Consider the following 144,179-nt stretch of genomic DNA (forward strand, 5'->3'; position numbering starts at 1 on the left):
ACCTATCCTTCCTGCCTCATGGGCCTATCTTGAGAATTGGATGAAAGGGTGCTCTTAAACACTGGCAAGAATTCCATAAATCTAAGTTACAGGGATTCTCATTATCACAGTAAAAGTGCTTGGGATTGGTAGTCTCTCTCTGGGGCACTTAGATGGTAATTCAAGTATAGAATATAAAACCCATGTCTTTGAAAACTTAGCCTGTCCCCCCAAATATTGCTTCTTAACACTAAATGCAAGTCATTTCTGGAAGACAAGTAGGTTTGAGTCCTGGCTGCAGCAGGGTAGCCAGTAGTCCTCTGGGATTCCACAGAAAGGGGACCCTCTTCACAAGGAAATCCGCCTCCCTGGACCCAGTCTCTCAAACACCCTTTAAAACTCTGCAGAACCAACCTGCAGACTTTCAGTCCTAAAAGTCCTGGGTCCACGTTGCCTGCTGCCTGTTGGGCAGGACTGCGGAGTCTATGTTAACGTGAATCCCGAAGGATGAGCTGACACTTTACCCCTGGAGGAATCCCATTGTACAAACGAAAAAACAGGGTCAGAGCAATGGGAACCTGCCTAAGGTTGCATTCTTAAAGATCAAGCTCCTGCCTCCGAAACTCCTCTGATACCAGAACAGGCTTCAAGAGATGGGCATCTTTAATTGCGCTTGAATTAGCAGAATCCACTTTTCAGTGGGAGAATGGAACCTGTCCTCTCATTGAGCCACGAAGCACCTTTCTAGAGACAGTCTGGGAACACCTCATAAGAGCCCAGCCTCTGCTTTGCCATTACATTCTCTGGCCCTCCGGGACACACTTGGCAATGGATGGCCTCTCTCCTTGGTCTCTAATTCCGTTCTTGGAGTGGAACCCTGGCTCCCACTCGAAGTAGAACTGGGTGGCCTTAAAAAAGAATTCAGGAGTGAGGAGAGGGGATTGGCTGCATGAGGGAACTTTTGGGGCAACAGAAACGTTTCATGATTGTGGCATTGGTTATATTTTACAAAACCCCTTTAATACATCAAATGGGTAACTTTTCTTGTAAATGATAGCTCAATAAAGTTGTTTTTTTTATTTTTAAAAATATTTTATTTATTTAACAGACAGGTCACAAGTAGGCAGAGAGGCAGGCAGAGAGAGAGGGGGAAGCAGGTGCGGGGCTCGATCCCAGGACCCTGAGACTGTGACTTCAGCCGAAGGCAGAGGCTTAACCCACTGAGCCACCAGGCACCCAGTAAAGCTGTTTTCTTAAAAACTCAAAGAATGCACAGTTCAGATATCCATTCATTCTGTGTAAATTTTACATAGAAAGAAAAAAACTAAATTGTTGACTTCTAGTTAATTTTACATATGCTGAAGCAATGACTGCATTTACTTTGAAATGCACAGAAATAAAGTATAATGGATGTAGTTATGATCAAGTATAAGAAAATTTAAGTGTACAATCTAGGCTAAATCTAGGTAAAATTCTTTTACCTTTGGTGTATGTTTGAAAATTTCATTTTGTAATGTGCGGGAGAAACCACATAACCTTGGGTTTCTGGCAGGGCCAGAGAGCCCCAGTTGAACCAACTCTTCGACAGATAGAAAATACAAGCTCTGGGAGAAAAGTCTTTAAAAACCAGCTACTGAGAGTGATTGAACACAGGCAGAAACTGAACGGGAATCAACAATTGGAAGAAAGGCACAACACTATGTGAGTTTCCTGGTTTTGTTTCTGTTTAACTGCTTTGGTCCTGAGGTCAGGTCTCCATGGGCACCATGAAACCTCCAGTGGCAATCTGTAGTCTTGCCGGCTAGAAGATCCAGAGTACAGGGTTTGGAGCAACCATAGTCTCTGAGCATGAAGAAGGAAAGAACAGAAAAGAGCCAAAGAGAGGATTCCCAAATTCTGTATATAAATTCTGCCCAAATCCCTGGCTGATCTCTGAGCTGTTCATGCACAGCCAAGCTAAAATAACTGATCTAAAATTTAAACCACTTCCCACTGCAGGGAAGACACTTTGCAGTTGAGTTCAGCCAAGTTAGCTGCCTATTTAAAAATAACAATTTAAAAAATAATTATTTTCAGAGGAAAAGAACAGAATTCAGAGTTTCTACAACACATCATAAATTATCTATGTTACAACGCTTAGGATATAATCCAAAATTACTCACTATACAAATAAAGAGAAAGACATGGCTTATTCTCAAAAGACAAGCAAAAGAGACCAAAAGAGTCTCCAAAGATTCTTAAACCAGCTAAAGAAATTATGTTCAGGAGTGTAAAAAAAAATTCTTATATTGAAAGAAAAGATAGCAAATCCCAGCAAAGCAGTAGGAATGGAAATTTTAGAACTGAAAAATATACATATGGGGGCAGTCCCCCCCCACCAGTGCGCCTGCTGACCTCTCACATGACCACCACACTCAAAACACTTATGGTCACCAGATGTGTGGGGATGTTTTCCACACCAAGCAATTCTGAGACACCAGCTGTGTGTCCTGCAATTTAAAAATCACACAATCTACCTGGAGACAGAGTCAGATCCCACAGGTAAAGGTCTCAGTCCCACAAGACTGTCCCCCTCAACTTCAGATGCCAACCAAAGATGGTTGTCACCTGTGCTTCTGAGCCATCTGCTAAACATCAGAGGGTCCCCATTACCCCTCCTTAGGTTGGATTAATTTGCTAGAGCAGCTTACAGAGCTCAGGGGAACACTTAACTACCAGTTTTTTTTAAAGGAATGATAAAGGACACAGATTAATGGCTGGGTGAAGAAAGATGTAGGGTGAGGTCTCTGAGGGTCCTGAGACCCTCCTGGGCTCAGGAAGTTTGAGCGCACAACCCTTCCATAACCTTTCCAGAGTGGATATGTTCACCAACCTGGAAGCTCCCCAAACTCAGTACTACTGCGGTTTTATGGAGGCTTCCTCATAGAGGCACGATCAATCAAACTCATTTCCAGCCTCTTTCCCTCTCTGGAAAATTGGGCTGAAAATTCCAAGTTTATAATCATGGTTTGGTCTTTCTGGTGACCAGCCCCAATCCAGGAACACATCCCCCCACCCCCATGCCAAGTCACCGCATTAGAACATAAGATGTTCTTAGTACTGTTACCACTTAGGAATTTACCAGGTTTTCAAGAGCTCTGTGTCAGGAACTGGGGACATGAACCAATAGTTGTATTTTCTGTTATCTCACAATCTGAAATTAAAGGCTTCAGTAGATGGGCTTAGTAGCAGAATGGAGATGACAGAGGAGTCAGGGAACTTGAAGCTAAGTAGATACAAATTATCCAATCTGAAGAAGGAACAGAAAATACTAAAAAGTGGGGATGGGGTGGGAATTAAGGATTTGTGGGATAATATCTCAAGGTTTAACTTCTGTGTGATTGGAATCCTAGGAGATGGGTAAGTATGGGGGAGAGAAAATATTTAAAGAAATAATGGCTAAAAACTTGAAGACACATGAATTTCTAGATTCAAGAAGCTCAGTGAATAAGCAATAGGCTAACCCCAAACTCCCCTGGGTGCCTCCTCATCAAACTCATTTTGACCAAACTTAAGACAAAATGTTGGAAGCCGCTAGAAGGAACAGGAACAATGATTTGAGTGACTGCTAACCTCTCATTGGAAACACGAGGCCAGAAGACAGCACAAAATGTCTTTCACAGGCAGAAAGAAAAAGGTCACCTCAGAAATCTGTATCTGGTGGAAACCTCCTTCAAGAATGAAGACAAAATAACCACATTATCAGATAAAAGAAAACTAAGAGAATGTGGAGATGTGCCCTGCAAGAAATGCTGAAGGACAGTCTTCAGGCTGAAGGAAGAACATACCAGAGAGAAGCTCAGATATTCAGGAAGGACGGAAAGCCAGAAGGAGCAAATATGTGTGCAAATACAGAAGACTTTCTCTTGAGACACCTGTGTTGTGGAGGGGGGCTAAGTCCTGCACCTGGTGGGTGTTCCCACAGGCATGGGGCTCTGCAACCGGAGCAGGCGGGGTCTGTGCCACCAGGGTGAGCATGCTCGATGGGTGCACTGTTTCCTGTTCTGTCCCCTGCCCGCCTGCAGCTGGGCCTTGCCTGACTCAGCCTGACCACAGCTTCAGGTTTGGACAAGGCTCCCACAGCTCTCCCTATGCCAATCTGAGGACGGAGGCTTCTTCAAGTCAATGCTGACTTCAGAGGGAGGCTGGAAGCGACAGAAAGATCTGTTAGAGGTGAAGGTGCTGCTGGGAAAGAGCACTAGAAAAGGCCGGCTGAAAAAAATCTAAGATTGAGACAAATCAAGTACATAATGCGGCAGAAATCAAAGAAAAGCAGAACTTTTTGACAGCAAAAAGCTGCTGCTGTGGTTGATCCTATTAGAACAAGATAGAAGGTGAAAATCACGGATGGGATTGGTCAGATAAGGTAATGTGGATTTCACAGACTTAACTGGAGTTCATCAATTCCTCACTGAGAATGTGCAGGTGCATTTCACAAAGGTCATTTGGTCTTTCGGTAAAGAATACAAATGATGGTTACTGCAACAATGTCTTGAAACCCATCTCTGTGGAAGACAGTTCAAAAAGAAGTCAAACAGATACAGTTCTCTTCTTGGGTAGAAAGAAAGCAGAAACCAGGCAGTGGGACTGCCTGACTCAGGTTGAGAAAGCATGAGAAGAGAAAGAAAGAGCCCTCCTACAACACGGGAACAGATCCTAGAGAGGGACTGGTGAATGTTCTAAAGAAAATTTTCAAAAATGGAGAGGATAGGAAGTGAATCGTTAATAAAGCCTCGGCAGAATCAAGAGAGAAGCAAGCCAAAGGAAGATACAGAATTCTTTGTTTGAGACTTTAAAGTCATTTGGGGAACTGTGATGTGGAAAAATTGATGTTTCCAATAAGGAAATGTGGGTGAGCTGCACAGAAAAATTCGACAGATAACTATTTACATTGCCTTCTTCTAAGTGAAGGCAATGAATTCTCCCATTTCCTACTGGAGGATTTATTTAAATAAAATAGGCTTATTAAACACTTCCTCAAAGATGGTTTCCTTGGTAATCTGGGCATTTTGTTCAAGAAAGGATAATATACATTCTTGTGTGAAATGCGAAAAAGCAAGTCTTATCTAAGGATAATGCCACATTGTATGTATTTTTGTTTTGCTAAGAGGTAGGAAACAAAAGTAATAAGTTCCTGACATCAGTTCCAACCAATGTAATAAGTAAAAATAAAACCTGAATTTTTTTGTAAAAATATATATTGCTATCTGAACAATAAAAAATGTATTGAGGGTCTTAGCATATGGAAATGTGATTTGAATGACAACCACAGTGGATGTGGGGAAGAAGATGGGAAATGAACCTGTATAGTTGGAAGGTTTCCCTATTTTATACAAAGTTGTACAGTAGTAACTGTGAGAGGGCTGTGAAAAGCTAATCCTTAAACACTTAAATGCCAAGAGACAGAGCTAAAAAGTCAACAGATCACATGAAATTCTAAAAAATATTCAGTTAATCCAAAAGAAGATGGGCAAGGAGGATCAAAAACCAGTGGGGACAAACAAAACAAACAGTAAAATGGTAGACTTGAATCTAAATCACTGTATTAAATATAAGGGATCTCAACCTATGTTGTCTAAAATAGGGCCACTAGGCATGTGATATTTCAACTTAAATTAACATTAAATTAGAAATTTAGTTCTTCAGTGGCACTCAAGAGCTCACTAGTCATATTAGACTACTATACTGAAGAACATAAATATTTACAAAATATTTTCATCATTGCAGAAATTGTTGAACAGTGTTGATCTGATCAATCCAGTTAAATGTGCATGCAGATTGTCAGATCTGACCAAAAATCAAACCACCCAGCCAACTTTCAACTATACGTTGTGCACAACGAATCCTCTTTAAATATGTAAAGACACAGGCTAAAAAATAAATGGGAAAGGGGCACCTGGGTGGCTCAGTGGGTTGAGCCTCTGCCTTCGGCTCTGGTCATGATCTCAGGGTCCTGGGATCGAGCCCCGCATCGAGCCCAGCATCGGGCTCTCCGCTCAGCAGGGAGCCTGCTTCCCCCTTTCTCTCTGCCTGCCTCTCTACCTACTTGTGATCTGTCAAGTAGATAAACAAAATCTTAAAAAAAAAATAAATGGAAAAGATTCCGTGCAAATGTTAAGTACAAAAAGACTGTGTGACTAGATTAATATCAGATAAAGTAAATTTGAATGTAAAGGGTATTACCAGCGATAAAGACATTTCACAAAAATAAAAGGATTACTACTAAGAAGATGTAATAATCATAAATGCTTGAGCTTAATAACAGAGCTTCAAAGCGTATGAAACAAAAACTGACATAATTAAAGGAAGAAATAGACAATTCCATAGTCAGGGTTTGTGATTTTTTTTTAAAGATTTTATTTATTTATTTGAGAGAGAATGAGTGAGAGAGAGCGTGAGAGAGAAGGTCAGAGGGAGAAGCAGACTCCCCAAGGAGCTGGAAGCCTGATGCGGGACTCAATCCTGGAAGTCCAGGATCATGACCTGAGCCGAAGGCAGTCGCTCAACCAACTGAGCCACCCAGGCGCCCGGTTTGTGATTTTTTAAGAGGATTTTTTATTTATTCATTTGAGACAGAGAGCGAGAGAGAGAACATGAGAAGGGGGAGGGGCAGAGGGACAAGTGAACCCCCCACTGAACAGGAAGACTGAGGCAGGGCTCCATTTCAGTACCCTGAGATCATGACCTGAGCTGAAGTCAGAGGCTTAATCAACTGAGCCACCCAGGTGCCTCCTGGTTGGTGATTTTAACATTCTTCTCTCACCAATCAATAGAATAACTAGAACAAACCTCAGTAAAGACAGGAGATCTGAAAAACTGTCAAGTACCTTGATCTAATTAACACTTATAGAATCTAACTACACCACAGCCAACAACCGCAGAATACATATTTAAGAGCATATGGCATGGTCACAGAGACAGATCTGCTGCTGGACCATAAAACAAGTCATATTTAGAAAGACTGAAACACATTGACTATGGTTCTCTGACCACAGTGAAAATATTAGAAATAAAGGATTTGTCTTAAAAACCCAAATATTTGGAAATTAAACTACATACTTCTGAATAACTCATGGGTCAAAGAAGAAAAATTAGAAAATATTTTGAAAATTACATGAAAATACAACATACTGAAATTTTTAGGATGCAGCTGGCAAAGGGAAAACCCAGGTGCCCCCATGAGAAATCAATTTTTATTTTTATTTCTTTTTTAAGATTTTATTTATTTATTTGACAGAGAGAGAGAGAGATCACAAGTTGGCAGAGAGACAGGCAGAGGGGGAAGGGGAAACAGGCTCCCTGCTGAGTAGAGAGACAGATGTGGGACTCAATCCCAGGACCCTGAGATCATGACCTAAGCCGAAGGCAGAGGCTTAACCCACTGAACCACCCAGGCGCCCAAGAAATCAATTTTTTAAAGGTTTTATTTATTTATTTGACAGACAAAGATCACAAGTAGGCAGAGAGGCAGGCAGAGAGAGAGGAGGAAGCAGGCTCCCCGATGAGCAGAGAGCCCGATGCGGGGCTCTATCCCAGGACCCTGGGATTGTGACCTGAGCCGGGGGCAGAGGCTTTAACCCACTGAGCCACCCAGGTGCCCCAAGAAATCAATTTTTAAACAGATAATCGATACCATATTTCAAGAGATAATTTCAACATTAATATTCAACAAATTTACAAAGGCAGATATGCAAATGACCATAGCACATTAAGAAAGCAGGGAACTGCAAATTAAACCACAATAAGATAGCACAACACACCCACCAGTATGTTCAAAATCACACAGGGTGCCAGGGTGGCTCAGTTGGTTAAGCGTCTGCCTTCAGCTTAGGTCATGATCTCTGGGTCATGGGATTGAGCCCGGAGCCAGACTCCGTGCTCAGTGGAGAGTCTGCTGCTGTTTCTCCCTCTCTCCCTGCTCATTATCTCTCTCACATAATCTTCTAAAAATTAAAAAAAAAATCACAATGACTAATACTGCCAAATATATACAAGGTTATGGAACTATTGTCCATCGTTGGTTGATACAGCTACTCTGGAGAAGTGTTAAGCAGTTGCATATAACTAAGTACACAGCTCCCCTATGGCCCAGCAGTTCTACTCCTAGTATTTACCTGAGATATGAAAACAGATCCACAAAAATTTGCACAAGAATGTTCCTAACAGTTTTATGATGGCCAAAAAAAATCTAGCAGCCCTGGTTTCTATCTATAGGAGAATGAATATTCAAACATTTAAAAATTAGTGATAAAAAGGAATAAAGGACCAAGACATAGATCATGGATAGATCTCAAAAATGCGTTACCCAAAAGGACAGAACGGTAGAATTCCATTTATATGAAGATCTAGAACAAACAAAAGCAAGTTCTATGAAAGCAAAACCAGTGGATGATGGGGGAAAAAATCAGAACAGTGATTTCCTCTGGAGGAATGTGGGTGGGGATTTGCTGACAGAAGATACCAGGAAGATATGAACTGCCGGTGATATTTGGTTGATAGGTTGGATAGGTAGGGGTTTAATTTGCACAGGTGCATGCATTTGTCAGAACTCATCTAATGGCACACTTAAAGATTTGTGCATTTTACATTTGTGCATTAAGATTTGCGCATTTCACTGTAAGTTTTACCCCCAAAGAAAAAAAGTCTGTAAATATTGGGCTCTCCTTAATGGTATATAGGGAAAAGTATTGGGGAGGAGATGGACTGCTGTCTACAACCTAATTTGAAATGTACCCAAATAAGATGGCTTGAGGGATGGAAAGAAGAATGGATAAATATGTAACAAGGCAAGTACAGTAAAATGTTCATTGTAGAATCTAGGTGGTGAATATATAGAATTCTTTGAAATTGATGTTTGAAAATTTTCATATTAAAATGGGGGAGGGGAGTAATTGCTGGACTGACTTACTCTCGTTTACACGTGTCTCCACATGCACTAGCACCTAAAGCTCTTGCCCCCCAGTGAGGCAGATAAAATAGGGACATTCAGGAGGAGATAAAGGAGCTGAGGGGTGGGCAGGTGCATTGGAATCCAGAGCTCTGTGTTTCTTTATGCTCGGCTCCCAGCGAGTGTAAGTGGGTGGTGGGTGGGCTCGGAGCCTCGGACTACTCTCTCGGAAGGCGGGGGGGGGGGGGACTTCTATTTAGTTAGAAAATGCCTACGCGTCCATTCCTCTATGTATCCGTATTCACTCCCACATGCCAGGGGCTCGATTCCGGAGGGGCCCAGTGTGGCTGGGTACACAGGTGGGGGCGACACATGTCTGGGGGAGACGGAGCGCCCTCTTCTGGCCCAGGAGGGGCCCACTCAAGCCCGCTAAGTACCCAACCTGCCTCCCTACAGCAGCCACTTTCCCGGGATCTGAGTGCGCCGGGTGGGAGCGCTGCAGCCCCCGGGTGGGCCAGCCGAGAGACCGCATCTGCAGACGGAGCACAGCGCTGGGAGCGGGGCCGCGCGGCCGGCAGGCTGGGAACCGGGTGGAGTCGCTGCGGCGGTCAGCCTCTGGGCTCCACCTGTTGCAGCTTCGGAGCGCTCGAGCCAGGCCGGGCGGAGCCCGGGGAGCTCGGCTCCCAGCGCGGTTCTGCAGAGCCGGGCCGCGGCGAGGAGGAGCTCTGGGGGCAGTGCTGACAGGGCGGCGCGGAGGGGGCTGTCCCGGGGAGGTGAGAATGGAGCTCAGAGGCTGTGCCAGTGCCCCCTGAAAGGCCAGGTCTTGGGGAGGTAGCCCCTGGCCGTGTGCTGGGGAGCCTGGCCGCTGTTCTGCACGGGGCGAGGGGAAAGCACTCCGCAGCACCAGATCAGAGCACACTGAGGCGGCCAAGCCCGGATGGAGGAACTGGAACTCTCCAGCCCCCAGTCCTCCGCCACCTCTCCGGGAACTGGGGCTGGCTAGGGACGCGCGTCGCACCGGCACAGCCGGCGCGTGGGAGCGGAAGACGCCCCCGCGCGGGACCCGGAGGCCAAGGGCGCTCGGAGCAAGGCGAGGGAGGCTGCCCGGGGAAGATGCCCCTAACTCCCCTCGTCCCCCCATTCCGACCTCCCTTTCTGGTGTCCTCCTCCAGCCGCTCTGTCCGCCGGATGCCGCGCAGCGCGGGGGCCGGGCGCGCGGTAGGAACCCGTGGCCCCCGCTCCCGGCCGTCCCTCGGGGTGCGCCCGCCTAGGACCTGCTCCAGCCACTACACCCCGGCAGACGGGTAGGTGACCCCAGAGGCCTGAGGTTCCGAGCGACGCTGAGACTGGCACGCAGACCCACGGATCCATCTGGGGAGGCACCCCCAGCGAGCGCCGGCACACGGACACCCCGCGTCCCAGCCGTCTGCGGCTGGAGAAGCGATGGGCGAAGAGACTGAGCCCACCCGGCTCCTCTAACCCGCCAGCTTCCGAGGCCGGAAGACCTTGCTGGAAATTCAAGTCCTCCCAGATTCGCGCTGAGGACGCGCCACGCCCCCTCCCCAATCTTAGCAGAGCAGGGAGGGCATCCGGGGGGAAACAGCGGACTCAGCTCCCGGTCACTCGGACCTCGAGCATTTAGGATAACTCCGAGGCGGGTGGGGACAGCGGCCACAAAGAGGATTTGAAACCAGGAGTTGAGGCGGACGTGGGGAGCGGGAGCCGCGGGAGCGATCGAGGAGGCGGCCTGGGGAACCGCGCGGCCTGGGACTGCGCCCCGCGGTCATGAGCGAGCGGACCGTCGGGCGTGCGGGGGCTGGTTGAGCGGCGAGCCCCCCGGGGGGGGGGCCGGGGCGACAGTCGGCCGGCGGCCACGGCCCTCCGGCGCGGGGCGGCCCCCGGGGACCCGGCCATGGCCGGCCGGGGGTGCGGCTGCAGCTGCGGCCCGGGCTACCTGAACGAGGACAACGCGCGCTTCCTGCTGCTCGCCGCGCTCATCGTGCTCTACCTGCTGGGCGGCGCCGCCGTCTTCTCGGCGCTGGAACTCGCGCACGAGCGCCAGGCCAAGCAGCGCTGGGAGGAGCGCCTGGCCAACTTCAGCCGCCGCCACAACCTGAGCCGCGACGAGCTGCGCGGCTTCCTTCGCCACTACGAGGAGGCCACCGAGGCGGGCATCCGCGTGGACAGCGCCCGCCCGCGCTGGGATTTCACCGGCGCCTTCTACTTCGTGGGCACCGTCGTGTCCACCATAGGTAAGCGGGCGTCGCTGGGGGGCGAAGGGGCGCCCGGCCCCGCAGGCCCTTTCCTGAGACCGCTTGGGGCTCTTGCGTTCCTCCACCCCCGCGCTCAGCCGGGCGGCACAGATGGGAGCTGCCGCCTCGTCCACAGGTGGTACTGCCTCCCCGTTTTCCTACACGCGGTCCGCGGGGCGGGGGCATCCGCAACACCTGGGCGCTCGTTCTGACCTCCAGGCTCGGGGCCTGCTTGTTAACCCGCGCGCAGGGGATCTGAGTGAGCCTTAAGTTGCTCTGGAGGGTTTTCTATGTAGGTAAGGAGACAGAGCTTGAGTTCGTGAAACTTTAGGGGAAAAGCTTAGGAATCAGAAGGACCCTACAAAGATTTGTTGACTTAATACCATGCATGAGGCAGTGGTTGGTGGGGAGGCACGAAGGTTAAGACTGTCCATGACTTCAAGCATACAGAGAGAAAAATCAGATTGAATACCAAGTTAGAAGTAAGCGGGCAAAGTGCCGATGGGGATGGAAAAGAGTTTCCTACCAAGAAGGAAGGGGGTGACCTTCGGGTTGAACCAGCTAGTGTTAGGTATGGGTTTGGGGACTGAAGTGTTCTGCACTCTAGAGGAGGAGAGAACTTCATTTCGGGGATGCCTCATGAGCTACCTGATCTAGATGGAGCAGTGGAGGGAAGGCTAGGAAGGTCTCCAGGCTTAGAGCATGAAGGTGGACTTTACAGCCAAACTAAGGAACTAGAACTTACATAGAGGCAATTGGGAGCCATTGAGAATTCTTGAGCAAGAGTGTGACAGCACGGCTATGGTCGGTGATACCTTTATTTGTAGCAGAAGGAAAATGTTGGGAGTCTTTGTACTACACCTCTAAAGACTCCTTCTCTCTGAAGCATAATGGAGTTAGAAGGGGGTTGGGGAAGACGCTGTGGAAATTCTTAGAGAAAGAGCTGAAGCGGAAGAGGAGCTTTGAAACAAGACCTGGAAAGGGAGTAGCTGCCAGAGCCCAGGAGCTGCAGCAGGGCCCCCAGGGCGCTGCGGGTGCTCTCAGCCCTGGGCCCTGTGCTAGGGAGGAGAGCTCGTCAGTGAGGCAGGGTGACAAGGCAAACTTGCTTGAAGCTCCCACGCATGGTTGTCTTAGGTTGACATTCCGCCAGGAGAATGATTAGTCCAGAAAGATTTCCCAAGGTTAGTTTAGAAGCCCAGGGCTTCATCTGGTGAGGAGGAGGGGAGGGCGGGGAGGACTGGCACGATTAGGGACACGTGGGCTCTCCACCCCCACTCCCCCCCATTCCATAGCTGGTCCCTGTCCATCAGCAGGGCTGTTATGACAGACACCACAATCACAGGACAGCAAGGAAAGCTCTCTATGCATTCTCTGGGCTGACTAGAACGTGAGGCCCTGAGGGGGACAGAGGGAGCAATGTCCAGGGTTCTCTCTCCCAGCCCACAGTCTCTGCTGGGCTCTCTTAGTAGAATTCCCTAAATCCCCCACTGCGTCAACTCCTTTGTCTCTGAAGATGGTTCTAGAATGCCTGTGCAGGGAGGACTGGGGGGGGGGGGACAGCCTGACTGAGAAGGGTTGCTGTGGAGCTGACGCTGACTCTGTCTGCATCGCTAGTACAGTGTTCTTACTCAGACTGATAATCCATTTGGGGGTGGTCCTGGCGGGAGATTGGGGGAGCGAAGTCCACTCCCCCCCAAGCCACCCCTTGGTCCCCCCGGTGGACATGGCAGTAGGAAGAAGCAGCTTGTATGTATTGATTGGTGAACATTGGTGTCTTAGGAAGGGAGAATGTCTCTGGTGGGTGGGCAGGTAGGAACAGGGGCTTTTGAGGAGCAAATGGAATGTCACCTGTTGGAAGGGAAGGAATTCTGGACTGAGAGTCTGACGTTGGAGCTATTGGTCCTTTCTCTGTAGCGGGGGCATTAACCATTCTTAACTATTCTGAGCCTCATCCTTCTCACCTGAGATGTCCACAAAGTGGCCCCCTGGCACTGGCACGTGTTTGTGGTTCAGTAAACATTCTGTGTCCTGCCCACTCCCTCCCCCTGAGCCTTCTCCTCTTGCAGGGCTCTGGAGGGGTGATGAGCTCATGGAAGTGAGTGTTCTTTACAAAGTACAAAGCAGGGGCTTATTTCTACTTTCTCAGTTCTAACATTTGCTTTTAAATTGTTTCATTAATTGCTGTTGTAATTACAGCACTCACTCCCCTTTATTAGGGTACATATTAGGCACATACTGTGATTTTTATGTGAATATTTGATGCAGCTAATTACCACATTACACTTACACTTAATTTCCATCAACACAACTCCATGAGGTCGGTATGATTATTCTCGTTGTATAGACAGGGAAGCTAAAGCTTCACATTCCTTGTAAAATAACATACAATGAAGGAAAAAAGTGAAGCCCTCTGCAGTGACATCACCCCAATTTCTTCATTGTTAACATTCTGGTGCATTTCCTTCTGTTTTTCTGTGCATACACAGATGTACATGTGTATTTTTTTAGAGTTGGGGTCATAGTCAATAAAACCTCTCATCTTGTATTTTAGGTGTTACAATTACATGATGTTTTTCTTTTTTTATTTTAATTTTTTAAAAAGATTTTATGTATTTATTTGACAGCACAAGTAGGCAGAGAGGCAGGCAGAGAGAGAGGGGAAGCAGGCTCCACGCCGAGCAGAAAGCCTGATGCGGGGCTCGATCCCAGGGCCCTGGGATCATGACCCGAGTGGAAGGCAGGGGCTCAACCCACTGAGCCACCCAGGCGCCCCTACATGATGTTTTTCATCTAAAATAGTTCTGCTGTGCTTTATTCTGCAAAGACTTTGAAGTAACAGACAACAAGAAAGCATATGGTAAAACAATGAAAAACATGTAAGTACAACTTTAGAACCAGGAAAAAGGACAGAAATATGGAAAGCAAACGGATCTAGGAAGTTGCTAGAGAGGATCTTTGTCTTAGTTCAGGTTCCCTCAGAAGCAGACACTGAGCCAAGAATCTAAGTTGATGGGAAGGTGCCAGGGATCTAGGCCAAGGGAAGGAGAAGAGATAAAGAGGAAGTCGGTCACCATAGGGTCCGCTATTCGGCGGGAACTGTAGTCAGCAGCTGGTCCTTACTTCCAAGTGAAAGTTTGAAACAATGCAAAGCTCGTGACCCAGAATTACCCTAGGTAAGGGGGCTGGGGTATTTATACACCCACACCTGTCAGGAGTTGGCTCAAAGCTGCTTGGAGAGCAGGGGAAGCACAAGGATAATTCCCAGGAACAGATTTCCCCCGCCATCCGAAAGTAGAGTGTTTCTATGGAACCTTTTATAAACTGAAATGGTGTGAAAGGATAAAGCAAGTACCATCCCCTACAAGTAAAAATCCTCAGATTTCTTTCAGTTAGCAATTACACGTTACTAATATAGGTCTTTCCTAAAAGCAAAGTGGCGTAAAGCAAACTCGCAGATAATGGGGGAAACCTGTATGGCCTGATTTTTTTTTTTTTTCATGGACAGCCCAAGGTCAGTCCTCTGACAAAGATATAGGCACTGGGCATCTGAGGTAAGTCCAGTATGCCCAGAAATGGCAAAGAGGACCCCAAGGGGTGTAGAAGGGGTACTGACAAAGACTATTCAAACTTGAAATTCGATTCCAAGCTTCCTGGCAGAGTCAGGACCCCATACTGGAATCCTTATTATCAGAAAAAAGGAAGCATCAACCTTATCCCAGTTCCTAATCAAAAAAGTTTCCCCCTTGGGATTTTTGTATAGGAAGCATTTCATAGGCTAGTGGTGACGTTCACAAACGAACATTTTCCTGAAAATGAAAGTGAGGATTTCATGCACCTGTTGTCTGAGATCTTTGATTAAAAAGTCAGAGCAGAACTAAATTCTACCCCAAAACTAGTAATACACTATATGTGAACTAACTTGAATTTAAATAAATTTTTTAAAAAATAAAAGCAGAACGAAAAACAGTTTGGCAGTTTCTCAAAAGCCTAAACAGAGAACTACCCTATGACCCAGCAATTCCACTCCTAGGGCACATATTCAAGAGAATTGAAAGCACATGCTCAGATATTGGGCACCTGTGTTTGTTGCCATGTTATTCATATAGCCCAAGGGTGGAAACAACCCAAGTGTTCATCAACAGATGGATAGATAAACACAAAGTGGTAGATATGTACAATGGAGTACTACTGAGCCATAAAAAGAATGGAATTTAAATGCATGTTGCAACCTGGGTGGATCTTGGAAGCATACTTATACTTCATGAAATAAGCCAGACACAGAAGGACAAATATTGTATCATTCCATGTGTATGAGGTACCTCGAATAGACAAATTCCAGAGGAGTGGAAGGTAGAATAGGAGTTACCAGAAGTCGGGGCAAGAGGAGAAGGGTTGTTTTATGGGTATGGTCCTTTTGTTGGGAATAATGAAAAAAAAAGTGTTGGGTGTGGACAGTGGTGATTATTAAACAACAGATCGAGTGTATTTGATACCATTGAGTTATACACTTAGGAATGGTTACAGTGGTAAATATTACGTCTCTTTTGCCACAATTTAAGAGGAGCAGAATATGAAAACACAAGTCAGGGATGCCCATTCTGAAAGAGGCTGGTGATCAGATTGAAACGAGAGTAAACAAAGGACTCAGAGAAGTAGGTTGATAAGATATCCTATAGAGGGGTGCCTGGGTGGCTCAGTGGGTTAAGCCTCTGCCTTCGGCTCAGCTCATGATCCCAGAGCCCAATGTGGGATCGAGCCCCACACTGGGCTCTCTGCTCAGCAGGGAGCCTGCTTCTCCCTCTCTCTCTGCCTGCCTCTCTGCCTGCTTGTAATCTCTCTCTGTCAAATAAATAAATAAAATCTGGGCACCTGGGTGGCTCAGTGGGTTAAGCTACTGCCTTCGGCTCAGGTCATGATCTCAGGGTCCTGGGATCGAGTCCCGCATCGGGCTCTCTGCTCAGCAAGGAGACTGCTTCCCTTTCTCTCTCTCTCTCTCTCTGCCTGCCTCTCCATCTACTTGTGATCTCTCTCTGTCAAATAAATAAATAAAATCTTTAAAAAATAAATAAATAAAATCTTAAAAAAAAAAGATATCCTGTAGATAAGCTCCTCTACACATCTTTTCTCTCAAATAGGCTTTTGTTAGGAGTTTGTTTCTGCGTTGACCTGTGAGTTTATAACTCAGCATCTCTCCAGAAAGGACTTGAGGTCATTTGCAAATGATATGGTCCAGTAGGCTTTGTTGGGTTTTGGGTTACTCCCAAATCTCAGTCTCTTAACCCATCAGGGGCTTACTTCAGACTCACACCAAGGTCACTGTGGTGTGTGTGGGGATTCCCCGGGGCGGCTGCCTCCCTTGCTAGCCCAGGGTTCAGGCTGCCTTCACCTTGTGGCTCCTCTTCCTCAGCTCATGCTTCCAGGACTGTCCAGGAAGGGGAGGGAAGGGCTTACGTGTGGAGTACCGGTGACCGGTGGCCGTCACCTGCAAGTGACCTAAGTCACCGCTACACACATTCCATTGGCCAAACCAAGTCATGTGGCCACACCAACCTTCAAGGACTTGGGGAAGCACACTGCTCCCCCGAGTCCAGAAGGGGGTGAGACTCGATATTGGTGAACAGCTCAGATACATATTATACATCCGTATGCACCGTGCACTAGAAATGGATAGAAATGGATTTAAGATAGGGGTGATGAGAAAACACGAATAGGATAGTTCAATTAAGCCAGATTTTTTAAAAAATTTTAATTAAAATTTTAAGTTGGCTCCACGCCCTATGATCAAGACCTGAGCTGAGACCAAGCATCAGGCACTTAACCCACTGGGCCAGCCAGGTGCCCCTAACCACATGTGGTTAACACACTGAGGTTTATGTCAAAAGGACCTGCATGAGCCCCAGATTTGGCTCTGAGTTTCAGTTGTCAAAAGAAAGAGGCAAGGACAACCTTTAAATGGTCCCTCTTATCCAGGCTGCCTGTTTGGAAAACACCCAAGTTTTTCAGACTGGAATAAAATTTTTTTCTGCAGATGGTTATGAATGGGAGTGCATAAGACGATGAGTAATCGCCTCCACAGCATCTGGGCCGAAAGTATGAGAGAGAACGGTGCTCTCCTACCTAGCTCCGCATCCCTCAGTGCAAGGTGTGGTTCAGGAAACGCCCCTCTGCCAAAGCTGGAGCACCATGCAGGGCAGACATAGAGCTCTGCTGTGGTCCACTAGGGACGTTTAGAATTCTCTACTGGAAGTTCCCAAGCTTCAGTGTCTGCAAGAACTCACCTGAGGGGAGTATGGTGCTTGTTCAAATGTAGGTATTTGGACCCCCCTTTCAGAGTTCCTGATGCCGTAAATCAGCATTTTGGGAAACGTCCCCAGAAGCTCTGATATAGGGAGCCCACTGAGGCATTCCTGATGGGAGCAGGTGTAGGGTTGAAGACCTCGGAGATCCATGCTCTTCAAAGAGTGGCTGATAAAGCCTTGGTATCTGCATCCCCTCGCACCTTGTTAGAAACGCAGACCCTCAGGCTAACCCCAGACCAACTGAGTTAGAATCTGTTCTCTTACGAAATCCCTGGGTGGGTCATAGGCACATGAAAGGGGTTTCCTGGTGTTGCTTAATAGAGCAAGGCCCCCTGGGCTCGAGAACATAGACAAACTGGTGGCCAGGCTGGAATGGAAAGGAGGGGAGATGTACTCCTCTCTTGTCTTGGTGGGCCTCCTCTCCAGCAGGTCATGAGGTACATGAGGAGCAGGTTGACTTAGCCCAGAGCAGCCTAACCAGATGCAAGGATGCACTGGGATTAGGCTAGGAAGGGCATGGTGGCTTCCGCCACTCTGAAGGGCTTGGTCAGAGAGGTGCCAAGCCCTGCCTCAGTGCCATAACCCTCAAGCTAGATTTTGAGATTTGCAGCAACAGTTGTGTTCATTCTAATTAAACAGAAGTAATCATGCTGATGCCCCCTTTTGGGCCCTGGGTGTGGCTTGTGATGAGCACCTGAGCAGCCGTGTTCTACAAGGGGCTCAGGAGGAGCTGGGCTGACGCGTTTACAATTTGGCCTGGTCAGTGTGTACGTCTACGCGGTGCATGCTCAACTGTTTTTGGAATCTGTTTCCTCCTACATGGGAGCCATTGAGGAAGGAGCTCATGAAATCAAATTATATCAGGTTCAAACAAAATACTGGGGGTCGCCATTCCACATAGAAAGCTATAAATTGACATCATGAACAGGCATTGAGAAAGAATAAAAACATCTCATGAGGACAGTAATGATCGTCACGTGTTAGTGGTTCTCATACACGGGTCGAGATTTAAATCACACACTGACTAGGCACTTTATATTTTACAAAGCATTTGTGCACAAATCGTATGAGGTAGGCGGAGAAGTTACTGATCCATTTTGCAGATGAAGAAACTGAGGACAGAGAGCATAATTACGTTACTCAGGACTTACTCTGCTCTAATGTGGCCAAGTCAAAATTAGAACCAGATTTTGTTTACTGTCTGATGGCAAAAGAAATATGTATTCATTTGAGAAGACTGGAAACATATGGGAAAGTATAAAAAAGAAAGGAGAAATCACCTGTAATGCCACCATCCAACAAGAATCACTGTTAATATTTTGGCTTATCATATTATATTGTACCTCAAGTGCTATCTCATGGAATCTAAGATGCTTCCTTATTTTATGTACCATTAAGAAAGAAAAGAATGCTGCCAATGAAATTTTGACATGCTAGCCTTGTGAGCCTCCATTTCCAAGACATTAAAATATTGGGGAAATGTACATCTTAAAGTCATGGAAATAGATCATGCTTTGTATCTAGCTGACTGTTTTCCATTTAACCACTATGACATGAGCATATGTTGTAATTAGGTAAAAATGAATCTCAAAATTAGAATTTCTCTGATTTCTACTGAAGTTGATTAATTTTAAATACTTACTAAAAACACTTACAATTTAGGGCAGCTGGGTGGCTCATTCGGGTAACCGTCTGTCTTCGGCTCAGGTCATGATCTCAGGGTCCTGGGATCGAGCCCCACATCAGGCTCCCTGCTCATCAGGGGGTCTACTTTGCCCTCTCTCTCTGCTCCTCCCCCTGCTTGTGTGCACACGTGCTCTCTCTCTCTCTCTCTCTCAAATAAATAATAAAATCTTCAAAAAAACCCCAAAATCCCACGAAGTTACAGCTCATCTTCCCTGCATCTTCTAGCTAACCCTTTCCCCATTTTGCTATCGGGAGTGAGGGGATGTCGTCTTAATCATTGTATATGTGTGCTTTAGGTTTGAAAGTTTTGGCCCTTTGTCGTGTCTGGGCCATACTCTCCATGCATTTTTGTTTTCCGTTCAGCATTTATTAGATTTAGGAACGCTCTTAATTACTGTGCATTGGATTCCAGCCTTCTCCTTGCGATGTCTTCCATTGTTTGTGTTTGGGCTTTAAAAATAACTTTCCATCCAGATTTTATAAGAACGCTAGTTTCTGTTCAGTATTTTTCCAAGTGCTCCACACCCCTCTGTGGTAACAGCTGTTTTTAAAACCCTTCCCCATATTGTCTCGTGTGAACAATGATGGTGCATTGTGAGATGGTGTTTAAGGAGCGATGCCGCGTGGTCGTGGGGAAAGAGACAGCACAGAGTGGCTGGTAAGCATTTGCTTTCCCCCAGGTCAGGTGAGAGGGCCATCTTTCTTGGGATCTATCTTCTAAAGCCTCAGGAGGAAGCTTACACTCTTCATCCTGTGAGCCCTGGGCTTGTTCAATCATTTGTTTCCTTCTTGGTACATTTCAGTATCTTGAAATTAGCATTCCGTGGCAGGGACGCCTCTCCAGTCTCCACCGTCCAGCACGCCAGCGGGTCCGCATTTGTGCTCATCTCAGCTTGTTTCATTAAATTCTTAGGAAACATGGTGCTTTCCTCTTCTTTTATCCCAAATGCCATCCTGTTCTCTCCCCACCACCCCCTATACCTTTCTCCACAAAGGAGAGAGAGATGTGGCATGAATGTAACCCAGATAATTCTTGCGCCCCTTTGGGGGGGCGGCTAAGGGTGGTGTTCCATTCTAAGAATCACAGTCCATTAGCCCAAAGTAACAAAAAAGTAAATTTTTGTTTGCATATTTCTAAAGAACCTGAGAGTCTCCCATTTATAACACAGGAATGTTTTTTCTCTTCTCCTCTCCTAGTCTCATATATTTTAAAGGAGTTCTGGAGCCTCTTAATTCCAATACTCTCAGCCTGTCTGTCCCTCTGTGTCCCTCTCCCCTCCCCCACCCCTCTCATCTCTGTCTGTCCTCTGTCATCACAAGTGACTTCACCTCTCCGACTCGTTTTAGCTTTTTCTCATTCAGCTCTCTCCCCAGCGAAGGATAGCCCTGAGGACTGGACTGGCCCAGCAAGCAGCAGTGCTGTCCCATAGGAGGATGGAGAGAAGAGCTGGGTGACTTTATGATCATCACACATTAATGGCTTTACACCAGGGAACAGTCTCAGCCTATACAGGAGGCCATGGCCGTGTTCAGACCCAGAAGACACAGTGCACTGAGGACAGTGGGGCAATGCCCCTCATCAGGAGGCGTCTCCATCACCATGCGGCTCTCCCTCTACCCTCCAGCCTTCTGCCTCCTTCAGTCAAGTTTATCTGAATTGCTAGACATCATGTCACTTTCCTGAAATGTCGCACCTCTAGCATTCCCACCACGTCTTCCTTGGGCCCAGAGAGCCATCTGTAGTAGCCGAAGTGCTCAGATTCTGTTGGCCCCATCCTCCGGCCCACCGCTGGCATCTCTTCTCTCTATCATCCCCTCTCCTTACAGGGAAACGCTGTCAGGGTCAGCGACCCCCCGGGGTCAGGCCATGAATGACGTGAGTGTAACTTGGGGCATGGGACACTGGGGACAGCGGGGCCTGTGCTCTCGCAGGTGCTCAGATTCAGACTGCAAAACAGTGTCACCCTGGCCAGGCAGGTCTGACAATGGCTTAACTTGAGAATTTGAGCCTCCCAGGGAGAATTTTGACCATCTGTGAGCTCCGGTTTCTTTTCCTTTGGGAACGAGAAAGACAAGAAGCTCTTTGCCCTTCTTGGAGAGGAGCAACACCTTGATTTTTACAGTTCATTTGTATACCTATTTTTGGAAGATCCTTGATGGGCATGGGGGGAACTAGCATCTTAGCTCTTTCATTATGCACCCACTAATTTGTTAATGGAATTGGGACACTTACGTTCTCTTAACACCTCTGATCCTCATGTTTACACTTAGGTGTTGTAATCTATCTATATGTTCTATTTAGCTTGTTTCTTTTACATTATTTTCTATACGCTTTCTCGGGAATTTCACGTGTTCCTATTAATGTAGCATAGTTTATTTAATTATTCTCAAATTGTTGGGTTTGGGGCCATATATATATATATATATATATATATATATACTTTTATGTGTGATAAAATTTATGAACTGTATTGAGTGCTTACCATGGGTTAAACACAGCACACGTCTGTATATGTGTTTATTTCTTGTAAGAGCCCCATGAGGATGATTACTATTAATATCCTCATGAACTAGACTAGCATCCTGGGGCCCAGAGAGCTTTCATGCGGTATCTGAAGTTACCCAGCTGGAAGAAGCCTGGAGGCTTCCTTCAAAGCTAATGCATTGAACCACTACCCCTTTGCTGTTTCTTCCTCTGGAGTCCTTATTGTGGAAAGAATGGCCCTTGGAAGAGCCTGCGACCTCTTTTTTCAGTGGCGGTAGTTCCTGGATGACTTGGGATCATATGAGAAGACAGAAACGGTCTGGCTAGCAGACTCTCGGGATGTTTGTGATGTTGAAGTATCAGTGGTTCCGTGGGTTAAAGGTTTGGGTAATGTTCTGACCGCTTCCCAGGAGTCCATGCACATGGAGACCTGGACCTCCTTTCAGAGTATCTCACAGTTCTTGCAAACTTGCAACCTTCCTCCCATCAGCTTGACAAATGATGTGCCTAGAATGCGCCAGCCCCCAGGACTTTCATCTCTAATTCTGACATATTTGATTCAGAAGTTACTTCCTGACTGCCTGTGAGCTCTTGGCCCATTCACATCAAGATTTTATGGGTCTTGGGTCTTCCCTCATGTTGAGCATCTGATGAAGATCACTAGGCATTGATCTTACAGATCAGCCAAAGCTGTGGTTTTCAAACTGTGCTCCGGGTAGCCCATAGGGTTCTCGGTGGTATTTTAATGACCTCTCCTGAGGTCCTGAGTTTTTAATCTCTGTTATGTGTATTTATCTATATATGCTCAAAATATTTATCTTATTCTGCCTTTTTATTGACAATGACAGTTTTTTTTGGCATGGACAAGGGATTTTTATATAACCAAATACGTTTATTTTTATTGGCAATTTCTTCTATGGTTTTTCATCAAGCCGGGTCCTCTCTGTTGTTGAGATAAATATTCTCATTCATTCTTTGTTTAGTTCTAACTCATCTCAAATGTTATTCAAAAAGATTGCTTTTTAAATGGTTTTGTGTGGTAGGCTATATAATTATGATTTGATTTATTTCTAAAATTATCACATAATGATTTGAGAATGTGCATTTTCCAGAATTCTCTTTTCTGTTTTGAGTGTTTCTTTGTATCCTGGTATCTGTACATGTTTCAGCTGGTTTTTCTCTTATGTTACAGAATTTTGGAGCAGGAAGGAACATCACCCCTGAGCACCCTCTAACCCTAGTAAACATACCCCAAATAACATTTTGGTTGTATATATTGGGGCATATAAATTCAGAATTATTGATGTCATCATTTGTATAACTTAGTTATGTTATTAATAATACCTTTGTTTACTTCTTGATGCCTTATATATAATATCTATTTTTAAACATAGATATGATTAAGTTCCTGCATTATGTTAGCAGATACTTGCTGACTTCTAGATCATTTCTTTAGTTGTAAGTTTTAATGTATTTTTAAGCAAACCACTTAATACATTTTGCATTTTTCTTTTTAAACCAGTTTTAGACTTTTCTCTTTGTAGGGGAATTTTCACATTTAATATTTGGTCTCATATGCAATATTCATTTTTGTTCTGTATTTCTCTAGTTTTTCTGTTCCCTTTCCAATACCATACCATCTATTACAGTGGATTGGGTATTCTTTTTGTCACTTTAAGTGTGATCAGAATGAAAGCTTATCTAAACTTCCTGGGGATAAACACTATATCTGCCATTATGTTTCATGTTTGTAAATAAAATTAAGACCCTTTCCTCTGGGTGATAGTTTTGTGTGATTGGGTTCAACTCCATTCCCTCCAACTGCCTTGTCCACCGGGTCCCTTGTTCTATCTTGTTCTCTGGAAACATATTTCTCTGCGCATTACATTTTTATTGCCTTGGAACCTGCCTTGTGTTATCACAATCTGATTGCTGAGACCACACCAAAGCTTTTTCTCTTTAGCGACCTTTAGTGCATCTCTTCCTGGTACCTTCCTCTTCGTTTCCAGTCCATTTCTTCTTCTCCTGCCTCTGGACCTTTAGGCTTTGGGTGATCATTCACTCAACACCAACTGCATTTTCTGAAGCCCTCTTCTGCTTCCAGAGAGAAAGTAAAGGCAAGATTTTTAGTTGTTTGAGAAGCTCCATTGTTCTGTTTCCCGTGGTGCCTGTACCCACTCATGTTCCCACCACCAGTTCACAAGGGTTCCCTTTTCTCCGTACCCTCGAGGACACCTCTTTTTTTTTCTTCTTTTTCAGAAGAGCCCTTTTGACAGGTGTGAGGTGATTATTTTGTTGTGTGTGTTGTTTTAAAGATTTTATTTATTTATTTGAGAGAGAGAAAGAGACAATGAGCAGAGAGAGGGAGAAGCAGACTCCCCGCTAAGCAGGGAACCCAATGTGGGGCTCCACCCCGGGACCCCAAGATCACAACCAAGCTGAAGGCAGATGCTTAACCAACTGAGCTACCCAGGCACCCCTCTTGTTGGGGTTTTGATGTGCATTTTCCTGATGCTGACCGATGTCAAGCCCCCTGTTCATGTACCCGTTAGCATGCATTTATATGTTGTTTCTGGGAAAATGTTTATTCAGGTTCTCTGCCCATTTTTTAAAAAGATTTATTTAAATCTTATTTAAATCAGAGGAGAGGGAGAGAAGCAGACTCCCTGCTGAGTGCAGAGCCTGACCTGGATAGGGCTCGATCTCATGACCCTGAGATCATGACCTGAGCCAAAAGCAAGAGTCAGATGCTTGAGCAGCTGTACCATTCAGTTACTCTCTGCCCATTTTTAATCAGCTTATTTGTTTGCTTGTTTGCTATTGAGTTGTAGGAGTTCTTTATGTATTTTGGATATTAACCACTTATCAGATATGTGACTTGCAAATATCGTGTCCTGGCCAGTAGGCTGCTTTTCCTCGTTGCCTTCGTGTGCCCACGCTCTTGAGTTTGATGAACTCCCACCTGTTTATTTTTGCTTTTCTGGCTTTTGCTTTGGATGATTTATAACTGTTCTCTCTTTTCTCCCAGTTAATGTTTCTTCATCCACTTTTGCTCATCTGTGGGGTTCTTCTTGTCTTAGTTTCCCTGGATAAGTCCTGTAAGCCACTCTCAGTCCCAGAGGAATTTGGAAATCTTTCTTTGGGACTTGAATTTTTTAAACTGAATTTATGCTACATTTTGGCTTGTCCTCACTAAGTCCAGTTTTATTCATTTTGGCTGTTGATTTTTTTTTTTTTCTCCAGATATCACATTCCTGGTATTTGGTATGGAGGCATGCTATACTGTTTCTTGGCCCGCTATATTTTTAGACTTAGTTTCTTTCATTTAACAACCTGTGACCTAATACCAACACCTGTGAAAAGAAATGTGTACAAGGTCCGGTTTGACCACACAGGGATATACTGTGTTTCATGTCACGGAATGATGGATGAAAACTGAATTCTGGGAATTGAGAACTGAAAACAACCACATCACTGCTTATTCAATTAATTAAGAAAAATTTCCTGGAGAAGATGGAGTCTAATGGGTATTTGGGAAGAGCTGATGACCTGCTCATTCTCTCAGCTTTCTTTTGAGTTAGGGAAAATAAGGCTCAGGGAAATTTTCCTAAGTACACACAGCTGGTAAGTAAGGGAGTCCACTAGGAATTTTGTTTAGCTTCAAGTAGCAAGACCCCAAAAAACAGTGGTAATATGCACAAGGTTTTACTCTGGGCTAGGAAAGACACTGCAGTGCATGTAGGCAATTCAGGCCTAGTATGGTGACTGTAGGATGTCAACAAGGAGTCAGGCCTCTTCGGCTCTGTTATCCCTAGGATGTTTCTCTCGTCCTCAGGGCTCAGTGTGGCTGCTGCAGCTCTGGCCATCACATCCACACCACAGGCAGTAGGATGAAGGAAAGGGAGAGAAAGCTCATGTGTTCTTTTTCTTTCAAAGAGATGTCTTAGGTCACGTTCCCTAACAAGCAGACTTTGGGCTGAGGATTTAGGTGGAAGTGATTTATCAAGCTCTTGCTCTCAGAAGAGGCTAGTGAGAAAGTAAAGGAAGTGAGGAGGTAGAAAGAGAAGCAAAGCAGGAGGTTAATTTAAGGCGGTCTGGAGCATAAATTACACCTTGGAATTTGTCCCACCTTCAGGCAAAGGAACTGTGCTTTTATATACTCAAACCAGTCACTGCTTCTGGCTGGGGGAGGGAAGGCGCTTAAACTGCTTGGCCCTTGGCCGTTCTACAGTCACAGTAAATCCTGCAGCAGCCAGGGGATGGACACACACAGCCTGTCAGGGCTTTTAGGAGGAGCTGGGTGGGACACAAACAGCAGTGTCCTCTACAGGAGGCTTCCCAGAAATTCCAGATAATCCTTCCCCTGACATTCACTGTCCACAGCTTTGTCACTTGGTCGTACCCAGCTGCAGTAGTGGCTGGGAAACGGGCTCCTTATTCCAGTTAGTAACATGTCCGAGAATAATTATTAAGGAATAATGAGAGAAAGAATGTCGGAGGCCTCTAGCAGTGCTTGCTGCAGGAGCATATCCATGAATGAGTCATGAAGAGCCGTGACGGTCAGGCCATAGGGCAGGAACTCTGCACGGTGGGCCTGGCCTCCTGTTAGAGATGGGGGAAGAATTGCATAATAAAAAGAGACTTCGTCTAGCAGAAGTGTCAAGATCTCATGGAAGAAGAGAGAAGAAGCAGGAAGAGCAGGGAAGTGGCCCCAGGCTGGTCCCCGCAGGGTCTAAAGGGCCAGGACAGAGAGGAAACAGGAGGCCCACGAAGGGCCAAGTGCCTCTTGGCCTCAAAGAGGAAATGGAGTAGAGTGCGGTGAGAACAGGATGCGGGGGAGCCCCCTAAGGTGGGCAGAGAGCAGAACCCGCAGCAGAGTTGGCCCTGGGGTGTGTGTGTGTGTGGGGGGGGGTGTCCTTCGGGGCTGTCAGGTGCCACGGCTCCAGCCAGAGCCTGGCTGGCTGGCCTGCCTTCGCCCCCGCCACCCTCCTTCCGTCCCTTCTTAATTGAGGTTGTTAATAATGTTAGTCTCCGAAGGAAAACCAATAATACAGATGAAAAGGAATATTTACTTTTTTCTTTCTTGTTAAACGGAGGTTGTTGATAAAGTTAGTTCTCTGACAAAAACCTATTTCATGAAAATGAAAAGATTAATTTATCGATAATGTGTTAACCGAAATGTTCACCTCAGGATGGATCTGGATTTAGACAATGTCACCAAGTGTCATTTCGTCTGTCTCGGCTTCGCATTTTTCTTATGAGGGTCCGTCTCGGGGACTGCGTCAGAGCAGTGAAGCTGGCCTTAGAACATTAGACTGCCATGGTCCTTAGCATCCAGGACCCCAGAAGGAGAAAGACCATGCCTTTCCAGAGGCCCTGGATGGAGCACTGCAGAGACCCCAAGGCTCACGTTTGCAAGATAGAGCAGGAGGTCAGGGTCACACCGCCACCTCTGGTATGGGTGGGACAGTGGAGGTGGGGAGGCGGGTTGCATGCAACTGAAAGTAAAAAAGGGAACAATTCCCAAGGTTCTTGGTAGACAAGGGTGGGGGGCAGGAGGAAGGATGGTCCCAGACACGTACCTGTGTGGGTCAGAAGCTGGATTCTGAAGGGGGGACAGTTGAAAGGACCCTGAGTTGAGCTTTGAAATTGTTGATCTCAGGGAGCCTTTGGGATAAGTTGGGGTTGGGGGAGGCGGGGGGAGGGGATCTGGAGCTTAGGACTGGAGATTCTGATGTCAAAAACCAAATTTCCATGGCGCCTGGGTGGCTTAGTGGGTTAAAGCCTCTGCCTTTGGCTCAGGTCATGATCTCAGGATTCTGGGATCAAGCCCCTGCATTGGGCTCTCAGCTAAGCAGGGAGCCTGCTTCCCCCTTTACCTCTCTGCCTACTTGTGATCTCTCTCTGTCGGGTAAATAAGTAAAATCTTTAAAAACAAAAAACGAATTTTCTGGGTCAGGACACTGGGGTCAGGAGTCATGCTGTCAGACTCCTCTTTGATGTTTGGAACCATCATTCTTCTAACAATAGCAACTGTCTCTGTCTTCTTTGCATCCCCAGCCCTGGGGCCTCCCCCCAACCGAGGCTCCCTAGCCCACCCCCCCTCCCCGCCTAAGAGGTCCTGTTCTGCACTCCCCTGGGTCTAAGGAACCTCCCATTAGTTCTTCCTCCATCCAGGACACCTGAGCTGCCGGTGCCCAGTTCCTTAAAAGCTCCCAGAGCAGCATTTCTCCACCTTGTCACTGCGATCATGGGGCCAGATGATCTGCTGTGGGACTGTCCTATGCATTCTGAGATTCTTAGCGGCGGCGTCCCTGACTTCTGCCAATAGGGGCCCCACTTGTGACCACCCACACAGTCTCCAGCCATTGCTAAAGGCCCCCTGGGGTCAAAATCTAGCAACTGCCTTAAAAGGAACAAGAGGACAGAGATTCTGTGGCTTTTCTCTCTAGGAGACTTGCAGGGTGTGGGCCCTCTGGGAGGGGAGCTGGGAGGGGTGCTGGGACCTGGAGAGGAGCAAGTGGGACCTGGGTTTCCAGAAAGCAAAAGTACTTGAGGATTTCCATTAATAGAGGAGTTCCAGACTGAAGACAAAATTTTGAAACACAGGGTGTTTTTTTGAGTATTTGCCCCACTCCCTGCCTCACCCACAGGCCCATGCCCCACCTTCAATGGCATGATTAGCCACAAGGTGCCTTTTTTTTCTTTTTCTTGTTTGCAAATACTTTTTCCATGTTAAAAAATTCATAAAGTAATATATGCATATTTATATTAATTTTCAAATTATTCCAAGTATTTAAAGTGGAAAATCAAAGTCTCCTTTTACTTTCCTGTCTTGCTCTCCAGAGGTAACCTCTGCTTTTTTATTCTTTTTTTTTGGGGGGGGGTAACAAAGTTGTGGAGCTGAAATTCACAAATCATAAAACTTACCTATTTAAAATGTACAATTCTGGGCGCCTGGGTGGCTCAGTCAGTTAAGTGTCTGCCTTTGGCCCAGATTGTGATCCTGGGGTCCTGGGATCAAGCCCCACATTGTGCTCCCTGCTCAGTGGAAAGCCTGCTTCTCCCTCTCCCTCTGCTGACTTCTCCCCTTGCTTGTGCTCTCCTTCTCTCTCTGTCAAATATATAAACAAAATCTTAAAAAAAAATAAAGTGTATGATTCAATGATTTTTAGTATTTCACAACTATCATCACAATTAATTTTAGGACATTTCATCATCCCCAAAAGAAACCCCATACCCATCACCCCCACCCTCCCCTCCAGCCCCTGGCAACTGCTGATCTATCTCTCTCTCTACAGATTTGCCTATTCTGAACATTTCTTATAAATGGAATGATAAAGTGTGGCCTTTTATGCCTCGCTTCTTTTACTTAGTATAATGTTTTCAAGTCATCCATCTCACATGTATCAATACCTCCCTCCATCCTATTGCTGTATGATATTCTATTATACAGGCGAACCGCGTTTTACCTATCAGTTAATCAGTTGGGTATTTTCATGTTTTAGCTATTGCATATAGTGCTGTGCAAAGATGGTGCAGTGTCCGGGTTTTCATGTATCTCGTGTGTATACCTAGGTTTCTTTCTTTTTTTTTTTTTAAAGGTTTTATTTATTTATTTGACAGAGATCACAGGCAGGCAGAGAGACAGGCAGAGAAAGAGGGAGAGGGAAGCAGGCTCCCTGCTGAACGAAGAGCCCGATATGGGACTCGATCCCAGGACCCTGAGATCATGACCTGAGCCGAAGGCAGCGGCTTAACCCACTGAGCCACCCAGGTGCCCCTATACCTAGGTTTCTAATAGAAACTATTCTTAATATGTGAATGAACTGCCAGACTGTTTTCCAGAGAGGCCATACCATTTTGTACCCCACCAACACTGTCTGAGAGTTTCCATTTCTCTGCATTCCCCTGTAAAACTTTTATTATGTATTTCTTTGATTATATCCATTCTGCGTGGATGTGAAGTTGTATCTTGTGGTTTTGATTTGCATTTCTCCGTTGACAAACAATGTTGAACACTTTTCATGTGTTTGTTGGCCATTTCTATACTTTCTTGAAAGAAACATTATTCAAATCCTTTGCCCATTTTTAACTGTTTTTTTTTTCTTAATATTTTATTTTTAAGTAATCTCTACACCCAATATGGGGCTTGAACTCAAAACCCCAAGATCAAGAGTCATGTGCTCCACCAACTGAGCCAGGCACCCCGGCATAGAATCCTCCCGGATTCAAGTCCTTTATCAAATATATGATTTGTGAATATTGTCCTCGTCTCTGTGGGTTGTCTTTACACTTTCTTTGTGGTATCTTGAGAAGCACGAAAGTTTTTAAAATTTTTGTGAAGTCCAATTGATCTGTTTTTCTTTTTGTTGCTGATGTTTCCCGTGTCCTATCCAAGAAACCACTGCCCCATCCAGTGTCAGAAAGATTCATACCCATGTTTTCTTCTAAGAGTTTGTACTTTGGTTCTTACATGTATGTGGTTAATCCATTTTGAGTTAATTTTTGTATGTAGTGTGAGATATGGGTCTGACTTAATTCTTTTGCATATGGATGTCCATTTCCAGCACCACTGGTTTTTGAAAAGATTATTCTTTCCCTCATCGAATTGTTTTGGCTGGCTCATCAAAAATCAGTTGACCGTAAATGGGAGGGTTGATTTCTGAATTCTCCGTTCTATTCCATCGATCTCCCTATCGGTCCTTATGCCAACGCCACACTGTCTGAATTACTTTAGCTTTGTAGTAAATTTTGAAATCAGGAAGTGTGAGCCTTTCAACATTGTTCTTCTTTTCCAAGATTGTTTTGGCTATTATGAGTTCCTTGAATATCCAGGTAAATTTTAAGTTTGGTGTTTCAGTTTCTGCAAAGAAGCCTCGCGCCTAATCTGTATATCAATTGGTAGAATATTGCCATTTTAAAAATACCGAGCATTCTAATCCAGGAACATGGGATCATTTAATTTTCTTTCAATAATGTTTTATAATTTTCAAGGTATAAGTCTTTTCACTTCTTTTGTTAAACTGATTCCTGATTAGTTAGCATTATTGACAATGAGACTTTATTTTGGGTTGTTCATTGCAATTGTATAAAATACACTTGAGGGACACCTGGGTGGCTCAGTGGGTTAAGCCTCTGCCTTCAGCTCAGGTCATGATCCCCGGGTCTTGGGATCGTGTCCCTCCTTGGGCTCCCTGCTCAGCGGGAGGCTGTTTCTCCCTCTGCCTGTCTCTACCCCTGCTGTGGTCTCTCTCTCGGACAAATAAATAAATAAATCTTTAAAAATAAAATAAAATAAATACACTTGATTTTGTAGATTGATCTCATAGCCTAGGACTTTGTTATACTCATGTATTACTTCTAATAGTTCTTTAAAAAAAAAAAAGATTTTATTTATTTATTTGACAGACAGAGATCACAAGTAGGCAGAGAGGCAGGCAGAGAGAGAGGAAGGGAAGCAGGCTCCCCGCTGAGCAGAGAGTCTGATGCGGGACTCTATCCCAGGACCCTGGGATCATGACCCGAGCTCAAGGCAGAGGCTTAATCCATTGAGCAACCCAGGCATCCCACTTCTAAAAGTTCTTTAGAGGATTCTTTAGGACTTTCCGTATACAAGATCCTGTCATTTATGGATAGAGCTCGTTTTAATTCTCCCTTTCCAGTCTGGATGACTTTTCTTTCATGTCCTGCCTGGCTGGAAACTCCAGCACAGTGTTGCATGGAAGCAGTGAGGGGGGACATCCTTGCCTAACTAAGGTGAAGTGTTTCAGTCTTTCACCAGTACATATGATATTAGTTCTGGTATATTTGTTGGTAGGATGACCTTTATCAGTCTGAGGAAGTTCCCTTCTCTTTCTAGTTGGTTGAATGTTTTTATCACAAATGGATGTGGGATTGTTGTCACCTACTTTTTCTGCACCTGAGGTGATCATGTGATTTTATCTTTCTGACTATTGATATTATCATATTGAATTAATGCATTCTTAGATATTAAACCAACCTTGGATTCTGGGGATAAATCCCATTTGGTGCTTTTCATACATTTCTGCATTTGGCTTACTAGTATTTTGTTGAAAGTTTTTGCATCTATATACAAAAAAGATATTCACCTATTTTTTCCCCTTCATTGTGATGTCTTCCCCTTATCTTCATAGCAGGATAATGTTGGCCCATAGGATGTGTTGAGAAGTGTTCCACTATGGTTTTTATAGATTTTTTTCTGCAATTTCCCCAGATACACAACAGTGACATGGATGTTCAAAAATTTAACTCTTCCCCTTATTGCAGGACATGTCATTTATTTCTAATTATTTGCTAGTACTACAGCTCTATAAAGCATATTTTAAATTTAAAAAAACATTTTTTTTAAAGATTTTATTTATTTATTTGACAGAGAGAGATCCAAGATCCCAAGTAGGCAGAGAGGCAGGCAGAGAGAGGCGGGGGGGGGGCAGGCTCCCCACCAAGCAGAGAGCCCAATGCGGGGGCCGATCCCAGGACCCTGAGACCATGACCTGAGCTGAAGGCAAAGGCTTTAACCCACTGAGCCACCCCAGGTGCCCCATATTTTTAGTTTTAAATATGTATAGGGACTGCCAAATTTTGGACAGCCTTTTAAATTTAAATATTCTCTTAACCAGTTTGCAAGAATCTTGTTATTTCCACAGCTAGCATGGACTGTAGTCTTCCTCGGTACCACACTGAACACTGTAGACAGAATGTCCCATCCTATGAGGTTGTGCTGTTATTTTCCTCCTTCTGTGGATAAGAAAACTGAAGCACAGAGAGTTAAAGACTTTGCCTCAAGCCACACAACTAGGAAGTGGTGGAGCTTTGATTCAAAGCCACAATTTAAAGTTTGGAGAAGTTAGTTTGAGAATCCTAATGAAACCGAAATAAAACCCATAGCCCTGGTTCTGTATTTATTTTTCTCATTAGTGGATTTGTATTTGATGTTACCAATGAGTGTTTTCTGCAAGCTGTTGTTTTGAAGAAGCTGGGTTACCAGGCAGTAGAGTAAGGCAGACATCGGGTTGTCCCACTCTAGGTTTGAGCAGTGTCTTTTCTCCCTTCTTTTTTTTTTTTTAATTTTTAATTTTTTTAATTAATTTTATTTTTTTTTAAACATATAATATATTTTTATCCCCGGGGTAAGGTCTGTGAATCGCCAGGTTTACACATTTCACAGCACTCACCATAGCACATACCCTCCCCAATGTCCATAACCCCACCCCCCCAAACCCCCTCCCCGCATCAACCCTCAGTTTGTTTTGTGAGATTAAGAGTCACTTATGGTTTGTCTCCCTCCCAATCCCATCTTGTTTCATTTACTCTTCTCCTACTGCCTTAACCCCCCATGTTGCATCTCCTCTCCCTCATATCAGGGAGATCATATGATAGTTGTCTTTCTCCGATTGACTTATTTCACTAAGCATGATACCCTCTAGTTCCATCCATGTCGTCGCAAATGGCAAGATTTCATTTCTTTTGATGGCTGCATAGTATTCCATTGTGTATATATACCACATCTTCTTTATCCATTCATCTGTTGATGGACATCTAGGTTCTTTCCATAGTTTGGCTATTGTAGACATTGCTGCTATAAACATTTGGGTGCACGTGCCCCTTTGGATCACTACATTTGTATCTTTAGGATAAATACCCAGTAGTGCAATTGCTGGGTCATAGGGTAGTTCTATTTTCAACATTTTGAGGAACCTCCATGCTGTTTTCCAGAGTGGTTGCACCAGCTTGCATTCCCACCAGCAGTGTAGGAGGGTTCCCCTTTCTCTGCATCCTCGCCAGCATCTGTCATTTCCTGACTTGTTAATTTTAGCCATTCTGACTGGTGTGAGGTGATATCTCACTGTGGTTTTGATTTGTATTTCCCTGATGCCGAGTGATATGAAGCACTTTTTCATGTGTCTGTTGGCCATCTGGATGTCTTCTTTGCAGAAATGTCTGTTCATGTCCTCTGCCCATTTCTTGATTGGATTATTTGTTCTTTGGGAGTTGAGTTTGCTAAGTTCTTTATAGATTTTGGACACTAGCCCTTTATCTGATTTGTCGTTTGCAAATATCTTCTCCCATTCTGTCAGTTGTCTTTTGGTTTTGTTGACTGTTTCCTTTGCTGTGCAAAAGCTTTTGATCTTGATGAAATCCCGGTAGTTCATTTTTGCTCTTGCTTCCCTTGCCTTTGGCGATGTTCCTAGGAAGATGTTGCTGCGGCTGAGGTCAAAGAGGTTGCTGCCTGTGTTCTCCTCAAGGATTTTGATGGATTCCTTTCTCACATTGAGGTCCTTCATCCATTTTGAGTCTATTTTCATGTGTGGTGTAAGGAAATGATCCAATTTCATTTTTCTGCATGTGGCTGTCCAATTTTCCCAACACCATTTATTGAAGAGGCTGTCTTTTTTCCATTGGACATTCTTTCCTGCTTTGTCGAAGATTAGTTGACCATAGAGTTGAGGGTCTATTTCTGGGCTCTCTATTCTGTTCCATTGATCTATGTGTCTGTTTTTGTGCCAGTACCATGCTGTCTTGATGATGACAGCTTTGTAATAGAGCTTGAAGTCCGGGATTGTGATGCCACCAACTTTGGCTTTCTTTTTCAATATTCATTTGGCTATTCGCGGTCTTTTCTGGTTCCATATAAATTTTAGGATTATTTGTTCCATTTCTTTGAAAAAAATGGATGGTACTTTGATAGGAATTGCATTAAATGTGTAGATTGCTTTAGGTAGCATAGACATTTTCACAATATTTATTCTTCCAATCCAGGAGCATGGAACATTTTTCCATTTCTTTGTGTCTTCCTCAATTTCTTTCATGAGTACTTTATAGTTTTCTGTGTATAGATTCTTAGTCTCTTTGGTTAGGTTTATTCCTAGGTATCTTATAGTTTTGGGTGCAAATTGTAAATGGGATTGATTCTTTAATTTCTCTTTCTTCTGTCTTGTTGTTGGTGTAGAGAAATGCAACTGATTTCTATGCATTGATTTTATATCCTGACACTTTACTGAATTCCTGTACAAGTTCTAGCAGTTGTGGAGTGGAGTCTTTTGGGTTTTCCACATATCGTATCCTATCATCTGCGAAGAGTGATAGTTTGACTTCTTCTTTGCCGATTTGGATGCCTTTAATTTCCTTTTGTTGTCTGATTGCTGAGGCTAGGACTTCTAGTACTATATTGAATAGCAGTGGTGATAATGGACATCCCTGCCGTGCTCCTGACCTTAGCGGAAAAGCTTTCAGTTTTTCTCCATTGAGAATGATATTTGCGGTGGGTTTTTCATAGATGGCTTTGATAATATTGAGGTATGTGCCCTCTATCCCGAAGAGTTTTGATCAGGAAGGGATGCTGTACTTTGTCAAATGCTTTTTCAGCATCTATTGAGAGTATCATATGGTTCTTGTTCTTTCTTTTATTAATGTGTTGTATCATATTGATTGATTTGCAGATGTTGAACCAACCTTGCAGCCCTGGAATAAATCCCACTTGGTCGTGGTGAATAATCCTTTTAATGTACTGTTGAATCCTATTGGCTAGTATTTTGGTGAGAATTTTTGCATCTGTGTTCATCAAGGATATTGGTCTGTAGTTCTCTTTTTTGATGGGATCCTTGTCTGGTTTTGGGATCAAGGTGATGCTGGCCTCATAAAATGAGTTTGGAAGTTTTCCTTCCATTTCTATTTTTTGGAACAGTTTCAGGAGAATAGGAATTAGTTCTTCTTTAAATGTTTGGTAGAATTCCCCCGGGAAGCCGTCTGGCCCTGGGCTTTTGTTTGTTTGGAGATTTTTGATGACTGTTTCAATCTCCTTACTGGTTATGGGTCTGTTCAGGCTTTCTATTTCTTCCTGGTTCAGTTGTGGTAGTTTATATGTCTCTAGGAATGCATCCATTTCTTCCAGATTGTCAAATTTGTTGGCGTAGAGTTGCTCATAGTATGTTCTTATAATTGTCTGTATTTCTTTGGTGTTAGTTGTGATCTCTCCTCTTTCATTCATGATTTTATTTATTTGGGTCCTTTCTCTTTTCTTTTTGATAAGTCTGGCCAGGGGTTTATCAATCTTATTAATTCTTTCAAAGAACCAGCTCCTAGTTTCGTTGATTTATTCTATTGTTTTTTTGGTTTCTATTTCATTGATTTCTGCTCTGATCTTTATGATTTCTCTTCTCCTGCTGGGTTTAGGGTTTCTTTCTTGTTCTTTCTCCAGCTCCTTTAGGTGTAGGGTTAAGTTGTGTACCTGAGACCTTTCTTGTTTCTTGAGAAAGGCTTGTACCGCTATATATTTTCCTCTCAGGACTGCCTTTGTTGTGTCCCACAGATTTTGAACCGTTGTGTTTTCATTATCATTTGTTTCCATGAATTTTTTCAATTCTTCTTTAATTTCCTGGTTGACCCATTCATTCTTTAGAAGGATGCTGTTTAGTCTCCATGTATTTGGGTTCTTTCCAAATTTCCTCTTGTGATTGAGTTCTAGCTTCAGAGCATTGTGGTCTGAAAATATGCAGGGAATGATCCCAATCTTTTGAAACCGGTTGAGACCTGATTTAGGACCCAGGATGTGATCTATTCTGGAGAATGTTCCATATGCACTAGAGAAGAATGTGTATTCTGTTGCTTTGGGATGAAATGTTCTGAATATATCTGTGATGTCCATCTGGTCCAGTGAGTCACTTAAGGCCTTTATTTCCTTGTTGATCTTTTGCTTGGATGATCTGTCCATTTCAGTGAGGGAAGTGTTAAAGTCCCCTACTATTATTATATTATTGTTGATGTGTTTCTTTGATTTTGTTATTAATTGGTTTATATAGTTGGCTGCTCCCACGTTAAGGGCATAGATATTTAAAATTGTTAGATCTTCTTGTTGGACAGATCCTTTGAGTATGATATAGTGTCCTTCCTCACCTCTTATTATAGTCTTTGGCTTAAAATCTAATTGGTCTGATATAAGGATTGCCACTCCTGCTTTCTTCTGATGTCCATTAGCATGGTAAGTTCTTTTCCACCCCTTCACTTTAAATCTGGAGGTGTCTTCGGGTTTAAAATGAGTTTCTTGTAGGCAACATATAGATGGGTTTTGTTTTTTTTATCCATTCTGATGATAATGTGTCTTTTGATTGGGGCATTTAGCCCATTAACATTCAGGGTAACTATTGAGAGATATGAATTTAGTGCCATTGTATTGCCTGTAAGGTGACTGGTATTGTATATTGTCTCTGTTCCTTTCTGATCTACTACTTTTAGGGTCTCTCTTTGCTTAGAGGACCCCTTTCAATATTTCCTGTAGAGCTGGCTTGGTGTTTGCAAATTCTTTCAGTTTTTGTTTGTCCTGGAAGCTTTTAATCTTTCCTTCTATTTTCAATGATAGCCTAGCTGGATAGAGTATTCTTGGCTGCATGTTTTTCTCGTTAAGTGCTCTGAATATATCATGCCAGCTCTTTCTGGCCTGCCAGGTCTCTGTGGATAAGTCTGCTGCCAATCTAATATTTTTACCATTGTATGTTACAGACTTCTTTTCCCGGGCTGCTTTCAGGATTTTCTCTTTGTCACTAAGACTTGTAAATTTTACTATTAGGTGACGGGGTGTGGACCTATTCTTATCGATTTTGAGGGGGTTTCTCTGAACCTCCTGGATTTTGATGCTTGTTCCCTTTGCCATATTGGGGAAATTCTCTCCAATAATTCTCTCCAATATACCTTCTGCTCCCCTCTCTCTTTCTTCTTCTTCTGGAATCCCAATTATTCTAATGTTGTTTCGTCTTATGGTGTCACTTATCTCTCGAATTCTGCCCTTGTGGTCCAGTAGCTGTTTGTCTCTCTTTTGCTCAGCTTCTTTATTCTCTGTCATTTGGTCTTCTATATCGCTAATTCTTTCTTCTGCCTCATTTATCCTAGCAGTGAGAGCCTCCATTTTTGATTGCACCTCATTAATAGCTTTTTTGATTTCAACTTGGTTAGATTTTAGTTCTTTTATTTCTCCAGAAAGGGCTTTTATCTCTCCCAAGAGTGTTTCTCTAATATCTTCCATGCCTTTTTCGAGCCCGGCTAGAACCTTGAGAATCATCATTCTGAACTCTAGATCTGACATATTACCAATGTCTGTATCGATTAGGTCCCTAGCCTTTGGTACTGCCTCTTGTTCTTTTTTTTGTGGTGAATTTTTCCACCTTGTCATTTTGTCCAGATAAAAGTATATGAAGGAGCAAGTAAAATACTAAAAGGGTGGCAACAACCCCAGGAAAATATGCTTTAACCAAATCAGAAGAGATCCCAAATCGTGAGGGGGGGGGGAAAGGGGATAAAAAGAGGTTCAGAAAGGGAAAAAAAAAAAGAAAAGAAAAGAAGAAAACGAATAAAGAAAAAATATAAAAAGGAAAATAATATATATATTAGATAAACTAGTTAAAAAACGTTAAAAAAGAAAAGGGTAAAAATTTTAAAAATTTTGCAGAAGAAGAGAAAAAAAATTGAAAAAAAAATTAAATTAACTGCAAAGCTAAAGAATCATGGGGAGAAAGCTATGAGCTCCGTGCTTTGCTTTCTCCTCCTCTGGAATTCTGCTGCTCTCCTTGGTATTGAAACTGTACTCCTTGGTAGGTGAACTTGGTCCTGGCTGGATTTCTTGTTGATCTTCTGGGGGAGAGGCCTGTTGTAGTGATTCTCAAGGGTCTTTGCCCCAGGCGGAGTTGCACCGCCCTTACCAGGGGCCAAGCTGACTAATCCGCTCAGGTTTGCTTTCGGGAGCTTTTGTTCCCTGAGCGCTTTCCGTAGAGTTCCGGAGGGCAGGAATGAAGATGGCAGCCTCCCAGTCTCCGGCCCGCAGGAGCTGAGAGCCCGGGGCCCCACTCCTCAGTGCGCCCTCAGAGAACAGCGCCCAATTACTCCCGTCACCCTGGCCTCCGGCCGCGCTCCGAGCTGACTGAGCTTGCGACCGGTTCAAGGTAACCCCGAGCTGTGAGCTCACTCCTCGGCTCTGTCTCTGTAGCCGGCTTCCCCGTTCTTATACCTGTAAGCTCTGTGACACTCAGACACCCCCGATCCTTCTGTGACCCTGTGGGATCTGAGGCCACGCTGACCCCGCGTGGGCTTCACCCTGGTTAAGCCTCTGGAGCGATGTCCCTCAGTGGAACAGACTTTTAAAAGTCCTGATTTTGTGCTCCGTTGCTCCTCCGCTTGCTGGGAGCCGGCCCCTCCCCCCGCGGTCAAACTTCCCGTCACTTTGGATTCACTTCTCCGCCAGTCCTACCTTTCAGAAAGTGGTTGATTTTCTGTTTCTAGAATTGCTGTTCTTCTTCTCTTCGATCTCCCGTTGGATTTGTAGGTGTTTGCAATCTTTACATAAGCTATCTAGCTGATCTCCCGCTACCCGAAGTAGTCTCAGCCTGCTACTTCTCCGCCATCTTGACTCCTCCCCTCTCTTTTCTCCCTTCTTAACTAAGCCTTAGAACCACACCCAGCCCCCATCCCATATCAAACATAAAAATTCAGTTTAGTTCTGTCAAAACGGAATTGAGTCCCTACAATGCTCAGTCTGACTACAGGCGTTCTTAACCTGGGGCTGTGGATAGAATTCAGAGGGTCTATAAACTTCGGTGGGAAAATAATTGTCTTTATGTTTACTAACCTTTATCTTGGCAACCTCAGACTTTTCCTTCAGTAAGGAATGCAGGCATCAACCAGGAGCTTACGTGAGCAGCCCCTGTAAGACTGGTCTCCAGGAGAAGCCGGATGTATTCTCACTGCAGGGCAGCACGTCCCTCACAGCCCCTTCTCTGAGACTTTCAAATCGTCGTAGCTGTTAGACCCACTCTTGTGTAACGATTATCCATGCACTATGCCACACGCATGTTTTAATATGGTTGCTTTTGTAATTCTACACGTCGCCTCTGATTCACTTAAAAAGTCATTCTGAGAAGGGACCCACTGGGTTCCCCAGACTGCCCAAGGCTCCATGTAACAGAAAACAGGAATTGAGAACCAGACTGAGGTTTGGCTGATTTTGAACGAAGAGAAAAGGGGAACCTGTACCCTCGATCATCCCTGCTGCTTCGGTAATGAGGGAAGGGAGTTGATCCACTTGGGGTTGTTTGAACATGGACTTGGATGCTTGTGTTGCTCAATCACGTAGCCCAGTCTCAGCTTTTCCTGATGATTCAGAAAACCTTTCATGATGTTCTGATGTCTTGAGAGATCATGGTTGGAGCATCAATCACCATTACCCTCAGGGCAGTGGGGAAGAAACAAGCATTTTAGAAATGTCCTGTTCATCAGAGTCCTCTTTTCATAGGGTGGGGGACATGGTTCAGAGATGCCTCCCTGTGTCTCTGTCCCTGTGTTCCAATGGCTTGGGTTGTTCCCCTGACTCTTAGCTCACACTTCCCCTATGGTTGCAGGGGTACGCGTACTCCGTTGTAAATACTGGTCTTGGAATACAGAATACTTCCTCATGGTTATGTAACCCTACTGCTTGCTTAATATTCAAATTAGAAGTTGCAATTTTGGCCAAAGGCAACATGATCTATTTGAGTTGCAGATGGTAATATCCTAGTTAATATTTAACAGGTTAAAACAAACAAAACGCTGATTTGTACCATTCACCTATTTCTGTGGTGTGAATATCCTCACCACCCCTCCCCCACAATGGCTGGCTTCAAGCTAGGAATGTGAAGTCCGGTGAAGGCCTGAGTAGCGAAAAGAGGCGCAAATCCACCCTCTCGAGCCCATACCAGCCAGCTCCAGAAAGCAGTGTTTGAGAAAACGTGAATTTGTTGTCACCTTGTAAAATCAGATTTCTAGTACAAAAAAAAAATCTTGATTTCTGAATTCTCTTGGAAAGCTGGCTATGGCTCTACATAGGCCACCACTCCTATGTATCAGCCACTTACTAAAGATGAGGTATGGATGCTCCTCTTAGTGACCCCAAAGTCCCCTGGTCTGAGGGACTTTGTCACCTGCCATTCATCATGGGGTTTGACTTCTTTCCTTTCTCTTCATGTAGATGCTGAGGTTCATCTTGTCTTTTTTTAAGATTTAAGAACCAAGTGATCTTGTCAGCTGGCTTTTTATCAAAAAAGATTTGTGAAGTTGAGTCCTCCATTTTTTATATATATATATATGCACACACATAATTTATATATATTATATGTATATATTATTATGTATAATATGTATATATTATGTATAATATGTGTTAATATATACCCATATTATGTATAATATGTGTACATATACTATATATTAATAATATATATATACATATATATTTTTTTAATTGCTTCTAGTTCGATCACAGGGCAGTCCCGTCTCTCGATACGGTGCATGAAGATTTTATTCCATTCCTATTGATTTCCGTCTGGTCATCTCAAATCAGGAGGTGAAAGAGCTTTTCTCCTTAGCATATTTGATAAATGAGAATTGAACCAGAAAAGCCTGAACTTTGTGACAGGCTAAAAAGGTTTCCCTCTGGGAAATTAAGATTCATTAACTGGAAATGGTGAAAAGTGACAAGTTTAAAGGAAACTCAGTTGAGTAATTAAAAATGTATCAAGCCCTGTACAGTAGGCAGTCGACACAACATAGTAAAAGAAAAATAGCATCTCTGAGGTCTTGTTGGATACTGTCCATGTTGATTTTGGACAATGCCCCAGCGTCTGGGGGAAAAACTGCTCTTAAAACTGGAATGTAGAACATCGAGAGATGTCAGCACTGCCAGAGTGATTGTACCATAAATACCTCATTATTTATGGGCACTAAGCGACCCATAAAGGGTACTGGACATTTTAATACCCTGTTCTTGAGTGGGGTGGAATGCTTTTGGATTTAGGATTTAGGTGATTTAGGAATATGAGGTTTAGAAAATGGGCTCAAGGAGAGTCTTGGAGTTTCCAGTGCCAGGGGATATAGAAAGTCGATCAGAAAGGCAGTTAAGAATTACATTTATGTACATACTTACTTCAACATTGGCAGGTGTGTTACTTACAAATAAAATCAGTTTCATTTGGAAAAGGGAGCTCCAGTCTTAAAGACACTGAAATGTTTTTAACATCTCCTCTCTGGAAAAACCCTCTCTGTTTTTATAAGCTGGTGTGTGTTTGGGAAAGATATAGGAACCCAGTGCTATACCATATCCATCCATTCAAGTTCTTTCCAACAATTTGTATTAAATGAAGAGAGGAGAGGTCTTTTGGTGATTAATGGAGCTTACTAAACACAGATGTGGTAAAGCCACAGTGAAGAGGGAAGAGACATTCTGAAGTTTGCAGGCAGAAGATAAGGAAACATGATGGACAGATGTTGAAAGGAACATTTAGAAGCAGCAGGAAAACCTTTCAGTGAATAAAGACGATGGGTAGGAGGCAGGATAGAGAAGGCAAGTGTTCATTTCTTTGTCTTTAGGGAAGCATCTTAACACTCTCCAAAAGGAAAAAAAAAAAAAACAACAAAAGGAGGAGGAGAGCAAGCAGCCACCATTCCTTAGGGACCTCCTTTGGACCGAGGCTGAATCTCTTCTGAGCACTGGGCACACACTCCAAGTAGGTGCCTCAATTATAATAATTAAATTTGTTGAGCCCTTCAGTGCGCCAGGCACTGTGCAAAGTGTGGATTTATGTCATCCTCCCCTCTGAGCCTCAGAGCACCCTCTGAGAGAGACGATGGCGTCCCCACTTCACAGATGAAGAAACTGAGACTTAGGGAACTTGGTCCTTGCCCCACAGGCAGCCAGAGGGGGAGTGGGTCCATCTGTTTTGTTTTTTTTTTCTAGAAAAGCCCATGTTTCTTCTAGACTGCCTTGTCACTTTCACAAGCGTCAGATTCTACCATGAACGAATTTATTAGTTGAGCATAACACTCCCCCAAAACATGGCATGGAACTGCTATTGTTCACCAAGCACTGCTGAAGAAAAGTTCATTCAAAACTATGTCCATGAAGATGGATTCAGGTCCATATCTGCTTGATTTTATTCTTCCTTGATAGTTTTTTTTTTTTCTTAAAGATTTTATTCATTTATTTGACAGAGATCATAAGCAGGCAGAGAGAGAGGGGAGAGAAGCAGGCTCCCTACTGAGCAGAGAGCCTGACTCGGGGCTCGATCCCAGGACTCTGGGATCATGACCCGAGCCGAAGGCAGAGGCTTTAACCCACTGAGCCACCCAGGTGCCCCAACAGGTGTTTTTTTTTTTTTTTAATAGAACCTGTTACCATGCCCCAATTTCTCATTGCCAGCTCTGCGTTTTCAATAAGTCAGGGGTGAGTTGGGAAGAATGGTAGATGCTCTGAGTGCTATGCTCCAGGGAACCCCTGATCCACTCCAGGGTGCCCTGCCTAAACCAGAAGTGGTGGGAATATTGCTCACGGGCTGAAGGGCCCCATGGAGCGAGGACAGGAGTGGGGTGGTTTGCGGTTTCCATTTGTCTCCCATTTGCCGGTGGAGAACATGATGAGCTGTGCAGTTCTGTAGGGTGGAATCCCACACATCCCTACCCCCAGAAGACTCGATGACCTCTTTTCCCAGGGCTGGAGCTTTATGGCAAATCTTCATTCATGGAACCCTGAAATGCAGCCCTAAATCTTTCTTGATATTTCGAATGTGCTTTTTCTATAACTGAATTACTGCCTGGCTTTTAGAAATACTGATCTAGTGTATGATTGGCTTGGCTGTACTAGGATTCGTTTTAATGGGATTGTGGGGGGTGCCACTATCCCCTCTTGCTTCTTTCTCTCATTACATCAGATTTCCTAACTTCTGCTTCAGGCTTCCCTCTGTGGAAAAGCTGGGCAATCTCCCAGGTGCTTAGGTCTTGCTGCCTATATGGACCCATGGCCCCCATGTCTTTCTCACTTCTGGGTGTCTGCACTTAGCCCGGTACCCGGCACACAGCACGCCCTCAGTAAATGCTGGTCAAGTAGATTAATAAATGGAAACTCTCTACCATGTGCTTTGATCATGACATCCTTATACCCTTCCTTCACTGCCACTAGATGAGAACTAGGCATTCGTATGACCTCTCAAAATGACTGTTTCTTCTGACAGCCAGAGAGCATAGTCACAGCATTGTATAATTGTCCCTTAACTGAATCATCAGAGGTGAGGCAAGTACAAAGCGCCTTATCTCAGTAATAAAATAGATTCTATCTCTTGTAATCTGTGGAAGGAAAAACACCATTAGAGTGTGGCGCTCTTGCTTAACTTGTTTCCTTTTCCTGTGTCTTGATGAGATGGAGTCCTCTTCCCAAGTCAGCTGGAGGGAGGCAGGACTCGGCTGCAATACACATGAGTCACGGTATCATCAGGTTTATCCTCTCCACTGGGGACAGTGTGCTTCCTTATAAGACTTTTTCTGTAAGTTAAAGTTTTGTCCAGAATTGTGTCTGTCCCAAACTTGTGTTTAACATAACCATTTTGGTGGAAGCATTTAAATTAATTATTTCTTATATGGATACTGATCATGTATTAAGATTTATTATGGTATCTTAGTGAGAATTTAGTTGGTTTTTTTTTTTAAGATTTTATTTATTTATTTGACAGACAGAGATCACAAGTAGGCAGAGAGACATCCAGAGAGAGAGGAGGAAGCAGGATCCCTGCAGAGCAGAGACCCCAATTTGGGGCTCGATCCCAGAACTCCGGGATTATGACCTGAGCTGAAGGCAGAGGCTTTAACCCACTGAGCCACCCAGGTGCCCTGAGAATTTAGCTTTTTAAACCTAGAAGTCACAAAGAATAAGATTGACAGATGTGACGAGTGAAAATAGAAAACTTCTATATATTTACCATTTAAGTAAAAAGAAAAAAAACAACTGGATAAGAAGAATGTTTCCAGTTAATGAAAAGAGTCATTTAAATGTCTAGTAAGCATGTAATAAAGTAAAAATCAATACCCCCATTCCTGGGAACAACTTAATATTCCATCAATAGGGAAACTGTCAGTACATTCTAGTAACGGTACTATGTGCTGCCTTTTTTTGAGTGTCTACCACATATTTCATATACATTGTCTCATTTAATCCTCATAAATCCATCCATAAATGGAATTCTATAAAGCTATAAGAAGTATGATATATATTTTATTTTTATTGAAATATATAAGAAGTATTTTGACATAGAAATATATTCATGATATATGAAATTGAAAATACAAAACAATATGTCCCATTTCTATAAGGAAAAATACATAAATAGTCTGATAGAATAGATGAAGATATGAATCCAAACAGTGCAATAGAAATCACAAACAGGTGATGTGATTATAAGATGAATTTTTTTCTTTTCTTTTCTTTCTTTTTTTTTTAAGATTTTATTTATTTATTTGACAGAGAGAGATCACAAGTAGGCAGAGAGGCAGGCAGAAAGAGGGGGAAGCAGGCTCCCTGCCAAGCAGAGAGTCCGATGTGGGGCTCGATCCCAGGACCCTGGGATCACGACCCAAGCCAAAGGCAGAGGCTTAACCCACTGAGCCACCCAGGCGCCCCAGGATGTATTTTTTTTATGCTTATCTTTATTTTCCAATTTTCTATCTTGTAGAAGTTACTTTAAAATTTCACACACATTGCAAATTTACTTAAGTCCAATTTCTTTTTAATGGATTACATTGTTACCCTACATCTTCAGAAAGTGTGTACTGAGCATAAATTAAGCCATTTTGGACTTAAAGCTCATTATCATGGGCAAGAAAATCACTGTTCCTCAGCTAGAGAGGAATTTTATTACTGCATTGTACAGAAAGGCAAGGCTGTCAAGGAACCACTGTGGTTAACATTATTTGTCTCTATATTAATCTGTAAGCTCAAGATTCCTTTTCTTTCCTTTCTTTCCTTTTCTCCATTTCCTTTTGTCTTGGGATCAAGTGGCTCGTCCCAACAGGGGTGCACATTAAAATCTCCTAGGAGCTTTGCGCAGTGGCAGTATCGTAGCCAATGAGGTTTATCCGAGGCGCGATTATTGCTAATTGAAAATCTCCTAGGAAACTTAAAACAATGTCTCACTGCCTTGACCACTGGAATAGAGTTTTTGATTTGGTAGGCCTGAGGTGGGTCCCTGGTGACTCCATTTAAAACAGACACCGCAGTTTCCCCAGGTGATTCCGACCCTTGTGCCTCCTTGAGGGTCAGTGTTCGAGTCAGCATTTTCTGCTGCTGTTAATCTGCTGCCTGATTTTTCTGAGATGCCTTGGGATGAGGACCCCAAGAAGGGCTTCTTGTTTCTCCCCACAAGTAAGAGCAGTTATTCTCACCCTTGTTCAGATGATGCGATACCTGAACCTTTAGTCCTCCTTGCAGGATGTGATGAAACGCCACGACACCTAATTCTCCTACAAAAACTGGGCACAAGTTTATTAGGAGGTTGGAGAGTGCTTTCCGTGTTGCCTCCGTCCAGACTCTGTTGCTTGCAAGTCCTGGGAACTCACTTGGAGTAGCTCAAGACAAAACACAGCCTGTATTATCAGGACACCGGGGTAGAGTTCGTGGAACTGTGGTGCAGGAAGCACAAAAGCTCTAAAGTCCTCTTCACTTTTGCTTTCTGCTTCTCTCCGCCCTTGGCTGCCAACCACCACCCTTCAGACCAGGGAGTTCACAATCTCCCAAGTTGAAACGAGGAGCAATGGCTTCCTCCTGTTTTGCAGCCCCGCCTCTACTTTCTTTAGAGCCTCTGATTGGCCAGATGTGGGTCAGGTGTGTAGTCATCATCCAATCAGCTGAATCTTGGGGGGGGGGTGGATCAGTTCCGATAAACATGGTTGCCAAGGGAAGAAGTGTAGCTGTGTGTGGCGTGGGGGAGGGATGACGCTCTACATTTTCTATATTTTATTTTACCAATTAGCATAAACCCCACTTCCTGTACACACAGACACACCTCTACGCCATATAACCAGCTGGCGGCTACAAATCTTATTCCCCATCCTGGATGAGAGAGTATTCAAAGTCCCGTTAAGCTGCAGCAAAGCAAAGGCTCCTAGTCCCCAGGTAGGACCACCCTCCACCTGCCATATATGGAGCAAACAATTAGGTCAAACCATCACAGCAGACCCAGTATGCAGCACTAGGAGGAAAACGAGACAGAATTGCAACACAGATTGGCTTTTGGAAAAAGCAATGGGAGCTAGGAAACCCCACTGTAGCATGTCCTGTTACCACCCACTGGTGCAGAGCCCTACAGCATCTGACCACCAGGGAGAAGAAGGTGAAACCCCCACTCTTTATTATTTTTTTAAGGTCTTATTTATTTATTGGAGAGAGTGAGAAAGAGATAGTGAGAAAGGGCAGGAACTGGGAGGAGAGGGAGAAACCGGCCAGGGAGCCTGATGTGGGACTCAATCCTAGGACCCTGGCATCATGACCTGAGCCAAAGGTAGTCGCTTAGCCAACTGAGCTACCCAGGTACCCAAACCTCCAGCCTTTAAAACATGCTTATCAACATCCACTCAAAGTGACTTAAGCAGACAAGGAGAGTACATCACAAAGACCCAAGCCCTCTCTCAATGTCCTGGAACAGAAAATTTGGAAGATCCTCAGGAGACATCACTCTCTCGGACTTTCTCTGGGTCTCCTGCACCTGCCTCACATTTCCCTTTCTACGACTCTGTGCATCCAGCTCTAACTTGGAGGTTCCTCAAAGGCTTTAAAACACAAATTAGAGGACCCAGGTGTTTCTACGGCAGGGTTCTCCAAGTACCACTGGATCCACACATAAGTTTAGGTGATACCATATGGAAAATATTGTATTTTTAATAGGTATTTAATTGATATTTAATTTGAAGTTACAGAAATGGCAGACATACAAAAAACCCTCTGTGATTTCTTGCTCTCACTGCTTAGGATGAAATTTAGAATTTTAAAATGCTGCAATTTATATAACCACTCACACGGAAGGTCAAGTGACTGTATCACAGACAGAGTCCTCTGGAGACCATAAAAGTCTCATCCAAATTGCTTGGGGAATGCAGTTGGTCTCATTGATTGGCTTCTCTTGCCATCAAGCAGTACTAGGATCCCATTATAAACCTTTAGAAGACAATTTTGTATTCATCTTTTGAAATTAAAGAATAGAGGTGCCTGGATGGCTTAGTCGGTTAAGTGTCTGCCTTCGGCTCAGGTCATGATCCCGGGATCCTGGGATTGAGCCCCACATCGGGCTCCCTGCTCAGCTGGGAGCCTACTTCTCTCTCTCCCTCTGCTGCTGCCCCTCCTTGTGTGTGCTCCTCTCTCTGTCAAATAAATAAATAAAACTTAAAAAAAAAAAAGAATAAAAATCACCCATTATCTCCCTAAGCAGAGTCACCACTTCTGTTTTTGTGGATTTCCTTCCAAATTGTACTTTGTACAATTGTACTTTGTACTTTGTAGGATTTTCACATAGTTGAGATGAAATACTTCTAAAATACATTAGTCTACACCTTTTTGCACCAAAAACCAAGTTAATTAATTAATTAATTAATTACATTATTCCATTCTTCTATCTCAGCAAGTAGACCTTTGTTCAGGATTCTGCCCTGCCTCCAACACTGTTACAAACAGCCACCAAGTCTGCAGAGGATCAGAAATGGAACTCTCTCTACTCTGTTTCAGCCCACCTCCTTGGTGACTTCAGTATATGCTCTAAATAAATCTCTGATACAACTTGTTTCTTATTAATGGCCTCCTTTTCCTAAAATTTGAGGGTATGATAAATCCCAAGAAAAATAGAAATACCCATTAGTCGGGTTCTAGACAATTGGGGATTGACTGATTTCTGTGAGCTTTTAGACAGGTTGTTTCTGGCTCAACAACTTCCCATGTTGCACAACTGGGAGTAAGGTGCTGATCATTTAGGCAAGCTCTGAGGACCCTAGATGAAAGGCATTGATTGCTATCACAGAGCACAGTAGACTCCGTGGGATCGAAACAGCACATCAGCACTTGTCAAAACTTGACCATAGAGCCAAAGAGTAAAATACACTTGGGTGTGATATTTGCAGAATTATTCAGAAGGGTTTGGAACATCTGCTTAAGGGAGAAAGTCCCAGAAGCACATTCATTCTCCTACCCAATAAATATGTTTTTTCCTTCCAGAGGAAGCAAGCAGGGCAAACAGCCCCCCCCAAATTTGGTGTATTTGGCTTTGACGTACAGAATGGTTTCTTCCCCTCCAGCAAACGTCCTTTTCTGGTTGGTACAGACAGCCTGACTAACGGCCCAGCTTGGGAGTTTTCCTGAGTTGTGGTTTTATTAGCATATTACCCCAGGCTCAGATTTCTCCTGCCTTTCTCTTCACAATTCAATATTAAAATTAATTTGCTTTTCTCTGTGTTAGAAGGGCGTAAGGGCTTGGATAAGCCCTTGGATAAAGTTTCTTTGGCATTTGTCCCACTTTGGTGTAAATAGTGTAGGTCATCTCACTCAGATAATTAGGTATTAGCCATAAATAAAGAACTAAATGCAACTGGGATGCCTGGGTGGCTCAGTGGGTTAAAGCCTCTGCCTTCGGCTCGGGTCATGATCTCAGGGTCCTGGGATCGAGCCCTGCATTGGGTTCTCTGTTCAGCAGGGAGCCTGCTTCTCCCTCTCTCTCTGCCTGCCTCTCTGCCTATTTGTGATCTCTCTCTCTCTGTCAAATAAATAAATAAAAATCTTAAAAAAAAAAAAAAAGAACTAAATGCAACTAAAAAGAGCTTTTGTGGAGAAACCTGATGCAAAGAAGCGAGTTTGCTTTCCACCCTAAAAGCTCCGTAACAGGTGCCACGGCTGCATTTTTTGTGACTTAATTTTTTTTTTTTTTTTTTTTTTTTGTCAGTGGGTGGTTCTCAAGCCTTAGTGGTATTTAAACCCTAGTGAAATTTGAGTTGGAAGTTGATTCTGCATAATGAAATTACACTTAATAAGCCACTTTCTAGCTGGTACTGGCGACCTCCAGGACAAAAGGCTTTTCCTTTTCCCGGAGAGAAAATTGCCTGCCTCATGAAAGACGAAGGCCTCATCAGCCCCAGGGTGATTAGGTAGACCTCTACGTCTGCAGCCGCAGATTGAACAAGGAAAACAGTAATTTCGTCAAATTAGTAGTGGTTATTTTTACAGCTGTCATTTGTACACATGAAACAGTGGAATAACTTTGAAAAAATATTCTGAACAGCTGCCACTTTTAAAATCACATTTGCATCCAAGACCTAAGGTATTTGACTCCAACAGATGCTTCTGTGTTCTTTACAAGGAGGCGGGCCTCAGCTTACTGCTGGAATTACTGCTGCCAGGGGCTTGGAGCCTCTGTGTCTTGGTTTCCCCATCTGAAACAGGGGCAGGGGGATGATAACGAGTTGTGTCGAGCTGTAAAGGAGTGACAGAGGTAAGGCGTTTAGAACCCTGTCTGCTAACGGGTGGACACTCGGTCCCTATGAGCTCTGACTGCTCCTTCTCTCTGAAATCACCCTCAGTACAGAACGGACTGGACGCTGTTTTTCGGGAATCTTCGTCAGAACCCTCCTCTGATATCTCGTCCTGGGTCAGTGATCCCAATGAGTGGGTCCTGTCCTTGTATGTCAAAACCAGTCCTGAGACAAGGGGGTGGGGCCATATATTCAGGAATGGCCTATTGGAATGGACTCCGGATATGTGGGTGCCACGTTAATTCAGGTGAAAGGCAGAGATCCACACCTTGGTGTGGTCCTGGTTATAGTTACCACCATCACAGAGAAAGCTCGCTGGATGCCAGACGTGGCACAAAGCTCTTGCATTTACTAAAGTGTCTTAAAGGAGTGAAGCAAAACTCTTGCCTTTGCTCAAATGCCTGGCAGTAAAGGCAGGATTCAGTCCTGGATGGTTGGACCCCAGAACCCATAAATTCAACCCCTACCCTAACACAGACATGCTCTGAACGTTGTCCTCAATCCTGCCGCCTTCCTGGTTATTGGCAGTCAGTGACATGGATGGTATATTGTCTCCCGTGTCTTCCCGTGAAATTCCTCCCCTTGTCTATACATAGTCCTTGGAAACTGGAGCCTTTCCACAGAGCTTCTAAATCGGTATGATGTGTTTCCTCAGATGTTCACATTAAGTTTCTCTCTCTTTGGTTGCTATTTTCCAGTTGAGTCGGAAAGCTTTCGTCTAAGATATCAGACCTTCGAGTCTGAGGACTTTGAGCTTTGTTAAGTAACACTTCAGGAATTCTAAAGGCGACCTGGGTTATTTTTTCCAGGAACTCTTCCCATGAAAAACAATGCAGGTGTTTTTGGAAATCGAAAAATACAGGGAGACGAGCACATCCCCTCCAGCCCAAGGAGAGAAAGGAGTCCCCATCCCTCCCTTGGGCCAGAGAGATCTATAAGACTCTCCTTTATTGGGGCACCTGGGTGGCTCAGTGGGTTAAAGCCTCTGCCTTTGGCTTGGGTCGTGGTCCCAGTGTCCTGGGATCAGGCCCCAAGTCAGGCTCTCTGCTCTGCAGGGAGCCTGCTTCCTCCTCTCTCTCTGCCTGCCTCTCTGCATACTTGTGGTCTCTGTCAAGTAAATAAATAAAATCTTTAAAAATAAAAAAAAAAAAAGACTCTCCTTTCTTTCTATAGCTTGAACGAAGCATGGATTTTATCCACATGCTCAAGTTCAGCCTCCCAGCTTCCTCAAGCCACTTTGTCTCTGCACACATCCGGTTGGCAGGAGTCAGCTGCTTTGGTCCAGTGTCATCCTCAAGATCCTCTCCTGATCTTTCCTCTCTGACAGCTCACAGTCCTCCCTCCACTGCCCTGTTTCCCTTCAACATCATTTCCTCTGCTTAGTTGAGCCTTCGCACGCTTGTTCATCCTCAAGGACACCACGGAATAAAAACCTCACTCAACCCCTCGAGCTTTCTCCTTTTCACACTGCCTGGCCTCTTCCTGCGTTCTTCTTGGGTGTCAGGAACGGAATCAGTCTCTGGGCATGTCCCTCCTTTAAAACGATACCATTCTTTTTTGTAGACGCTAGTTCAAATCCATTCCTCTGCAGGCAAGTCTTTGGTGAGTTTCAGCCTTACTGAAAACACAAGTTCTCTGAAGCCACTTTCCTCCCTTCACATGACAAGCCCCCAGCTGGCAACAGGACTCCATGTCCTTGTCACAACATGCATTACCATGTTTGGGAACTTACATAATTTGGTTGGTTGTTTTATCTTTTGGAAATTTCCTGGAAGCCTTTGTGTGATAATCTGAAGGGTTCTTCCAGAATTGTCCCACGAGGATGATATCCATTGTCCATTTCTCTCTCCAACCATGTGTTCTCATAGGATAACCAGGAAAGCCCACGGGAAGCTTTGCTCTACTCAGGCTTAGCAAGGAAGATGGGAGAGTCCCAAGGAATGCCTTTCCTTGTGAGATATGGTCGTCCTAAATTGGGACGTTGACTACTTTCCTGCTCCATTTTGCTATTTACAAAAGTGGGGGTGGGGCTCTGGGGTGTGGGGTCCATCTCTCCCCCTCCAAGACATTCAGCAATGCTGTCTCTCACCTATAGGGTCTCCTTTCTGTTCCAGTCCTTGAAGCTTCCTCCAACATCAAGACCTTTGACTTCCTTTTCCTTCTCTCAGCTCCATATGAAACTGGGTCACCATCCTTCGCCTCCCCTGAAGACATGAGATCTTCTCTTATCGCCTATGGGGAAGTGCCTTCCCACCCCAATTTATCTCCTTTGTAGCCCGTGTCTAAAATGATGACTGTTAGGGGTAGGAGGTGTCATTTGATGTTCAGAAAAAAGCAAATAGCAGAACAACCAATGTTTGAGCAACACAAGTTCCTACACATTTGTGGGGACACTCTACATGTGTGGGGACACTCTGGATATGCAGATTAGTGCCTCCCATCCTGGGGCCCTGGATTGCTGTCATTGAGAATGATAGTGTCCTAATAGGCTTAAAATCCTATTAGGGTCTTTAGCTACAAAATCCATTGCCTTCCAAATTCAAGGAAGGAATTATTTCTCTTCTTGCCACATTTCTTGAATCCCCTCCCAGCTCCAAACAGACAAGGACAGGTGACAATTCCTGCCCAAATAGAGTCAGGAACAAGAGCTCCATTTATTTCATAATTTATAATTTGTTTCTCAGGAAAAGATCTTGGGTCAAAAAAAAGGTGATAATAATCAAGAGTCCAACAAATGTTTTGTCCTTCCTTGAGGCTACATGATGTTATAAGTCATTGTCCAGGGCCTTGGCAAGAGCAGGGACAGAAAAGGAGGTTTGCTCTGGAGACGAGGAGCTCCCCCGACAGCTGGACAGGCTGGGAGGGGAATGCTGGTGGCAGGAGGCCAGTCCCCGCAGGGGCTGGATTCTTGGGTTTCTGATCCAAATTGCCCCTGTGACCTTGGGCCCTCTACCTCCCTGGGATTCAGATCCTTTGTCCGAAAAAATGAAGCAAATCCACCAGAACAGCCCCTCTCAGCTTGGTCTTATCCTTTCTATATTGAACATTTTCTTATCATACCAAAGTGAAACTTTAAATATAAAATATTCCTTCACAATTTTGAGACGAAACCTAATAGATAAAACAAGCTATCAATACGCATGATGTTCAAAAGACAGCACACATTCCTGCTGATCATAGAAGAAACAAAGGAAAATGTTTTATGGTAAAATAATCTGGATGTCAGTGGATAAATGCAAGGGTCTGAATCAGGAGCAGGGAGGGTCTTGCTCCTACTGGTCGACCAGCTCAGGTGGGCCACACATCACTGCACCTGCTACTGCCGCTGATGGTGGTGTGTGCGGGTGCTCGGGAGAAATTAAACCAATTGGAGGCAAATAGATACAGATATGCGGTGATTTATTATAGGAATGGGCTCATGGGGTTATGAAGGCCAACGAGGCCCACAGTCTGCTGTCTGCAAGCCGGAGAACCCAGAAAGCCAGTGGTATAATCCAGCTGGAGTCCAGATGCCTGAGTGTTGGGAGTGTGATGGTATATGTCCCCATCCGAGTCCAAGAGCCTAAGAACCAGGAGTGCTGATGTCTAAAGTCAGGAGGAGATAGATGTCTCAGCTCAAACAGAGCAAGCAAAAAAACTCTCCCTGTCTCAAGTCCGCTTCCCCCAGTCAGGCCCTCAACTGATTAGGTGATACCCATTTGTATTGGGAAGGGCCATCTTCTTTCATCAGTGTGCTGATTCAAATGCTGATCTCTTCCAGAGGCACGCTCTTAGAATCACCCAAAAATAATGTTCCACTAGCTATCTGGGCATTTCTTAGCCCAGTCAAGTTGGCAAATGAAATTACCATCACAGATGGTGACTGGCTCTTGATAACACTTAAAATTCAACATTTGTTGAATCTTCCTTCAACTTAAATGGCAGTTGAATTCCTGGAAATTTCAGTGTCTATTAAAATTATGCAAAAAAAGGGGGGGTTTATTTGTAAAACAAGAATTAGATTCTGAGCTCAGGTCAATCTAGGCAGGTGTTTTGTATGCGTGAATATCCAGCGGGATGTTTGGAAGTCATGCAGGTTGCGGGACAGTCCTTTAATGTGCTGATGGCACGTGACAGGACGTCTAGCATCTCTGGCACCTGCCCACAGAATGTTAAATCGCGACAACAACGAAACCACTTGCCAACGCCCGTTTCCTAAATGGCCTCTAGGGGCAGTGGTGCTCCCACTGAGAACTCTGTCTTCCATGAACCCAGAGATGTATACACAGTGAATTTTTTTTTTTTTTTTTTTTTTTTAGGATTTTATTTGTTTATTTGACAGAGATTACAAGTAGGCAGAAAGGCAGACGGGGGTGGAGGGGAAGCAGACTCTCCACTGAGCAGAGAGCCTGATACGGGGCTCCATCCCAGGATCCTGGGATCATGACCTGAGCCGAAGGCAGAGGCTTTAACCCACTGAGCCACCCAGGCGCCCCCAGTGAAAACTTTCATGTGCACACGAATGACTTGGAAGATCTTATTTAAGTGCATTTGATGCAGATGCTCTGAACTGGGCCTAGGGTTCTGCATTCCTATCAAGGGTCCGGGGGCCACTGTGACCGCTGACCCAGGACCACATTTTGAGTATCAAGGGCATAAAGAACTCACATGGCACCTGCTGTGCTAAGCTAAGCTTCCGTAGATACCAAGTATCTCCCTCCAAAGTGTGGTATCTTTGGGGACCACCTGCTATCAGATCTTCTGGGGCACTTGTCAAAAATGTGTATCCCTGAGCCTTACCCCAGATGTCTTGAATCAGGAAATCCCCACCTCTCCATCTTAATAATTAATTCCCTGAATATTGCCTTAAAACCACCAAAGCTGAAAACGCCTGAGTACGTATCTAGAGGTCTCCGAATCTTGTAGGTCTTTAGGAGACAAAGCCATGTTTCTCCCTTCAGATCTGTGCACATCACAAAACTGTCCTGGGACACATCAGATGGAGGTTGGAAAGCCGACAGTCCATTTGAGGTTCTGGAAATTTTGTTTCATGACTGGGTAGTTGCTGAACAGATGCTCAAGTCACTTATGCATTTGTTCACTTTGGTCTGAATGTTACATCTCTCATACAGATAAGACCATGCCTTTGGTGGCTTTAGTAGATGTGGTCGATTAGCCCAGGGAAAGCATGAGGGGACTCACTATTTACTACTCAAGCCCAATTATCCTTTATTTCCCAGCTGTGCTCCTTTTCTGTCAGTTTCACTTATCCCAATCTGTCAGTCAGTGGGAGAGCGCAGCATGGAAGACACAGTGAAGGGTTTCCTTTTATTGCCCTGAAACCGAGCAGAGAGATGACTTGTACTGCTTGGAAAGGGGCATCTCAAGAAGGGTTGAGTCTTTCTCTCTCTCTAGAATATTCCACTTCTTTGTTTCTTTTTAAATGTTTTTATTTAAATTTAATTTAACATAGTGTATTATTAGTTTCAGGGATAGAGTTTAGTGATGCATCAGTTGCATGTAACACCCAGGGCTCATTCCATCACATGCCCTCCTTCATGCCCATCACCCAGTTACCCCACCCTCACCCACCTCCCCTCCAGCAACCCTCAATTTGCCTCCTATACTTAAGAGTCTCTTACCATTTGCCTCCCTCTCTGTTTTTATCATATTTTTCTTTCCCTTCCCCTATGTTCATCTGTTTTATTTCTTAAATTCCACATATGAGTGAAATCTTTTGGTATTTGTCTTTCTCTGACTGACTTATTTCGCTTTGCATAATGCCTTCTTCCATCCATGCCATTGCAAATGGTAAACTTTTGTTCTTTTTGATGGCTGAGTAACATTCCATTACACACACACACACACACACACACACACATCTTTATTCATTCATCTGTCGATGGATGTCTGGGCTCTTTCCATATTTTGGCTATTGTGGATATACTGCTATAAGTAGTAAGTTACATGTGCCCCTTCAAATCACTGTTTTTGTATCCTTTGGATAAATACCCAGTAGTGCGATTGCTGGGTTGTAGGGTAGCTCTATTTTTAACTTTTTGAGGAACCTCCATGCTGTTTTCCAGAGTGGTTGCACCAGCTTGCATTCCCACCAACAGTGTAGGAGGCTTCCCCTTTCTCTGCATCCTCGCCAGCATCTGTCCTTTCCTTACTTGCTCCTTTTAACCATTCTGACCGGTATGAGGTGGTATCTCATTGTGGTTCTGATTTGTATTTCCCTGAAGCCTAGTGATGTTGATCATTTCTTCTTGTGTCTGTTGGCCATTTGGATGTCTTCTCTGGGGAAATGTATGTTCATGTTTTCTGCCCCTTTCTTGACTGGATTTTTTGTTTTGGGGGTGTTGAGTTTCTTATGTTCTTTATAGATTTTTGATACTAGCCCTTTATCTGATACATCATTTACAAATATCTTTTCCCACTCCATATGTTGCCTTTCAATTTTGTTGGTGATTTCTTTTGCTGTGCAAAAGCTTTTTATCCTGAGGAAGTCGCCATAGCTCATTTTTGCTTTTGATTCCCTTGCCTCTGAAGATGTGTCCAGCAAGAAGTTGCTGTGGCTGAGGTCACAGAGGTCGCTGCCCCTTCTCATTGAGGCATCATGGCCCTGAGTGGCTTGGCTGCAGCAATAAAGCTGCCTTCCCTCTGCACAGTGTGCTACATTTTCCCCTAAATAAATAAGGCTTCTGATTTCCTCAGATGAATCACTTTCTCTAGTAATTTCCTGCCTCTGCCCTTGTCTATGCAACCTTCACAGATGGGGCATGAGGCCATCCGCCAGGTTCTGGGGGGAGTTTAAGGAGCCTACACCAATAGTGCAGTAAATCAGCCATGAGGCTGGCCCCAGCCTGACTTTGTACCCTGCTTTCAAGAACGAGGACTCCCCATTGACCAAGCCTCTGCCTCAGCCCCATTTCTGGTCCTTTGTCTCCACGCAATGTTCAGCTCAATGTCCTATTCAACTTAGTTCTCCCTGCTCATGTGTCTTCTCTTTTGCTGATCTTCTGCAGCTGGGCATACAGCAGGCTGCCATCCTGCACAACTCCAAGGGTGCCATTTACCCTGCATTCTATGGGCAAAGTACTACTGATGTGCAAGCATCAAAAGAAAAAAAAATATTTATGGAATGGCTCGTTGGAATGATCTGACCCGCCATTTGTCCTTGCTCTTCCCGTCCATGGCATGTCACGTGAGCTCCAGCTTTCAGAAGAACGGGACGAGCGATACAATAGATCCATACTGGATAGGAGGGAGTCCCCAGGATGTCTGAGAAGCCCTCCTCAATTCTTCTGTGGCTTACCTAACCAAACAAAACAAATTATTGTCTTTTATCTAAATTCTCTATAAGTATTACTGGTTGAAATAGCCAATGCAAGATGAAACTGGCAACAGTATTAACACAGCACGTAATAAAATTCTTCACACATAAGAAACTAAAAAATGTAAGCTTGTTGATAAGGTTGAAAAGCACCACAATTGAACGGGAGTAAAATGGAGATGTGAAAGAAAAACCCACGCAGTACACAACCAACAGAAGGGAACATGCACATGTAAAATGGATTTTTTTAAAAATCAATCTGTAATGTTGGCAAAATCTGGATATGTGTAATTTTGATCCAGGAAAATGATCTTGGTAGAAATGTGGTCATCAAGGAAAACTTGGATGGTTGGAAACCATGACAGACAGCACTCAAAGACAAGAAGTAATTGATAAGACATATATTTTTGGTAGTTTTTTTAGATGAGAAAAGAAATCCCATTTTGAAAAAAATTTTGGAATTTTGAAAGATTTTAAAGGGGGAAAACATGGTAATAGTTTATGCAGAACAGAATGACTGTTGAGGAAATAAAGTGGCTTCTAATGGAAAATTTTTTGTCAAGGAAATTTCTGCAGTCTTGGTAAAATTCAGATTAAAATCCACACATTCATAAAGGCAGAATGAAAAATGAGTTTCAAAGCAAGCATTTGAAGTCTTCAAAAGTGGTGGGGTCCAAATGAGACATCTAACCAAATGACCTTAGATGGGGTCCTAGAACAGAGAAAGGACATTGGTGGAAAAATTGTTGAAATCCAAATGAAGTCTGGGTTTCAGTCAGTAGTTATGTACCAATGTTAGTTTTTTTCTAACCATATTTTGACAAATATGGTAATGTAAGACATTCACATTGGGCCAAACTGGGTGAGGGATATATAAGAACTTTCTTCATTATCTTCGCAAGTTTTCTGTAAGTCTAAAATTATTCCCCAAGATATGGTGGGGTCACAATCTCTCAGACCAATGCACAATGCAAACCAGAGTTCCCACTGCAGCTCTCGCATGAGCACCAGGGCTCCCTTCCCAGTGGGACCCCTAGTTTGTGCCATATCAGCACATTTCTCGGGAATCACAGCTGATGCCATGCCCGCCCCCTCCACACCCATTTGTAGACTGTGCACTGTCAGCCATTGGCTTCTCCCCACAATTCTTTCCCTGAGTTTCCGACAGCTTTCTAACATTGCTTATCCGTTGAACTGGCTCCCTTAGACCTCCCAGCGTGTGGCCCAGGCCACCCAAACCTGGTTGCGTGTGGAAGTCTGGTGAGGAACTTTAACAATTCCATCATACCTGGTTGCCACGCCCAGAGATTCTGACTTAAGTAGTTTGGGGGATGCCCTGGACTTCAGGATTTTAAAAGAAAACCTCCCTGGGTGATTCTAAGTGCAACCAAGTTTGAGAATTTTGAGGATTTATCCTGTTGGCCCTTGCAAAGCCCAGCTAATCCCTGCCTTAAATACAGCGGCTCTTCCCACGTGTTCTAACACAGAAGGGCTGAGTTTGTGTATTTCACTCATTCTTTCCTGTACAGTAATTGGCACCCTGTGGGCATGGTTTTTTGGCCGATTACTTTGTGTCTCCGCCCCAGAAGGTGTGTGCGCCTGATTCTTGGGATATTGTTGTGAGTCATCCATCCTCCAGAGTGAGTGAGTTTGCTGGTTTCTTTTCTGGAAGCAGACGGCCGCCACCATCCTGAGGGAGTTCATTGCTCGGTGATCACCGGCCTCTCCATTAGCAGCCCCAAAGTGCCGGTTTCCTTTTTGGCTAAGTAGCCCTTATCTCTGCATGCAGTTGCTGGTCCTCCTCTGATCACTTCCCTTGCAGTTGCGGAGCGCAGACATTCGGGTGCCCTCCAAGTGGGGCCCGGGCAGAACCTACTCTTGATTGCACTTAAAGCCAAAGTCAGATCAAAGTCACTTGGCTCCTACTGACCCACTGCCCACTCGGGTGGCCAGCCAGTACTGTACCTTCGAGGTGTTGGGGCTGGGACCTGGTCTCATTTCAGCCTCTGAATATGAACGTTCCCAGACCCAGAGTTGTGAGTGGAGGTCATTATTTTTTTATGATAGCAGTTGATGGACCCTCCTCCAAACCTACTGACTCAGAGTCTCTGAAGGGGGAAGGCTGGGAATCTGAGTTTTATTAAGTTCCTCATATGATCTGGGGGCAGCCATCCCACTGTTGTTGGTTCTTAAACTACACTAGGAACTGCATTACCCCCAGAGCATCAAGGACAATACTTCAGGAATTAGGGCTCCTCATGAACTGTCCTGGAATTTACAAAGAAATCATAGGCCCTACCCTGGAAAGTTGGCCTCAGAGGTTTCCTAGGGGTACTGGACATTTGAATGATTTATAAACTCCCCGGGTGACTCAAATGTGTGGTCCGGGTCTGATTAGGGGATTGGCAGACTTATTCTATAAAGGGTCAGCTAGTCAATATTTTAAGCTTGCATTCCCAATGGTCTCTGGCATACCTGTTCAACTTTGCTGTTGTGTGAAAACAGCTGGGGACTTACATAGATGAAGGTTTGGTGGCTGGGTTCTAGCAACTCTTTATTTACAAAAACAGGCAACAGGCTGACTTCACTCGCAGATCATAGTTTGTCCACTCCTGATAAAACCCCACGGGGACCATAAAATGATATTCTCATCCCATGCCAATTAAATCAGCTTCTCCATGGGTGGTGCCCAGGCCTGGGTATTTATAGAAAGCTCTTCAGGTGAGTTTTCAATAAACTGGGATTAGGAACCAGAGCTAGAATCCTAGAATCCACTATTGTCACACAAATCATTCTAAAGGGCAGCATCTAGCTCTGACGCAATGTTGTTAATCTGCTCCGGAAGGATTTTTATCTGTTTAGATGGAAGGATTCCAAGTATATTGTTTCCTTCTTGCCCTCCCCCAATTTTTAAATAAGATAACGACACATAAGCAGTCAAGTGTACAAATCTTGGATATAGGGCTTGATAAATGTTTATATTTATTGTTTGCACTCTTCACATGTATTATATCCACATAACCATAGTTCAGATCAAAATAAGACACTAGAAGAGTAAATGAAGCAAGATGGGATTGGGAGGGAGATAAACCATAAGTGACTCTTAATCTCACAAAACAAACTGAGGGTTGCTGGGGGGAGGGGGGTTGGGAGAGGGGGGGTGGGGTTATGGACATTGGGGAGGGTATGTGCTATGGTGAGTGCTGTGAAGTGTGTAAACCTGGCGATTCACAGACCTGTACCCCTGGGGAAAAAAATATATATGTTTATAAAAAATAAAATTAAAAAAAAATAAATTAAAAAAATATATATATAAGACACTTAAAGAAGCCCTTGTTCCCCTTCCAGGCTGCAGCCTCCTAACGTTTTTTGGAAGCCTGCTTTTAAATCCATATCCTCTTGGAATAGGTGTCCCTAACCCACTAAGTGTTTGGCACTTTCTTTGCCCACAGATTTTCTTGGCACGATGTGGGTGAAAACAAGCATGATGTGTGAGCAGAATTTGCTATCGCGCATTTTGTTGCTATGGCGCACAGAGCCGGTGGGCAGAAGTCTCACATGCCCTGCTGGTCCATGTTCATCAGGGGATACTGAGGCCTTTCAAGCCACAAGCAGGTTGTAAGCAGCGGGACCCGGCTGGGTCAGCCTACCGTGCTTCTGAAGATTCTGCCAAAAAGGAAACAACAATCCCAGGTAGATTTAGAGGGTGTATTTCAGCGTCCAGAAAGCATGAGCTCTGTGTCCACGTGGGTTCCGACAAGCCAACAAGCTCAACTTTTCTCCCAGCGGGGGGCCTTAAGGTTACTGTTTTTAAGTTGAGGTGAAATTTACATAACAAAAGGAAGCATTTTAAAGTGCAAGATCTGGCGGTGTTTAGTACATTCACAGTGTTGTGCAACCACAACCTCTATGTCCTTCTGAAATATTCCCATCGTCCTGACAGGAAACCTTACCTTTAAGAGTTCCCTGCCCCCCATCTGTCCCTCCTCTTAGTCCCTGGCCACCACCCATCTGCCTTCTGTCTCTATGGGTTTATCTGTCTAGAATGTTTCATAGAAATGAAATCGTACAATGTGTAACCTTTTGGGTCTGGCTTCTTTCAGGTAACATAATGTTTTCCAGGTTCATGCACGTTGTAGCATGGATCAGTGCTTGAGGATCCGTGGGCTTTTGGGTGGTTTCTACTTTTAGGGCTATTATAATAGCGCTACAGCCAACATTCTCCTACAAATACTTCTTGTCCATTCTGGGTATGTATATATCTATATATCTATATCTGTATCTATATCTGGAAGTGGAGTGGCCAGGCATAGGGTAATTTTGTATTTAACTTTTTGAGGAACCACCATACTGTTTTCTACAGCAGCTGCAACATTTTATAACCCACCAGAAATGTATAAGGGTTCGGATTCCTCTAGACCCTCACCAATACTTGTTTTCTTTTCATTATTATAGCCATCCTAGTGGGTGTGAACTGGTGTCTTGCTGTGGTTTTAGTTTGTATTTTCCTGTTAACTGATGATGTAGAACATCTTTTCATGTATATATTGGTCACTTGTATATCTTCTTTGTAGAAATGTTTATTCAATTCCATTGCCCATTTTTTAATTGGGTTGTTTGTCTTTTAGTTGTTGAGTTCTAAGGGTTCCTCATATGTTATGGATACAAAATCACTGGATCACTGGGGTGCCTGGGTGGCTCAGTCATTAAGCAACAGCTGTCAGCTCAGGTCATAATCTCAGGGTCCCGTGGTTGAGTCTCACGTAGGGCTCCCTGCACAGTAGGAAGCCTGCTTCTCCCTCTCCCACTCCCCCTGCTTATGTTTCCTGTCTTGCTGTGTCTTTGTCAAATAAATAAATAAAATCTTTTAAAAAATTATTAGAGAGGTGCCTCAGTGGCTCAGTGGGTTAAAGCCTCTGCCTTTGGCTCAGGTCATGATCCCAGGGTTCTGGGATTGAGCCCAGCATCAGACTCTGCTTGGCAGGGAGCCTGCTTCCCCTCTCTCTCTGCCTGCCTCTCTGCCTACTTATGGTCTCTGTCTGTCAAATAAATAAATAAATAAATCACTAGATCTCTAATCCTTTTCAGATATATGATTTCCAAATACTTTCTCTGACTTTACAGGCTGTCCTTTCCCTTTCTTGACAATGTCCTTTGATGCACCAAAGTTTTAAATTCTGATGAAGTTCAGTTTTGTCTATTCTTTCTTTTTTGTTTGTGGTTACTGTATCATAATCTAAGATGGCATTGCCAAATCCTAGCTGCTCCCTGCCGCAGAGCAGTTTTGGAAACATCCTTGGACAAAGCGCAGAAGATATGCAGAAACACTAGAATTTTCTCCCAACAAGCTAACATGTAAAAAAGACAGAGATGAGAAAGATGAGACTAGTCTTCCTCCTGGATCCACCTTCCCCAAAGAAGGACTACTCCTTATGGTCTGGTCATATAAGTCATTCTCTCTTTTCCAGCTTAAACTGAGCTGAATTGGGAGTCCATTCCTTTTTTTTTTTTTTTTTTTTTTTTTAAGATTTCACTTCTTTATGGGGGGCGCGCAGAGGGTGAGAATCTCAAGCAGGCTCCCCACCAAGTGGGGAGCGCAACACAGGGCTCAATCTCACAACCCTGAGATCATGCCCTGAGCCGAAATCAAGAGTCAGAGGCTCATTCAACAGAGCCACCCAGGAGCCCTGAGAGTCAATTTCTTGCAAGTGATTGAGTCCTGGGAAATGCGGTGATGCACCACTGTGGTCTTCTCTTCTCCTAAGGTTTTATAAATTCAGTAACAACAGTGAGTTCATAACTGGTGTCAGAGAGGCCCCCAACAAACTCAGTTAGCTGCTTAATGCTAAATTTCAATTTCCGTCTTTGGTTAAGATTCCTTGCAGGGCTGGGGCTTCTGGGTGGCACAGTGGGTTAAGCTTTCAACTCATGATGTTGGCTCAAGTCATGATCTCAGAGTTGTGAAATTGAGCCCTGTGTAGGGCTCCATGCTGAGCGTAGAACCTGTTTAAGATTCACTCTCTCCCTTTGCCCCTTGCCCCCCAACCCCCTCCCCTTGCATGTGCACACTGGCATCTGAGGCTTCCCCAGGAAAGCCCTTTAGAACACACCCATCTGGGCTGGCAGCTCTATCCCAAGGTCTAGTCAGTGATGAGAATTCAGTGTTGAAGAAGCATTCATTTTTAAGAATACTAACTCACAATCATTAGCATTGTCTGAAGTGCTCTTTCAACCCTCACAGTAGCCTCATGAGATAGAATTCCTGTTTTACATTTGAAGAAACTGAGGCACATGGAAATTGGGTTTCTGGTCCAAGATCACAAAGGTTGCAAATGACAGAGCCAAGATACAGGCCTAAACGGGATGGCTTAGAGCCCCACTGTCCTTCCCACTCCTGCCCAAACCATGATGGAGTCTGCTTTTTTTTTTTTTTTTTTTAAGATTTTATATGTATTTGACAGGACAGAGTGATCACTTTGCTCAGGCAAAGAGGCAGGCAGAGGGGGAGGAGGAAGCAGGCTCCCCACTGAGCAGGGAGCCCGACGTGGGCTCGATCCCAGGACCCCGAGATCACGACCCAAGCTGAAGGCAGAGGCCTAGCCCACTGAGCCACCCATGCACCCCTGGAGTCTGCTTTGATTCGGGAAGTTTACCTTTGCTTAGAAATTTCCCAACCTCTTTCTTTATTCCTTTTGACTTCTGCTGACTATCCATTTTCTTTTATAAATTTTTGATATATGATACTTGCATCAACCAATTCTGTATCCTGTTCCCACTCTGCACCCAGAGCACCCACGGCTGGGCACGCTTTGAGTCTTGGTTCTTTTTCTGTTCATTCCTCAAGTGGGTACGTGCGTGTCGCGCTGTGTGTGTGCTTGCACCATTCCAGCAAAGATCATCGGTCCCCTCCAAGAGTTCACTTCGAGTTTTATCTCATTTCTGTTCACCCAAAAGGATCATCTTATATAGATTCCACTCATAAAATAGTCTCGTAACAGGCTGTGAATAAGTGTCACTGGTATCTTGCTTTGATTTTCTGACGGTGAAGCAGGCAATTCTGTATTTAGCTCTGGGGCAGCAGCTTGTGGTCAGAACTTAATTATCTGGAGCCACGAAAGTTTTCTTCTTACAACCGGGCACAGTGCCGGCAACCAGGGTGTAAGTCCTTGAGGCTGAGGGACCACAAACAAATGTGTCGCACTGAGCAGGGTAGGGAAGGGAATGAGTGAGCTGATGGGTAGCGGAGTCTGGGTGTTTTGCCTTGTTCTGTTGATCAAGCTGCCATGGCCACTGAGACACTCTCCTTCCTGAGGGCACAAGGACACTTTGTGACACTGTGGTTCAAGCAAGACAGCCCTACCACGGCCAGAGTGGGGGCCGTTCTCCTGACAAGCTGACACTCATAAGCAGTTGTCTTCAAACTCTTTATTCATAAACGTTCCACAAGAATTTTGGAAAACTAACACATGTTTAAGTTGGCATCTAGAATTTCTTCATAACTATAAATAGTAAAAATGGATTTTTGGTACATTATAAATATTGATACTTAAAAACAAAACTAACCTGTCTTTCTTATAAATGGACCCAGTGGTCTCACTATGATAGTCAATTTTATACCCACCAGCCACCACTTATTTTAATAATACATGAACAAGCTCTTCTTTAGCTGTCAGGAATTTTATAATATTTCATTTTCTCTTGGAACCTGGGTATCCATCTGTTCCTTTTCCCCACAGAAATTTATACAGGTAAATACATTTTATACCTAAGTCTGTCTTCATCATCCTTTTCCTACAATAAAAGTATATACACAAACTGAAATTTAATTTTTCTCATTACCAGTGATTATCAGGCTTAAAAATATTTTTAAATTTCTTTCTGATCTACTCTCCCAAGTATTAGCAGTACACAATTGATCAAGCTCCCATGAATATGTAACATCCTTGGAAAAATAACTCTTAGACTTGAAAAGTGAGATTTTACTGGAAATACATTTCTAATGAGATGAATGGGGCTTTATAATTTTTTCCAATTGATGTATCAATGAATGAATGTTACTTATAGCTAGAAAGAGATGGGTTTAGAATAAATTCTATCCCTATTTCTCATTTGAATATCAGCATCCAAGAAGCCTTATTTATGAATAGGCAAATGAGAATGGAAGAAAATTTTGTTAAGCATTGCCACTCAATTCTTTGAATGCCTTCTGGGTCATATGCCCAAAATCACATGTGCATTTTCATGAGAGATTGTATTTAATGTCTGTGGTAGGCAGAATAATCTCTCTCCCTACCCCCCAGCGTAGCTCCACGTCCTAACCCCTGGAACCTGTGAAGATTATCTTTTATCAGAATAGGGACTAGATAGATGTGATCACATTAAGGATCTTGAAATAGGGAGATAACTTGGGTCGTCTGAGTGGGCCTGTTGTAATCATAAGAATCCACGCAAGAAGGACACAGAGGAGTCCCGTGAGCAGGAGAAGGTGACATGACAATGAAGCAGAAGGTTTTGAAGATGCCGCAGTGGGCCGGGGCTGTGGGCCGAGGGATACAAGGAACACAGATCTAGAAGGTGAAGAAGACAAGGGAAAGCTTTCTCCCCTCAGATCCTCCAGAAAGGGAAAAACTCAACCCATACTTTGACCTTAGCTCAGTGAAAGTGTTTTCAGACTTCTGACCTCCAGAACACTAAGGCAACAAATTTGTGTTGTTTTAAGCTGCTAAGTCTGTGATGTTTTGTTACTGCAGCTGATGGAGTCTCATACAGCAGCCTATCAGCTGGCTGCTCAGTGATGTCCTCTTAGTAAGGAAAGAATTTGACACCATGAATACCATGCCCTCATTCCTGCCGATGGGAAGGGGCCAGGGGAAGACGAGAACACACACGATACTGAGGTTGCCAGTCACTTCTTGTAGCCACATAAACTCGCCTGATTGCAAGCAGACGAGGATGTGTCATTTTTTTTTTCCAAGTGCTATGCGCCAGATCTTTTAGGAGGGTCTGTTGCCATAGAAAGAGAGAAGGATGAATTTATTTATTTATTTTTATTAACATATAATGTATTATTTGTTTTCAGGGGTATGGATCTGTGATTCATCAGTCTTACACAGTTCATAGTACTCACCATAGCACATACCCTCCCCAATGTCCATCACCCAGCCACCCCAATCCTCCCACCCCCCTCCACTCCAGCAACCCTCAGTTTGTTTCCTGAGATTGAGTCTCTTATGGTTTGTCTCCCTTTCCAATTTCATCTTGTTTCATTTTTCCCTCCCTTTCCCTATGATCCTCTATCTTGTTTCACAAATTCCTCATATCAGTGAGATCATATGATAATTATCTTTCTCTGATTGACTTATTTCACTTAGCATATTACCCTCTAGTTCCATCCACGTTATTGCAAATGGCAAGATTTCATTTTTTGATGGCTGCATAGTATTCCATTGTATATTTATACCACATCTTCTTTATCCATTAATCTGTTGATGGACATCTAGGCTCTTTCCATAGTTTGTCTATTGTGGACATTGCTGTTATAAACATTCGGGTGCATGGGTTCCTTCAGATCACTACATTTGTATCTTTAGGGTAAATACCCAGTAGTGCAATTGCTGGGTCATAGGGTACCTCTATTTTCAACTTTTTGAGGAACCTCCATGTTGTTTTCCAGAGTGACTGTCCCACCAACAGTGTAGGAGGGTTCTCCTTTCTCCACATCCTTGCCAACACCTGTCGTTTCTTGACTCGTTCATTTTAGCCATTCTGACTGGTGTGCGGTGATATCTCACTGTGGTTTTGGTTTGTATTTCCATGATGCTGAGTGATGTGGAGCACTTTTTCATGTGTCTGTTGGCCATTGGATGTCTTCTTTGGAGAAATGTCTATTCATATCTTCTGCCCATTTCTTGACTGGATTATTTGGTCTTTGGATGTTGAGAAGGATTAATTTAGCAGGAAGACCGGTCTCCAGCTTGGAGGTGATTATACTTGCTGAGGAAGAGATGGTGGTGGCATTAGCCACAGAGAGAAGTGGATGGAGGGAGAGAGACTCAGAGTCCTTCATAAGCAGGACTTGAAGGACCAGCATTGCGCCAAGAGAGGCAAGAGAGGCAATGAGTCAACCCCCAGACTCCTGGCTCGTGGGCCAGCACGATGGCTGTGTTGCTCACTCCAGAGGTAGGGACCACTCTGCAGAGTATGCTGCAAAATTTAAGAATAACATACATGCCTTATCAGAGTTGCAGGTTTGTGTAAATATTGACTTTCATCGACAGGTTTCTGTTAAATTAATTAAGGAGAATGTTTTGTTAAAGGGATGGATGAGAAGTTGCTGAAACAGCACTTTGGCAGCGTCTGCCCTTTGCCTCCCTGTAAGCACTGGGACTTCCTTAGGATGTGTTTTACACCCACACCAGGAAAACGTTCTGGGAGGGATGTCACCATGCCAGAACCCCATCATCCGCTAAATGGCATGCGACCATTTGTGTGCCCTGTAATGGGATAGCAGAATCCCCAGGTGACTTGGATCTCCTGGGTCCTGTTTCTGTTTTTGTTGTTGGTTGTTTTATATTAACTCTATTTTCTTTTTTTTGGCACGATAAATGGAATACCTGTACGCTGTAGGAAAAAAAGTCAGAAAGTCCAGAGAGGTAGAAGGAAAGCAGGAGATCACACACAATCCCACCAGCTAAGGCACCCACGTTATTAGTGATGAAGTTTTAGAATATAAGTGAGATTTGGTGGGGTGGTCTAGAGCCAAAGACCAAGAAAGAATTCTCGAGAAATCTTTTGTATAAAATGGTGGTTTATTAAGGCATCCGGACAGGACCCCTGGGCAGAAAGAGCTGCCGCCCTGGGGTTGTGAGGGGTGGCTGATTATACACTATGGGGTTGGAGGAGGTAAAGAAAAGGGGGGGTTTGAAAGAACTTTCGTGTATTAAAGAAGACACACAGGATACTGGAGGCTTTGCTATTTGTCTAGTTGAGGTTATTTTTCCTTTAGTAAGGCATTAAAAGGAAGACAGTTGAGAGCTTTCTGGAGGAATGTCAGACTCCTACTATATCACACATCCTTTATCAATGAGCTTTAGGTTTAGAAGAAATTTAACTTTATTTACATTTACCTCTGCCTCAGCCTCTCTCAATTTTATGGAGGGGAGGATGATATTAGGGCTTCAGGAACTGAGTTATGGGTCTTTGGAAGTTGGGCTATTGATAAGAAAGCCTATTCCTTGTAAATCACTAGGACATTTGTAAATGGAGGGAGACTCAGGTCCTGCAGGATTGTGGTCTCTATAAGTTAACTATTTGTTCTTCCTTTAGGGCAGCCAGGAGTGCCTGAGGAATGTCATACATGACATAGGGGTGAGGGGGTGGGGGGGTGAGTGTGCTATAGGGTGCCAGCTTCTGCTTTGTCCTCAGCTAGACTTCTGTTCCCCCATCATTAGCACCTTGCTGGATTTTCTTTCCGCCTTATCTCTATGCATTTTTAATGTATGTATTCTGCATCTTTTTCTTAAGTAAACACCAAAACATAAGTGTTTCTTGCACTTTTGAGTTTCATAACGGTCTGTGTTGAGCATGTTCTATATTCTATTTAACATCTCTTACCGGGAATTTAGATGGTTGCTGATTTCTCAGTATTATATATAATGCTATGAATATGCTTATGAATAAACTTATTTCTCTAGTTAACATCTTTCCCTCAAATTGAGCAACAGAAGTGAAATTTCTAGAAAATGGGATATGAATATTTTAATAGCTTTTTACCTTTAATTTGATATTGCTTTCCAAAAGGTCTGTGGCCGTTTAAATTTTAAGGGTCGTGTATGAAATTGTTGGGTCTTATTTGGAATGTGATATGCACAAACTGGCCCAAGGCATTCGGTAAACGTGGAAAAAAAAAAAAAAAAAGGGAAACTGTAACTTGGAGGAGATCAGTGTCAGAACTAATTTTAAAAATGGCTGCCAGAGGCTGGCTCAGTCATTAAGGGACCAACTCTTGGTTTGGGATCAGATCACGATCTCAGGATCATGAAATTGAGCCCTGAATCGGACTCAGTGCTCAGCAGGGAGTCTGCTTGAAGATTCTCTCCCTCTGCTCCTCCCCCTATGTGCTCATGTGCACATGCTCTCTCTCTCTCTTTCTCACTCAAATACATAAATCTTTTTTAAAAAGGGCAGCTGGCGGGTGCCTAGGTGGCTCAGTGTGTTAAAGCCTCTGCCTTCAACTTGGGTCATGATCTCAGGGTCCTGGGATCGAGCCCCGCATCGGGCTCTGTGCTCATGAGGGAGCCTGCTTCCTCCTCTCTCTCTGCCTGCCTCTCTGCCTACTTGTGATCTCTGTCAAATAAATAAATAGAATCTTTAAAAATAAAAATAAAAAGGGCAGCTGGGCTGATAGAAGAAACAGTTTGCACGAACTTACCATAACACTCTGTTCATTCTTTCAGTATTTACCCAGTAAGCCCTTCCACTGAAATCAAAGTCACACAGACCCTCGGAAAGATCTTGGTAGATTTCCCACCATACAGGTTTTTCCATCACACGTTATCTCTGCAGTCACATGAAGTAATGGCATTTTACTGGTGAAGGCTGTAAAGCTTGGTGCCTTAGCCAACAATCACACAGTCCATGAGCTGCAGACCTGGGATGAACTCAGGGACAAACCCTGGGTGTGGTTGTTTGATTGTATTTACTGAAGGACTGCTCTATTCGCTACTGCAAGACGAACATTAGGAAACAAAGGCAGAAAGACAAGCCCCCCACACACACACCTCAGGAGCCTGCACTTAATAAGAAAGACCAGAGGCACCAGATGTTTAAAAGTTGTATTCATTTGCTAGGCTGTCCCAACAAAGCACCACACACTAGGAGTTTTAAACAACAAATTCATTTTCTTACAGCTCTAGAGACTTAAGGTCTAAGATCGAGGTGTCGGCAGGGTTAGTTTCTTCTGAGACCTCTGCTCGTGGCTTGTAGATGGCTGTGTTCTCTGTGCATGTGTGTGACCTGATGTCTTCTTATGGGGACACTACTCATATTGGATTAGGGCCCACACATAGGAACTCATTTTAACATAATTACCTTACTAAAGGCCTTATCTCAAAACACAGTCACATTCTGAGGTACTGGCCTCAACATATGGATTTGAGGGACACAATTCAGCCCATGACCAAAGGTAGTAGAATCTGAAAGATTTTAAGTGTTCAGTTACAAAATATGGCTAATTCTAAGCCAGTGGCTTTGTCTCAACCTCAGCTGTACTTAGAATCACCTGAGGAGTTTTGGGGTTTTGTTTTTGTTTTTCTTTTTGTTTTTAACAAATAGCGATGCAGCCAGAATCTCACTTGACTGTTCTGTGGAGGCTCCTGGCAAAGGTGTTTTTTAATCAAAACCACATTGAGATACCGCCTTACACCAGTTAGAATGGCCAAAATTAACAAGACAGTAAACAACATGTGTTGGAGAGGATGTGGAGAAAGGGGAGCCCTCTTACACTGTTTGGGGGAATGGAAGTTGGTGCAGCCACTTTGGAAAACAGTGTGGAGATTCCTTAAGAAATTAAAAATAGAGCTTCCCTATGACCCTGCAATTGCACTACTGGGTATTTACCCCAAAGATACAGATGTAGTGAAAAGAAGGGCCATCTGTACCGCAATGTTCATAACAGCAATGGCCATAGTCACCAAACTGTGGAAAGAACCAAGATGCGTTTCAACGGACAAATGGATAAAGAAGATATGGTCCATATATACAATGGAGTATTATGCCTCCATCAGAAAGGATGAATACCCAACTTTTGTAGCAACATGGACGGGACTGGAAGAGATTATGCTGAGTGAAATAAGTCAGGCAGAGAGGGTCAGTTATTATATGGTTTTGATTATTTGTAGAGCATGGAGGACATGGGAAAATGGAGAGAGAAGTGAGTTGGGGGAAATTGAAGGGGGGAGACGAACCATGAGAGACTGTAGACTCTGAGAGACAAACAGGGTTGTGGAGGGGAGAGAGCGTGGGAGGTTGGGTGAGCCAGGTGGTGGGTATTAAGGAGGGCACATATTGCATGGAGCACTGGGTGTGGTGCATAAACAATGAATTCTGGAACACTGAAAAGAAATTTAAAAAATAAAAATTAAAAAAGAAATAAAAATAATTAAAAGTCTCAGTGGGGCACCTAGGTGGCTCATTTGGTGAAGGGACTGCCTTCGGCTCAGGTCATAATCTCAGGGTCCTGGGATAGAGTCCCACATCCTGCTCCCTGCTCAGGGGGGAGTCTGCTTCTCTCTCTCTCCCTCTGCTGCTCCCACTGCTTGTGCTTTTTGGCTTGCATGAGCACACGCTCACACTCTCTCTCTCTCTCTCTCAAAAATAAGACCTTAAAAAAGGTCCTCAGTGATTCAGATGCACCCAGAACTGAGAACCCTGTTTCACTGAAATATTAAGCAAGACCTGAGTTGCTTTCATTATTCTAAACCATCAGCCTGTCTGCCCAGCAAATACTTAGCATCTTCCATAGAATACTTCCCATCAGCAATACGGCAGACAGCAGCTGGGTTTCCCGCCTCCGGCTCACACACACTCAGGGAGAGGCATTCTTTGCCTCTTTCATTCATTAAAGTACAAGGTCATTCAGTGAAGGCCTCTGATACACCAGACACTGTGCTGATCTGATAAACTGAGGAGTGCCCCCCAAAGATGTCCATACCTTAGTCCCCAGAACTTTAAATAGGGAGATCATTCTGGATTATCCACATGGGCTCAATTTTGTCCTAGGAGCTCTTAAAAGCAGAGAATCTCTCCTAGCAGAAGTCAGAGAAATATGACATAAGACCAGGAGAGAGGCAAACCACAAGAGGGACTCCACCCACCAAAGCTACCCTTGAAGATGGAAGAGGGGGCCACGAGCCAGGGGACACGAGCCAGGGAACGCAGACAGCCACAATGAGCTGGGACACTGGGCAGCTAGAAAGAGCCTTCGGCTTTGAACCAGCAAGGAAACGGACCCTTGCTTCTGTAGCCACGAGGAATTGAATTCAGTCATTAACCCGAGTGAGCAAGGAAAACTGTCTCTCCTCGCAGCTTCTTCAGAAAGGAACGTGGCCTTGCAGACACCTTGGTTTTAGCTCCGTGAGACCCGCGTTGGACTTCTGACCTCTACAACTAGGAGCTGATGAATCTGTGTTGCTTTAAGCCACTAAATTTGTGGCAACTTGTTCCAGAAGCGATAGAAAAATAAATATAGCTGAACTCTAAAAAAACCACGCAACACATTTCTCCCTGTGGCCACGGAGCTCAGCAGCTCTGTTTGCAGAATTGATAAGGAGAGGAACAATTCAACCGGTGAGGAACCAAGTCTTTGGCTCAAGAAATTGTAGGGTTTTTTTGTTTGTTTGATGCAAGGGCCCTGGGTTGTAGGTGATGTGTGAGGCCCAGATTCTGTACTTCTTAGTGGAAATTTCAGCTAAAAGGAGAAGGAAGAGTCTCTTACTGTCAATTGAAGGAAAAGGGAATTTTTGTAGATACAATAGAAAGGATGGAACATTTAGAAAGGGTTGGCTTTTTATAAAGAAAAAGCCATGGGGTGCCTGGGTGGCTCAGTGGGTTAAGTGTTTGTTTTTGGCTCAGGTCATGATCTCAGGGTCCTGGGATCGTGCCCTATGTTGGGCTTTCTGTTCAACAGGGAGTCCACTCCTCCTTCTCCCTCTGCTACTCCCCCTACCCTCCTTGTGCTATCTCATTCTTGCTCTCTTAAATAAATAAATAAATAAATAAAACCTTAAAAGAGAAAGAAAATGTCATAAAAATAGCTCAGATTTCAAGCAAAATCCTATTCTCTCCCACTGTCAGCCCCCAAACCTGCTTAATTTTAGGATGAAAGCTTATAGTACAATCATATGCACCATTAAGGAAATTCTCAAGAAAAGAAAAACCTTCACAATGACGGAGGTATGTGAAATGAGCACAGGAGCCAACCAAAAGAGATTCTAGTGCCCAAAGCTGGAACAATTTGAGCAATAAAATTAAGTAAAAATTAATATTTGGATAGTAACCCAGATATAAAGTAAATATGCACAAGTCCAAATTAATTTAAGTAAATGATTCAATAAATAAATGGGGAAGGCAAGAAGAATTCCAAATAATTTATGTAGAAGCTCTGCCCTCGAAAAAGATGAATGAACCAACTTGTCCCCCTTACATGTGGGTGTACAGTGACATCCCCCAGGGACGAAGAGGTGGGTGGGAGGCTGGGGGCAACTTTGTAGTGAAGGAACCTAGTAAACGGTCCCTCAGCCAGGTGGGTGATCAGGGTTCCAGAATCATCAGTGATGAGTCACATGGACAGTGTGAGTTGCTTGGGTGTCCTATAAGAAGAGCCCTTCCACTCCTGGTCTTCGTCCTCAATGATATGTTATTAGAACTATCCTCCCTGTCTCCTCATGAGAAGGCATCAGACAAATCTCACCTGAGGAACATTCTACATAGTACCTAACGAGTACTCCTTATACCTCCCAAGGTCACCAGAAACAAGGTCAGTGTGAGGAGGTATTATAGACCCAGGGTGCCTGTGGAGACGTGGTGACTAAGGGCAAGCTGGTGTCCTGGTGGGAATCCAGCAGCAGTGACAGGACAGTCGATAAAAACAGGAGACCTGGGCGTCTGGGTGGCTCAGTGGTTAAAGCCTCTGCCTTCGGCTCGGGTCATGATCTCAGGGTCCTGGGATTGAGTCCCACATCGGGCTCTCTGCTCAGCAGGGAGCCTGCCTCCTCCTCCTGCCTCTCTGCCTACTTGTTATCTGTCAAATAAAAAAAAAAATCTTAAAAAACAAAAAACAAAAAAACAGGAGACCTGAATAAAATATGGGACTTTAATTAATAATAATGTGCTGATATTGGTTCATTAGTGCTAACCAATATACCGTGCTCACAGAAGCTGTTAGGAATAGGGGAGATGAAGTGCAGGGTATGTGGGAACTCTGAAATCTCACAATATTTCTGTGAATCCAGAACTAACCTAAAATTAAAAGCTCATTTTTTAAATGGAAAAAAAAAATCTCCTGTACCTCCCAAACGTTTCTTCCATGGTACCGTGTATGTTCTGTTGAATAAGAAGAATCTTTCTGCATTTTCCGAAGGGACAAAAGGAGCCATGTGGATGGGTGGATGGGGGGTCACGGCCCCCAGAGCAGTTCTGTAGCTGTGTCTCTGCTAGTCTCAAAGTGAAACGTTCCTCACACTTGATTTTTTTGTACATGTTTTCCCAGCCTCGCATGCGACTCCCTCATCACAGTGTATTAAAGCTGTTTGGTGTTTCAAGAGTATGTTTCATTTAACAAGGTACATCCTGTGACCATTTGAGGACACTTTTGGAAACTAAGGAGAATACATATGGCAGAAGACAGAGGGAGCTTGGCTAGCTGCCTGCGTGGAAGGCTGGCCCGACCCTGGGCCAGCGGGGACCCCGCTGCAGCCCCTCTCATTTCGAAGAGCCTGCCACAGTTTGAAGTCAGTCTGCACAGGGAAATGAAAATGGGGTCTTGCTTCCAGTCGGTCAGAGGGAGAACGGGCATGGTGCATCCACTTCTTAACTGTGGACTTCGTGGCACAAATATTTAAGTACTTTGCGAGGTGGTTAGGTTCTGCCTTCAAATGAAACTTGTTCTTTCATTCACGGGAAGATTGGCGATTTTCCAAGCAGCAGTTTATTTCCAGTCCCAGGGAGGATTCAATTGGTGGTAAAAAATAAAATAAAATAAATATACATACACATATATATTCACGCACACATATATTTTTGGGTACTGAAAGCTCCTCTACGTATTCAGTTCCTGCTGTTTCAGGGGGCCTGGGGCTCCTAGACCAGCTGCCCCCCCTTGACTCCCTCAGCTGCCTGTCGGCTCATTCCTTCCTTGTCACCAAATTCCCTGTCACTGCCCGGCACGTCGTGGGCCCTCAAGTGACCCGTGGATGGCATAACCCAGACAAAGCACGACAGCAGCAAAGGGGCCCCTAAGAGCCTATTATCTACCCTTCTCAAGACAGAGGTTGAAGAGGAGGAGATAGAAGGAAATGCTCTGCGTGGGTCAGCCTCCATCACTCCACGGGTTCCTCAGAGGGCAGTAATGCTTCCCTCTGGAGAACTTTCTCATGTTTTCTCTGGCAGAATGGCTTCACTGAGCATCATTCTCCCAACTGAGCAAGAGATGGTGTGGTATGGGGCAGAATTCATCCCCTTCCCCTGCCCTTTCTCGCTTAGTATTTGACACGGATGGGAAGATATGCGTAGCGTCCATGGGGTGCCAGCGGGAAAGTCGGCCGCTGTGTGCGTGGACGTCTCAGTTCTGGGATTCCCCACAAAAGATTAACATGAGGATCCAGGCTCTGGTAAAGACAGCCAGAAGGCAGGTCACAGGCACAAAGCCGTCTTGTAAGGACCTCTGCTCTCAAGAAGGAGGGCGAGTGGTAATGGCTCTGGGCTTAGGGGTGTCTTGTCCTTTCATGTTTGCACAAGTTCTGGGTCATGGCTGGGGCCCTCTCTCACTGAGGTTGTTAGTCATCTAAGGGACTCCTCCTTCCAGGCGGGAGGGGACGTTTGGGGCTCTATAGTATTCTTGCCAGAAGGATCCTGACCCTCTTGGGAAGGGGGTCAGGAGAGGGCATCGAAACCACAGTGTAAATCCGTTCTAAGGAAGCTCTAGGCTACCCTGGGGTAGAGGTTAAAGAGGAGAACTCGGGGGGGGGGGGGGTTCTGTGCCTGTGGCTGTTGGTCCGTCAGCCCCTGGGCGATGGAAGCCTTAAGGTCAGGAATGTTAAAAGCTCAAAGTCAGGATGTTGTGCTCTCAGGCTTCTAGTTGTCACCTACTTATCACTGCCTTTGCCTCCAGCTCCTGTCTAACTGCCTGCTCTTTTAGAGCTTATGAATCTTCCCAATAACACGGACACCCGTGAACCCACTACCTGTGCTAAGAAAAGGAGCGTCACCTACACTGTCTCATCTCCCTACCTGTCCCCCCACCTCCTATCTGCAGAGGTGACCACTCTGTGGTTGTCATTCCCCTGGGTTTTCACATTTATATTTTCATCACCTAAGTATGTAACCCTAAGCAGTATGTTGTTTCATATTTTGACTTGGAGTGTTACAAAAGAAGCATCAAACTGAATAGAGTTAACTTTCCCTGTCACCTCGGGATCCTGTTTCTAGAATTCATCTGTAACACGCCAGACCTGTAACTCGTTCATTTACTTTGGGTTCCGTACACTGTGCTGTCGTATGTGCTTCCTCGGGTTACTTCTCCATTCTCCTGACTTGGGTTCTTTGAGGGTTTTCCCCAGATTTTTGCCATTACGATCAGAGGCACCATGAATATCTTGGGGGATATTTCCTGGTGCGTACGTGTGACTATTTACTAGTGTCTCTGACCTCACACCCGAGCCTGCATGAGAATCCCCTGGAAGCTTGTAAAAACACAGATTGCCAGACCCCATTCCCAGAACTGCTGGCTCAGCAGGTTTGAGGAAGGGCCGGAGAGTTCGTATTTCTAATCAGATTCCAGGCGATGCTGCTGCTGCTGCTCTGGGGCCCCCCTTTTGGGCACCACTATCCTAGGGTGACTACCTGGAGTGGCAGGGCTAGGCTGCAGGGTGGGCACCCATGGCAAGAGGATACGCAGTTGTTTTCTGATGTGATTATGCATTTCATTTTTTCATGACAGTATGGAGAAGTTCCATTGAGCCACGTTTTCACTGTCCTTGGTTTTATTCGTGTTCTTTCTCTCTCTGCAACATGACAAACGGCCAAAAAGGATGTATACCCTGAGACGGTGTGCTAAAAAGAAGACAGAGCTCTATATGCAGTTTGGGTATGTTTCCCGGGGCTGAACCAGAAAAGGAATGGGCTTGGACAGGTTTGTCAAGGAAAGCAAATGGCGAATGACTCCTAGGACTGGAGGAGAACGTCTTTTACCAGAGTCAGAGAGCTGGGTTCTTTGCTCACTTGGGTTCACTTGGGCCAGCTGAAACAAACCTGGAGGGGGTCCTTGCGTAAGAGCGGAAACCATCAACAGTCATTTTTGTCTGTTCTCCCGTTCAAGTATGGTTGTTTCATCAAAAGGCACTTCATTTTGAGAAGAGGGCTCAGGAGAGATGTGATTGAACTTTTATGATATTGTGACAGATAAGGTGATGAGGGTTTGGTTTATAGCGTGTTAGAACTGGAAGAAGATAGGGAAGGACATTTAAAATAAGTAAGGGGAGGGGCGCCGGGGTGGCTCAGTTGGTTAAGCATCAATTCTTGATGTCGGTTCAAGTCCTGATCCCAGGGTCCTGGGATTGAGCCCTGTGTGGAGCTCCACGCTCCTGCTTCAGGATTCTCTCTCTCTCCCTCTCCATCTGCCCCTTCCCTCTGCTCTAAAATAAATGAATCAATCTTTAAAGAAAATAATAGAATAAGGAAAGCGAGGGAGGGGACAGCTCCGTGTGGGACACATAGTTACAATCATGCGGTGCCAGAGCCCGGCATGGTAGAGAGAGTATCGCTTCCATCAGCCAGGCCTGAGTTTGAAGCCCAGCGCCTCCAGCAAAGCCCTGAGGTGAAAACCGCCCAGGATGTCTTAGTCCCTCCTGTGCCTCAGTTTCCTCCTCCATGGGATTGGAATCACTCTGGCTGCCTTGAAGGGCTGCGAAGCTCTCTGGCGGGGGGGTGGTGGTAAAGTGCCTGGCAGCTTATGATGGACCCTGGGTGAGAGCCCCCGCTGTCTGCTTCTCTGACAGGCTTGGGGAGGACAGTGGCTGTGGCCCTTTCTGCAGGGGTTCCCTGGTGCAAAGCCCCTCCCCACATCTGCTCCTCCTGGCGCCCTGGAGGGATGGTGTTCCACGATCCTCACTCAGGGCTCGCCCGCCTCACCTGCCTCACCTAGCAGGCCTCCACCCCTGCAGTTATACTCTGCCTTTGGCCGGGCTCCTTCACCCGGGAAACGGGTGCACATGAGCCACGGCCGGTCGCTGGGCCGCTTGAGGGTGCAGATGTCGGGCCCCTTACCCACAGCACTCCTGTTCCACTGGTCCCTTGCCTGGCTCCGCACAGGAGCTTTAGCATGAGGAGGCCTGATGTTTCTGAGAACTCACTCTGTGCCAGGTACCTGAGAGCCCTGCCCTCTTCCAGAACCGCCCCCCCCCCAAAAAAAAATCCGCACTGGAGGCGGATTCCGGGACTGTGCTCGTTGGACAAGGGACGGGATCACCCCAGACCTGGAAAGCCTCCTGCTGAGCGCAAGAAGCCCAGCGCCAAAGATCGCATGTTGTGTCTAGAGGAAAGGTCCAGAAAAGGCAGATCTGGAGAAGCAGAAAGTAGACTTGGGGTTGCCAGGAGTTGGGATTAGAGGGAAGAGGGGAAAGGCGGCCCCTGGGTATGAGGCTTCTTTATAGGATGATGATAATGTTCCAAAACGAATATGAGATTGCATAATTCATCCTCCATTTTAAGGTAGGATTTAAATATCCTGCATTTTATTATTTAAGATCCTACAATTTAAATTGTGCACTTTAAATGGGTGAGTATCTTAGCTTGTGAATTGTACCTCATATCTCAATAAAACTGGTTTTAAAGATTATTTATTTATTTATTTGACAGAGAGAGAGAGAGAGAGAGATCACAAGTAGGCAGAGAGGTAGGCAGAGCGAGAAAGAGGGAGAAGCAGGCTCCCCAATGAGCAGAGAGCCCGATGCGGGGCTCGAGTCCAGGATCCTGAGATCATGACCTGAGCGGAAGGCAGAGGCTTAACCCACTGAGCCACCCAGGTACCCCTAAAAACTGTTATATTGTGTGTGTGTGTGTGTGTGTGTGTGTGTGTGTGTGGTTTAAAAATCTTATTTAAAACAAGCATAAAAGAAGCCCAGAGCAGTCAAGGAGCTTGCCCACAGTTACAGAGCTAGCAAGCAGCAGAGCTGGAATTTGAACCAGGCAGGTGGCGTTCTGAGCCCACCCTGGATGCTTCTGGGTGCCTCTCTCCCCCTCTGTCTGTCTAACACACTCTAGCAGCTGCTTAAAGACTCAGCTCCACTCTGCTCCCTCACTCCCTCCTCATAGCACTGATGATTTCCACACAGCCTCCCCACTCCTGCTCCTGGGCCCTCTCTCTCCTAAAAGCATGTAGAGCTATGCATGCTTCTAGAAAAGAGAGATTAGGTCCTTTCTACCACGTAGCCCCAGGACCTAGCTTAGGTATGGCACTGATTACATCTGTCAGGTCCTAATTCTGGTTGGAATCATGGCTCCCTGGCCAGTCCCTTCCTCAAAGCACCCTTTGGCACCAGCATCAAAGAAGACTCCAGAGTGCAGTGACCGCACTTGGGACACTTTTATGTACACAGTTGGGTTTGGTGAGCCCGACAGATGAGCTCCTCACACTAATGAGGCCAAGGTGGCCAGTCTAATCTCCAGGCAGGTCACAAAGCATTGTTTTCTTTTCTGTGATTGCAAAATGAACCCTCACCCCAGACAGCCTTCTTGTAAAGCCTGTGCTGTTGATAAGATAGGCGATGAGGTAAGGATGTGTATGATTTGGGAAAAACACAGTACTGCCTCTGGAAAAATATCATGTCCAAGCTTATGTCCAGATGGTAGGAATACACATTATTCCCTCTATACAGAGACAACACGGTCTTGTGTTTGCTCGTCCTTCTTCCCATTATAGTCGAGGGGCCATAACGCCAGATTAATGAGAGCCCCACTGAAATTGAACACAGGTAGGAAGTTTAAGAAAAATTTAATTTCTTCATAGGAAAGATGAAAAGTTTATGAAATATTGATGTGTGTAGACACACATGTATGGAAACTGAAAGGAAATACATCAAGGTATTAGCCACAATTAGCAACTCATTTTTTCGTTCTTAGCCTGTGCTAAATTCTCAATAAACTCATTTAACCCTCATCCTTCTGTGGGGCTGTTTGTGCCTTGCTCTACTGCCTCGGAGTTCTGCAGAGAGATGTGTTACCTCCCTTTTCCGGGATGGCAGGATCGTGCGCGGTTTTTCATTTCTCTGCTTTTCTGCATGTTCTGAATTTTCTACAGTGAATATGTCTAGTTAGGAATAACACTTGGGGTATACCTGCCTGGGTGGCTCAGTCAGTTAAGAATCTGCCTTTGGCTCAGGTGGTGACCCCAGGGTCTTAGGATCAAGCCCCGCATTGGGCTTCCTGCTCAGCAGTGAACCTGCTTCTCCCTCTGCCTGCTGCTCCCCCTACTTGTGCTCTCTCTTTCTGACAAATGAATAAATAAAATTGTAAAAAAAAAAAAAAAAAGGAATAACACTTAGTTTGTTTATTATAAACAATACGTGATTAAAACAAGCCAGCTGCTGAGAGAAGACACTTTTTGCAGTGGGAATCCAGGAGCTCCAGACAGCCTGTCCGTTATGCCCAGGGCTGATTTGATGTGTCCCCTGGCTGCCAGACTTCTGAAAGCCTCACAGCTTCCTTTGCAAGTCATCTGTGACTTACTTTCAAGTCTTCACATTGTTAAATCGGAGAGGAATTGGGCCTCGTGGCTCATTTGGGGGACACTCACCTCCATGCTGCTGACCCGGGGCTTCCAATAAAAACACACGAATCTGTGCCTAATCCTCCAACTGGGACTCGTTCAGAAGGAAAACAAAGATAAGGATAAAGTGGGTTTCATGAAAGAAAACCCTCCGTGTGCTTGATGACTTCTTGGCAAAGGAAAGACGGGAAGTGAGTTGCTGGCCTGCCTCTCCTTGGGCCGCCTCAGGGCTTGCCTCGCCAGCGATGGTGTGTGCCCCACATTAATCTCGCTGAGAACCAAGGGAAGGGAGGTGCGGAGGGTCACCCATATCTCAGACTGTTTCGAGGCTGATAAACGGTGCCACGTAAGTGCTTTTTCAGATTCACAAAACATAAAGATGTTGGGGTTCCATTGTTTTCTGTGTGATGATGACCACCCAGTGTCAGGTATGAGAAGACCTTTGTCCCCTTCATTGACATGTGGTGGGGGACTTTCACCAACCCACAGGCATGAGACAGAAGGTGGCCTGTAATGTCATCGGATGTGGCTTGTGCGTCACGGGTGGGCGTGAGAAACGTCTGGCCTTGTGGGGAAGGTTCGAGGGCACTTGGCTGGCTTTTCAGCAGGAGATTGTGCTGATGGCCTCTTCGAGAAAAGGAGGCTTTTCATTCTGTGTTGAAATTTCCACTTCTGATTGAGTTTGGGGCCATGGCATTGTTCATGCAACATTAAAGAAGTTTCCCAAAGTACCTGTAATGACTCATCAGAAGGGTCCACATTCACTGTGATGGCCAGGGCTGCTGCTAAGTCATTCGTCTTCCCCTAGGAGAGGGAAGAACACGCATCCTGCTGTGTTAACTCACCTGGCAGGAGTGGAACCAGCCCGCAGGTGCTAGAAGTGCAGAGGCAGGTCTCAGGCCACCTGCAGTGGGTGTGAAGCCTGATGAAGATTCTGCTTCCCCCTCCGCCCCTTCTCCCCTCCAAAAAAAAACTGCAATTGTATGCTTATTGTAAACAAAAATAAGTTAGACAATGCAGAAATACATCAACTGTGAGTCCCATTGTCCTACTCCCCCAGAGTATCTACTATTAAAAGTGTTCCTTTTATTTTTATTTATTTTATTTGAGAGAGAGAGAGCGAGCGAGAAAGCACACATGAGGGCAGGGATTAGAAGGGGAGGGAAAGAGAGACTTCCAGGCAGACTCTGCGCTGAGCAGAAAGCCTGACAAGGGACTTGATCCCAGGACACTGAGAACATGACCTGAGCTGAAATCAGGAGTTGGATGCTTAACCAACCAAGCCAACCAGGTGCGCTGCTATTAAAAGTTTCTATTTATCTGCCCATACGTAATTTATTTTGATTTTCTAATGGGAAAATTATCTATTGAATTGGTATCTTTTGATTTCTGTAACTTACTTTTTCTTTTCACAAAGTGCCAATGTCCTATGGTTGACAAAATGTGACACTGTGCTTAGGGTCTACCCCAGCACCTGGCTGTTTAGGGCCTGGTAAGTATAGTGAAGTTTATTAAAGTAATATTTGGGGAATCTTTGGCTATCATAGCTCCATTTCCTGTTTACCATGGCTAGTTGGGAGTTGATATAAAATATCAAAGAACAGAGGCTCACAAAAAGGAAGCTGATAATTCACCCTATGGGGTTTGACATGGGATCTCTAAGATGACCATTCGAAGTTGCTAAGGATAGCTGTGTGATGTGTGCACTGCACAAAGACCCCCAGCAGAGGAGTTGAGTAGAGAGCTAAACCCAGCCTGCATGCCTCCACACCCTGCACCCAAGGAGCATCATCCGCTCAGATGGGAGCCTTTTTAGGATCTGTACATAAATTCCCATACCAGCTAGCGGCATCCCTTGACTAATAGTAAGTGGTTGCTTCTTATGAAGTTATGTTTCTGTTATATGCTTTGGCCCAGCAGTTATCACCCTGAAGAAGTTGCTCTGGAATTTTGAGCTCCCCTAAATGGGATGCTGCTAACTCCAGCAGCCCTCCCAGCATATAGCTTGGTAACATTTACCTGATGAACTTGCCCAGGCAGCTGGGTATTACACTTGTAGAACTTGGGGTTCCTGTATTCTAGACAAGCTGGGGAAAGAAGAGGGGGGCAAAAGAAACACATTCTAGGAAGCCGTGTTTAAAAGGCAGTAGTATGGCTCCGGGGAGGTTGGCAAGGTTCAGCAGGTCATAAAGGATTTGTTCCATTAATCATACAGAGTGTAGTTCAGAGGACTCTAGAAGGATTAGATCACATGGGAGCCAGGATAGTCCAGGCATCTGCTTAGTCCCAGAGAGATAGCAAAGAATAAGACGAGGAGGTCCATGGTCTCATAGAGCTTTCATTCTACTATGACAAGTACATAAAGAGAGAATTTGAGATAGGGGAAAATTCTGTAAAAAAAAAAAAAACTAAAACTATTGGGTCCATGATCAAAGGAACGAGACTGATACAAAGCGAAGGTCAAGCAAAGCTTTATTTTGAGCCAAGCATCAAACCAACCGGTCGGGGCCGTCTCTTACAAAGAGGAGACACTTTCCAGCCTCACAGACTAAATTTTATAGAGGTGGTTGAGCCTGGCTATACACAGGTGGCCAATGAGATTGCAATACACAGAGAAAACTGCACAGTCATGCTAGGTCAGCAATACACAGAGAAAACTGCACAGTCATGCTAGGTCACACCCGGGTGGCCAATGGAATTTCAACTTACCCTAGTAGATATATGCGCACCCCACTGATTGGATGTCTCCACCTGGCCTGACCCGCCCTTGTATCTGGGCTTTGCAAGTAAGTTTCTCTGGGAGGGGCAGGGTCAATCTAAATTCACTGCATGAACACAAAATGGCTTCCTCTGGCTAAGTAGGCCCTTACAAAACAAAACAAAAACAGACTGAAATGATAGTCTGCAAGTGGGCACAGGGCTATTATGTAGGTGGCCAAGGGCCTGGGGAGGTGATTTGGAAGCAGAGACCTGAAATCAGCAGTGTGAATGAAGGTCTAGGGAAGATCCTTCCAAGCAGAGAGAATAGCAGATACCAAGGTCCTGTGGCCAGTGAGTGTAGCCAGAATACAGGGAGCAAAGGAGACAGAGTAACAGGACAGGGGAGGAGACCAGGCAAGATTTAGAGCATGCCTGGCCCTGGAAGGCATGGTGAAGAGCTAGAGCTTCCTCTGGTGCAGTGGGACGCCACTGAAGGATTTTAAGTAAGGGTGCGACAAGATCCAATTTGTATTTTTAAATAATCTCCCTCATACCGAAAACTTGGCAATGAACTCTAGGTGCTAGAAGGAAATGGTGCTAGAGGTGGGCCAGGGAAGAGCAGGGGGTCCGTTAGGAGCATCTTCAATGGTCCAAGCGCACAAGGAGATCTTCACCTGTGGGGTGGTGGCCCAAGTGGGGAGCTGTCAGAGTTGAGATGTCAGGAATGCAGGACCCACAGTCTCAGGGGAGGCTTGGAGGCCATCATGAGAGACACTGTGGCAGTAAATGTCAAGACAGCTCCCTGACTTGGGGGTGTCAGGTTAGAGGATAGTTATGAGGGTAAGCAGAACCCACACCCCAGAACCTCTGAGCTCCTACACAAGACTTGGATTCTCCCCGTGCCTGGTCTTACCTATAGAGTATAAGACTTGAGAGACTTGTTCATTTCTTCTGGTTTTTAAAAGAACTAATCCTTATTAAGAACATTCTGGGGGTGCCTGGGTGGCTCAGTCTGTTAACCGTCTGCCTTCGGCTCAGGTCATGATCTCAGGGTCTTGGGACTGAGTCCCGCATCAGGCTCTCTGCTCAGCAGGGAGCCTGCTTGTCCCTCTGCTCCTCCCCCTGCTTATTCTCTCTCTTTTTCTCTCTTTGTCTTTCTCTCAAATAAATTTTTAAAATCTTAAAAAAAAAAACCATTCTGGTTCTTGAAAGCCCATTAAGAAACAATGAACTTAAACATTCTAACATACCATACTACAAAGCAGTCATTTAGACCCTGGGGAAGTAGAGTCAGGAAATGGTATTATTAAGGGGTACACGTTGTTGGAGGGGCTGGGGTCATGAGTCATCATCCCATCCATGCCCATCCCGCTGAAGAGGTCTGTCCAGTACTAAACCTGGACAAGCACGGGGATCAACTGAAACCCATTTCATTTTCATGTTGTTCCCCTGGAAATCCTACGGGACTCCCCTTAAGATCCTGATGATCCTCTGAATTATCTGAGGAAGATTAATTACATCCAGTCGCGATTGAGGGTTGCGGATATTGGAACAGAACTGAAGATAGATTTGCCAATGACTTCTGTAGGTTTTAGGTTCTGTAATGAGAAAAATCAGCAAGGGGGGAAGTGAATATTTTACGATCATTCCCCTGGCCACTTTTGGCAGCGTGCTGACATTTCCTGGGGAACAAGTAAATAATGGCAACTTAAGAGTGGAGCAGGGCGGGTGGAAGGGTGGGTCTTGTCAGCCACCAGCGCTCACTGTAGGGGAAAGCTGTGTGTTTTCTAGGACCAGTATAAGCTCCTAGACCTGGGCTGAATGAGGGGGAAGAGGTAACCCTGCCAACTCAGCACCCCCTCTCCCAGACATGGGATGCTCCTGGACATCTTAGCAGTTTTTCCAGGCCAAAACCAAGAGGCCTGGCCCCTGCTAGTGACCATCCCCCTCATCCCTTGCCTCTTGTCCAGGAGGTGACTCCAAAATGGGCTACATTCTCAGAAAGTGTTTCTACAAGGCAAACACATACAGGAATGTGTCCGTGCATGTCAAGGAGCGATCGCATAATGAGAGGGGTATTTGATTTAACTAATAGATTTTGTGTTTTGCAGCTTTATTGACATGTAATTGACACATGGTAATCTGCATGTAGTTAAGATGTACAGTTTGATGGGTTTTGATGTATTTAAGCATCTGTGAAATTGTCTACACAATTAAGATAATGAACACACCCATCAAAAGTTTCCTTAGAACTCTTTGTAATTTATCCCTCTCTCCCTTCGCTGGGTGACCACGTCTGCTCTCTGTCACAATGAACTAGTTTGCATTTTCTAGAATTGTATATAATAGTTTGTGCTCTCTTTTTTTGACTGGCCTTTTTCACTTGGACGGTCATTTTGAGATTTATCTATATTGTTGCACGTATCAATAATGTGTTCCTTTTTATTGGCTGTCCAATTTTCCTAGCATCATTTGTTAAAAACATTCCCAATTGTCAAATGAATTTCCTAGGCACCTTTGTAAAAAACTAGTTGAACTGGGACACCTGGGTGGCTCAGTTGGTTAAGCATTTGCCTTTGGCTCAGGTCATGATCTCAGAGTCCTGGGGATCGAGTCCTGTGTGTGTCTCCCTGCTCAGTGGGGAGCCTGCTTCCCCCTCTCCCTTTGCCTCTCTTCTTGCTTATGCTCTCTCTCACTATGTCTGTCACTGTATGTCTCGCTCTCTCAAATAAATAAAATCTTTTTAAAAAATCAGTTGGACACGTGTGGGTCTATTTCTTGACTCTATTGAGTTTCATAGATCCGTGTCTATCTTAAATTAATACATTGACTAGATTATTGTAACTATATAATCTTGAAATCAGGTAGTACAAGTCTCTAATGTTGTTTTTCAAAGTAACCTTGGCTTTTCCAGGTCTTTTGCATGTCTATACAAATTTTTAAGTCTTACTTGTTAATTGCTACACAAAACAATGCTGCTGGGATTTTGATTAGGGCTGCACTGAATGTATAGATCAATTTGGGAGCAGAGGGAGAGGGAGAGAGAATCCCTCCCAGGGAGGAGCCTAATGTGGGGCTCAGTCTCTTGACCCTGAGGTCATGACTTGTGTAGAAGTCAGGGGGACAGGCTTAACCACCAACTGCACCAGCCAGGGGCCCCTCTCTTACTATTGTTTCAGTGTCCTTAGGATCAGCAGTGATGTCCCTCTCTTATTCCTGAAATTGGTGATTTGTGTCTATTTTCTTATTTTCCTGTCAGTTTGTCTAGAAGTTTATCAACTTTAGTGATCTGCTCCAAGAATCAGCTTTTGGTATCATTGACTTCTCTCTATTATTTTCCCTCTTTAATTATTTCATATACCTGGTCTCTCTTTCTTCTCTCTTCTCCATACCTTGAGTTTAATTTGTACTTATTTCCCCCATTTCTTAAAGTATAAGCTAATGTTGATTTGAGACCCTTCCCCTTTTCTCATGTAAGCATTGAGTGCTGTAAGTTTCCTTTTCAGAACTGTTTCAGATGTATCCAACTTTGAATTTTCCATATTTTGATATTCATTCCATTTGAAATGCTTTCTAATTTGTATTTCTTCTTTGATCCATGGATTATTTTGAAGTTGCTGTTTAGTTTTCAAATAACCAGAGATTTTGTGCCTCTCTTTCTCTTATTTTTGCCTTATTTAAGCCCATTGTGGTCTTCAAGGATTTGCTTTTTAAAATTTTATCTTAACTCCAGGAGAGATAACACAGAGAGTTACATTTGCTTCAGGTGTGGAATATAGTGATTCAACAGTTCCTTCCATCACCTGGTTTTAAATTTGTTTTTCATTTTTTAAATTTGTTGAGTTTTGTTTTATGGCCAAGAATACTCTCTATTTTGGTAAAGATTCTGTTGCCTTTGGAATGAATGCCTATCCTGCTCCTGCTAGGAGGAGCTTTCTATAAATATCAATCAGGTCTCACTGGTCCGTAGGTATTGTTCAAGTCTCCTATATCCTGCTCTGTCAGTTAGGGAGAAATGTATGTTCAGGTCTTCAAGCATAATCACAGGTTTGTGTATTTCTACTTACAGGTCTAGCAATGTTTGCTTCCTGTATTTTGAATCTCTTTTATCAGATGCATAAACATTTAGGGGTTTTATGTCCTCTTGATGAATTTGTACCTTTATCCATTATACTTCTTCCCCTTCAAAGGGATTCTCTTTTCCCCTGGCAATATTCTCAGCTCTAGCCTATACTTTATCTCCCCCTTCTTTTGGTTAGTATAAACGTAGAATATCTTTTTCCACTCTTTTGCTTCTGACCTCTTTGTGTCTTTAAAGTGGGTCTTTCATAGAAAGCATATAGTTGGATCTTGTTTTTCTTTTTTTGCAGTGACACCTGGTGCTATCTAATTAGGAGTTTAAACATGTAATGTGATTGTTGGTATGATTGAATTTAAATCTATCACTTGGCTATTTGTTTGCCTCTCTGTTCCATCTATTATTGTCTTTTTCCTCTTTTTCTGCCTTCTTTTGAATGGAGTGTTTTTCATGATTTCACTGTGTCTTCTCTGTTGGCTTGTTAGCCAGAATTCTTAGATGTGTTATTTTAATGGTTACTTAGAGTTTACAATATACATGTTTAACCTATCACAGTCTGTAAGTATTATTCCACTTCACATATGGTATCATTACCTTAAAATAGTGTATTTCCATTTCTCCTCTCCCAAACTTGGTTCCATCCTAAGGCTGTCATTCATTTTGCTTCTACATATGTGCTGCCTGCTGTCCAATGTCTGAAAACTCTTGTTTCATGTATTTTGTCCATTATTTTTAGTTGTTCAACATAGGAGGGTGGATTTAGGCCCTGTTATCCATCATCCTCAAAAGCAGAAGTCCTCAAAGTTTTCCAGGCACATCTTACTATCCATATTTTACCATATTTCCCTTACATCATTTTTAAAAACATTTTCATATGATTGAGCCAATATATAGTCTTATAACGATGGAGAGGAGGGACGTTTTCTTAAAACATTAAAAACTCTGGGACACCTGGGTGGCTCAGTCGGTTAAACCAATGCCTTTGGCTCAGGTCATGATCCCAGGCTCCTGGGATCGAGTCCCATATCAGGCTCCTCGCTCATCAGGGAGCCTGCTTCTCTCTCTGCCTCTGCTTGCTTGTGCGTACTCTCTCTCTCTCTCTCTCTGACAAATAAATAAAATCTTAAAAAAAAAATAAAAAGCTCTTCATCAACATCAAGTATTGGCTGCCTCTCCTTGCCTGTTTACTTATTTTACTATTATCCCAATCTGGGTACTTCTGTTGACATTATCATTATGAATAAGGTTGCATTGAACATTTTTACAATCACTGTCTGATTTTCTCATTTCCCTGGATCAGATCCTGAAGGTCCATGGGAATGGCTATTTTGAGGCTCTTGATATACACATGTTGTCTGATTGCTTTCTAGAAACGTGGCTCTAATTAACACTTAGCAGTGTGGAAGGGTGACTGACTCTTGGCATTTAAAAATACATTAATTTGGTAGATAAAGATGATACATTGCTTCAGTTCACATTTCTTCAGTGACTAAGGGAAAGGTAATTATTTCCCAAGTTTGTAAGCATTTCTATTTCTTTTTTTTTTAAGATTTTATTTATTTATTTGACAGAGAAAGATCACAAGTAGGCAGAGAGGCAAGCAGGGGGTCGGGGGGGAAGCAGGATCCCAGCCGAGCAGAGAGCCTGATGCGGAGCTCGATCCCAGGATCCTGAGATGATGACCTGAGCTGAAGGCGGAGGCTTAACCCACTGAGCCACCCAGGAGCCCCCTCTATTTCCTTTTTTTCCAAAAAGTATTTTTGCACATCCTTTCTTATATCCTAGAGCAGTCATGTTTTCCTTATCAGTTTTTATTCACTTAATATTTGAGAGGTATTAGCCCTTTGCAACATTTGTGATCAGTAACTTTTCTTTGATTGTTGCTTGCCTTTTATTTTTTAATGTAAATGATATTTTTAAATTGATATGTAGTCACCGCTATTACAATATTTCTTCTGAGATTTTTTTAGATTTATGGGTCAGAGAGACCTCTCTATCCATATGTCAATAAGATATTTATGTTTGTTTATCTCTAGTATTTTTAGAGCTTGATATTTTAACATTTAACAATTTGGCATAGCCATGATTTAATTACATGCCACACGGCTAAGTTGTAACTTGATTCTTTAAAAAAAAATTCTAATTTTCCTAGCCTCACTGACTGAGTAAGCCTTCCTTCCTCCCCTGGTTTGCAATGCCACCTTGGCCACACATAAATCTTAGCTTCTAGGGGTCTCTTTTGGAGCTCTTATTCTTTTATGGGTGTGCCTCACGTTCTGTCCTTGTACTACACTGTTAGTCCATAAAACACAAATCCTTCAGTCCGGAGCCCTTTCCAGGACACCCTCTTCCTCACGGGAGCTGTGAGGCTGTGAGTGAGATCCTCTCCCTGAATTCAAGGGCCTTTAGGCCCATCATGTCCAGGGAGGGGAGAAGGGCCTGTAAACAGATCATTCCACATGAATACCGGATGCCGCTAGGGACAGGAAAGGACAAGTAGCTCTGTCAGGAGATGCTGAGCCAAGCTTCACAGAGAAGGTGGCCTTGAACACCAAGAAGAAGGGCACAGCAGACTAGGGATGCCGAGTAACAGAGCGCCTTTGGGAGAGGCCACACCGTGATGCACAGTGTGGGGAGGAGTGGGAAGGGACGGGAACACTTGGAGAAGCTGGATTCTGGCAAGCCTGTGGGGCCCTGCGAAGAAATGTGTATTTTATCCTACAAACAACAAGGAGCTCATAAAGGTTTTGTTTTTGTTTTTGTTTTTTTAAAGATTTTATTTATTTATTTGACAGAGAAAGATCACAAGTAGGCAGAGAGGCAGGCAAAGAGAGAGGAAGGGAAGCAGGCTCCCTGCCGAGCAGAGAGCCAGATGTGGGGCTCAATCCCAGGACCCTGGAATCATGACCCAAGCCAAAGACAGAGGCTTTAACCCACTGAGCTACCCAGGTGCCCCCTCATAGAGGTTTTGACAAAAAAGAATAATCCAGAAATCATATTTGCCTTAGTAGTCATCACTCATCTTGTAAGATGCACAGATGAATGGATAGCCACAGTCCTTGCTCTCTCGAGTTCAAGATCAAGCACAGAAGACAGGCATTTTGCCTGGAATTGCAAATATTCGTGCAGCGAGGGTCATGTGCTAGTCAGGCCTCCCCGAGGGATGAGGTAGGGAAAGGCTTTGGCGGGTCTATCTAGTGCTCAGCGGGAGGAGAGGCAATGAGGTGATGGGAGCAGGTGTGGTGAGGCTCAAGGAAGGCCTGAACTGAGTGACGGTGACAGAAAGAAGAACTGAAGAGGCCTTTGTGAGAAAGAACTTAGGTCCCCATGGATGCTAGGAAATGGGAGAGGACAGAGGGTGACCGAGGTTTCTAGCTATATTCACAACTGTGCACAGAGCACCTGCTGGGTTTCAGGTTTGCACTGGGCACCAGTGACGTAACCGTGGTCAAGCAGCCCCAGCTCTCAAGGTGTTGGGGACTCAGGCGAGGAAGAGACACAGCAGCAGCAGTCACACTGCGGAGGGAGGACTAGCGCAGGGATGGGCACGGGTCGCTCACTGGGCCAGATGCAGGAGCTCCTGGGAGGGACGCGCAACCCACTTATCAGAGATGTCATAGAATCGTGGTGTCTAAACTGAGGCTTGAGATACCCTGTAGAAATTATCTAGCCAGAGGAGTAAGTGGGTAAGTAAAAGAGAGTCCCAGGCCAAAGTCCAGAAGTTGATGAGAACACAGCTTGCTTGGGGAGCAGTGTGGCAGGGTAGAGAGTACAAGAAGGCTGAGCAAGAGATGAGATTGGGAAGCCAGAGGGGCCCAGATGAGGTGAGGAGCTGGGACTTCATCCTGCGGGCGCCGGGAACTACTGCTGGGCTTGAAGCGGCTCTGGCTGGTGGCAGAGTCACATTTTAGAAAGTTGCTGGGGCGCCTGGGCAGCTCAGTCGTTGGGCATCTGCCTTCAGCTCAGGTAATGGTCCTGGGTTCCTGGGATCGAGCCCTTCCTTGGGCTCCCTGCTCAGCGGGAAATCTGCTTCTCCCTCTCCCACTCTCCCTACTTGTGTTCCCTCTCTCTCTGAGTCTCTCTCTGCCAAATAAGTAAAATCTTTAAAAAAAAAAAAAATAAGAAAGGGAAAGAAAAAGAAAACTGGCTGGGTTGATGGTTGCGGCATGGAGGATGGTGGGGGCGGGGCAAGACCGGCGCCACCCAGGCAAGAGAGGCGACCTCGTGGACTGGGGACATGAAGGGACGGGAGCAATATTCTAGTGCTGGGATCAATGAGACCTGAAGTGTGACCCGATGAAGCATGCAGGGTCAGGCTAACCTCATGGGTTCTGGTTTGGATTAATGGTGATACTCTTCACCCACGTGGGAGGGACAGATTTGGGGTTTGAAGGGGATGACTTCAGTTTGGAGCAGGTTTAGTTGGAGGTATCTGTGGCATGTCTGAACATGGAGACGTCTGGCAGGTTTGGAAAAATCTGCGTTGAGATGTAACTTTAATGACATCAGGATACCAACGGTAATGAAAGCTTAGAGAATGTGTTAGCTCTGTCCGATTATGTTGAAAATGGGAAAAGGACAGGGGCTCCTGGATGACCCCGTCGGTTAAGCATCTGACTCTTGGTTTTGGCTCAGGCCATGATCTCAGGGTTGTGAGATCGAGCACTGCGTCAGGATCCATGCTGGGTGTGGAGCCCGCTTAAGATTCTCTCCCTTTTCTCTCCCTCTACCCTCTCTCTTCCCCCTCCCCCTCCAAATTTTTAAAAACCAAAGTTTAAAAAAAATGAGAAAAGGACAGAATACAGAGAATCCTGAGGAAAACTGACATAGACACATGTAGAAGAAGAAGAGAGCGCTATGGAGAACAAGAAGGCAAGCTGGAGTTTGCGTGGCTCTTGCATGGAGACATGGAGGAAGAAAGAGGTTAGGTGGTTTGCCCGAGTTTCCACAGCTAACAAGTGACAGAACCAGGTTTTGAACCTGAGGAGTCCGGCTGAGCGAGGAGCACAGTGTTGTTCACTTGCTCCTTCCTTTGTTCTGGAAGTTACCTGGCCTATCCCACCTCTCCCTCCTTACCTGGACAGCTCAGCTCCGGCATCGGCTGCCTCCCAGGGGACATCTACTCTGATGCGCCTGACCGGCCTCCCCTGGCCTTCCCTGAGCCCAGTCAGAGCTAGATGTCCCCCTCCACTGTACCCCTAACACCCAACGAGTCCACAGGGCTGAGTGATTCGTGCACTAACTTTGGAGTCAGAAAGGCTGTGTGTCTCAGACTGGCTCTGTCTCTTGTCAGCCCGTGTGACTCTGGGCATTTACTTTACTTCTGTAAATCCCCTATGGAAAATGGGAATAAAAACCCCAGTAGGACCTACCTCACAGGCTCCTAAAATTAAATAAAATAGGGGCACCAGGGTGGCTCAGTGGGTTAAGCCTCTGCCTTCGGCTCAGGTCATGATCTCAGGGTCCTGGGATCGAGCCCCACATTGGGCTCTCTGCTCAGCAGGGAACCTGCTTCCCCCTCTCTCTCTGCTTGCTGCTCTGCCTACTTGTGATATCTCTCTCTCTCTCTGTCAAATAAATAAAATCTTTTTTTTTATGATTTTTATTTATTTATTTGACAGAGAGAGATCCATTTGGATTCCATTTGGATTCTGGCCTCTGCAGGTCCCTCATCTCTGATTTGACCCTGCACTCTGCCTTCTGTCAGGACTCCTGTACTTCATGTCTGCCTGGCTATATAATTAGGTAGCTCATGTTTTCTTTGGTTTGGCCTGAAACCATGAGCATTTTCTGAGTCTGCCAATAGTACGGAATGATCTCTACCAACACTGCAGCTGGGCTTTCCTACCACAATGGCCATGTTCTGCCCATAATGCCGTGCTCTCCTACCCACAATGCCACTTGCCTACCCACAATGCTCTCTTTTCTACCCACAATACCTGCTTCCCTACCCACTGTGCTTGTTCCCTTACCCACAATGCCATGCTCTCCTACCCACAATGCCATGCTCTCTGCTCACAAGGCTCCACTAACCTAGCCCAGCCTATAGTCTGGTTCTTGGTCATCTCAGTTAATCCCAGTCATCCTTAGTTCATCCCAGTTCAGCTGTTGTACTGATGGCCATAAGAACTGGAAGGGTTAATAGGACCATACAAATGTTCAGAACTACCAGAGTCACCAATAAGGATGGCTTACAAAGAATTTTTAACCCTTTGCATAAATAGTGGTTTTTAGTTTGAGGGTATTTGAAAATCACTTATTCTCTTAGTTAATTTCATTGTTTTCCTTTGCACACTTGCTTACCCTATTAAACCACTTAGCAAACCCTTCCACTGCAAGAGGTTGCATCTGAAATCTTACTGTGGGAATGATTGCGAAAGCTGTAATGGAGGTAATCAGGCTATGTACAGTGTTGCAGATAAGATGACTACATTTATTGAGTACCTGCTGTATTTCAGACATCATCCTAGGGCCTGGGGACACAGCAATGAACAAGATAGGCAAAAATCCCTGTCCTCTAGGACTACCATAAGATTCGGCGATCCCGCTTCTGGGAATTTATGCAAAAAAATTGAAGTCAGGATCCCAGAGAGATGTTTGCACTCCCCTGTTTAAAGAAATATTAGTCACAATATCAACCTAAATGACCACTGGTAGAGGAATGGATAAAGAAAATATGGTCTATCCATATAGTGGAATATTACTCAGCCCTAAAAAAGAAGAATATCTTGCCATTTGCTACATGGATGAACCTCGAGGACATTATGCTAAGTGAAAGAAGCCATTTATAAGAAGACAAATACTGTGTGACTCTACTTGTAGGAGATATCTAAAGTAGTCAAATTCCTATAAGCAGAAAGTGGAATAGCAGCTGTCAGGGACTAGTCGGGGAAGAGGGGAAATGGGCAGCGGCTATTCAGTGGGTATAGCATTGGTCATGCAAGATGAAAAGCTCTAGGGATCTGCTGTACGATGATGGGCACATAGTTAACACTGCACTGTATACTTAAAGGTTTATTAAGATGGTAGATTTCATGTTATGTGTTTTTCACCAGAATAATTAAAATAAAAATCCTGTCTTCATGGAACTAGCATTCTAATGGGGAGAGAGGTTAACAACAAAGAAAAATGTAAAACACACAGTATATTACATGGCGATAAATGCTATGGTAACAAGCAGGAAGGAGGGATGGGAGTTCTGGGAAGGGGTTGTCTGAATACAGTGGTTGACATTTGAGCAAAGATCTGCAAGAGGTGAAGGGGTGAAACTTGCAGGAATCTAGGAGAAAAACAAAGGGGGTAATAGGTGTAGGAGTGGATTTAGGATGTAGAAGTTCCCGTAGGAAGCCATTATGGCTGGACGGGGGGTTGTGGGGGGTTTGGAGAAGTCAGAGGTGGGATTGGGGAGGGGGCAGATTGCATCTGCTTTGTGGGTTCTTGTATGGACTCTGGCTTTCATCCCAGGTGAATGGGTGGCCACTGGAGTGTTTAGGGCCTTAGAGGATGTGGCATGTTCCAGAAGGATGGCTCTGGAGCTGCAGGATGGACAAGGATAACAATAGGGAGACCAGTCCAGAGGGTACTACAAGAATCTGGGAAGACATAATGTCTTGGACCAGGGTGGTGGCAGGGAGGGGGATGAGAAGTGTTGGGTTCTGACTCTATTTTGGAAGGCAGAGTCAACAAGATTTCTTGACAGATTGGATGGGAGGTATCAGAGGAAGAAAGGAGTCCAGGGTGACTGTTTTGGTCCTGAACAACCGGAAGGATATGGTTACTCCTTATTGAAATAGGGAAGACTGTGGGTGGGCCATGTTCAGGGGAAGGTCAGGAACTCCATTTTGAACTTGTCAGTTTGGGAGATCACTATTGCATATCCAAGTGGAAAAGTAAACTAGGCAGCAGGATATATGAGTCTAGAGTTCTGGAGAAAGTTTCAAACTAGAGATGTCACTTAGAAGACATCACTATTTGGATGGAACTTAAAATTGTGGCACTGGATGAAATCATTAAAAGAATGAACACGGAGTGAAGAAGAGGCCGGAGGACTAAGGGCTGGGGCACTCTGACACTTAAACGAGAAAGATGAGGGGTGCCTGGGTGGCTCAGTCAGTTAAGTGTCTGCCTTCGGCTCAGGTCATGATCCCAGGGTCCCGGCCTTGAGCCCCATGTTGGGCTCCCAGCTCAGCGGGGAGTGTGCTTCTCCCTCTCCCTCTGTCTCTCCCCACCCTGCCTGGCCTGTGCACGCTTTCTCTCTTTCTCAAAAAAATAAATAAAATCTTTAAAGGGGCGGGGGAGGTGAAGCAGAGCCAGAAAAGGAGACTGAGAAGGAGAAACCACTGAGTAAGGAAGACAACCAGAAGACTCATGTCTTGGAAACGAAATGAAGAGAGTGATTTAATAGGCCACAGGGGGAGGCTGCGCAGGAGAGTCCACACCAGGGTGTTTTAGGGAGCTTCTATTCTCTATGAATACTGAAACCACCTCGAATTGTGACATAGTGTTGATGAGATTGGTGACTGTGGGCAAGGGATGAAAATATTCAGGGAATATTTTCGGGGAGAAACCTATGGGAGGCTGACAGGTGCCTTGTCCACTTCATTTCATGAAATCTGACCAGCAATCTTGTGGGGTAAGTATTATTGTTGTCATCATCCCATCCTACAGATGAGGAGACTGAGGCACGGACGGGTTCAATATCACATCCAGGGTCGTCCATGCATGAGTAGCTGAAGCAGGAGGTCCACTGCCTCACAGTCCAGGACTTTCCCCCTCCTCTTGATCCCCCTGTGGGATCCTTGCAGCCCTGCACATGTGTCCCAGGGGCACCTTTCCAGTCGGTTCTATATGACTCCAGGCCAGCGGTGGAGCATTTGCACATTGCATAATGGGTATGTTTGGATTCTGGAGAAACTAGAGCTTATTCTCGAATAAATCCAGAGAAACACATTTATTGGATATCAAGCAGTAAAACTCTCACATAATTAGACACTCCCGTCGGTGCTGTTTCAAAAGACTGTGTGCTCATTTTGGTGATTCTGATGATGTGCTGTGAGAATCTGAAATACCATCAAAGATAATTCTGGCAGAATCTGTGTCATAAACCCATTTTGTTGATCTTCGATATTTGCACATGTGTCTGCTATCTGTTGTAATTCCCAGTTAGCCACAATATTAATTGAACTAGAGTCAATAAACAGGCTGCTAGGTTTGTGCTGGATCTTTTAATCCCATTAGACTTACCCTGTCTTAGCATCCAGTTTTACCAAAACCAAGAAAAATGTCATTTATTTTTGCTACGCATCAGATGGGAATAGAGATAAGCCACCCCCCTTCCCGGGAAATCCTCTAATGAGGTTTGGTCCCGTGGCCTGGTCTGAGATGCATAAGACTTCAGATTGACCGCAGGGCAGAAGGGATATAACTGACCACAGCCAGAGCAGACCTGTAAGTGGCCCAGAGAGAAAGTGGCCCAGAGCACCAGGGGTCTCCCTTTAGGGGCTGTGCTAAGATACCCGGGCTAAAAGTGTTCCGTCTGCCCCCGCCAACATGCCTTCCCAGCTGGTGTTTATCAGGGAAAGAGATGGGAGAACAAAGATTATTTGTTTATTATCTGTCACTGATGTGGGGCGGGGCAGGCTAAGTCCAGGTTCTTAAAAGGAAGCATTCATGATTTGACCCATGCCTTGACCTGTAAATGTGGACACAGCTGGGCTGGCCTCTGGGGGCAAAAGGGGCAAGGATGTGACTCCAACGTGGGCACAGTTCCACCCTTGAATGGTTTATAGTCTTGTTTTCTTGGCTCTCAGCAACGAGAGAAAAGGACAGTAAGGCTGTAAGGGAAGGGTGGGTTACATGGAGAAATTCAGGCTGTTTGTTCTGTAGGAATTGAGAGTTGGACCAGAGCCCTATGCTGTGGTAGCACTTCTCTGGAGGGCTGGAGAATCAGGGAAGTCTTCTTGGAGGCAGTGTTTGAGGCAGAAGTGGGTGCATAGACAGTGTGGAAAAGGAAGAAGGTGGTTTTCCTGCCTGCCTGCCTTCCTTTCTTTCCAAGTATTCAGCAAACATCTATTGCATGCCTGCCCTGGCCTAGGTGCTGAGGATAGAGCCATGAACATAAGAGACAAGGCCCTTGCCCTCAAGAAGCTTATGTTCTATTGCGGGAGATGTGGAAATGGCCAGATATGCAAAATAACCACAGACTGGGACAGGCCTCTCTGAGCCCTTAACATTGGAGCTGTTCCAGTGGTGCCCATGGGAGTCGGGGGGGGCCCCCCTCATTGGAGGAGTGCCTATGTGGGAGGTTCTGGACCCCTCAGCCAAGCAGAGCCAGGGCCTCCCTGCTCAGATTAGAGATCGGAAGTGGAATCCGAGGCCTCCGTGCCTGGTCCTCCTCTCCTTCCAGGCACCTGCTGTTCCCGGAGCCCATGCCCAGCCAGTCAGCGGACACGTGGGATCACTGCACGCTGTCTGTGGCCAGCAGCTGTTCCTTGGCAAATACAAAGGGAAATGCTATTCTAGGTGCCACAGTGAGGGCAGAAGGGCAGGGTGGCCTGTGCTCCATGGGATTAGGCCATTATGATGACATAAATTTTCCCAAGGTGCACAATGAAAATGCAAGTTCACAGAAGGTATTACTTAGCCAACACCATGTGCGAGGCCCAGTGCCCAGCACCACCACACATCAGGAACAGCTGCCCGCCGTCGAGGATTAACTCTTCCAACTCTAAGGCCTTGTTCTAGCACCTCCCCATGTTAGATCATTCAGTCTTCACAAAATCCTATGAGAAAGGTATTGCTATTATCCTGGGTCACAGATGAAGAAACTTGAAGTATAGGTGGAGTAATCTGGTCCAGGTTAAGGCCATGATCAGACCCTGCTGGGGCCCGCATCCTCCCTGCACACCTTTCTCGCTGAGTGTCCTTGGGAAGGTGCTGGGGCTCGGATCGGACCCAGACAGTCTGATCCCAGATTTGGTCCTCTTAGCTGGTGTGTGTGTACCTGCACACGTACATGAACATGTGTGCATAGGGGATTCCAGGAGGAAATTGCTTTTAAGGAGCTTAACACCTAACAGGATACAAGAACTGCTGATCAGGAACCCAACCCAGGCCTTCAGGCCATGGTGCAACAAGAACGCCCACCTTAGAAAGAGAAATTATCTGTGAGGAGAGCAGGCGAGATATACAGCATGTTCTAAGTCAGCTAGCCCGCTACAGCAAGTACCTAGACATTGATGGACAACCTGTCCCTTCAGATAAATCATCCTGCCTTCTGAGCCTTAAAGCACTTGGGCAAGGTTGGAAGAATCTCTCTATTGCATCTACTCTGAGCAGCCCCTTTGCCTTTGCAAAGAAACATCCAGAACGTTCAAAAGCACAAAGAGAGAACTGTTTTGTTTGGTTTTTAATAATTAAATTTTAAAGTTTTGCCTATCTGGGGCATGCTGAGCTCATGGTCTAGGAATGGACAGCTCATCAAGAATTGTCACCGTGAGCTCAGGGAGGTCAGGGCCTGCCAGAAGCAGGAAAGGCCTTTGGTGAGGGCCTTGAAGGATGAGTGGAGTGCATATATTTTTGTTTTGTTTGGGAGTTTTTACTGGGACGGGGGTTGGTAATATTTTTTCCTAGTTAGAAACATAAGGGGTGCCTGGGTGGCTCATTGGCCAAGTGTCCAACTCTTGATTTTGGCTCGTGACATGATCACAGGGTCATGAAATTAAGTCCCACGTCGGGTCCTGTGCTGGTTGTAGAACCTGCTTGGGATTCTCTGTCTCCCTCTGCCCCTGCCCTCCATGCTCTCTCTTTAAAACACATGTAACACCTTTGTCCTACTGTATGCCACTAATAGGAAGTTGTGAACTCTGTTTTCTTTATATCCTTTATATCCATTTCTTTATATCCAAAAGAATTGAAAGCAAAGACTGAAACAGATACTCATTCCCCGGTGTGCACAGCATCACTCACCATAGCCGAAAGATAAAAAAAACCCAAATGTCCGCTAATGATGAACAGATGAACAACATGTGACTTACAAGTACACAAGAACTATGATGCAGCCATAAAAAGGAACAAAGCGCTGGCACACGGTACCGCACAGATGAACCTTGAGACGTGGTACTAAGTGAAAGAAACCAAACACAAAAGGACAAATACCATCTGATTTCAAAGTCATAGAGACAGTAAAATAGAGGTTGCTGGGGGCTTGGGAGGAAGGGAGACCAGGGTGTTACTGTTCCATGGGTACAGAGTTTCTCTTTGGGATGATGCCCAAGTCCTGGAAATCAGTAGTGGTGATGGTTGTAGAAACTGTGAATGGATTTAGTACTACCGATTTATATCTTTAAAATAGTTAAGATGGTGGGGCGCCTGGGTGGCTCAGTGGGTTAAAACCTCTGCCTTCAGCTCAGGTCATGATCTCAGGGTCCTGGGATCAAACCCCGCATTGGACTTTCTGCTCAGCGGGAGCCTGCTTCCCCCTCTCTCTCTCTCTGCCTGCCTCTCTGCCTACTTGTGATCTCTCTCTGTCAAATAAATAAATAAACTCTTTAAAAAAATTAGTTAAAATGGCAAAATATATGTTACATATGTTTGATCATAGTTTAAAAATCAGTAAGAAAACAACCAGGGTGTCTGGGTGGCTCAGGGGTTTAAGCCTCTGCCTTCAGCTCAGGTCATGATCCCAGGGTCCTGGGATGGAGTCCCATGTTGGGCTCCTGCCCATCGAGGAGTTTGCTCCTCCCTCTCCCTCTGCCCCTCTCCTGGCTTGTGCTATCCCTCACTCACACTCTTTCTCAAATAAATAATTAAAATGTGGCGGGGGGGGAGGGAAAAGAAAACAACCAAAAAATATATGTGGTAGAGGGAAAGGCTCATTCATGTCGACAGAAAACTGTGAAACAGGAATCTGTGTGACAAGATTTGGACAGGATTCATATGAAACAAGGACAAAATTCTACTAAGGCTCATTTTAAAAAGATTTCTATAAACAGAGAGAGATACACTGTGTTCCTGGTGGAAAAAACTCAATTTGGTAAGGATGTCATTTCTCCACAAATGAGTCTCTAAATATAAGGCGACTCCAATCAGAATCCAAAAATCTTTTCTGGAACTTAACCAAATGATTCTACAGCTCATCAGAAAAATTGGAACATAAAAATAAGCGGGGCAGTTTTGAAAAGAAAAAGGAGAAAGGAGCAGGAAGACAAGAGGGGAGCAGACAGACAGAGGAGTCGTCACGGGTGTTGAAAGAGAACTGTTGAGATTTTGAGTTCCAGTCCCAGCACGGACAGACAGATTGATGGGACAAAATACAGAATGTTATTTCTTACCAAATGTAGGAAATTTGCTTCTGATAAAAGTGGCATTTCAAGAGAGTTTGAAAAGTATAGACTAAAACTGGTGCTGGGCAGCCTACACATGGGACAAAATTTTATAGAACACACAGGGGGCACCTGAGTGGATCAGTTAAGCGTCTGCCTTTAGCTCAGGTCATGATCCCAGGATCCTGGAATGGAGCCCCACATCGGGCTCTCTGCTCAGCGGGGAGCCTACTTCTCCTTCTCTCTCTGCTGGCTTCTCTGCCTACTTGTGATCTCTGTCTGTCAAGTAAAGAAATTAAAAAAAAAAAATCTTTAAAAAAATTTAAAGAAAAATGTGCTGAGAAAAACTATTTTAAAATTTTTAGTTAGGTTACCACACATGGAGAGGAATTATTTATTAAAAGGCTTTCAAAAATTAGAATCATAAGTGAATACTAGTATTTTCCTGGAGGAATTTTCCCTCCATGACTCCTAAAGACAAAGGCCACAAAGGAAAATTAATGGAACCCGATGGCTTTTCCTACATAAAAATTAAACTTCGGCAAAGCACAAAGCATTTATGTAAAAATAAAAGGCAGACATACATTGGGGAAAATATTTCAACATACATAAAAGGTGGCACGTTAATTTTCTAAAAATATATGAAGAGCTCTCTCAAATCAGTAGGAAAAAGAACAAGTATCCTAGTAGGAAAACAGACTCGATGTGAGTAGGAATTTACAAACGAAGAAATAGAAAAGGCAGATGAGCATGTGAAAAAGGGCAACAAAGGAGGAGATGGTGAAGAAAGCAAGCATAGCTTGTGGAAGAAACACAGTTGCTGGAAACTGGGAGCTCATGTCTTATTCACGGATAACTAGTAGCTGAGCGTCTGGCGTGAGGTAAACACGCTCAGTAAAAGTTTGTTGAAGAGGCAGAGATGAAAACAGGATGACCTGTCAAGGAGAAGGAACACTGAGGAAAAGTAGAGGAAAAAAAATAATTTTAAGGGGCAGGGGGACCACTTAGGTCAATGTTCCTTATAGAGCCGGTTTTGCCTAAAACTAGAAATGATGTCATCAGAAGAACATCCTTTGGTGTTACCTCCCAAAAGCCTCCAGTGAGCGTACACTCAGATAGGAGAGTCACTGAGATCAAGTTCAGGCTCTCTTTGGTACCTTCTGTCTGAACGTGCCCCTGTTCATTCCTCTTGTCATCACCCCAGGGACAATGATGACGTGGTCCTTTTCCAGCCTTTGGTTGTTGCCACCAGATCTGGTCCTGATCAGCATTAACAGTGCAGTTGACAAGAAGGCCAGCAGATTCTGGGTGAACCCGAATTCTGGTCTGCACTGGGCATCTCAGACTTGCCATCTGACTCTTCACACTTCCATTTCTTTTTTTTTTTTTTTAATTTTATTTGACAGAGACCACAAGTAGGCAGAGAGGCAGGCAGAGAGAGAGGGAGAAGCAGGCTCTCTGCTGAGCAGAGAGCCCGATGCGGGACTCGATCCCAGGACCCTGGTATCATGACCTGAGCCGAAGCCAGAGGCTTTAACCCACTGAGCCACCCAGGTGACCCAACACACTTCCATTTCTTTCTTTCTTTTTTTTTTAAGATTTTATTTATTTATTTGACAGACAGAGATCACAAGTAGGCAGAGAGGCAGGCAGAGAGAGAGGGGGAAGCAGGCTCCCCACTGAGCAGAGAGCCTGATGCAGGCCTTGATCCCAGGACCTTGGGATCATGACCTGAGCTGAAGGCAGAGGCTTAACCCACTGAGCCACCCAGGCGCCCCACACTTCCATTTCTTAACTTACTAAGAAGCCCCCGTGTTTGGGCTGACAGCCTGAGCTCATGGGTGGTATTTGTCTTCAGGATTTGTTCCCTCAATGGAAAAATAAATCCTAACGAATCAGCCCTCTCTCTCCCCATGCCTAGCTAAAATACCATTGTGCGACAGACAGTATTTTCTAACATTTCCTCTGGCGGTTAAATTATTATACCAATTCTATTTGTGCCCCGAGCACCACAGTGCTTTCTGAAATGGATTCCCTACTGGCTCTGGGCAAATGAAACTTATGACTACTTTTTAGAACTAATAATAATATCAAAATTAAATATTTTTAAGAAAAGGGCTCAATGGAGCCCCCTCAAAGAATAGCTTATTACAGAGCACTGATTCTTCTAGATACACCCAAGAAGGTGCCTCTAAAAAAAGAACGAGGTATGAGTCGTATGTCTCCAAAGAATCTTTTAAAGAAATGGAAGAAGGGAGGGAAGAAGGAGGCCAGACGAGAAGGAAAGAAGGAAGAAGAGGGAAGAAAAGCTTCATATTCTATAGGGAGCTTTGGTTCTCTAAGGCTAGAGTTTATGTTCATAGCAAATATGAGGATGTTTGCCAGATGTTTCTAGGAGATTCTAGGTCATGCAAAGTGCATAATGGTACCATAGTAACATACTGACTTAGGCTGCTGTAACAAGCACCATAGACTGGGTAACTGACAACCAATAGAAATTTGTTTTGCGCAGTTTTAAAGGTGGGACGTCTGAGGTCAGGCTGGGCTCTGGAGCTCCCTTCCGGTTTCCAGACTGCTGACTTCTCCTGATCTGTCGACCTCCCTAAAGCCCCACCTCCTAATACATCTCCCTGGGGAACAGGGTTTCAACATATGAGTTGGCGAGTTCTAAACGGTCAGTCCATAACACATAGGACTGACTCTGAAGTCATCCACGAGTAGGATAACTCTGAAGTTATCCACGAGTTTGTAGGGCAGATTTATAGGCTGGGGAGAGTATGTTACTGTATTACAAATAACAATTTATTTCTTGAGTCATCTATGATTTCCTATCCCCAGACCATGCTCCATTCTTGCCGCTTCATACATCTTAGTGAAACCATAATGGATGAGAGAGCCACCAATATTCTCTAGGTCTTTGGCTTTCAAACTGGATTTCTGGAAGCACTAGGATCCCACCAGGGGGCTATAGAGCTCCTGTGGGGAGGGGAGAGAGAGGGTGTTGAGAAGGCGGGTTGGGAACCTTCCAGGTCAAGCAGAAGAGGGGAGCCTTGTCCGAGGTGGGTACCATCTGCCACTCACCCACAGGAGCCTGACATCCCTCTCACCGGCAGCAAGAAATTTGAAAAGGCAGTCTGACTGACTTGTACTTCACCCAGATGCCCATCAAAATGAAGATTTTTTTTTTCACAGCTCCTCAACAGGTCCCGGAGCCAGACCTTCTCGTTCATGTTGAAGGAGAAGCACCTGTAATCAGTTACGTGCCCCGTCTCGTAGTGACATTCTACTTAACTGAACCATTTCTTCAGACTCTGGGGCAGGGCAGTTTTGCTCCAAAGAGAACGTAATTATAGGTGCTTTGCTTTGAAGGAGAAGTGTCCTGCTGTACAAGTTAAGAAACTTAGGAACGGGGACACCTCCCCAAGAGAAGTAAATCAGATGATTTCCCCCTTTCAAATGAGGGCAAAGTCAGAACTAATGACAGCATTAATTCCAGCCATTGTACTAGCTCAGTGTTCAGGGGAGGAAAAGGGCTGGAGAAGGCATCAAACCCAGAGCTGATTGCCCCCCATGACTCCACGTTCTCTCCCAGAAAAACAAAATTTGTCAGATTCCTCTGCAGGCGTTGACGTTCTTCTGATTTCCGCAAGGCTAATTTCTGTTACCTTCTGAGCACAGAAATTATTGTGACTTGTCATAATGCAAATTATTTCCAGAATCCTTATGTCTCACACCCCAGTTTTTGGCTTTTATGGACAGGAGAGCAGTAATTCACTTTTGACCTGTAAGTGACTCATTGCTGAGGAGTCTAGAAACGTCTCCCAGCTCAGAAATTACTGAAAAATTGTTTAATCTTTACTACCTACAATACCATCTTTTGTCAAAGAGGCTTTGCTGTTAACAAAATGAGAGAAGAATGATAATCCAAAAATAGCAAATTCCAGAGAAATCCGGGACTCTTAAGAACCCTGAACATGTGTGTCCATGACAGTAACTGTCGCAGAAAAATACCACTACATACAGCAAAGATATCATTTCTCTTCCACTGCTGGGCTGCTTTGAGAAGTGCTTTAAATCAGCCTGTAACGTCTTTGTCTTTGAGAAATGTTACAGATCGAAATGTTTTTCACATAATCTAGCATGTCACCTGCATGGCCTGTAGAAGGAGAGCCTCGGAGACGCAAGATGAGCTCTCCCCAGAATCCTGAGATGATCGAGTTCATGCTCTGCACACCCGAGTCACAGAATACTGGAATCCAACTGTCCCTGGAGTTCATCTGGGCCACCCTATCCTCATTTTACCAAAGGGACACCCAGAATAAGTGGTGACCATCACACACTTACGTTATATACGAGTCTGGACTAGAACCCAGGCCTCTAACTAGCTAGCTCTGGGACTCCAAGCCAAGTTCTGTCATCTCTGTGTGCTTCAGCTTCTTGCATACAAGAGGAGACATAATATTCGTACTTTGCAAGGTCAGCATGAGGATTGAAGAAGTGAGTCTGCAAAGTGCTAAGCATGGCGTCTGGCTCGGGAACGAGTGCTCCATGCTAAACCACCACCATCGCCCTCATCTGCTTTCGTCACTGATCTGCCATCTTGAGGAGCTAGAATAAACAGTCCAATGGCCTTGTTCTTAAGGACCCAGAGGACTCGTGAACCGGCAGGTCATAGAACAAAGGAGGAAATTCCCCAAATCAGCATTTCCATTGCTTTTCTCACCACCAGATGTGAAGGTAGGAACTGTGTAACTGCAAATAGGGTGCAGGTATCAAATTCTTAAAAGCAGGAAATTATTGCCAGCCCTCCTTTGGTCTACTACATCACTGAGCACTCCTGTCTTGAATGGAAAACTCCAGAACAGCGATTCTTCAGCTCTACGGTAATCATTGATATGCAGGCAGGGAACTGTCCCACCCCAGAGATGCAGATCCAGTAGGGAAGGCTCAGGGGTCCGTATCTAACAAGCTCCTTGGGTATTTCTGGAACCAGTGATTTGGGTACTACAGTCTGAAAGCACTGCCTGGAACATGGAATCTGGGTCTCTTTCTTTACCAAAGTGAGCTCCCATGGCAGCAGGTGCTAATAAACAAATGCCCATGCAGAAAGCTGAGTTAGAACCAATGCCCCCCTCAGCCCTCAGTTGTGCTCCTGCATCTCCCTCCTCCCCCACAACCCAAATAATCCAAAACCTCATATTACAAAAATAAACCATGAACAGCACCCACCTGGTTCCATCCCAGAAAATGGATTGGCTGGGAAGGAAGTTCCACTTTCTTCTCTTCATTGCCTCTGTCACCGTAGGTAATGGAGAAGTAGGAAGTCCTTGACTGCTTTGGAAGTCCACCAGGCCAAAGGAAGGGGAGCAGCTGTCTTCATGTCTGCTGCTGTCCTGGCCCCATAGCTATCCCAGAACTTCTGAAGACAGCTTATTCAAATATAATGTATCATCTGAATGTTTTTGGCATCATATATTCATACCCCAAAGGAATGAAGGTTGCCTTTGCCTCTAGGATCCTGGAAGCATCATACCCTTCACTGGTTTTGGTGGGGCCCTACTTTAGAATCTTACCCAAGCAGACATGATCTTTGTTTCCCCCTCCCACGCCTATGCTGTAATGCCAGTTGGTGGTATTTCCCTGAGTGGGGTCTGTGGTCCGTGTACCAGAATCACTATGGGAACTAATTTAAGATGCTGGATTTCTGGTCCCATTCTACCTCCTGAATGGCAAGGTCTGAAAATCTGTAGTTTTAAAAAAGCTTCTTTGGGAATATTCATGTGTATTAAAGTTCAAGAATTTTGTCATAAGTGACCATGGTTTGCTTCTACCTTATTCACTCACCTCGCAGGGAATTCTCGCACTGTAAATAAAGGTATGATCAGATCATCCATCTTCCCTGAAGCTTGGCAGCAGCCTTCCATCTCTCTCTTGTGTTTTTGCAGGTGACTCAAAAAGGGAGTTTATGGGACACCTGGGTGGCTCAGTTGTTGGGCATCTGTTTTTGGCTGGGTTCGTGATCTCAGGGTCCTGGGGTTGAGCCCCATGTCAGGCTCCTTGCTCAGCAGGGAGTCTGCTTCTCCCTCTCCCTCTGCCTATCCTCCCACTCATGCTCCCTCTCTCTTCCCTCAAATAAATAAATAAAATCTTAAGAAAAAAAGAAGGTAAGAAAGAAAAGGAGTTTATTTGGGGTGCCTGGGTGGCTCAGTCCATTAGGCGTCCGACTCTTGATTTTGGCTGCAGCCCTGAACTTAGGGTCTTGGAATCGAGCCCTGCCTCAGGCTCCAAGCTCAGTGGGGACTCCCCTTGAGATTCTCTCTCCTTCTCCCTTTGCCCCTCCCCCAACTCACACGCTTGTGCATGCACTCTCTCTCTAGTAAATAAATCTAAAAAAAAAAAAAAGAAAGAAAGAAAAGGAGTTTACTTGACTTGACAAACAACCTAGTGCAGGTTTCCTTCTTGTGTGTTATTATAGTACTTTCTCTCCTAGACCAGGGTTGATGCTCCTGGAGGGCAGAAGCTATCTTCTAAACACCCACCCCCGCCCCACCCTGCCTACGTTCTGGGCGCAATGCCTGCAACCTCATAAGTATATTGCCTGATTTGAATGTCACGTCAACACTTGCCTCCAACAGCTCTCTCCTCAACATCTACAAATGATCCAAGAGGAAGTAAGTTCTGATGGTCAACGCTTGACCCTCATAAGCCCTTGTCTTCAAGCATTTTCTTGAGAAGACTCATAAAACTTCATCCACGCTTCTCACAGCCTATGAAATACAGATGGCTGCCCTATGTCTTCCAGCAGCACACACACCTCTCCCTCCATACTTCCTGTACATGCATCCAAAGGGACCGATTTGTCCCAGTTTCTTGTTACCCCAACTTTCTATTAAGGGCCACCCCCAACACCACTCTGGCACTCCATGAAGTGTTTTCGTTTTTATTTGTTTGTTTGTTTTAATTCCTAGCATGCAGTACTTTCTTTCTCTAAAGGGACAGAGTCCAGTCTTCTCCCCATTTTAGCTAAGTTGCTAAACTGGGAGTTTTCCAGTGGTGGTTTATGAAGAAAGAACCAGGTCCAAGGAGGGACATTCTTAGCTTGATTTTAATTATTGGTAGGAACTGCTTTTTTTTTTTTAAGTTTGTATCAGGGAAATTATGGTGAACACAAACATGGTATGGTGTGAAATCCCATCAAGCCAAAATGAAATTCTGTTTGTTGGCAAAATTCTGTCTTACGGAACTCAACAGTGTTTGGGATGGGAGGGCAGTGACTTTTAAAAGTTGTGGAAGGTCTTGAAGTAGGATTTTGAGTGATTAGCTTGTACCTTTTCCTTCGATTTACCAGGGTAGAGGGGTTATTCAAGGGTGAGGTGAATGGAAATTGCTTAATTTGCACAGAACGAACATGTCAGTATCTGGTGCATGGCCAGAGCTTGCAGTTTAGGGTTCAAACCCTGGTTTGTCAAATGAAGATTTTCACATGGTGTTACCACGAGCACTTTCTGGTGTTACATTGTTTGAGTGGTCACTTACCGTAATACACTTCATTATAAGCAGGTAAGTGTACTTTTGTGTAAACTAACTTCAACTTATACCCTAGAGGCAGTTAACCATCAATGACGGTGTCTACTCTGTAATCTACTTTCAAGAGGTCACTGTTAAGCACTATAAATGTTGTTGCCAAAATCTACTCTGTAGAGGATAGTGGCAGGCATAAGAAATGTTAGAAATAGGGGCACCTGGGTGGCTCAGTGGGTTAAAGCCTCTACCTTCAGCTCAGGTCATGGTCTCAGGGTCCTGGGATCAAGACCCACGTTGGGCTCTCGGCTCAGCAGGGAGCCTGCTTCCCCGCCCCCTCTGCCTGCCTCTCTGACTACTTGTGATCTCTCTCTCTGTCAAAATAAATAAATAAGATCTTAAAAAAAGAAATGTTAGAAATAATTTGTTGGAGGAATGAGTGCTGTGCAAGATAAGGTTGGCCAAAGGTCATGTGAACAAATGCCTTGCTTAGATGGGGGCAGTAAATTCACTGAGCAAATTGGAAACCCACCCGGGGCCTAGAGATTCACTGTTCCTGTGTCACCTAGAATTCAACAACAGAAAAAGGAAATGGGCAAAGCAATTGAACAGGCACGCTACAGAGGATGCCCACATGACCACAAAATCTATGAGAAGATCCTTAACTTAATAGGCATCAAAGAAATGCTATTTAAGACCACTGTGTACCCACCAGAATGTTAAGATGAATACTGGCAAGAATATGAGGGAGCTGGGGCTCTCATACCTTGATGGGGGTGGGGTAAATCAGAGCATCCACTTTGCTGAACATATAATATCGTGTGAGTCCTCACTTCCACTGCTAGGTATGGGTATCCAAGAGAAAATATGTATGTGTGTTCACCAGAAGACATGTACCAGAGTATTCATAGAAACATGATCCTAATAGCCCCAAGATGGAAATGACCTAAATATGTATCAACAGTAGAATGCCTTCTTCATCCTACCTTTCCAGTCCGTCGGCTGGTGTCTGTTTCTTAATATCACACAGGCTCAAGAATTTGCTTGATTTACAAGTGGAATTTCCATTAAATTCCAAGCTCCTTGCAGACCTCTTGACACTCTTTAAAATCCCTTATACTCAATTATTAACGAAGCATGAAGGGATGAGCTGGAACAACCCAGAAATGGTGGGGAGAACATGCCTGGTGAAAAAATTGCAAGCCCAAGAGAGAAGATGTTTCATTATTCATTGCTATGTAGTCAACTGCCCCAAATGAGTGGCTTAAACAAGACTCATGGACATATCTCACAATTCTGTGGATCTACTGGGTTCAGCTGGTAGTTCTCTGGCTCCTTGAGGTACCAGCTGGTATATCTCACATTTGACCAGGGCTAGAATGCCCAAGATAGATTTACGCAGTATTTGAGGAGGCTGGAAGGGGGCTGGAACTCTTTCTCCAGCTAAATAGTCACACTTTTTATACAGTGACTCAGGGGTCCAGAGAGAGAAAGATAAAGTTCCTAGGCTCCTTACTGTCTAAGCCTAGAACTAATGCAGCATGACTTCTGCAACATATGATTGGTCAGAGCAACTCTCAAGGTCATCCAGGATTCAAGAGGAAGGGAAATAGGCTTTACCTCTTACAGGGATGGGAGCAGTTTGCTCAGAATCATCTTTGAAAACAATTTACCACAGGCAACAAGAGTAAGGGAGGGCAATCTGTTTGGGGAACCTGGATCAAGCCAAGCCTCCACCCCTCAAGATTACCTGGCTTTTCAGTGCCTCAGTTCCCCTACTCCCCTGATAACATAGACAGCTTGGACTAGAAAGCTGTGACATTCCTCTCAGCTCTACAAGTTGTGGTTCCACAATCCACATAAAGACTGTGCCTGGTAAGACCCTCAAGTCTTCCATCATTGGCGCCCCAAACCCTGCCCCAAGGCCCCCCATAAAAATAATCCATAGAGTCTCTTTTTTGTTTTTTGGGTTTTTTTTTTTTAAGATTTATTTATTTATTTTAGGGCAGGAGAGCACTGTGAGTGGGGGGAGAGGGAGGGGAAGCGGGAGAAAGAGCAGAGAAGCAGACTCCCCACTGAGCAGGGATCCTGAGATCATTACCTGAACCCAAACTGACTGAGCCACACAGGTGGCCCACTGTGGGGTCTGTTTTTGCCCATTTTCCATCCCAATTAAAACTTGAAGGTCTTGTTTAAAAACACCCACAGAGGGGCGCCTGGATGGCTCAGTGGGTTAAAGCCTCTGCCTTCGGTTCAGGTCATGATCTCAGGGTCCTGGGATAGAGCCTCGTGTCTGGCTCTCTGCTCGGCAGGGACCCTGGCTTCCCTTTCTCTCTCTCTGCCTGCCTCTCTGCCTACTTGTGATCTCCGTCTGTCAAATGAATAAATAAAATCTTTAAAAAAACAAAAACACCCACAGACCCCTCTATAGTTTCATCTCACAAAAAGAGGTTTAGGGGCACCTGAGTGGCTCAATGGGTTAAGCTTCTGCCTTCAGCTCAGATCATGATCCCAGGGTCCTGGGAACGAGCCCCACACTGGGCTTGGCAGGGAGCCTGCTTCCCCCTCTCTCTCTCTGTCTGCCTCTCTGCCTACTTGTGATCTTTCTCTCTCAAATAAATAAATAAATCTTTTTTTTTTTAAAAAAGAGGTTTAAAACTTCCAAATCAGAAGATGATGAGAAGTTTATGCAAGTCAAATTTCAATTTCTCAGTGTGTTAAGAAGAATGAATCAAGAGGGATGATTGTTTTGGGCAGGTGTTTGTCATTTGAGGAAACCTTCCAGAATATGTTAACGCATTTTTCTCACTTAAAAGTAATGAAAGAAAGAAAAATAAATAAAAGTAATGAAAGATATAAAGCATTACAAAAAAATAAAATCACCCAAATTATCACCACACAGAAACAACCTGATTAAAAATTTTGTCTCTTTCCCTTTATGTTGTTTTTTCTGTATATGTTTGTGGCAGAACTTGTTGGTTCTTGGGTCTGTCTCTTTCCCAAGAAACTCTAGTAAACCCTGGCCAGTCTATGAGGAAATTCTTTCCTCTTATAGGTAATTGGTTTGAGAAGGGGGCTTATACTAATTAGTGATGTATAATGGGAATTTTGCCAGGAACTTTCTGGGAAGGATTCTCTGCTCTTAGAAAGACCTACACAAGGCAGGAACACATTTTCTGGCTTTGGACATTAGTGTGTGAGGAGTTAATGCCCAAAGTTGTTGACATGGGGAGGAACTAGTCCAACCTGTTGACAGGGCTGGAGCCAGAAAAGTGAAATGGTTTGGGTTCATAGATCATTTGGAAAGCCATCAGACTAGCCACCCAATTAATCCCTGGAGCCTCCCTAACTCCAAGTTTCATGTTCTAAGAAATCATTTATATCCTCTTCCTGTTTAAGTCACCTCTATTTATGATTTGCTATTACTGGCAACCAAAAACAATATCTTCACTGCTACCAGGTATATAGAGTTGCATAAATGCATTTGAGAAAGGTTATTTCTTCACCCAACAAATAGTTTACAGGGATGCCCCACGCACTAGGCTTGAGTCACTCCGCACACACACTTTGGCTCTGCATTTCTCCACTTTACATTTTCTCTAGTCATTAAACACTCTCTGAATATGTCATTTTAATGACTTCATTTTAATGGCTACTTTATTTAGTCATTTCCTTATTATCTGACATTTCAGTTGCTGAGGATTTTCATTATTAATAACAAAGATATAGTGAACATCAGTGTACATAATGAGTCATATTTCTGATATTTTGGGGGGACATATTCCTAAAAACAAACAAAAAAAAGATACAAATGTTTTTAAGATGACTGAGACATTCCTAAATTGCTTTCAAGACAGTTTATGCCAATTTATATGTCTCTGTACAACTTTTGAGATTTTCTGCTGCATCTGAGGGCACTCATAATAGACATTTTTAAAAACATGTTTCTGGGGTTGCCCAGGTGGCTCAGTCCGGTCATGATCTCAGGGTCCTGGGATCAAGCCCCATGTTAGGCTCCCTGCTCAGTGGGGACTCTGCTTCTCCCTCTCCCAAATAAAAAAAAAATAATAATTTTTAAAATGTTTCTAGAAAGAATTGTGATTGAAGTCTACAGGACGCTTTTACCCAACAAATCAATGGCATAAAAAAATGGGAGGGAAGGCTATCAATGAATAAAGGAGACTTAAAAGATATGAAGCTTGGACCTTGCTGGTGTCCTGATTCATAAAGATCTGTAAAAAGATATTTTTGAGAAATTTGAATATGGCCTAGGTATTATTGGGTTATAAGGAATCAGTGTTAATTTTATTAGGTGTAGTAGTGTGGTTATGTTGGGAAAATAAAGTTCTTATCTGTTACAGACCCATCCTTATTTTTTACATTTATTTTTCAAGCCCCAGCATGGGACTTGAACTCACAACCCTGAGATCAAGACCTGAGCTGAGATCAAGAGTCAGATGCTCAACTAAGTGAGCTACCCAGATACCCCAGTGCATCCTTCTTAATGGATGAAATGGTGTGATGTCTGGGATTTACTTTCAAATACTCCAGCAAATCAAGAAGATGGGGTGGGATAAGAGAACCAGGATTGGCAAAATGTTAACATTTGTTGGAAGTAGGAAATGAGGGTTTATTATAGTATTCTCTCTACCTGTTGTATGTTTGAAAATAACATCATGCAGAGCTTTTCAGTGTTTTACCTTGGTTAATTTTTTTTTTTAATGGTGGTCAACAGAATAGACATAACATGCTGGGAGACTACAGGTCTGCTCTTCTCTCTTTGTGGTTTAAATGAAAAGCTCTATTGGGGTTGACTAGGACCATGGCAGTCTCTGGCTGCTTCCTTCCTAGCCCCAAAGACACCACGGAGCCTGGTTTGGTCCCAGGAGCTCCCCTAGGGGTCACACTGAAACGGATCTGAAATGGTTCAAGGGAGCCAGAATGAAGTGGACTGCCAGGCAAGCTTCCTTGGAGTCCTTGGACTCCAAACCAAACTCATGAGCCCTTGGTCCTCAGTCAGCTAGCTCAGGCGCTCCTAGACTCAGGGGTTGGACACAAATCAGATGACCTCAGGCTTGAAGTGCAAAGAATAAATTATATACTGAAAAGCACCACCTGTGACAATCAGTTTCATTTGTGTGCCTGTGAAACACACGGAGACCAAAATGCATGGGGTGTAGCACATTTTTAAAACTGACTTAATTACATCACTTGTTGGGAGAGGCACACATACATTCAGAAACATGTGTTTTAGTAAATGAAAATTGTAGGGTTTCAGTATCTGATGCAAGCCAATCGCCTGATTTGGGTACTGGATTTGGCAGCCGCTCTGGTCTGGGTGTCTATGTAAAGCATGGAATATAGACGCTTGGTTAATTTCCCTCCCTCGATCCTCTTGATGCTACACCTGACAGTGGCTGGCACTCACTCAGCACAATCAGGTGGAAAGAGCACAAGAGTGAGAGACAAACCTAGGTTCTAATTCTGGCTTTACACCTTTAGCCAAGTTACTTAGCTTCTGTAGTCTTCTTCTTCTCATCTGTCAAATGGGACTCCTAGACTAATACTAAACACCCAGCTCCCCAGCAAGGGAGCAAGGAGACAGTGATACTTGGCTGAGAGCAGATCTTTGGTGATGCTTGTGTCTTTTTCCCCCAAGAGGGACCTGGACAGTTCTTATTTCCTGTTCCAGGCATCCCTAATGTTCAGTGTTATGGTGCTCAAAAAAGGGAAGACTTTCTATGAAAAAAACCTGTGTTATGAGCTTCCACACTTTTAAGCTTTGAGAGCAGTAGAAGCTGTGGAAACCCTTCTCCCTGGAGACCATAGGAGGCTGCCTCCCAGTGCTTCCCCCGCACTCCCACATAGACCATTTGCTGTCATTTTGCTGATTGAAAAGATGGCAGCTCCCAGTTCAATATGGTAGGTGATCAAAACTTGTGGCCTCTCTGTTCTTTAATCAAATTGAATGCTTTAAAACCAAATAAACAAGACAGAATCTAGAAATTTTAAATCCCTGGAACATGTCCCCACATCACCTAGATGTGTCATTCATGGAAGTCCATTGATCAAGCTTGTCAGCTGGCTTTGGTCACGCACCGGTATGTCACTCATTCCAAGTGAGGTGACATTCGGGCCGCTGAAGCCAGATAACTCTGTCATGCCTTTATTTTGGCCCTTGACTTTCTATGCCTTGCTTTGTAGATAGCAGTTTGTTTGTCCTAGCCTGGATGTGAGGTTCCTTGAGGTCAAGGACCTTGTCCGGCTAATCATTGTGTGGCCCAAAATACTTAGTGCTGGCCCTTGAACTTCACAGGTGCTTAATAAATTACTGTTGTCAACTTTGGCTGAGAGCTATACCTAACTTCCCTATTCTCTCAGACTAAAATTATTAAGTCCCCTCTAGGATCAGAAAGGAATATTTTGGAGAAGCAAACATTTGCCCATTTAAATCTTGTGCCACATGAGAAAGCTCTCCTCTGATTGTTGGCAAGAACCTCCCCCTCCCTTGCTATTTCTGGCTTTCCCCATTTTCAATGCCTTTATCCAGTTTCTGGAATATTGTTGGGTCAATAAAAGGCCCTAGATAAATGTTTCTCTTTTTTTCCTGCTTGTTGCCTCTGTTCTGCCTCCACTGAAGAAAGTTGTGAGACCCATCTGGCCTTACGGCTTTGGAGCAAGGGCTCCGGCCTTCATTGTTCATTTCTTAGTGCAGAAAGATTTGCAAGTTTCACTGCTTCACTGAGCCAGAGGAGGTGTCCCAACATCCAAGGATAACCAGGAAGTAATTACTCAACACCTTGGTTCTCTTCAGTGTTCTTTGGCCTGGGAGAGAAAGACATTGTTCTCAGCTCAGTCATTAAACTCAGTCAGTTTTTTCTAAATTCTCCACTCTTACAACCACCTTGTTACAGCTTGAGCTTGAGGATAAGAATGAAAGATACTAACAAGAGAGAACACAGCAAAGACAGAAGTATTTCTTTTTTTTAAAGATTTATTTATTTATTTGAGAGAGGCAAGGGAGTGTGGTGGGAGCAGAGGGAGAGGGAGAGAGAGAATCTCAAGCCGGCTCTACACTGAGCATGCAGCCCGACACAGAGCTTGATCTCACCACCCTGAGATCACAACCTGAGCTGAAACCAAGAGTCAGATGTTCAACCGACAGAGCCCCCCAGGTGCCCCAAGACAAAATATTTCTTTCCTTAATGAAGATACCTAATAAGTGAAACCTGCAGTGCCAAAAGTTGCTGAGCGAGTTCCCAGGGAAGAGGTGAGGCTCTACTTTTCTCTCTACCATTAGGGTCCATAACCGTAACTTCCAATGGAAGTATCTCTAGCCCCTCGCTCCTTCCTTACCACATCATCCTGTCCCATCCAGCTAAAAAGCTAGATTCACCATCTTCCTCCAGTCTTCTGGTTATAGGCTGTTAACAGGGTCTACTCGTGTAGACCCTTCTGGGTTGTGGAAGGAAGATCAAACTGAATTGAAAAACCAGATGGTAACACAGTATTTGTAGCTAGGTGTTTGGGAAGGGTGACCCCCTGGCTCTCTGCCCAAGGACAGCAGGAGGTCATGACCCCAGAAAGCCCACACACAGCAAGGTCTGATGTGACCACTTCCCAGCATGCACTGGGAAGCAGCCATGGGCAGCTGTGGCAATGAAGTAAAGTTTTGGCTTGGGGACAAGCAGGTTGTCATCAGGAAAGAGGATAAGGTTAAGTCCACAAGATCCCAGTGATGGGGCCCAAGTTAGGAACCTAAACTTGATAATAAAGAAAAAATGGAAACAAGGAGGTTTGGTTTGAATGAAAGGCTGAACCCAGGGAGGCAAGCTCAGTACTTATTTTTTTGAATGGCATTTGTATTGAGTCTTTGATGCCCGTCCCCTCAAACAGATCAGACTTCTCGTGGTTACAGAATCATTTGCCTAGAAGGATTCCATGTTCCTCGGGGTGAGCTGACCCCAAACACCACTCAGTGAGAAACACCGAGTGAATCACTGCTCTTCTCTTTTTCTTGGTGTTCTTAGTGATGCCTATTGTCCTGGAGGTGGTATTCTTAGCAACATGTCTGTGTGCATGGGTAGAAAGGTCAAGAAGGTAGAAATTGTGAGCAGTAAGAGGTAAAGGCAAGAGAGATGTTTTCTATTTGATCAAACCATAAAAATCAACACCTCAGTGTTCACTCCCAAAATAGAAGGTATATGTTTGAAGAATTTTGTTCAAAAGATGAGAACATCTTGAACAAATTTCTAATTTCTATAGATGCTAGGATTGGCTGTTTCTCCACCCTGAACACTACTATCACCACCACCACCACCACTACACACACACACACACACACACACACACACACACCCCTCTCTCCTTGCCTGCCTAACTCCTCTGTAGCTTTCAAGTATCCCTGCTTTGTCTTTCTAGAACCTCAAGTCTGAGAAGGGTTCCACTCTTGGCCGCTGCCATAGGACACTACTTCCTCCAGCACAACACCTACACAGTGTAGTAATCATCTCACTAGGCTAGAGCTCCATGAGGGCAGGGACCAGATCTGGCTTTTTTACAGTTCAATCCCTGGTTCCTGGAATGGCACTGAATAAGTATTTATGCAATAAATGAATTATGATGAGTCTGTGTAAGCCGATTTTCTGTATGAACCTTTGTTTGAACGGTGTCTGCTGAGTATGGTTGTTCGGGTTGTGTACTGTATAGGACATCTAGCCGAGTCCAGAGGGGAGGCCTGAAATCCAGCTCACATTCTCATCACCCAGACATTTTTTTACTGCCTGTATCCACCTGGAGGAAGACGTGCCTTTTTCTGATTTACACAGTGGCCCCATACAAGCTTTCAACAGCACAGCTCTGAACAACACGGAATGTCTTCAAAAGGAAATGAGAGCTTTCCCCTTTGTTCCTAGAAAAGCTAGGAGTGAGTACTTTTATGAAGCTGTTTCTTCCAGTCCTTTGCCGACCATGACAGCTAAGACCCTGACCGCGTTCCCTCACTCTTCTCTCCTCTGGTTTTTGTCTCCTACAGGGTTTGGGATGACAACTCCAGTAACAGTAGGAGGAAAAATCTTTCTGATCTTTTATGGTCTCATTGGGTGTGCAAGCACCATCTTGTTCTTCAACCTCTTCCTGGAGCGCCTCATCACCGTCATCGCCTACATCATGAAGTCGTGCCACCAGCGGCAGCTCCAGAGGCGAGGGGCCCTGCCCCAGGAGAGCCTGACGAACCCCGGCAGAAGCAAGGCGGATAGCTTGGCCGGCTGGAAGCCCTCTGTATACTATGTGATGCTGATCCTCTGCGTGGCCTCGCTCCTCATCTCCTGCTGTGCCTCGGCCATGTACACCTCCATTGAAGGCTGGAGCTACTTCGACTCACTCTACTTTTGCTTTGTGGCCTTCAGCACCATTGGCTTCGGGGACCTTGTCAGCAGCCAGAACGCCCAGTATGACAGCCAAGGTCTCTACCGCTTCGCCAACTTCGTGTTCATCCTCATGGGCGTCTGCTGCATCTACTCTTTGTTCAATGTCATCTCCATCCTCATCAAACAGTCCGTGAACTGGATCCTGAGGAAAATGGATGGGGGGTGCTGCCAACAATGCCAGAGGAAACTCCTGCCATCACGGAGGAACGCGGTCATGCCAGGCAATGTCCAGAACAGGTGCAACATCTCCATAGACACGGACGGGGTGATGGACAGCGACACGGACGGGCGGCGGCTCTCAGGGGAGATGATCTCCATGAAGGATTTCTTGGCCGCCAACAAGGTCTCGCTGGCCATCCTCCAGAAGCAGCTGTCGGAGACGGCCAACGGCTGCCTGCCCCAGGCCAGCGTGCTGTCCCGGGACAATGAGTTCTCAGGCGGGGTGGGGGCCTTTGCGATCATGAACAACAGGCTGGCAGAGACCAGTGGGGACAGGTAGGAGCGAGGAGCGGACGCTGGGCGTGGGGATAGAGAGAGTGGACCATGAGGGGCCGGCTTGACTCTGGAGCTGTCTCAGCACCCTCTGAAGGCCCAGCTGTAGAAAGCTCTTCTCTTCTAAGGTCTAAATCAGTCCTAAGAATGAGTCACCAAAGCAGCCCAAGACCTTGGCCTTGTTCCTTTATCCATCTGCCTCCAGTGTTTGAACCGCCGAAGGGAGGGAGGGTTTAAGTAAGCCTCTCTTTCCTGCTGCTCTGTTCTTCATTTGGAAATAAAAATCCCAAACGAAGGTTATCCCATTCCCATGGAGCCCTGATTCTGTGAAGCCAGATTCTCCACCCTTCCCAGCCCCTTCGAACCAGCGGGGGGAATGTCTCACCTGGCATCTGGGCCCTGGGCTTCCTTCAGAACGGATTTGTCCTCAGTGGCACAGATAGGGAAGTCACCTGTTCTATTCTGTCTGCTTCTCTGCTTTTTGCTTTTCCTTTCTTTTATTGTTAAGATCTTAATGCTGGCCTAAGGTGTCTGTGGGACCTCCATGTGGTAAGAAAACTGAATTCAGCTTCAGGCCTTGAAACTGTAGCCAAGTAGTGGAGAGACGCACTATTGTAATCAAAGAATGTAGCTTACTGTTCTCCCTCCAAATGGTCACAGAGACCCTGTCATTTTTTTTTTTTTAACCAGGGCTTGGGGCCCATTGCAGAGACAATGGCTGACTATTTATTAGAACTGAAAGTTGAATAAATCCTCGCTTTATTAACTAAGATGACATGAGTGCTCATTATGGACGGTGGGGCTTAGGGGCGGGGAGTACCTAATTAAATGGGCATTTATTGTGCTCAGAGAAAAAGGAAACACCAAGAAATTAATGCTTAGGGATACGAGCATCATCTTGGCTTCTCGGTTGGAGAAACATTCTAGGTCAGATAAGAAAATTTGGCTTCTCCTGTCCTTTGTTTTGATTCTGCCTTCTGGGATTGTAACAAGTCTAGTTACATAACCTCCGGAGCCAGTCAAACGTCCATGCTGGGAACAAAGGCTGTTGATCTTCATATATTCAGGAGAGAACCTTTTGAGGTTTGGGAGCAACATTAATAAGAGATAGTTGTTGATTTTATAAGATAAGGATGGTACACGCAGCTATTTTAGAAACGAAGAAGGTCGGGCCTCAGGAAGAAAAGAAAGCAGAGAACTATGTCTAATGAAACCGAGATAAGCAGAAAGCATCAGAGCTGGGAGGACCTTGGGAACCATCCTATACAACTTTCTTGTGTTTTAGACAAGGAGGAAACAGAGGCATGAAGGGACTGCTCCTTGTCTGAACTCTTCAGGCTGACAGTGAACGCCTAGAGGAACCCAGGTGTCCTGATGGGAACGTCCAGCCTCGTCACCCATGTTCCACACAACTTCAGAGCCCTCCTTTGCTCTGTCTTCAGCTGAGTTGCCTTTTCTTCCAGCTGGCAAAGCCAAGTATTTTCTTTACAATGCCAAAAGTATGCAAGAACAGGGGTCCAATAAGCAGCAGCCCCGGGCTTTGAACGAAGGGCGGTGCAGCTCAAAAGTCAGAGATCTGCATGACTTACCTTGTATTTCTATTAAAGGGAGGCATTCTGGAGCTATTGCAAAGCCCTCAGTAAGAACTTCAGATTGCAAACCAAGCTCCCCAGAGGCTGCCCTGCTTGAAGCATCATGGGGATAGGGAGAGGATCCGGGTCCCTGTCCTGGGAGATTTCTTGATCTCCACATTCCTGGTACAGGGACAGGCACAAAGGTCCTTGCTTCTCCGACCCATGTCCCTAGACCTCAGAGGTGTGCCTGGGAGCCAAGGAGCATGGGTGTAAGTGAGTGTCATCTTCCTAGAAGGTCAGTGTACTAAATGATTTTGGCAGAGAGATGTAGTATCAAAACACGTGCCTCTATTTAAATAGGATCCAAAACTGGAATAAACTTCTGAGTTAGCCCTGAAAAAGTTTTTTGAACTTTCAAGTTTTCTCGGGGAGTCTTCTCAAGGTCTTGGAGAATGAGTTTGTTTTTGCTCTGGGTTGAGGTTCCCTGGTGGAAACATTTGAGAACCAGTGTAAGGAGTGAAGTGTGGTACATTTACAATGGATGATGGGAATAACATTTGCCTCCCAAAATGGCAAACTAGGAATTTATGTATTTAAGCGTCTCTGTAGTTATTCTTAGGCATGAACAGTTAACAAGGGAATTTCTAGGTAGTAATATAAAGCTGGAGTTCAAAATCCAGAGCCCACAAATCCTTTAACATTGTTGCCTATGTACAGGCACCCCTCGGAGGTACTGGGGGTTAGGTTCCAGAACACCACAATACAGTAAATACTGAAATAAAGCCAGTCAAATGAACTTTTTGGTTTCCCCGTGCAGATGAAAGTTGTGTTTACTACATACTATCATACATTAAATAATGCAATGGCATTTGTCATTTTCAAAAGTACATACCCTAATTTAAAAATACTTTATTGCTAAAAAATGTTGACTGTCATCTGAGCTTTCAGCGAGTTATAATCTTTTTGCTGGTGGAAGTTCTTGCCTTGATGTCGATGGCTAGCGGCTGATCAGGGTGGTGGTTGCTAAAGGCTGGGGTGCGGGTGGGGGGTCCTGTGACAATTTCTTAAAAAGACAGCAATATAGTGTGCTGCATTGATTGACTCTTTTTTCCACAAACGATTTCTCAATGGCGCGTGATGTTGTTGGATAGCATTTTACCCACAGTAGAGCTTCTTCCAAAACTGGAGTCGGTCCTCTCAAACCCTGCTGCTGCCTTCTCAGCTGTTTCTGAATACTTTGTTGTTATTTGAACAAGCTTTTGGTGTCTTCACCAGGAATAGATTCCATCTCCAGAAGCAACTTTCTTTGTTCATCCATGAGAAGCAACTCTTCATCCACTAAGGGTCTTTTGTTATTTTTTTTTTTTTTTACAGACTTTATGTAGTTTTAAGTAAGCTCTACACCCAGTGTGGGGCTTGAAGTCATGATGCTGAGATCAAGAGTCCCCTGCTATACCAACTGAACCACCCAAGTACCCTTCATCCATTAAATTTTTACCATGAGATTGCAACAATGCAGTCACATCTTCAGGCTCCCCTTCTAATTCTGGTTCTCTTGCCAATTCCACTGCTGTACTCAGAACACACCCAACATCTATCGATTAAGTTCGCCATCTTCTATGGGCACCGTTTGCGGCACCCTTAGACAATTACAATAGTAACATCAAAGATCACTGATCACAGATCACCCTCACAAAAATAATAATAAAAAGTTTTGAAATAGTGCAAAGATTACCAAAATCTGACACAAAGACACTAAATGAACAAATGCTGTTGGAAAAATGGCACCAATAGACTTGCTCTATGCAGGGTTGCCACAAACCTTCAACTGATTAAAAAAAAAAAATGTGATATCTGGAGCCCCTGGGTGGCTCAGTTAGGCGTCTGACTCTCAGTTTCGGCTCAGGTCATGATCTCAGGGTTGTGAGGCTGAGTTCCGTGTCAGGCTCCACGCTCAGCAGGGAGTCTGCTCAAGATTCTCTCCCTCTACCTCTGCTCCTCCCCACCACGTGCTCTCTCTCTCTCTCTCTCTCTCACTAAAAATAAAAAATAAATACATCTTTTTTAAAAAGCACCATGATATCTGCAAAGGTAAGAAAGTGAGGTGTGGTACAATGATGTGTCCTATACACACGGACATCATCGGGAGCACATGCATGTACATACATGTACATTTTCCTGCATACTCTACTGTTTTCTCCATGTTTCCAAGGAGTCCTTCCATCTTCCCTAGAGTTAGAATGTTTATTGCTATTTCCTTTTGTCACCTTTGTCCCCGTACTGCCTGTCCCTAACCTTCCTTACCAATTCTCTCTGTCCCCTTTTCTGGACTGTGTCACATGGCCTTCCCATCAGAGATCACGTTCTTCTGCCTTTACAGCTTACTGGCCAAGAGGAGAGTGACTGTTTGCAGAAGGCATTGAAATTGGCCTGAGTCCTTCCGTTTGGGAACCCAAAGTCTCCCCTGAGTGATGAAGGGACCCACTGACTCGACATCCAGGAAGCTTTTGGGCTTTGTCCATGGCTGGGCTCACAGCTAGCCTGTCTTGAGTTCTCTTTGATGCTATGATCATGAACTGGCCTTTCATGAGGATGCCTTAGAGCCAAGACATGGAGTGTCTCATGGGACCCTCACCCCATATCATTGGCACAAGTTTGGGGGTATTTCCATACTGCCTGAAATATTATCTTCTTAATGTTTTAATCAGTTTTTAATTAATTTTATCTTAAAAAGAAATTCGTCTCACTAACTAAATGGGGGGGCTTTTATCACTTGCTATAAATAGAAAATACAGCCACTGTAAAAATCAATAAAATGAAGACAAAACTATGTTATTAAATTCTAGCCAGATCCTGTATCCTAGAGAAAACTCTAAACTGGAGACCTTTTCTCTTGGTTACAAATGCAGACTGGTGGGGAGGTGTAAAAGACGCTAGCACCAAATAGAATTTGTAGTGCAACCACAAGGACTGGAAGAGTATGAGAAAGGGGATAACTTCCTCACTATGTGCTTTGATGTGAATTCGTTCCAAGCCTGAGGGCCCCTAAAATCATTCATGTTCACCCAAATCATTGGTGCACATCCCACATTGGGGGTTACATAGAAGTCACAAAGTACAGTAGTTTCTGAGGTGAGGCTAACCTCATAGGGAAGGAGAATTCTTGGGTTTGAACACCTGCCCATGGACACCAGTTCCAGTGTGAGAGAGGGTGGGTGAGTCTCCCTGTGTCCCAGTCCCTTTGCACCTGTGATGTGGAAATGGTAGGAACATTGGATCAAATGAAGTGATTCTCAGGGTAGGGCATTGTGGCCCATCAGGAGCTACCAAGGCAGTGGGCACTGGCTGTCCACATGCTGGGGGGACTGGGGACAGGGATGGGGAGGATATTAAATCCCACAATGAAGGATTTTGTTTTGTTCTTGTGCTGACATCCTCAGCTTACCACACCGTACTTTACTCATGGCTCTTGAGTATTAAATGACATCACTCTTGGTGATGGTTTTATACTAAACCAAAAGACCCTACCAATTTTATTTCTGTTCCACTGAGCCCTTTCATTTCAGAATTCACTGAGTTAATTGTATGATTTGAAAGAGTAAAATGTTTGGGGAAAGCTGTAATACTAGTATCTTGTATATTGCTAGAACTTTATGGTTGTCAAGGCTTATTCATGCACAATTGTAATAGTTTTACCTCCATAACCATAATGTTACATAGGCAGAGCACTTGTCTTCAAATGGCTTTTAATCTTTTCTGAAATAAGAAAAATTTACATAAAAATTAGCTGGGCTTCAGATTAACAGACAGGAGAATAAGTTTTAAAATTACACAGACTGGATTTGAGTTTTAGCCTTTTCATTTTCCGGCTGTAAGACCTTGAAAATTATTTTATGTTTGAAAGCCTAGTTTCATCTGCAATGTGGGAATAGTTGAATCTGCATCACAACATCACCACAGCAGATAAATGGAATGATCTAGGTCTAGGCTCTCATTATGTGGTACCTAAGCCCCTTGAGGGTGAAGAGGATATGTTACAACATTCCAGAAGCCAAAGAATAAGCAAGATTGACTTCTAGAAGAGCCCAGTTTATTCCAAGATTTGGGAAGAAAAAGAAGTTTCCTTTGTTTTAATTAATTTAATACAGTCTTTTATGATCAAGTGGGATTTACTCCTGAAATGTAAGGATGGTTCAACATTTACAAATCAATGAATATGAAACACCACATGAATAGAAAGTAAAAATCAAAAGATTATCTTGATAGACGCAAAAAAAAAAACTTGACAAAACAAATCATCCTTTCATTATAAAAACACTCAATAAACTGGATATCGAAGAAATATACCTCAGCATAACAAAGGCCATATATGAGAAACCCGCAGCCTACCATCATACTCAATAACAAAAGGTTGAAAGCTAATCCTCTAAGATCAGGAACAAGACAAGGTTTCCCACTCTCACTATTCCTGTTTAACATAGTACTGGAAGTTCTAGCCAGAATGATTAGGCAAGGAAAATAATGCATCCAAATCAGAAAGGAAAATGTAACATTGTCTCTATAGGTGATATGATCTTATATGTAGAAAACCTAAGACTACACACACACACACACACACACCCTAGTAGAACTAGAATAAGTAAATAAGTAAATAAATAAAATCTTTGAAAATTAAAAAAACAAAAACCGTTCTCACTGGTGATTTTGATACAGACAAGTTGAGATCTGCTTGGCAGCTTATTATCTGGAGTTCCAGAAAGTATTATATCTTATTGATAATGATGATCTAATGAGAACAATACTTGGCATAATCTTTCATACTTTATGAAGAATTTCCATGTGTTCCATGAGTCCATTAATTCTGACAATAGTCCTGTGAGGAAGGCATCCCCATTTCCACTTTGCTGATGAGGAAAGTGAGGCTTAGGGAAATTTAATGACTTGGTGACATGTGTGGTGACATTTAATGACTCTGTTCCTAGATGTAGAGATGGAAGGAGCATCACTCCTGGACAAACAATGAAAAAGCTGGATTAATTACAAATTCACCATTTTTGAGGAAACCGTTGGTGAGCTGAGGTTGTAGAGCAACCAACTGGCCCAAAATATGAGGAGAAACAGGCATCTGCAGAGAGGGAGGAATCACAAGACTCACTTATGTGGGGCAGAAGAGTTTAGAGTAAGAATGAATTATGGGTAATTACGAATTGATGAGTGCAGCCTCATGGGACAGTGTGAGACCTCGGAGAGCCATAGTAATTGGGAACCTACACCTTCTTGTAGGTCTTTTCTTCATAAACCTCACTGGGCACTCAGAAAAAAAAATCCAGAATGAGCTCATCCAGAATGAGAAAATCCAGAAAGTGTCCATGATGGTGCAGACCTGAGGAACGGAATGGCCACCATGTGGGAAAAGAGACTCTACCAGGACCTTGTTCTCCTGTTTTTTCTAAGGAGCAAAAACTTTAGGGAGAGGAGGGATGGGCAACAAAATCTGCTTCCTTTGGGCACTGGTGAAAATTTATTGCAGCTAGGAGTGGAGAATGGGGGGAAAGTCCCTACTCCTGGGGGAAAGGCAGGAGTACGTGCGGCACCAATAGCTAAGCTCAAGGGACAGGCAGGAGAAGGGAGAAGACCATGTCCCAACACCCACGAACACAGTGCCTACCTAAAACTAAGGCTGAGTCGGAACAACAGAAACACTCCCAACATCCTCCCTACCAAGCTAACAAACTGCAGATAACAAGTAACAGCAGAACACTGCTGAGAGGATAAGAGTGTACCAAGAACCCCTCTCTGAGGCACAGTGCAAGGGCAAAAGCTCCCTCCAATAGACAGTGCTCTGGCAAATCCAGTTACATCCTACGCATAAGATATTGCTGTGGGAACATGCCCAAGATGCACGGAGAGTAACTAATGGACCTCACATCCAGCCCAACTCACAAACAGACGAATTCGAATATCCACACTAAGTGTTTATTAGTAGGAAAGGCATGCTCATACCTGGGCACACAAACTCTTCATGCTAGTCTTTGCTGACATACACAAGATGTCAGCTTTCAACAACAACAATAAAAAATTATGAGGCATGCAATTAAAAACATGCTCCAGAAACAAAGCAGTCATTGGATCCAGACTCAGACTTGAAACAGATGTTGGAAACACCCTGGTAGGTGTTTCCACGATTATAATAACCACGATTGGTTTGTTAAAGGTGCAAAAAGAAAAAGTGGGCATCATGCAAGAACTGAAGGGTGATTTCAGTGGATGGAAATGACTAAGACAGAATCAAGTGGAAATGCTAGAAATATAAAACTTAGTAAGAGAAATGAGTAATGCCTTCCATTGGCACATCAGTCGACTGACCTAGCCAAGAAGAGAATCCAGGAACTTGAAGATAGGTCCATAGAAATTACCAAACTAAAACAAAGAGATGAAAGAGTGGAAAGTTAACAAAACATGATATCCAAGAGCTTTGGGACAATATCAAATGGACTAGCACACAAGTAACTGGAATCCAAGGAGAAAAGAGAACAGAACAGAAGAAATATTGGAAGAAATAATAGCTGAGAATTTTGCAAAGCTAATGACAGAAACCAGGGTCCAATGAGCTCACAGGATGCCTAGCAGGTGGGATTCATAATATATCCCCCACCACACACACATGCCACATATACCCAGGCATATCACACTTAAATTGCAGAAACAAAAGGGAAAGAACATCATAAAAGCAGCTGAAGAAAAAAAAGAACATTGCATTCACAAGAACAAGATAAGAAATAGCAGACTTATCATCAGAAACCATGCAACTCATAAGACCATAGGGTGACATCTTTGAAGAAGATGTGATCCACATGTACAATGGAATATTACTCAGCCATCAGAAAGGATGAACACCCAATGTTTGCATCAACATGGATGGAACTGGAGGAGATTATGCTAAGTGAAATAAGTCAAGTAGAGAGAGTCAATTACCATGTGTTTTCACTTATTTGTGGAATATAAGGAATAGCATGGAGGACATTAGGTGAAGGCAGGTAAAAATGAAGGGGGAGACTAAGAGGGAAAGATGAACCATGAGAGACTATGAACTCCAGGAATCAAACTGAGGGTTTTAGAGAAGAGGGAGTTGGGGGAATGGGTGAGCCCAGTGATGGGTATTAAGGAGGGCATGTATTTGCATGGAGCATTGGGTGTTACACACAAACAATGAATCTTGGAACACTCCATCAATAACTAATGATGTATTGTATGATGATTAACATAACAATAAAAATTTAAATAAATAAAAATAGTGAAATAAAATGCTAAAATTTTTAAAAAATACACTTTTGATACAGAGTTCTATATTCATCAAAAATATCTTTCAGGGGCACCTGGGTGGCTCAGTGGGTTAAGCCTCTGCCTTCGGCTCAGGTCACGAACTCAGGGTCCTGGGATCAAGCCCCGCATCAGGCTCTCTGCTCAGTGGGGGACCTGCTTCCCCCTCTCTCTCTGCCTGCTGCTCTGCCTGCTTCTGATCTCTCTCTGTCAAATAAATAAGATCTTAAAAAAAAAAAAGAAAAAAATATCTTTCAAAAATGAGGGAGAAACAAATACTTTCTCAAACAAAAACTGAGAGAATTCATTCCCAGCCTTCAAGAAATGTTGAAGAACTTTCTTTAACATTTTTAAATAATAGGGGAGAAACAACAACTCTTCCATATGGAAGAATTCCAGTTAATAAACATAGAAGGAATCAGGAAAATAGAGAATTAACCTTTAGAACCCAAGAGTAAGGCTCACCCCAGGCAAGATCCAATGTTGATGCTAAAACTAATGATGTAAATGTTGAAGCAGAATCAGGATATTTATAGTCTGAAAGGATCACCACCAAAATATTTAGTAATTACAAAGAGAAAAATGGTAGCTTTCCAGTGGAGAGTTCTGGAAGATACCAGATTAATCAAGGGAGCAAAATTAACAGCCACAACAGTACATAACAATGTCAGGTACCACTGAAAGGACAGACTGAGAAGGGCACAGCATTCTGGGGGCATCCTTCACACTAACACCAGTCTACTCAAGAGAAAACATTAGACAGACCCAAACAGAGGGACATCTACAAAAACAAGAAACAAGAAATCTTCAAAAGTCTCAAGCTCACAAAACAGAAGACAAGATGGAAGAATTGTTTTTGTTTTGTTTTGTTTTTTAAGATTTTATTTATTTATTTGAGAGAGAGAGAGAACAAAGCAGGGGAAGGGTTAGAGGGAGAGGGGGAAGCAGACTCCCCGCTGAGCAGAGAGCCTGATGCAGGGCTGGGTCCCAAGACCCTGAGATCACGACTCGTGCTGAAATCAGACACTTAACCGACGGAGTTACCCCAGTGCCCCTGATGAATTGTTATAGATTATGGGGAGCGTAAGGATTCATGGTGACTAAACACAGTATAGGATCCTGGAATAGATCCTGGAGCCTAACAAGGACATTCACTGAGGAACTGGAGTGAAACCCAATGAATTTTGTAGTCTAGTTAGTATTCTACCAAGGTTAAATTCTTAGTTTTGACAACTGTCCTGTGATTAAGAGGTTAACATTAGGAGAAGTTGGATAAAAGATATATATGGAAACTCTCGTACTCTTTTTATAACTTGACTGTGTGTCTAAAATTATTGCAAAGTAAAAAATTAAGAAGAAAAAGCCAAGAGTTTTCTCAAGATTGCACACGGCCCAGCACACCTCAACGTGTGCTGTGACTCCAGCGTACGTCTGTGACTCCAATTGGGGTCTCATGTCGGAAGCAGGCGTTGGCTGTTGAGCTAAAGTAGTCCATGGTCCCCAGAGCCCCTGGGAATTTGTCGGACATGCAGATTCTCAGGCCTCAGCCCAGCTTCAGGAATCAGAATCTCCGAGGGTAGGGCCAGGGAATCTGTATTTTAACAAGTCCTCCAGGGCAATTTTTTTTTTCTAGTAGAGAATGCTCTCCTGAGCATGAACTATCAAGGGCAGGTAGGAGACCTTCCCCTGGGGTCCAGCCTACATTGCCATTAGGCTACGGCACCATTGCTGGATCCTAATGGCTCCCAGAAATGAATCACTTTTCTGCATCTCAGAACCAATTCTAATTATTTTAAATTGTCCAGATACAAAATAACCTCCCTGACAACTAGGCTTCCAGTAAGTTATTAGATGAAGGTAATGACTTAGCATCCTGGATTTATGCAGCAGGTACACCCTTTTTCTTTTTCTAAGGGATTTTTTAAAAACAATCACCTCCTTGCTGTCCTTGGGTAGATTTCTGTGTATTCCTAGGGCATTTGATGATTGAATTTTGTTGAGTCTTCCCAGAAGCTGCCCTTGGACTTTAGTCATTACAGAATGACCTGCCCTGTCTGTGGGAGCTGAGGGTCAGGCATGTACCGCCTTCCTCAAAATCATCATAATCACCTAGGGAGATTTTTTATGCAGATTTTCAGGCCTTTCCCCGAACTTCTCTACCAAAATCTCTATGGATCAGGGTATCTGCATTTTTAATATGGATTCCTACCACCTTCCCATAAAAGTCAGTGGTTCTGCCTGGTCACATTTGGAAAGTGCTGCTTTGTGGGATGAGTTGGGGTCAAAGAAACGGGATAATCTTAAAGAAGATGCGGGACCTGCCTCAGATCTGGTGAGAAGGACGTATGGACACCTGAGAGAATTACAGCATAGCTCTGTGCCCCAGGCTGGTTAGGCTGATGGTCACTGAGATAATCAAACCCCACATGGTGCACTGGTCCCCATCATCTTTTCCTGACTCTCTCTGACCTGTGCATGAACCTGGGCCGCAACCCACCTATTTGTCCAAGCATTCACCCCTGCTTTCTCAAGGCTCTTGTAAATCGGCTCAATACTCAATAAATATCAAAGCCTGCCCTGGGTGAGCTGTTTGAAGGTACAAAACAAATCTCAGCGCAGTCCCTGACTTCAGGGACATGGTGAACACTGCAGGAACATATTATGTAACCGAGGGCTGAAAGAAACTATTAAAAAATCCCCAGGGTGATGTCAGGAAGGGGGAGGAGTCCATGTGGCCTGGGAAAGTCAGGGAAGTCTTCATGGAATAGTTTGGCTGGGAGCTAGGACTGGGAGGATGGATATGAGAAGTAAAAAGCTCTCTGCTGAAGGCATAGGTAGGTGAGAAAGGAAGAAGGAAGTTCCAGGATTCCAAGATAGTGACTGAGTCTTCCATTAAGCACTGAGTGGGCACCTCCCAGGCACAAGGGAAGTCAGGAGTGAGAAGCAAGTCCAGAACTGGGGGGAAGTGCTTGCTCCTAGTTTTTTGGAATTCTGTTTCCCGGTCCTCTAAGGAGTATCTGCGCTGACTCTTCTCCTCCCTTTACGGGAATCTCTGGTTCTTTGCTTCCTGGTCACTCTGGGTGCTCTGGGATGGTCACTAACTGCAAGGACTCTTTAAACTTCCCCTGAGCTGCTTTAGGTCTACCTAGTGCGAATGGAAGACAGCAGCCAGCAATGATGCCTCAGACTCCTGGAGGAGAAAGAGTGGGACAGAGGAGTGCCAAGCTGAGAGGCACCACTTGGGGAAGATGGACAGGCAGCAGCCCATTGTGTTAGCCAGGGATCTGCAGGGGAACCGAACCAATAATATGTATAGATATGGAGACAGAGATTTATTTTGAGGACTTGGCTCTTGCATTTGTGGGAGCCGGCAACTCCATATCTGCAGGGTTAGACCAGCAGGCTGGAAACCCAGAGAGGAGGTGATATTGTAGCTCTTATCCGAAGAGAGTCTAGAGGCAGCATTGCCTCTTCCTCCAGTGACCTCATTATTTGTTCTCTGTCTTCAACTGATTGGATGAGGCCCACCCACTCTCTGGAGAGCAATCTGCTTTACTCAAAGTCCACCCATTTAAATGTTAATCTCATCTTTAAAATACTTTCCTAGTGACATCTAGACTGGTATTTGACCAAATACCTGGGTACCTTGGTCTAGGCACACTGACTCAAAATTATGCATCACACCCATGAAACCCCTCAGAGCCTGAAGGAAAAAAAAAATCAGAAACCATCCTAAGCCCTGAAATCCCTCTCTAGTCAGGCTTCAGGGGAAATGTACCAAAAGGCAAACTCTCACCCAAGAGGACCAGATGTCAGCTTTGAGGGAGGGATGAGCCCTCCTCTAAATTCCTAAGGAACTTAGACTTTGACCACACCCTCAGCTGTAGGGGCAACAGCTGCTTTCTTCTGTTGCTTCCTCTTCACCCCCCAAGAGTCCTCTTTCTCTGCACTGAGTAGCTAACCACCTCTCATCAGGTTAAAAGTTGTTTCTGTTCAATTTTCTATATTCAAACTGCCAGTGTGGCTTCTGTCTCCAAATGGACTCAAGTAAATCAGAGGGAGAGCCCTAAAGAGATGGCGTCTGATCCTTCTCTTCCCTGAGATAGCCCAGAGACTGAGGGAAGAGAAGGATGGGAGAAAACTCCATCTACACTTCCCTACTCCGTGTTTCACCTTGTACTGGGCATCCCCTAGTCTTGTAGGTTAGAATGACATGAAACTTTAAAAAAAAAACATGATGCTCCATTCCTGTCTCAGAGATTCTGGCTCCATTGGTCTGGGCTGGTGTGGTCATGAGGACTTTTTAACAGCTTCCATAATTGTTACAAGAGTGGTTTTCCTGAAGTTCTAAGTTTATGCTCTTAATTTACTTTATATTCTTTGTTTTTATATATTTTTACATTTTCCCTGAGCTATATGTTGCAAGATTTGTTTGGAAAATTTTAGCCTGGCTGAGGAGGGAGGTGGTGTTGTCCTAATAGCCTAGAAAGAACCGTGTGAGTACAAGATTCAGATCAGACGTCAGTCCCTTGACCCTGCAGCAGCCCCTCACACACAAACTCTTCTTGGTGGGGTCCATGTGTTGAAATATAATTTTCAAAATGTGAAAATCATACATCCCATACAAATAGATTATGAGCAAATATAAAAGATTTCTTTAACTCGGTGAGGGAGCAAGAGGAGACAGACAATGGAGCCTAACAAACCAGACCAAAGGGACCAGATACACAGAGTATGTATTCTACACACACTCACACACACACACTCACACACACACATACCAGGGAAGGAAGGATGCCAGAGTAAGATTGCTAAATTAGATACAAAATTGGTGAATATGAACAGACCATTTTTATAAATCCAGTAAAGGGATTTTTCTTAAGAGACAACAAAACAAAACAAAAAAACCCTAGAAACAATTAGACTATGAAGCTAACAGTAAATCATTTTGAGTTACAATATGGTTCACTTTTTTTTTTTTCAAGATTTTATTTATTTAACAGAGAGAGACACAGCGAGAGAGGAAACACAAGCAGGGGGAGTGGGAGAGGGAGAAGCAGGCTTCCCGCTGAGCAGGGAGCCTGATGTGGGGCTCAATGTGGGGCTTGATCCCAGGACCCTGTGATCACGACCAGAGCCGAAGGCAGACACTTAACAACTGAGCCACCCAGGTGCCCCAAAATGGTTCACTCTTAACTGCTTCTTCATAGTTACCTATTGCTTTAAAATATTCAAAAATTAAAATAAAAGCATAAAATAAAACATGTTCAGTACCAAGTAGTGGAAAAATCGACAGATTTGGATTTGAATATTGGCAAGTGTGTTAATTTCTCTTTCAGTGTCCCCTCTAGTGAAACAAAATAATTACCCTAATCCTACAGCTGAGTTGCCCAATTAAATGACTATAAAATGACCAGAAGTTCCTGGCTCAGAGTAAGCCCTCCATAAAAGGATGAAAGTTCTCTGTTCTGGAAGGCTCCACACTGTGTTTATGGACATTTGTCTTCCTCTCGCTTTGGGGTCATCCTGGCAGCTCTCTTTCTCAGCTATCACTGAGCCTGCTGGACCAGCCACACTCTACTGTGCCTTCCCTAATTAGTGCTCCTAAAATAGAACCTATCCAAGTATCCAGTGTACCCAATATATTTTAAATTATTTATTAAATATGAGTTAATGAGACTGAGTGAGGGTCTAAGCAAGAATGACTAGCTTTACTGCTGGGGTTTTATGGCAGCTAATCCAAGCACTTTTGGGCTAAATCTCTGCCCTGCTTTGTTCATGCAATCACTCATTCATTTAGAAGACATTGATTGAGCATCTACCGCCTGCCAGCTGCTGCTCTGGGCATTAGAGGTAGAAAGGCAAATAAGGCACAGTCTACTCTTTGGAGATTCATGGGCTTGAGACTTTATTTTACAGTATGGAGCTTGTCAAAAGATTGGCCTCAGATCAATGTTAATGTGAATTTTTCTGGCTCCTTAAGATCGAGATAAGATCAGTTCAAAGCCCTCCTCTCCCTACCCCCAAGATCACTCTGAATTCTATAGGTGCTAATATTTGAGTGGTCATCTCTGGCTCTGAGACTCTCAGTAATCAAATCAGTGTTTTCTTTCTTAATGGATCTGTAAATGCCTTCCTGTGTGAACACAAGTGTAGTTGCTGTTGTATGTGCCTCTCACAAGCACATATGTAGTAATTTTCTTGTTTCTCTCTCCCTCCTCTCTTCTGAAATGGTTAATTTTATGAGTCAGCTTGATGGGGCCACCCAAAGCCCAGATATCTGGTTAAGCATTTTTTCTCAGTGTGTCTGTGAGGGTGTTTCTGGAAGAGATTAGTACTTGAGTCCACAGGCTGAGTAAAGCAGACTGGCCTCCCCAGTGTGGCTGGGCATCATCCTATCCCTTGAAGGTCCCAACAGAACAAAAAGGTGGAGGAAGTTTGGATTTGCTTTCTGCCTGGCTACCTGAGCTGGGACATCAGTCTCCTGCTCTCGGAGTTCTGACTCTCCTACCTTCAAACTATGCTGTTTTCCTGGGTCTCCCGCGTGCAAAGGATAGATTGTGGGACTTCTCAGACTCCATGAACCCGTGTGACAATTCTTCATGATAAATCTCTTTAGGGGCACTTGGGTGTCTCAGTCAGCTAAGTGTCTGCTTTTGGCTCAGGTCATGATCCCAGGGTTCTGGCATCGAACCCCACATGGGGCTCCCTGCTCAGCAGGGAGTCTGCCTCTTCCTCTCCCCCTCCCCCTCCCCCCACTCGTGTGCTCCCTCTCTCTCAAATAAATACATAAAATCTTTAAATTTCTTTATATGTTTTATATATTATCTATCTATCTATCTATCTATCTATCTATCTATCTATCTATCTTCTATTTATCTAGCATTCATCTATCTCCTATTGGTTCCATTTCTCTGGACACCCTAGCCAATATTCCTTCTCACTTCACATTCTCATCCTCTCCTGGGTTATTCTGGGGAACTACCAATTCTTCTAAACTTTTGTGAATTGTAATAGTTACTTTCCTTCATTGCCCTTCCCTTTCAAATTCTACCCCTTCAATGAGAAAAGGGCATATTGCTGAATCTAATAAACATCTTTAATTGGCCTCCCAAAGGAGAAGAGTTCTTTAAAATTATCACTCATAAGGATGTTATTATATATTAAAAGTCAAAGACCTTTCTCGAATATGGAGTTATTGGGGGCGGAAATATCCAGTTACAACTATCTGTTGGTTCAAAACATTTCCTAGGTAACTTTTGTTTCCGGCTAATGAGGGGAATTGGGGGATAGAATCACCCACATGATTTGCAGTCCCTTGTGTGAAGTGACAGACAGCTTCTTCTAAAGGTTTCAAGTACCCATTCTCTGTGCTAAAGTTATGGAGATGATTGTTCTTCATTTCTACAGAAATCACCTCTCACCCAGAGGCTCCCAAAGAAAAATTTAAGAAACATTCCCCCAGTTGGTTCCAATTTCAAAACTTTACATAAGAGGATCCTTAGTTAGAACCTTCCGTTATTCCATGGACAGAAGCTGTAATGGATGGGCTGGGGGTGGGAAGCGGATGTCACTCACCAGAAAGTCCTAGTTCAGTCCCTTGATCCATGTCTTAGCCTAAGTCATAGTGACAGGCTCACCGCAGGGCAGCTCCCACCGTCACTCTTCCTTCAGTCAGTGGGGTGCATTTCTGCCACTCAGCATCTTCTGGCCGCCGCTGCGAGGTCAACGAAAAGATCGATTGGCAGATATTACAACCTTTCCACCTCTAGACTCCCATTTTCAAGAAATTTGTAGGAGGGAGGGGCAGAGGGAAAGGGAGAGAGAGACAGAATCTTAAGCAGGCTCCATGCCCAGGTTGGAGTCTGACATGGGCCTTGACCTCACAACCCTGAGATCATGACCTGAGCTGAAATCAAGAGTCAGATGCTCAATCTACTGAGCCACCCAGGTCCCCCGGACGCATTTTCTTTCTCAACTTAGCCCCTATGAACCCTCATTTCTTTCACATTCTTAATTTCCTGGTCCTTTAATCTCTTCACTTCAAAAGCCCTTTTCTGGTGCCTTTGGTGACTGTTCCTGAGCCACTTTGATCATTGACGATGGTTAGGCTCTCTGTGAAAAAAAGACAGTGACTCCTGAAACTCTGACATGAAAGAGAGTTAGCTCCCTCCACGAACCTCACCACCAGGAACTAATGAAAGCAACTCTTAGACCAAATGTATCGACCTTTACTAAATAAGCACTTACTAGCATGCAGGTCCCAAACCAGTTCATGCAGCCTGCTCCACGAGTGCGATGAAGTCTCAGCTCCTGTCCTTCACACCCTCTGACCACACTCCACACAAAACATCCAGCAAGGGAAACAGACTAACAGTCCGCAGCAGGTGGTCAGCACCTCTGTGTCAGACACGAGACCGTCCAGGGGCGTGGCAAGCACGGGGCTCCATCATTTTCCCTTCCTCTCCTGCACATTTGGTGATGTCTGTGATGATAGCTAACACTTACTGAGTCCTTACTATGTGTCAGGCACTGTACTAAGTGCATTGTGTACATTATTTTAGGCAGTCCCCCTAATAACCATGTGATGTAGGAACAGTTACATTTCCTATTTTACAACTAAGGAACTCAGCTGGGGTGACTCAGAGGGATGGCTTGTCCAAGGTTACAGAAATTAAAGATCCCCATGGGGCACCTAGGTGGCTCAGTCGGTTAAGCCTCTGACTCTTGATGATTTCTGCTTAGGTCATGATCTCTCAGGATCATGGGATCAAGTCCCTCATCAGGCTCTGCACTAGGCAGGGAGTCTGCTTCTCCATCTTGCAAGATCCACCACTCCACATTCTCCAGGGTTTGCTCACAGGCACCCACCTGGCTTTCACTACACTCAGTGGCACCCTAGAGCCCCACTAATCATTCTCTTGTCCTGCTGGTCATGGAAAACAAGAGACAAAGAAGGTTTCAACCTGTGTAGGGGCTGCTTTCTTTGCAGATCTTGTCTCCCTGTAATATCATAAATACTTCGGTCTGAGAAGTGTCATGGGCAAGGCTATACCCAGAAGCCTCTACAACTCTCTAGGGTTATCTAATTTGCATAAGCAAGGACGGAAGCATACTTTGGTTAGTGGAGTTATAAGTGAAGTGTTGGGACCCCCTGCATGATTAAGGATGAATACTGACCAGCCCTTATGATCAGGAAACCTTTGGACCCCTGGTTTGACCCCAGGGCTTGCCTACCCTGCCATAAGGATGATGTTGCTTGAGGCTTTTTTGCATGGGGTAGATTTGTGTCCCTCAAACAGGCAAACACCTTTCCTGAAATTCCAACCTTGTCTGAGACGATCTGGACAGTTTACCAGGAAATGCCTGCATGTTTGGCGAAATTCGGAGTTAGACTTGTGCTCATTATCACCAAGCACCTGGTAGGGGTCGTGTGGATGGGGTCATGGGGCATCTCCCTGTCCCCAAACACCACAAGCTGCCCGGAGTCATCAAAAGAACCTGACATTCCATAAATACAAGATTAGCTTTTGGTATACAACACTCCCTTTGGAAAGGATAGCACCACACGTCAAAAAAAAAAAAAAAATGTCCTACTTGTGGATTTCTTTGAAATTTTTAAAAATAAATGTTCTACTTTGGAATAGTTTTAGATTTATAGAAAAGTTGCCCAGATAGGACAAAGTTCCCATATACCTCTCAGCCAGCTTCCCTGAGTGGTAACGTCTTACCCAACCCTGGTGCAATTATCAAAACTAAGAAATTAACAGTGGTACTTTACGGTTAACTGTTCTATACAGGTTTCACTAGTTTCACTAGGTTTTCCACTGGTGTCCTTTCACCGTTCCAGAATGCAGTCCAAGAAACCACACTGTATGTAGTCATCATGTCTCTCTCGTCTGCTCTGATCTATGATGGTTTCTCAGTCTTCCCTTGCTTTTCATGTCCTTGACTGTTTTGAAGAGTACTGGTCTGGTATTTTGCAGAAGGTCCCTTGGTTTGAGCTTTTTGGTGTTATCTCACAATTAGACTGAAGTTGTGGGTTTGGGGAAAGCGTCAGTACTTGAGGTTGTAACCTCTCCACGGAGCAGACGGGCCCCCGGGGTGCTGTACAGGAGCCGTAGGCTGGGAAGGGAGCCTGAGGGAGATGGTGTCCAGGAATTATAGGATGGGATGTCACCCTGAAAAGCTGTGTCTATTTTGTGGTCAGTGGCAGTCCCAGGGCTAGAGGAAGGAAATGATAGTTGTTGAAGGAGATAAATATATCCTAGGCTAAGGGGGGAACATTGCCAGCTGTGCATGGGAAACCCCAGCCTCTGTGTACATGTAGTAAATAGATGAGCCAAACATTCTGGTTAGAAACTCTCACCAACTCAGATTTTCCAAAATACAGTTGTATCTTTTGTCCAAAAAAAGGAAGGGAGGAAGGGAGGGAGAAAAGGAGGGAGAGAGGGAAGAAGAGAGGGAGGAAGGAAAGAATATAAATCACCCTGCATTGTATTTTACTTTATACCAATGCAGTCATAAAGTATAATTTCCAAAATGTTTTATAGAGGAAGGAGATCCTGAAAGTCACACCACAGCCCTGCTCCAAGTGCAGGCAAGTGAAATTCCACTCTGAGTTTTCTCTGGATTGAATGCAGGTCCCTGAGGTACAGGATTCCAGGGACTTTATCTTGGGGGTGAATGCTTATCAGTCAGTGTTCCTAATAAGAGGGGAAAGATACAGCCACAGAGGCTGAGGTGACCACAGGGGCGGAGGTAGAAGTGGTCAAAGGCAGAGTCCACAATATTGCTAAGGGTTGGACTTGACCTTGAGCATGCTTGTTCCATTAGCTCCACTGGGACCAAATCCTCATTCCACACTAACTGGATTAGTAATGAATGGCAGAAATAAATAGACAAATAGGCTAACATGTTAAGTTAGTTTAAAATCAGAAGTGGAATGAAATGCATGGAGCCCCAGTTTCTGGAGGAAGAGGCGAGATTATTGTTAATGGAACACAGCCAGGCATGCCCTGCCTTTGGGGAGCCCATTGGCTAGGGAGAAAGACACAGAAGTAAACAAATAACCATGAACTATTATCATATTAAAGGAACAGTGGGAGTACAGAAGTAGAAACACCAAGTCTCAGAGAGTCAGGGTTGACTTCTCAAAGAGGTTACATTTAGACTGGGTCTTGATGGATGTGTAGGAGTTTGCTGATGATGGATCAATGTGAGATGGTGAAAAAACATGGGTGTTGAAGCCGAGCAGACCAAGGCTACAATCTCAGCTCCATCCTTGACTACTCGTGTGACCAGAGACAAATTATTTAGCCTCTGAGACTCAGCTCCTCTACGTATAGGATACCTAATATGAGGTGTCCTTGGGAGGATTGTAAACAATAATGTACATACAGTACCTAGGTGCTGTCTGGCACCCAGTAGGCTTCTCATAGCTAGCAGTCATGAGGGGAGAAGGTGCATTAGAAGTTGAGGGTATGTATAAAGGCATGTTGGAGGGATGAGTCACACAAAGGTTGGGGAGAGCGTTTGTTGGAATGCTTTTGGGGTCCAGAGAACCTGGGTTTGAATTTCTTCCTGTCCTTGACTTGCCAACAGTGTGACCCTGGGTTAGTTATTCAACTTCTCTACAACTGTGAAATGGGGATAATAACAGTACAGCCTCATAGGGCTGTCATGATGGTGCAATGAGCTAATGCATGTGAAATGTTCAGCACAGCATGAACCATCAGTCAGTGGGGGCTATTATTTCTGTTTTCATCATCCTTGTTCTTTTCTTTCCATCATTACTGGGAAGAGAAAGTGAGGGAGTGGAACTAAGAAATAACAGACCACATCTGGCCCTCCATATACCCTGATGGTATTTATTGGTGGGTTTATCTCTCTGTTGTATCTCCCCACCAGAATGTGAGCTCCAGGAAAGGGGGACTCTTCATCTTGTCCACTGCAATGAGGCTAGTATCTAGCAGAGCATCTGACATATGGGACATGCTCCACAAACATACATAGGATCGATGGGTAGATGGATGGATGGATGGTTGGATGGATGGATGGATGGATGGATGGATGGATAGATGGATGGATAGATGGATGGGCAAATAGATATGTGGTGGGTGGGTGGATGGATGGTTGGTTGGTTTGGAAAAGCACAAGCCCATTGCAGGGAGGACTCAGAGCAGGGCTATGACTACACCTCCATTCCAGATACTGTTAAGGCTCCAGAGTCCCACTGTGTGCCAAAGCTCCAGGTGACAATAGCATCATTTGCACAGCTAGATTTGTAAAGGAGCAAGTCCTTGGAAGTGTGTATGTTTGCTTTGGTTATCATAATACTGCCTAACAAACACCCTCAAAATTTCACTGGCATCCAGTGGGGAGCACCAATTTCCCTCGGGTGTGCACAGCTGGGCATTGGCTGAGCCGCCTAGAGGCGGCTCTGCATCATGTGCCTGTCATCCTCCACCTGGAATCAGCAAGCTGCCCGGGAACACTCTTCTCATGCTGACAGCAGAGGCCCCAGAGGGCAGGTAGAAATGCAAAAGATTAAGCACATCATCACTTCCATCTCATTCTACTGACCAGAAACTCACCTGGCCAACCCCAAGGGCAGGGAACACGCACCAGCCGTGGAAGTGAGGAGAACTGCTAAGTTACATGGCACAAGGTGGGGATTTGGGGATCCGTTCCCTTGTCCTCTTTCCTCGTAGGTGGCAGCATCGGGGAACATAGATGAGGCAGCAGGAAAATCTTAAATTCTCTGCAGAAGATAACAGAATTGTTTGTCACCCACCTTCTCATTATGATGAACTGGTGTCACTTTGACTAAACACACTTCAGTGGGTGTGAAAAGATGTTAGCTGTATTTTCTCTTTACCTCGTTGTCTCTGATAATAGGAACAATAGCATAATTTACAGTTGTCTGGATCTTGAAAGATTTCAAAGCACTCATTAATTTCCGATCTTCCCATCAACCCTGTGAAGTGTGCAGAGGAGGGAGAGAGCCCATGATCATGGATAATTAATAGCAACAGCAACTGTAACAGCAGCCAGCACTTCTTAAGCTTTTGCTGCATTCCAGGAGCTGAGGCATACAACGGACTCATTTAATGAAGACTAATGGCTCATCATAGGGGCTCTGGAATCAGAATCTGTTTTGGAATCCCGGGGCTCCTGTTTCCCAGCTGTGTGGCCTTGGGCGACTTACTTAACCTCTCTGTGTTAGTTTCCTAGAGCTGCCATAACAAATTACCACAAATTGGGTGCCTTAAAATAGCTAAAATCTAGCCTCCAGCACTGTGAGGCCATCAAGCCTCTTTATAAGGACACCAGTCATAGTGAAGTAAAGGTCAACCCCACTCCAATATTATCTCCAGTGTTCACCTACCCAACTTAACTAATGACATCTGCAATGACCCTATTTCCAAATAACCAAATAAGGTCATGTTCTGAAGTTCCAGGAAGGACATGAAGGGGAGGCAGTGGAGGTGGGGGACAGAGGGCACACTATCCGGCCCAGCACACTGTCTAAGCCTTGCTTTTTCTTTTCCATCTATAAAATGGTGCTGTTGGTGGGTTCTATGTTAGGATATGGCAGGAAAGCCCTTGGCATAGAGCCTGGCACATCAGAAGTACTCATCAAACAGAAGCTTTCATGTCACTGTCACCACCATCCCAACTTTACAGTGAGGGTAACGAGGTCCAGAAAGGCATAATTGGCTGCCATCCTGTCAATGGCGGAGCCAGGTTCTCTAATTCCTGAGCCAGTGTGCCATGCATACAATAGACACTCCATAAATGCTCCGCGACAACGACCTGAAATCCAAAGGGCATATCAAGCCGTGGAGCTCTGTGATCACTCCAGGCTGGAAGGAGAAGGAGGATCTGGAGCCCGGCCCCCACTCCCGTCAGGGTTTTCTCCAGCTCCAGCCTGCAAGCTGGCTCCCTGCCTCTCGGATCTCTTTACAGCTCCTCATTCTAGACACCTGAGTAAGGAGGTTCACCATTAATATTGCAATTTGGATTCCATGAATTAGTCCGTCCACTGCTGGCAGCCGTTCAGCTGGAATTTTTCCAGCAGCTGGCTTTTCAGCTCTTCAAATGCCACTGGGACTGCCGTATTCCCAGGGACTCTGTTCTGTCAAGAAGGCTTTGCTGAGACAGAGAAAGCCAAGTTTTGACGTTTAGCGAATGCTCTTGTTAACAAAGTGTACCTAATCTTACCTCCATGAGGGCTTAGCCCCCAGGTACATGGCTGATTTCTCCTGGGAGCAGGGAAAGCCTAGGGGAATGAAATGGGCACACACCATCAGGTGGTTCTTCTTCCATAATGTGGGCAAGTTCAGGCAGAGCCAAGCCCAGGCAGACTCCAATGGAGATGGAGGTCAGTTCAGACATTGGGTTGCTTCGCTTCTGTCCCAGGACTCACTGTGTCCCCCAAGATCTTAGTTCCATTCTCTGGGAAGTTTCTTGCATTTCCCCCATACACAATCTTCTGAGTTGGGCACAGGTGGCAGGGGAGAGATAAAAAAGAGTTATGGCTCTTAGCCCCGGATCCTCCAGGCTCTGAAAAGAGATGAGACAGGTACAACCTCCCTAATGAAGTCAACAAGTGAAAAAGTTCTAAGAAAGGAGGGCAGGTGCAGCTTTGGCAGGGGGACAATGTCAGGAAAAGCTTTATTGACAGGTGGCATTCAGGTGGGTCTTGAAGGTTGAGTAGGAGTTCAACAGCTAGTGACAGAGTTAGAAGTATGAGTAAAGGCAGGGAGGTAGGAAGCCTGTGGCAGGTGTAAGAAACAAAAACTCATCCCATTTGGCTAAAAAGCAGGAAATTAGGAGAGAAGGAACTTGAGAAGTGATAAACCATCATCATCACCATCACCCCTCTGAGGAGTAAATCCATAAATCTACAAACCCTAGAAAATGTCTGCAAGCTCATCAGAGCCCCAATTTTGCTCTGATGAGCTTGCAGACATGTGAGGGATAATTCAGAAGACATAGTAATTGCTTAGCAAGGTCCCATCGAGGTCATAGCTAGAACACACCTGCACCCATCTGCCCAGCAGCTGAGCTCCCAGAAAGGGTTTTCCACCCACCCAGCTCCATTCCATCCCCATGACTCCCGAGAATGCAAGGATTATAAACCCACTTCACAGATGGGAAAGGTGAGGCCCAGGGTTTCGAGGTGGAGAATGACATGCTTGGGATCTCCTGGTGGTAACTAATGAGAGACAGATTTTTCCCAATCACCTGACAATCATTTCAGAGTTTTGTCATAATTTGGTGTGTGTCTTCCTTGAGGTGCTGGAGGTAATGAGCTTAGGGGAGGAAGGAGCACTCGAGGCAGTGATTGGAGCAGGCTGGTACTTGTGATTACTGAGGGAATGGGAAGAAAGGGCTCCTGATGCTGCTTCTACAGTGAAGCCTGACCTGAGTCTGGAAGAACCTCATCAGGGCAGGGAAAATGAAGAGAGCCAGGAACTCCAGGGAGAGGGAACAGCCTGTGCAAAGGCACAAAGGGATGAAATGCAAACTCACCAGATTATATATGTTCCATTAGAACAGGAGCTTTGTCTGTCCAGCAATATGCCCAGTGCCTATGGTCTATGGTAATTGTTCAGTGGATATTGAATGAATGAGTGAGTGAATGAACAGCAAGTTTATTACAATTCAGGTTGAGTTCAAACAGGAAATAGTTTTAATTTTCTCCAACCTAGGGATACTTCAGTGGCTCAGCTGGTTAAGCATCTGAATCTTGATTTCAGCTCAGGTCCTGATCTCAGGATTGTGGGATGGAATCCCCCACTCCTTATGCCCTGACCCCCCAACCCCTGTTGGCTCTACACTCAACTTCTCTCTTTCTGTCTCTCCCTCTCTGCTTCTCTGTCTCTTTCCTCTTCCTCTGCCCCTCCAACCTGTGGTTTCATCCATGCCTTGAAAAATCCTCTGTCCCACTCCTGGATGTCTTGGGCAGATCCCAGCATTTCTGGTCATTTCTAGTATTAAGAACAGTCACATTTTCAGAACGCTCACTCCGATTAATAAGTCAACTCCAGTCTAAAACATCCCTCAGTCCCCAACTCAGACCCAATTCATAGCGCAAGACAGCCCCCGCATACATGCACAGCAATGGTAAGGAGTGTGGCCTCTCTTTCCCTCCCTTGCCCCTTCCCACTCTGTGGCTCTGACGCCACTTGGCAGGATGGATTAGAGATGCTGCAAAAACTGTTACGGAGGGGCGCCTGGGTGGCTCAGTGGGTTAAGCCTCTGCCTTTGGTTCAGGTCATGGTCTCAGGGTCCTGGGATCGAGCCCTGCATCAGGCTCTCTTCCTCTCTCTCTGCCTGCCTCTCTGCCTACTTGTGATCTCTATCTGTCAAATAAATAAATAAAAAATCTTTAAAAAAAAAAAAGTTACTGAATCTGAGCTCCTCAAGGAAGGATGTTGCATTTTACTCTTTTTATTGAGATAGAATTCACATATAACGTTGTGTTAGTTTCAGGTATGCAACGTAATGATTCTATATTTGCATGTATTGTGAAGCGATCGCCACCATAAGGACAAAATTATTTTCTTGTGATGAGAACTTTTAGGATCTACTCTCTTAGCAACTTTCAAATATGCAGTGTTATTAACTGTGGTCGCCACCTGTGCATTGTCTCCTCAGGACTCTCTTATTCTATAACCACAGTTTGTACCTGTGACCACCTTCACTCATTTCATAGCCCCCTTTCCCCACCCCCTGCCTCTGGCAACCCCCAATCTGTTCTCTGGATATCTGGGTTCAGGTGTTGTTTTGTTTTTTTGTTTTTTTAAAGAATCCAAGTGTGGAGCACCTGGGTGGTTCAGTGGGTTAAGTCTCTGCCTTTGGCTCAGGTCATGATCACTGGGTCCTGG

At 44.6% G+C, this 144,179-nt stretch overlaps 1 protein-coding gene, 1 non-coding gene and 1 pseudogene across 2 annotated transcripts; all 3 read left to right on the forward strand.

Moving 5' to 3' along the window:
• The first annotated feature begins 4,259 nt into the window (after nucleotides 1-4,259).
• On the forward strand, nucleotides 4,260-4,806 carry LOC116879907 (annotated as a pseudogene).
• Nucleotides 4,807-10,785: 5,979 nt separating this feature from the next.
• Nucleotides 10,786-118,416, forward strand: KCNK13 (potassium two pore domain channel subfamily K member 13). The gene is made up of 2 exons (XM_032878621.1): nucleotides 10,786-11,157; nucleotides 117,502-118,416. Exons 1-2 carry the CDS (start codon nucleotides 10,818-10,820, stop codon nucleotides 118,392-118,394), a joined length of 1,233 nt encoding a protein of 410 aa, XP_032734512.1. The 5' UTR covers nucleotides 10,786-10,817; the 3' UTR covers nucleotides 118,395-118,416.
• On the forward strand, nucleotides 45,525-45,664 carry LOC116879983. Its single transcript, XR_004385152.1, has one exon. It is a non-coding gene; the product is annotated as a U4 spliceosomal RNA (small nuclear RNA).
• Nucleotides 118,417-144,179: the final 25,763 nt, after the last annotated feature.

Source organism: Lontra canadensis, unplaced genomic scaffold (genome assembly GCF_010015895.1).
Source record: "Lontra canadensis isolate GAN:19392208 unplaced genomic scaffold, GSC_riverotter_1.0 scaffold64, whole genome shotgun sequence".
NCBI lineage: Eukaryota > Metazoa > Chordata > Mammalia > Carnivora > Mustelidae > Lontra > Lontra canadensis.

Coding starts and splice junctions, on each gene's coding strand:
- KCNK13 (XM_032878621.1), top strand. CDS start 10,818: ATGGCCGGCCGGGGGTGCGGCTGCAGCTGCGGCCCGGGCTACCTGAAC. Junction 11,158..117,501: donor CACCGTCGTGTCCACCATAG/GTAAGCGGGCGT, acceptor TGTCTCCTACAG/GGTTTGGGATGACAACTCCA.